Source organism: Eleutherodactylus coqui, chromosome 5 (genome assembly GCF_035609145.1).
Source record: "Eleutherodactylus coqui strain aEleCoq1 chromosome 5, aEleCoq1.hap1, whole genome shotgun sequence".
Lineage (NCBI taxonomy): Eukaryota > Metazoa > Chordata > Amphibia > Anura > Eleutherodactylidae > Eleutherodactylus > Eleutherodactylus coqui.
Genome location: NC_089841.1, coordinates 56,458,413 through 56,602,591, shown reverse-complemented (window position 1 = coordinate 56,602,591; position 144,179 = coordinate 56,458,413). Strand labels below are relative to the sequence as shown.

Genomic DNA, 144,179 nt, shown 5'->3' with positions numbered 1-144,179 from the left:
GCAATCTGACAGATTTGGAGCATTTTTGCAAGGAAGACTGGGCAAAGATTACAGAGTCAAGATGTGCCATGCCAATAGACACCGACCCAAAAAGACTGAATGCTGTCAAAGGGTACAGCAACAAAGTATTAGTTTTAGGGTGTGCATATTTATGCAACCACATTATTTTAGTCTTTTTTTTCCCAGTCCTAAAAGATTTCAACACAGGTAGCAGACTACCAAAGAGGAGGATGCATCTATATGCACTCCTCAGTCAGTAAGTAACAGCCATTTTTCTGTGATTGTTTTTAATTCTTGATTTCCCCTTCCCTAAAAGATTTCAGTTTGTTTTCCAATGGAATTGTACAGCTAATGGGTCACACTGAAGGGGGAAGTAAATCTGAAAGCATTCATCTGTTGGATTGTTTTAAAATGCCATGTTTTGTGATAACAGGGGTATGTAGACTTTTTCTATCCACTGTATTTATATCTATGGAAATCTTATTCATATGACTTAATTAGGTTATATTAACAGGCACAACTCCTTCCCTGAATGTGGGACCTGAGGTGAATAGGTGATCACCCCAGATTCCCGGATCAGCCTGATTTTGCAGGGAAAAGCTGCAGGTGTCCAAGTATTTCCCCTATGGTGGCTACTGCAGGAGATCAGTACACTAGTGTTATAGGACAGTTATTCACATGAAGAGCCATCTGTAATAACGGATCGGCACAAGACCTACCAGAACTGGAGCCGCCCTTACTGAGCCACTGTCCGGTCTAGGTCATAAAGGGGGTCCCAATTGGGGAACTTCACTCTATGATGGTCATATGCCCTAATAGGGAGCACAACACCATTAAAGTAGTGTTCTCATCCCAGCAAGTTATCTCCTATCTGACTGCTGGGATCCCTACTGATCCATAGATATCTTCCTAGGCTAGTCCCTACATTTTGGCAGCAGTGCCCACGCACGCACTCCACTCCTCTATTCACTTCAATGGAAACTGTCAAGACATAGCCAAGTTCAAGTGTAGTGGCCAGGGTTGGGCACTACAAGAGCCATGTGGTCGCTTTAATTTAAAGTGGGATGAAACTGAAAGGGAGGAGACACAAATTAGATATTAGAAAAGACTTTCTGACAGTGAGGGTGATTAATGAGTGGAACAGGTTACCATGGGAGGTGGTGAGTTCTCCTTCAATGGAAAAGGCTGGACAAATATCTGTGTGGGATGATTTAGTGAATCCTGCATTGACCAGGGGGTTGGACCCAATGACCCTGGAGGTCCCTTCCAACTCTACCATTCTAGGATCTATGAAAGTGTGTATGTGTCTTTAAATATGGTTATGTAATGTCCATTACAGTCAGCCTAATCTGCCTGACAACCACCTCTGTATCTAACTGACTGCCAGTTGTTCTATTTCTTTTGGAGACTCCAGCGTCCAGCAACAGGGTAGAGATTGAATGGCAGAAAGTTAGTTTTATTTATTTTCATTTTGGTGAGGGAGCCCGTTATTGGTGGAGCAGCTCTTTGCATGGCTTGGTCGGTTAATTCCCGTCAGAGCAGAAGCAGTTGGAGTTGGAGTAGAGAGTTGGCAGTTGGAGAGAGGAGAGTGAGGAGACGAACAGAGCAGGGGTGAGAGATACAGTGCGGTGAGAAGGAGGAAGTGTAAGTACCAAAGGAGGAGTGTATTGAGGAATAGAAATCAGGAAAGATACTTAGTATTGAAAGAAGGATAGAGAAAGAAGAAGTGATAGACAGGAAAAGGAGATAGGGGAAGAAAAGGAGATCCATACAGACACAGCTAGAGAGGAGCAGAAAGGGTTCCTGTACGAATTGTAATCAGTTGGAAATATTCCCGGTGGTTACTCACCTCAGGATGAAATGCAGAAGTAGAGCCTGTCTATGTTACTAAGAAAGTCCAATGTATGAATTTTATAAAAGACCTCTCCCAGAAATAAACTGTTAATTATTCTACTGTTTAACCTGACTCCTGGAGTTCCCTTCTCGCCACCTAACACCTGCACTGAAGTACTACACCACCCTCCAGGGGAAGGGACTACATCCCCCATTTTATTTACATTTTTTCCTTTATTTATTTTTGTCCGGGACAGGTTTAGGCCTGTATATGTACTATTTTACCACCATAACCTACCTGACCAACGGGTAGCCCAAAACGCCATACTAAGACTATATAGATTTTATTCTCTCAGCTGCAGCCATTTGTGAGGAGAGCAGCAGAGCTGCCGCCATCATTACCACCAATGCCTCACATCTCCGGTACACACCACACAAGTGCTTGACAATCTCCGGTGGACCCATTAAAGGCTCTGCTGTCAAAATTTAAGGACACACCAGGGAAGATATCTCTGGACTGATGTGAACCCAATACTCAAGCCCCTACTGATCAGAAGGTTATGTCTATACTGTGGATAGGAAATAACTTGGCGATATAGATCCCTTTAGGGTACATTCACATCTAGCAGGAAATAGTACGGATTTTCCACAGTGAAAAATGCACACCAAATTTTTGCATCATGGGTGTGGATTTTGGTGCAGAACCGGAGCTGATTTCACCCTTTCAATAGAAGGGTGAATGAAGCCTGCTGTGGATTCGAACTCAAATCTGCGTCAGAATTCTCACCAATGGTGGAGATTTTGAAACATGCTAATTTTCCGCTGTCATTGAAAGTACCTATAAAGCAAATGTCCAGTCCAAAAACGTTTTGCTGATTCCTAACTTAACCCTTTCACATCACAACTAGTTTTGGTGGCATTTTTTTTTAATTCTTTCATCCCCGCCTTCTAAGAGCCATAACTTTTCAATTTCTCCATTGACAGCCGTATGAGGGCAAGTTTTTGCAGGACTAGTCATATTTTCTTATCTAGTACTATTACGATACCAAATAGATGTTGTTTTTGTTACATTTTATTACATTTACAAAATAAGAGAATCGGGGTGTAAAGTGTATAATAAGACAGCAACCTTGGGGGCCCTGTTAGTCTCCGGGCTGTCATAGCATCCCATCAAGGGGCCGACAGGGTGACAGAGGTTCTTCTCCCTCTTTCTAACCTCTTAGATGCCGTGGTCACTATTGACCCAACGCCATCTAAGGCATTAAACAAATGTTTGGCATGCAAAAAACAAGCCCTCCATGTCGATGGAAAAATAGAAAAGTTATGGCTTTTGAAAAGTGGAGATAAAAATCCCCCCAAAATTGTTTCGTCCTCATGGCTAAAATAGCTCCTGGTCTTAAGGGGTTATTACAGAGTGCGGGTGACTTTAAAAGCAGATTGTAAAGGTACCAAGGCAATATTGCAAAACTAATTAGAAATAAGGAAATCTCACTAGCAGCGCTGTTAGGTCCCTTGTACACTAAACGAGAATCTCACAAACCGAATGAGCTGGTGATGTCACCACCGCTTGTTCGCACTTGTGAAACCTGTTTAGACTGCACGATTCTTGTTTAGAATTGCGCATTTCTTGCTCAATTATTGTTCAGTGTTTCACATGCCTATTTAGATGGAAGATAGACCAATACCTCTGCAGCGCCACCTATTGGAAGGCAGCATTCCTGCAAGTCAATGTCAGACTTTTTAAACAAGCCATAGGTGGCGCTGCAGAGGTATTGTTCCATCTTTCAATTTGCATATTTCCCAGAAGAGTGTGGATGGTCTTATAAGTCTCCTCACACCTTCTAGGTGCTCTCCCTAAGGAGAAATAATACCCTTCCTAACCTATATCTATAGGCCTCTCACTAGCCAAGTCAAAAATCTAGTGCACACTGATTAGGGGCAATCACCCTGAAACAGTTGTCTGTGTATGGTTACACTGGTTCACAATTCCTAGTCATTGTTATTAGGCTTGTTTAAAATGTTGCCTTCCAATAGGTGGCGCTGTATTGGTATTGTTCCTTCTTCCTTATTTGCATATTTCCCAGAGGAGCATGCATAAGTCTTATAAGTCTCCTCGCACACCTTCTAAGTGCTCTCCTTAAGGAGAAACAATACCTTTCCTGACCCAGCTTCCTATGTGAAACATATAAGTCAATAAGCCTTTAAAGGTTTTTCGTAGATTGAATGGTAAAACCTTGATGACAGATTCCCTCGATACTAGTCGAGGAAAGCTGGGTGACCAAGCTTTGCCAGAACTCGATATACAGTAACTAAGAAATAGTTAACAACTGCACAGAAGTACTGCAGATGTTACAATGTCTTAGAAGACTCTTTTGTATTCTCCATGCTGTGTGATCTATGTGGCCGTACTTCCCATATAAATAAATTATACTTGCCTTGCAATGAAGCCGCCTGCAACATTTTACGAAGCAGTGACAGTGGATGGCTTTCATTTCTCACTTTTTAATTAAGTAGGAAAATAATATGGCGAGAAAGAGTCTCAGCGGACCGCGCTTCATGGTATACTCTCCGGCCTGACTAGCATGCAGAATGGTAATTTAATCAATCAATGAGAGAGGGGGAAAAGACCAAGTAGCAGATGTGCTGCATGTTCCTGGAGTGCAATGTACCAACAACAAGGATATAAAAGTCTAGAAAATAACGTAAAGGGGTATTCTGGGTGTTTACCATTGTCAGTGCAGCAAGGCTGGATGTCCACATAGGTGGTCAGGGCCAGAAGTACAGTAGAAGGCCACGATCTCATTGATTTTAATGGCAGTGAAGCTTTCTATATTACACTTCTGACTCTAAACAACTGTGTGTACATCCACCCCACTGCATTAACTTCAGACCGGAGGATAGGGGGCAGTGTTCTAGTAATTATACTCTTGTACATGGGAGCAGTATTATAGTAGTTATATTCTTGTAGATAGGGGGCGGTATTATAGTAGTTATATTTTTGTATATAGGGGGCAGTATTATAGTAGTTATATTCTTGTACATTTGGGCAGTATTATTGTAGTTATATTCTTGTACATAGGGGGCAGTATTATAGTAGTTGTATTCTTGTACATAGGAGGCAGTATTATAGTAGTTGTATTCTTGTACATAGGAGGCAGTATTATAGTAGTTATATTCTTGTACATAGGGGGCAGTATTATAGTAGTTATATTCTTGTATATAGGGGGCAGTATTATAGTAGTTATATTCTTGTACATTTGGGCAGTATTATTGTAGTTATATTCTTGTACATAGGGGGCAGTATTATAGTAGTTGTATTCTTGTACATAGGAGGCAGTATTATAGTAGTTGTATTCTTGTACATAGGAGGCAGTATTATAGTACTTATATTCTTGTACATAGGGGACAGTATTATAGTAGTTATATTCTTGTACATAGAGGGTAGTATTATAGTAGCTATATTCTTGCACATAGGAGGTAGTATTATAGTAGTTATATTCTTGTACATAGGAGACAGTATTATAGTAGTTATATTCTTGTACATAGAGAGCAGTATTATAGTAGTTATATTCTTGTACATAGGGGGCAGTATTATAGTAGTTATATTCTTGTACATAGGCAGTATTATAGTAGTTATATTCTTGGACATAGGAGGCAGTATTATAGTAGTTATATTCTTGTACATAGGGAGCAGTATTATAGTAGTTATATTCTTGTACATAAGGGTCAGTATTATAGTAGTTATATTCTTGGACATAGGAGGCAGTATTATAGTAGTTATATTCTTGTACATAGGGGGGCAGTATTATAGTACTTATATTCTTGTACATAGGGGACAGTATTATAGTAGTTATATTCTTGTACATAGAGGGTAGTATTATAGTAGCTATATTCTTGCACATAGGAGGTAGTATTATAGTAGTTATATTCTTGTACATAGGGGGCAGTATTATAGTAGTTATATTCCTGTACATAGGGGCAGTATTATAGTAGCTATATTCTTGTACATAGGAGGTAGTATTATAGTAGTTATATTCTTGTACATAGGGGGCAGTATTATAGTAGTTATATTCTTGTACATAGGCAGTATTATAGTAGTTATATTCTTGTACATAGGAGGCAGTATTATAGTAGTTATATTCTTGTACATAGGAGGCAGTATTATAGTAGTTATATTCTTGTACATAGGAGGCAGTATTATAGTAGTTACATTCTTGTACATAGGGGGCAGTATTATAGCACTTATATTCTTGTACATAGGGGGCAGTATTATAGTAGTTATATTCTTGTACATAGGGGGCAGTATTATAGTAGTTATATTCTTGTACATAGGGGCAGTATTATAGTAGTTATATTCTTGTACATAGGGGGCAGTATTATAGTAGTTATATTCTTGTACATAGGGAGCAGTATTATAGTAGTTATATTCTTGTACAAAGGGGACAGTATTATAGTAGTTATATTCTTGTACATAGGGGCAGTATTATAGTAGTTATATTCTTGTACATAGGGGACAGCATTACAGTAGTTATATTCTTGTACATAGGGGGCAGTATTATAGTAGTTATATTCTTGTACATAGGAGGCAGTGTTATAGTAGTTATATTCTTGTACATAGGGGGCAGTATTATAGTAGTTATATTCTTGTACATAGGGAGCAGTATTAAAAGTAGTTATATTCTTGTACATAGAGGCAGTATTATAGTAGCTATATTCTTGTACATAGGGGCAGTATTATAGTAGTTATATTCTTGTACATAGGGGCGGTATTATAGTAGTTATATTCTTGTACAAAGTGGCAGTATTATAGTAGTTATATTCTTGTACATAGGGGGTAGTATTATAGTAGTTATATTCTTGTACATAGGGGGCAGTATTATAGTAGTTATATTCTTGTACATAGGGGGCAGTATTATAGTAGTTATATTCTTGTACATAGGGGCGGTATTATAGTAGTTATATTCTTGTACATAGGGGGCGGTATTATAGTAGTTATATTCTTGTACATAGGGGGCAGTATTATAGTAGTTATCTTCTTGTACATAGGGGGCAGCATTATAGTAATTACATTCTGGTACATAAGGGGCAGTATTATAGTACTTATATTCTTGTACATAGAGGGCAGTATTGTAGTAGTTATAGTCTTGTACATAGGGGGCAGTATTATAGTAGTTATATTCTTGTACATAGGGGCAGTATTATAGTAGTTTATATTCTTGTATATAGGAGTAGTATTATAGTAGTTATATTCTTGTACATAGGGGGCAGTATTATAGTAGTTATATTCTTGTACGTAGGGGGCAGTATTATAGTAGTTATATTATTGTACATAGGGGGCAGTATTATAGTAGTTATATTCTTGTACATAGGGGGCAGTATTATAGTAGTTATATTCTTGTACATAGGGGGCAGTATTATAGTAGTTATATTCTTGTACATATGGGGCAGTATTATAGTAGTTATATTCTTGTACATAGGAGGCAGTATTTTAGCAGTTATATTCTTGTACATAGGAGGCAGTATTATAGTAGTTATATTCTTGTACATAGGGGGCAGTATTATAGTAGTTATATTCTTGTACCTAGGGGGCAGTATTATAGTAGTTATATTCTTGTACATAGGGGGTGGTATTATAGTAGTTATATTCTTGTACATAGAGGGCAGTATTATAGTAGTTATATTCTTGTACATAGGAGCAGTATTATAGAAGATATATTCTTGTACGAATGTTCTAAAAATGATCCCTCAAATATGGCAAGAGTGACATCAGTAACTATTAGCTGAATCAAAACTTCAATCAAAGAATTCAAATATTGTACTGAAATAAGGGTGTTTTTTTCCTTCATACTGAATATAAATCCCATAGCAGCTTTCTATGCGCAGATCATTGTCTTTATTAGTCAGTGACTAGAAAGTCCTGCCCTGTGAAGCCTGTTGGAAGCCTTTGTGATTACTAATAACACAAGATGGCCGATATAATAACAAGTATCCAGTGGTGTAATTACATGAATACAACCATCCGCGCTCATCCTCTAATAACACTAATAGTTTACAGGAATGCATGGCTGCACGTTTAATTAGAATCGGCTCTACAAGTGGAACCTTGATAGGGCATGAAGTTCAGCTGGCGGGTAATTAATGGATGTTCTTTTTCGCTGGCACTTAAATCGTGCCGCAGAAATTGGTATGGAAAATACAATCCTCAAGCCAAGATTTTCGATGTTATTTTTTTTCCAACCACTAAATATGCGGAGTAATTACTACTGATTGGATAAAGGAGGGTAGATTCATAGAGAAGATTTTTGGTAATGCAATTTACCCACAATCTTATTGCAGGTCTTTAACCCTTTCTAATCCACTGTCTGACGTCTGAAGACATTATGATTTAAGGCTGTACAGCTTTGATGTTGGAAGACGTCCGTCGTGGTTCTCTTACTGTACATTGCCAGCCTCTCTGCTGTCGGAGCCTATCCAATGTGTCACCTCATGCAGTACTGGCTTTAGCCAGCATATAGCGCCGTTGTATAATGGCAGAAAAAGAGTAAGCCCCCAGGATACAAATTGGATTGGAAAGGGTTAAAGGAGCATACACTACAATATATACCCACTCATGGGAATGACTCTTCATGTGTTTTATCATCATACTGCCCAATGGTGCCTAAATAATGCCATCTTATAGTGCCATTTAACTACCATACCACACAAGATACCATTATACTGAGCCCGTCTCTGGGCCTGTCTCCTACAGCGTTTAGCTTCCCACCCTTACATTATATACTATATAAAAGCCATGGCCTCTTTATTTAGCTCATGTTGGGGCTGTTTAGGAGTTGGATCCCAACTGATATCATATTGATGGCCTATTCTAAGGATAGAAATAGATCTCCAAAATGGCAGGTCTTGCAGGATGCTTACGGTATTAAAGGGTTGGTATCTAGCAAAAGTTGGCCAAAGGCAATAGGGTCATGACTTATCTAAAGGAAGACCTGCTTTATCGCCAACTGAAAAATGAAATACTGCTGGTTATTATAGAAAGGTATGAGAGCACACAGGACATAATAGCTTGCTATACAAAAGTAGCCTATATAAGACTGCAACTGCGGACAGCTTGGAGTGCCCTGTCCACCGTCGAAAGCAGCTACATGAGCATCAGAAACGGAGTATGAATCAATGGAAAAGGGTGGCCTTGGAATATAAGCCCTACCCTGAAGATAAGCCCTAGCTACACTACATTTAAAAGAGAAAACCAAACCTAGCAGGCGCCATCCGGGTCCCTCCCGCTGGTCTCTGGAGTTCTGGCAGGCTTGCTTGCAGTTCTCAGCCGCCGACAGAAGATCACTTGCTGGTAACAAGGTTCGTAAACCACACTTCCAGCAAGCGATGGCTCTGATTGGTTCTCTAGCGCCGTAGCTCAGCCAGTCAATGCAGCGCTTGAAGTAACAATGCAATGGCTGTGATTGGTTCGAGCACTGCATTGATTGGCTGAGCCGCGGCGCTCAATAACCAAGTAGAGCCATCGCTTCTTGGAGGTGGGGTTTATGAACCCCATTACCAGGAAGCCATCTTCTGTTGGTGGCTGAGAACTGCAAGCTAGCCTGCTGGAACTCTGAAGACCAGCGGGAGGGAGCCGGATGGCACCTGCTAGGTAAGTACAATAAAACACCCCCGAAAATAAGACTCGGTGCCTCTTTTGGAGCAAAAAATAATATAAGACAGGGTCTTATTTTCGGTGAAAACTGTAGCAGCTTTTTTGGACATGATATGGCAGTATTATTTTATTACTGTATAGTAGAATACTGTTTTATTTGGTCACTGTGTGATGGTCTTAATTGGATAATATTTGCAGTATTATGAGGAAAATGTTTTGTGGTATTATTTGGGTATTGTATAATGATATCATTTGGAAAGTGTTTGAAGCAACCCTCTAGTTTTGTTACAAAATTATATCCTGGGACTGGAGGGTGTATATTACTTGTAGTTAATTGTGTCAGCCGCCATGAGGTTCTGCCATATCCGGGTACCATTTTCAGATGGCCAAAGTGGCCGCTACCATTTTCTAATTACTCTACATAGTACCCTGTGATTGACTAGTGCTCATCACGTGTGATCAAAATGCAGTTAGAGTGCACTGATAGGTCTAACACTACCAATGCACTGCGGATGATTAGGTAGTCTAAAGATGGTGGCGGCCATCACCACGATCCGGTGGAATCGAATATTGGTCGACAAAATGAATTACAAATACCTGCTCTATTCTCCAATTTGTCCCAATTCTGGAGCGTCACTTTAATACTATTTGGGCACTATATGATGCCATTAAATTGAAATTGTATTATTTGGTCCTTACAGATTTGTATTCCTTGAATAGTATTCAGTGGTATTAATTAGGCACTGAATGGTGGATAATCATAGAATGGTAGAGTTGGAAGAGACCTCCAGGATCATCTGGTCCAACCCCCTGCTCATAGATGTAACATGGAACTCACATCTGGGTCAGCTGCAATCAAGTCACATCATGCAAACTCAGGGCTAACAATTCTGTCATAATCCGTTAACATGGTTTATGACTATTCTCAGTCCACATAAGACACCATCATACTGAGTCTCAGTGGGTACAGCCAGGGGTGTAACTATAGAGGATGCAGGGGATAAGGTTGCACCCTGGCCCAGGAGCCTTAGGGGGCCCATAAGGCCTCTCTTCTCCATATAGGGAGCCCAGTAGTATGAATAAAGCATTATAGGTGGGGGCCCTGTTACAGGTTTTGCATTGGGGCCCGGGAGCTTCAGGTTACGCCTCTGGGTACAGCTGCCTGCAACTGTGTTATTTCACAATAGAAAACCCTATGTGCTTTAGAAAATTTCTTTCCATATAAAAATGTGGGCATGACTTTTTATCACATTGGGTGGAATTAATTTATTCCCTTCACACACCTTGGCTGATTTGCTACTATTTAAAGGTAACTTGTCATGTTGAACCTCGTGTCAGCCCTGCTTTGGGTTTAGGAGTCCAGTGGGCGGTCTCATTCAATGATTGACAACAATACCCGTATAAGCGTGCAAACAGAGATCGCTGTCAATCACTAATAGGACCGCCCACTGGACTCTTAAGGCCAGAATGAACAGAGTTTGAGATCAGTAAATGAATCTTTCCCCCATACAACTATATATCAGTCTCCTCAGCTCCTCCTGCTGTATAACCTGCTGTTTGCACATTGGATTGCATTTTCAACATAGCAGGTTCCCTTTAAGTGAAGTATTATAGAAGAATGCAACCATGACCTGGACCACCTGAATATTTTAGCATCACTTTGTCGCAAGAAGGAAAAGGCGATAAAAAAAACTGTGCTGATAAAAAGACCTGTAGAACTGACATTTCGAAATGGTAATTTGCACTCACAGTCTATGGAAGGATTTAGCAAACAAAGCTCTAAATACCAGGGTTTCCTGCCATGCCTTATAATGCAGGAATTAATTCTGCTCTATTGACCTTTATGTTTGAGGCTGCCTGCATGTTTTTTCTATGGAAGCCAAAGTACAAAGAGAAGATGAAATAATTTATGTAAGAGAATAAGACCTGAATTTAATAATAATGTCAACAGTGTTTTCATTGAGACGTGTCATCAGTCATCACCCAGGCTGCACCCCTTAATAGTGATGAGCAAACTTTTGAAGAGCTATGTTCGGCCAGTTCACCAAAGTTTTGCAAAAAGTTCAGTTTGGTCTGAATTAGTTCAAACCAAACCGAAAGTTCACCAAAACCCCTAAAACTAGTGTATACAAATATCCAGGAGCCATAAAAGCCCTGTATAACACTCTGAGTGTGTTCTACATGGCTTTTATAGCTCTTAGACAGTGTTATACACCAGCGTTCAGGACTAGTGCTGAGTAAACCAAACCACTAGAAGCCTGTTTCAGTTCAAACTTTGCTGATTCATTCTGAACCAAACTTTTAGCAAAGTTTGACCTGAAACAGATTTCTACTGTTTTGGTTCGCTCAACACTACCCTTTAACTTTCTGTTTGGAGATGTTTTATAGACAGAACTGCAAGGCTATATTTACATGGATTTTTCCAGCATGAGTTCTTTCCGATTCCGTGATGGCTAGAACTCGCATAGGAAAAGAACCCATTCATTTGAATCTCTTGGACCAATAGTCTGGATTTGAAAATTGCCACATGCGGGATTCTAGATTCTTCTAGAATCATCCATTATTTTATATGTAATCAGGAAAAAACGCATTGCAATCATATCATAGCTAAGATATTGCTATTCATGAATGAATAGCTAAGGGCTATCTGTCATTGGCTGAGCGCTCAGGCAATAGCTAAGCATTAGCTGCTATTGCCTGAGCCCTCAGCCAATCAACACAGACCTTTCAGGAGGCGGGGATTTTTAAATCCCCGCCTACTGAGAGAGCTTAACAGCAGTGCAGGGGAGCCATCCGGAGGACGCGGCTGACAGCAGGAGAGGTGAGTAATTTAAAAAAATTTTTTTTACCACTTATTGATGATTATCAGGGAAGGGTTTATATTTCAAGCTCTTCCCCGATAATCATACTGCGGGGCTTGTCAGAAAGCAGTGCTTTCAATGGGATCGGCAGCAGTGCCGATCCCATTGAAAACATAGGGAGAATGCCGCGAACTCCTGCCACAGCTGTCACAGCTGTGGCAGAAGTCTGCGGCATTCTCCCTATGTTTTCAATGGGGCTAACGCTGCTGCCGCTGGCCCCATTGAAAGCACTAGCGATATGCCGGTTCTATTCTGGCGTCTTTCTTGCGCTGCGAGGCGAGAGTTTTACCGTGCTCTCGCAGCACAAGAAAGAAAATATCGCCAGTGGGTGTCCACCCTAAATCTGATGAAATTGCATGTTTTTATTGCAAAAACACATCACACATGCATGAAAATCACAGTGAAATTGCAAGGATAGCGGTCAGTTTTTCACTGATCTACATTACACTTATCCGTGGGACTACACCTGAATAGAGATATGTCATGTACAACCCCTCCCATCTAGCTTGAAGACCCTGTAAAATGACCAGTAAGGTCCACCCAAGTATAAAATGCATTAGGACCCGTAGTGGCTGGGAACACTGTAGCCACAATGGTTACACATTCTTCATCTGGAAAAATAATATGTTTGAAGTTAATACAGCAGCATCATTTTAGATACATAAAATTCTTTATACTTATAGAATGCTCACATGTGTAAGGTACAGCGATGGGAGATACACACACCCCAATAGTCTTTTGAAAAACAAAACATTAACTTCACTTCATAAATCCAGCCACCAAGAAGTGATGACTGTGACTGGTTCTTCGACCACTGCTCAGTCAATCAATGCAGCACTCGATGAACCAATCACAGCCATCGCATTAGTTCATCAAGCGTTCCATTGATTGGCTGAGCAGCGGTCGAAGAACTGATCACAGCCATTGCTTCCTGGAGGCGGGATTTATGAATCCTGTAACCAAGAAGTGATGCTGTATGAGCTGCTGAGGACTGTGGGACTCTGGTGCTCCGGAGTGCAGTGTGAGAGACTTGGACTCCACCTGCTAGGTAAGTATAAGACATTACCCTAAAATAAAACCTAGTCTCTTTTGGGGGCAAACATTAATATAAGACAGTGTCTTATTTTCAGGGAAACACGATACTTTGGTCTTATCTTTCTAATTTCTAATAAGTATGCAAATAAGGGATGGAAAAGCACCTCCACAGCACTACCTACTGGGAGGTGACTTCTCTGTAAGTCAATGTTCAACTTTTCAACAGGCCAAAATAAGACTCAACCTAGTGCTTTTCTCAAGGAGCAACTTTATCTCCCCAGACCCACATTAAAGGCCGCTCACCCAGCCAATCAGAATCCTGCTCTATACTAAAGAGGGGCAAGAAGCCTGAAACGGCCTTTCAGCAGTTGGGTATCTTTCCCTTCTGGAGAAGACTCTCATGTGGCTTATATTCTTAGTCATGTTGTCACTGCCTGTTGAACAATAAAACGTTACCTTACAAGGAAGTCACCACCTTTTTCCCAGAAAGCATTGCATCGCCTATATAAGACTTCCTATGCCAACTTGGTGCTCTCCCCAAGAAGAATAATTATCCACCCAGACTCTAATTATTAAAGGGCCATTCGCTCTAAATAACCAATAAATATAAATCCTTGTATCTAGTGTGGGACTGAGATTCCTTGGGCCTACCCTCCATCTCTACAGAACATGTGCTTGAAGATCATATCATCAATAAGCTCTCCCCCCCCCCCCCCACTCCCCTCTGCAACCCCCCGCTCACCCCCGGCGCCCCCCGAATCTTTTCGTCCGAGTAGTCAGTTACTCGGAAAAAGCGGTGCTCGAGTGCAAAAACGCCCTAAACGAGTACGTTCGCTCATCTCTCATCCTAAATGATGATTTTTCAGTCCATCTGAATCGTCTTGTGCTTCAGGAAGCAGAGAAGAATTCACAGAGCTGTCTTATCTAAAGAATTTCACCTGCTTTCAAACTATTTCAACTATTTCCCAGTTGTCAAGAAACTGAAGAGCCTGCCACAATATCACAATTATATTCATACAAAGTGCTGCCAATTGTACGGAACAGATATGATTATTAACCCCTTAAAAGGAATGTGTCAGCAGAAAATATTCTTTTATATTAAATATAGTTTTAAATATATATATTTTTTAATTTTAAGGGCTTATTCACACAGGCATATATCAGCTGGCTGATATACGTTGCCCCTCTGATGCATTGGCTTGCAATGCATCAGTGCACAGGGGCGTATATCCACAGAGTAAAAGCAGCTGACCGGGCGCTCTCACACCGCCGTCGGCAGCTGCATAGACTCCTATGGGAGCCTATGCTAGCTGCTGGAGATAGGAGGTGGGAGGGAATTTAGTAGCGGGACTGCTAAAATCCTTCTCCTCTCCTTTCCGCTCCTGGCCGCTGTTTGCAATGGCTGGCTACAGACAAGGGGCGAAAACATAGCACCACCCCCTCCCATTGCAAACGGCCATGTATATTGATCATGGCATGTAGGGGTTAAGAGCAGGGATCAGTGTTCTCATTGACTTAAACTTACGTCCTGTGGTGTTAAGGGGTTTAGAAAAAACCCTGAAATCTTGCAGTTCTTCCACTGACCACTAAGCCTAATATAGTCTGACACTTCCTATTCTGTAAAGTTAACATCTCAGTGTCATCTCATTATCATCACAGTCAGGGTTACAATGAGAGGTGATGCCTGTATAGGTATAACACAGGATCCACCCTTCACAATAGGTCATGGATCACCTCTTCCCCCTCCCTGCAAAGGTCACAGTCAATGAGTCCCCCTGCTGTCCATTGTCTCTATGGCAATGAGTTGTATTTTTCAATGACACCATTTCGGAGTTCATATAATTACTGTCTGCCTTTATATCACTGACAGACAATCTATTAGGCCAAACTTCTGGCATGGCCTAATAGGCTTTCATCTATAGGAGCTGAAGGAGCCTTTGTTAAGTCCCCAGCTGCTATGGTAACCCATTGTAGAGTGAGCTCTGTCAGTTAAACCTCACTTGCCAAACATTGTGCAGACAGTAACCATCAGCATGTTATAACTGTGGGTGAACTCAGGAGCTCAGAAGTGACATCAGTGTTTATTATCCCTGTGTAGTGTACAGAGGTTTCTAGACATTTCCGAGTGATCTACGTATGTCTTGTGCTTATGTATTGTCAGTATCTTCTATGTGAGTGCATTTGATGTGTATTGCATAGCTGCAACACCGAATGGGTTACTGCCTGGGTTATGGCTGGAAAATGTATCTTGTTGTATGTCATGTGACCTTGTTTTATATTTGTGGTTGCATGGTGCATGAAAGGGTCTGTCTGTCTTTTCAGTCTCTCCTTGGAGTGTGAGTTGGAGAGCCTGCCTGCACACAGACACCTTTAATCTGTGTGTAGTGAAAATGGAAGAAGCACTGTGACATTACTATGTTTATTATCTATGTACTGTGACATCACTGTGTTTATTATCCCTCTACTGTGACATCACTGTTTATTATCGCTGTACTGTGGCTTCACAGTGTTTATTATCTTTGTCTTGTTACATCACTGTGCTTATCATCCCTGTACTATGACATCACTGTGTCTATTATCCCTGTAATGTGGCATCACAGTGTTTATCTTTGTACTGTGACATCACTGTGTTTATTATCCATGTACTATGACATTATTGTGTTTATTATCTCTGTTCTGTTACATCACTGTGTTTATTATGCCTGTACTGAAAGGGGAAGAGAACAGCACTCAACGTAAGCCTATATAAGTGAGGTGGTCTAAATGCAAAGCCACTATATAGGGACCTGATCTAAAGGACCCTGAAAACATCCAGCACAAATGTAGATAGAGTGCTTGAAAAAGGCCATTACAGGCCGAAACGTCACTTTTTAAATATGGAATAAATAAAGGCATGTGACATCACAGGGTTTATCATCCCTGTACTGTGACATCACAGTGTTGATCATCCCTGTACAGTAACATCACAGTGTTTATTATCTCTGTTCTGTGACATCACAGTGTTTATTACGCCTTTACTGTGACATCACTCTGTTTATCTCTATACTGTGACATCGCTGTGCTTATTATCTCTGTACTATGACATCACTGCACGTATTAGACACTGTGATGACACAGTAAAAGGCTATTATCCCAGTCATGCGTCTTATCGGTAGTGGGCCGACAACCAGGATCTTCATAAATGCCTAGGACAAAGTGTACGCCGCACCATCACTATTTCTCTGGCACTTCCAAACCAGGACTGGTGGTGGGTTTACAACAATGATACAGGGGTCAGAATAAAGTCTACCATATTGGAGAGCCGTGTGCATACAGCGGCACACAGTCCCTGTAGCTATATACACTCTGCGTCCTGTAGTATGGTGCTCCATATGGCGATGCATTCCACAGTTACTCTTCCCTAGATGCAGTGTTTCTAGGGGGAGACTCGCTCCATAATTGGGCATACAATGGAAAATGCAACCAATTTTTCTGTTCATATGGAATCATATAAACCTCCATTAGAAGGGGTTCATAAATGTGTACCATATTACAGCTCTGTACAACTCGGAGGTTGTGTGATGTCGTAATCTGCTCATATGCTTGAGCCCTCTATTACAACTAATCTCAGTGGTCTGCAGTGCCAAGAAGGATCAAGCTGCCACTTTCCCTAGAAGCAGAAGGTCTCAGCCAAGTTGGGCAGGGTCCATCTCTTGCTTATAAATTAACATATATGGCATAGTTATTCTACTCACAGCTCTCAAGGACTGCAAAACATGGTTGCCCAGAGATCTCATCATGGAGGATGAGCATTTACTATGGTTCCTCTGCAGTCCCTATCCTGCAATGCCCCCTATGACTAATTGCTGGTAGCGGGACCCACGACAAGGGTAATCTAAGCCCAATGACTCTTTTAAAGGAGCCTGTACGTTTTTTCACGTATGCTATGACGAGGCTCTGTCAAACTAATATGCAACCATTGGCTGAAAAAGAGTTAAATACTGCGTACTAATAAAAGGATAAAATCCGTCCTTGCCCTGTGCCAACTCTCTACGGAAAACTGCAAAGCAATTCAGCTGAGTCAAAAAAAAAAAAGATCTAGTAACCGCCTAATGACTTAATGAATTCTGATGCTGTCCAGATGAAGCTGGGTGAGGTGATATTGTACAGCGAGCCACGCAAGAAGCACACCGCATTTATACTATAAAGGATATTATATACACCGCCATTAACCCCTTAAGAACGCGGCCCCTTTTTTTTTTCATTTTCCGTTTTTTCTCCTCACTTTCAAAAAATCATAACTCTTCTATTTATCCCCCAACATAGATGTCTGAGGGCTTTTTGTGGGACGAGTTGTATTTTTACTGGTGCTATGTAATATACCATATAATGTACTAAAACATTTTTTTTTATTGACCTGATAACTTTATTCTATGGGCCATTATGATTCGGGCAATATAACATTTATATAGTTTTTTTTACTGTACTGCTTTTAAAATATAAAGATCTTTCGGGAAAAATACAATTATTTTCTGCCCAGCATAACTTTTTAATTTTTCTGTCAACATACCCTGCTTCCCTGAAAATAAGACATACCCTGAAAATAAGACATATAATGATTTTCCAGAATTTTTGAGGATGCAAAATGATTTTTCAGACTTTTTGAGGATGCTTCAAATATAAGCCCTACTCTAAAATTAAGCCCTGCTAACAGTTAATTAAAAAAGTCAATTTAAATAGTGTCCAGGCAACTATACATGTAAAAAAGTTAAACCTTTTTGAACAAAAATTAATATAAGACACTGTCTTATTTTCGGGGAAACACGGTAGTTGTGTGAGGGCTCATATTTGTAGGACATATTGTAGTTTCTATTGGTACCATTTTGGAGTACATATGACTTTTTGATTTGATTTATTTATTTAATGACATTTTTTCTTGGAGATGGCGCAACCAATAAAAAAGCGCAATTCTGGCATTGTGTATTTTTTCTTCTGACAACATTCAGCGTACACGACAAATAATGTGTTATTTTGATAGATGTGACTTTTATGAACGCGATACCAAATATGTTTTTTTATTGTAAATATGGAAAAAGGGTTTTTTAAACTTTTATTACCATTAGCTTTTTTTAATGATTAATAAAAAAAAACTTTTTTACTCATTTAAAAAAACTTTTTCAGGCCCCATAGACTCCTGCAGTGCAACATAATACCATAGTATTGCATGTTAGATCCATTATACCGCGATCTAGCCACATAGACAATCTGCAATGGTAGCCATGGAGCCTTCAGAAGGCCGCCGGCTGACATGGCAACCAAACGGCACCTAATGATCTCATCGCGGGGAAAGTGGGGCAACATTTGGACGTCCCAAACTCCGATTGAGGCATTTAAAGCATTAATACCTATCCACAAAAGCTGTTGTGGGTGGGTGTCGGCTGTGTATGGAGCGGGATCGACCCCTAGTCCTGCTCTATACAAATCCCTAACCTCCATGACACAGGTGAGTGCAATAGAAGGCTGTGAATCACGGCCCTATATTGCACTTGCCAACATGCGATATTCCTGCAGATACAAGGCGTTTTTATATCAAGACCACCATGCATCACTTCAGGAAGGTAGCTGTCAACCACGGTGGAGGATCACGGAGTTCCTCTCATTATTTTCAATGGGAATACCTCACATCGCAGCACGTGCACCTAGCACATGTTTTGATGCTGCTGTCAGACCCATTGAAAATAATTGGCAATGCGAGGGCATGCCCAATGATAGTGCAGCATCGGAGTAGCAGTCCCACAGCCAAGGAGATGGTGGGGTAGATGATAATAACTATGTCACAGTGGCTTTACCATCTACTTCCCTGGTGGTACCTCTGGACCAGTCCAAGTTACTGCTGGGGGAGGTCACAGGGAAAAGTAACCAGGTGTTAACTTAAAGTTCTTTGTCACTCGTGATGCCACCATTCCATTCTCTGCAGTGAATCTTGATGAAGCAAATAACTTAGTCCACACACAGGGAAACTTTCTGGACAAACCGGGAATGGTCGGTAGTGTCCGTTTACTGTAACTTTGGCAAATCCCAATTCCCAACAGAAGTTTGGCACAATTACACGCATAGAAGGTGGTTTGACAGGGAGGAATCTCGGGGTAATCCGGACAATCCACAGTCCTAGTTATCTGTGTGATCCCTCTCCCGGTGACTCTCTTTCTCTCCCCAACACTCTACCAGTCCACACTCACACTTCTGGTGCCTTTTCTCTCTCAAGCTGTGGTCCCTCTCAGTGCTTAGTAGTAGCATCAGCACATCCTGGGCAGAGTAGGCCTAGGCCAAGTGGAAGGGAATTGCTCAGCTTCCTCCATTCTCCACACACAGACCGATAAATGTCTGCAGGGGTCACTCACGGACCTGAGAGTAGAACTCCTTGAGCTTGCACTCTTAGACTGCCTCTTTTTGACTACTCTCAGACGCTCTTGCATAGGCTAGCCTAGCTTGGACTGCCTAGCCTAGCATCCATACAAACTCTTATATATGACACTAGCTGATATACCCGGCTTCGCCCGAGTTAATTTGGTACTGGTGTTTATCTGGTGTTCACACGGAAAATCTTATGAAGTCGTGGTTACTTTAGAGATACTGAGGAAAAAAAATATGTTCACCATTTTGCATAGTTCTCTGCGTTACCCAGGAAATACCACGGGGAGGTAACCATGCGATGTTTCCTTTATATAAAATGACATCAGGAAGTGAGAGAATTAGATTACATACGTAAAATTTGGACACTAATTCTTTTGTGCTTAGAATTGAATAATCGAGTTGGGACCCATTAGCTTTTCCTACTTATGACATAATCAATGCTCCTGCCAAATTTCCCATTTCTATGACACCGGAAAGTGAAAAAATTACATTCCGTACGTAAAATTTGGACGCCAATTCTTTTGCGCTAGAATTGAATAATGGAGTTGGGACCCATTAGCTTTTCCTATTTATGACATAATCAATGCTCGTGCCAAATTTCCCGTTTCTATGACACCGGAAAGTGAAAAAATTACATTCCGTACGTAAAGTTTTGACGCCAATTCTTTTGCGCATAGAATTGAATAATCGAGTTGGGACCCATTAGCTTTTCCTATTTATGACATAATCAATGCTCGTGCCAAATTTCCCGTTTCTATGACACCGGAAAGTGAAAAAATTACATTCCGCACGTAAAATTTTGACGCCAATTCTTTTGCGCATAGAATTGAATAATCAAGTTGGGACCTATGAACTTTTCCTATTTATGACATAATCAATGCTCGTGCCAAATTTCCTGTTTCTATGACACCGGAAAGTGAGAAAATTAGATTCCGTACGTAAAATTTGGACGCTAATTCTTTTGCGCATAGAATTGAATAATTGAGTTGGGACCCATTAGCTTTTCCTATTCATGTCATAATCAATGCCCGTGCCAAATTTTAAGTTTCTATGGCATTGGGAAGTGACAGATTTAGATTATGTACGTAAAATTTTGACGCCAATTCTTTTGCGCTAGAATTGAATAATCGAGTTGGGACCCAATTACTTTTCCTATTTTGGAGATAATCTATGCTTGTGCCAAAATTCATGTTTCTACGATATCGGGAAGTTGGAGAACTTTTGGCGAGTCAGTCAGTGAGTGAGTCAGTCAGTGAGTCAGTCAGTCAGTCAGTCAGTGAGTCAGTGAGGGCTTTCAGCTTTATATATATAGATAATCACGTGGCCTACAACATGATACCTGTCTCAGACATAACCCAGACATGAACTCAGTCAGTTCTGCAGAGATGCACTACACATACCAAATGCACACTACAAATAAGACACTGACAAGACAATGGCTCAGACAGACATATAACATTATGGAGGGGGCCCACTAGTTCTGGGCCACTGCAACAGGATTTGTTTCAAGCATCGCATTGCGTTGCGATGCAGAAAAAAAATCGCTCATGTGTATAACCCCATTCAAAAGAATAGGGTTCATATTTGTGTGAGATTTGTGCGTTGCGAGAATCCCCTATTAGGGTTATGCAAATGGGTTTTCTAAATCAGTCAACCTCTTTAACATTGTGCTACTGTATCAGGGCTTGTTCATATCAGCATTGAGTTTTCCTGCTTTGTTATGGGATCAAGAAAATGGAATCCCCTGGCTGAATGGATCCGTCTGCTGACAATATTGAATGGTGTCAAATGGACCCCGCTGATTATAATGGGGTCAGTTCGGTTTCCTTTATGTTGTTCTGCATTTTTCAGGACAAAATAGGGCAGCATGCTGAGCTATTTCATCCTGGATTGTAACGGAAATCTGCAATGGCGGCTCAAACCAGAACAGCCGGCAACAGATGTGAATGAGCCCTCACTGCAGTTAGTGGTCAGGATGCAGAGGGGTCGTTACAAGACAAGGCACTGATAACTGTACTGTAGTGGGCCGTGCACCTAAGTGTCCATCACATTACCAGGACTCAATCTTAGCCTCTGTAAGTAAACAATGAAGGTTCCTATTAAATGACAGCAAGCAGAGATCTTTATTAAGGTACCGTCATTGGACAAAGAATAACAGTATATTGAAGCTGGAATATGCTTTAACCTTCGGCTGCGCTGTTACTGTAGTCAGCAGTTGTGTGTAACTGAGATCCTGAACACTATATAAATCTGCAGCGCTGTGCAGAGTCCGGACGGTTTCAGATGGCTGTAAGGCATCCATATATAATATCCATGTTACACGTGGAATATAAGGCCATGTAAATTGGCCCTGGCTTAGATTCATGTAGAACCCTATTTTGATCTAACTTCAATCCCCTAGAAGTGTGGAGCTCTGGTGGTAAACTCATTGATCTTCCATTGAAGCTGTTGGAATGGAATGACACATTCTCTGTGTGATTGTAACATTGATATACGTGATTACGTGAATATCAGAGAAAAAGGATCATTTATTGGGGAGAACTGACCCCCTGAAGGGAGGCTCTAGTATCCTGTTGTACCACCTCTAGCTTGGATACAAGATGTTATACAGGTGGGCATGGAGGTTCTAGTACCCTGTTGTACCACCTCTAGCTTGGATACAAGATGTGATACAGGTGGTTGTGGAGGCTCTAGTACCCTGTTGTACCGCCTCTAGCTTGGATACAAGAAGTGATATGGGCTGGCATGGAGGTTCTAGTACCCTGTTGTACCACCTCTAGCTTGGATACAAGATGTGATACAGGTGGGCATGGAGGCTCTAGTACCCTGTTGTACCACCTCTAGCTTGGATACAAGATGTGATACGGGTGGTTGTGGAGGCTCTAGTACCCTGTTGTATTGCCTCTAGCTTGGATACAAGATATGATATGGGGGGCATGGAGGCTCTAGTACCCAGTTGGGCCACCTCTAGCTTGGATACAAGATGTGATACGGGTGGTTGTGGAGGCTCTAGTACCCAGTTGGGCCACCTCTAGCTTGGATACAAGATATGATATGGGGGGCATGGAGGCTCTAGTACCCAGTTGGGCCACCTCTAGCTTGGATACAAGATGTGATAGAGGCATGCATTGAGGTCCTTATACCCTGTTGTACCGCCTCTAGCTTGTATGCAAGATTTGATACGGTCAGGCATGGAGGCTCTAGTACCCAGTTGGGCCACCTCTAGCTTGGATACAAGATGTGATATGGGTGGGCGTGGAGGCTCTAGTACCCTGTTGTACCACCCCAAGTTTGGATACAAGATGTTACCTGGCCAGGAATGGAGGCTCTAGTACCATGTTTTGCCGCCTCTAGTTTGGATACAAGATATGATACTGGCAGGCAAGAAGGCTGTAGTACCCTGTTGGGCCACCTCTTGTTTGAATTTAAGATGTCATACTGGCGGGCATAGAGTCTCTAGTACCCTGTTGTACTACCTCTAGCTTGGATTCAAGATGTGATACGGGTAGGCATGGAGGCATACTGGTTCCATATTGTATCCTGCAGTATATCGGTCCACAGGCTGTAACTGAGCCTCTAGATCATGCTTGTAGGCTGTTTAAGTTGACATCCCAGACTCCATACAAGTTCTATTGACAATAAATCTGGTGGCCGGGCTGCTACGTAAGTGTGACAGTGTTGTAGAGGCTTCCAGAATGGGTCAGCGACTTTGTGCTGACCATCTCTCTCTGCCAGAACCACAGATTCTTCGTGGCTTGTTAGGTCTACCTTCCCCATTTGTCCTTTAGGCTCATGAAGGATTTGGCCTGACGAGTAATGCTCTGCGTCCCTTTGCTTGAAGGAACATGGACACCAGGAGGTGGGTGTTTAATTATCGTTTCACCAGGCGTTTGGTGGAGTGTGCCTTTGGGATTCTTACCAGCGAGTGGAGAGTTTTGCATAGCACACTGCAGTTGAGACCTGACAACGTGTGTGCAGTAATTAGAGTCTGCGTGGTAACATAGTAACATATTATGTTAGGCTGAATGAAGACAATCTCCATCTAGTTCAGCCTGCTTTTACCCCCCCCCCCCCTTGTTGATCCAGAGAAAGGCAAAAAAAAAAAAAACAACAAAACAATTAAGCTCATTTGGAAAAAAATTCCTTCCCGACTCCATAACGGCAATCAGAATAATCCATGGATCAACATTTTGAAAGTTCTACCCAACTCCTAGACCCGGATCCACAACCCCGCTTGTTATTTAATGTCTATATCCTATAATATCATAGCGTTCTAGATAGACATCTAGTCCCCTCTTAAACTCCTTTATGGATTTTGCCATCACCATGTCCTCAGGCAGAGAGTTCCACAGTCTCACTGCTCTTACAGTAAAGAACCCCCTTCTGTGTTGGTGATAAAACTTCTCGACGTAGCGGATGCCCTCTTGTTACCGTCGCAGTCCTGGGTATAAACAGATCATGGGAGAGATCCTTGTATCGTCCCCTAATATATTTATACATAGTTATTGGATCGCCCCTAACCGGTTTTGCACAGCACACTACAGATGAGACCTGACAACGTCTGTGCAGTAATTAGAGCCTGCGTGGTCCTGCATTACTTTTGCCAGGACCACGATACTGGTTGGAATGTAGAAGAGGCTCTACCTCCAACTCTCACAGCAGAAGTTGTGGATTACCCCACGCTGCATGGGCAGTGCAGCAGCATCTGCTCTTCGAGTCAGGGACATCTTCACGGACTACTTTCTCAGGGAGCAGTTCTGTGGCAGATGGACTATGTGCAAAGAAGCAGATGAGCAGATCTCTCCAAAAAACATTATTTTTTTTAAAGCCGACTGTCCTTTTATTTTTGGCTTTAAATAGATAGTATTAGCACTTATTTACTTAGGGCTACACAAGACAACAAGGACCCTTGACGTGGGTTACGACCTTAACCTAATTTGGCCAACTTGTACCTCTTTTACTTTTTGTTAGTGAAAAGTGCCCCTTTAGCCACTGAGGCTGTGTCTAGAAGTTTACCAAATTAGTCACCAATATCTCGTAAGTGTTCCTCAAGCAGCCCATAAAATCTTAATGACGAAATAACAACAATGTGAAACCAGGCTGCCTTTTTTTCAGGTATGAAGCCTACCATGTCCTATGTGTCCCAAACTGTATGATTAGAAATGTGTCGGCCAGTTGTGGCTGTGCCATTACCAGGTGAAGGGCCCAGCAGTGGAATATTGGCAACATCATTTTGGGTGTTGCACTATTGCTTTCAGGCATTTTGGTAAAGTACATGCTAGCACAGTGTATGAAGGCAATGCAATCACCACCATAAACCATGTGCTAGTGTCAGGGGCGTAACTTGAAGCTTCTGGGCCCCAGTGCAAAATCTGTAACAGGGCCCCCAACTATAATGCTTTTTTCATAGTACTGAGCTCCATATATGGAGAGAAGAGGCCTTATGGGCCCCCTAAGACTCCTGGGCCCAGGAGCAACCGCATCCCCTGCACCCCCTATAGTTACGCCCCTGGCTTGTGTCTCTGTGTTGCCACAATACATCCCTTGGTACATAATACAGTCACTGTTTTTTAAACTTTCAGAAAAGTTGTTTTTTAAACAAGGCCTGCTATGTACACATGCCCCTGTTTACCCTGTCAGATGAATAAAGCGCTACGGCACAGCTTGAGTAACGAAATGTATGTTTATACCTGACAAAAGTCGAAGAGGCATTAATGTCTTGTTGATGACCGAAATATTGATCTTAGCAAACACGGCTAATGGAACTAAAATAACAAAAGTTTTCACTATTCGTGAAAGTAACCCTTCTCTGCCTATGTCTCATGTCTATTTTTTTTTTCATTGAGGCCACACTTCTCTCTGTGGCTGGGTTCCCACGGGACATATTCTTGGCGGAAATGTCGCGGTTTTGCCGCAGCGAAAAAACGCGAAATTTCCGCCGGGAAAGCACAGCTTCAAAAGCCGCGGCACTTAGCCGCAGGTTTTGGAGTGGCTTGGCCGCATGCTTTTCTGTTGCAGCCACAGAGAGGAGCACGGTCGCAACAGGAAAAAAAATAGATATGCTGCAGCCAGGGAATTCACGCCGCAGCGACAGCTAATGACAGATTGGCTGTCCCATGTGGACAAGATTATTGACAAATCTCGTCCACATGGCTGGGTAATCGCTGCATTAGGTGCACTACACATATAATCTGCATACAGGAGTACTACACATATAATCTGGATACAGGTGCAGTGTACATATAATCTGGGTACAGGGGTACTACACATATAATCTGGATACAGGGGTACTGCACATCTAATCTGGATACAGGTGCATTGTACATATAATCTGAATACAGATGCATTGTACATATAATCTGGGTACAGGTGCATTGTACATATAATCTGGATACAGGTACATTGTACATATAATCTGGATACAGGTGCACTACACATATAATTTGAATACGGGAGCATTGTACATATAATCTGTATACAGATGCATTGTACATATAATCTGGATACAGGTGCACTGTACATATAATCTGGGTACAGGTGCCTTGTACATATAATCTGGATACAGGTGCACTGTACATATAATCTGGATACAGGTGCACTGTACATATAATCTGGGTACAGGTGCATTGTACATATAATCTGGATAAAGGGGCATTGTACATATAATCTGGGTACAGGTGCATTGTACATATAATCTGTATACAGATGCATTGTACATATAATCTGGATACAGGTGCACTGTACATATAATCTGGATACAGGTGCATTGTACATATATTCTGGATACAGGTGTACTACACATATAATCTGGATACAGGGGTACTACACATCTAATCTGGATACAGGTGCACTGTACATATAATCTGGATACAGGTGCACTGTACATATATTCTGGATACAGGTGTACTACACATATAATCTGGATACAGGTGCATTGTGCATATAATCTAGATACAGGTGCACTACACATATATTCTGGATACAGGTGCATTGTACATATAATCTGGATACAGGTGCACTGTGCAGATAATCTAGATACAGGTGCATTGTACATATAATCTGGATACAGGTGCACGGTATACATAATCTGGGTACAGGTGCACTGTACATATAATCTGGATACAGGTGTACTACACATATAATCTGGGTACAGGTGCACTATACATATAATCGGGATACAGGTGCATTGTACATATAATAGGGATACAGGTGCATTGTACATATAATCTGGATACAGGTGCATTGTACATATAATCTAGATACAGGAGCACTACACATATAATCTGGATACAGGTGCATTGTACATATAATCGGGATACAGGAGCACTACACATATAATCTGGATACAGGTGCATTGTACATATAATCTGGATACAGGTGCACTGTGCAGATAATCTAGATACAGGTGCATTGTACATATAATCTGGATACAGGTGCACTGTATATATATTCTGGGTACAGGTGCACTATACATATAATCGGGATACAGGTGCATTGTACATATAATCTGGATACAGGTGCATTGTACATGTAATCTGGATACAGGTGTCTTGTACATATAATCTGGATAAAGGTGTACTACACATATAATCTGGATTCAGGTGCACTGTACATATAATCTGCATACAGGTGCACTGTACATATCATCTGGATAAAGGTGTACTACACATATAATCTGGATACAGGTGCACTGTACATATAATCTGGGTACAGGTGCACTGTACATATAATCTGCATACAGGTGTACTACACATATAATCTGGATACAGGTGCATTGTACATATAATCTGGATACAGGTGCATTGTACATATAATCTAGATACAGGAGCACTACACATATAATCTGGATACAGGTGCATTGTACATATAATCTGGATACAGGTGCACTGTATATATATTCTGGGTACAGGTGCACTATACATATAATCTGGATACAGGTGCATTGTACATATAATCTGGATACAGGTGCATTGCACATATAATCTAGATACAGGAGCACTACACATATAATCTGGATACAGGTGCATTGTACATATAATCTGGATACAGGTGCACTGTATATATAATCTGGGTACAGGTGCATTGTACATATGATCTGGATACAGGTGCATTGTACATATAATCTGGATACAGGTGCATTGTACATATAATCTAGATACAGGAGCACTACACATATAATCTGGATACAGGTGCATTGTACATATAATCGGGATACAGGAGCACTACACATATAATCTGGATACAGGTGCATTGTACATATAATCTGGATACAGGTGCACTGTATATATAATCTGGGTACAGGTGCATTGTACATATGATCTGGATACAGGTGCATTGTACATATAATCTGGATACAGGTGCATTGTACATATAATCTAGATACAGGAGCACTACACATATAATCTGGATACAGGTGCATTGTACATATAATCGGGATACAGGAGCACTACACATATAATCTGGATACAGGTGCATTGTACATATAATCTGGATACAGGTGCATTGTACATATAATCTGGATACAGGTGCATTGTACATATAATCTAGATACAGGAGCACTACACATATAATCTGGATACAGGTGCATTGTACATATAATCGGGATACAGGAGCACTACACATATAATCTGGATACAGGTGCATTGTACATATAATCGGGATACAGGAGCACTACACATATAATCTGGATACAGGTGCATTGTACATATAATCTAGATACAGGAGCACTACACATATAATCTGGATACAGGTGCATTGTACATATAATCTGGATACAGGTGCATTGTACATATAATCTGGATACAGGTGCATTGTACATATAATCTAGATACAGGAGCACTACACATATAATCTGGATACAGGTGCATTGTACATATAATCAGGATACAGGAGCACTACACATATAATCTGGATACAGGTGCATTGTACATATAATCGGGATACAGGAGCACTACACATATAATCTGGATACAGGTGCATTGTACATATAATCGGGATACAGGAGCACTACACATATAATCTGGATACAGGTGCATTGTACATATAATCTAGATACAGGAGCACTACACATATAATCTGGATACAGGTGCATTGTACATATAATCTGGATACAGGTGCACTGTATATATAATCTGGGTACAGGTGCACTATACATATAATCGGGATACAGGTGCATTGAACATATAATCGGGATACAGGTGCATTGTACATATAATCTAGATACAGGAGCACTACACATATAATCTGGATACAGGTGCATTGTACATATAATCTGGATACAGGTGCACTACACATATAATCTGGATACAGGTGCAGTGTATATATAATCTGGGTACAGGTGCATTGTACATATAATCTAGATACCGGAGCACTACACATATAATCTGGATACAGGTGCATTGTACATATAATCTGGATACAGGTGCACTGTATATATAATCTGGGTACAGGTGCACTATACATATAATCGGGATACAGGTGCATTGTACATATAATCTGGATACAGGTGCATTGTACATGTAATCTGGATACAGGTGTCTTGTACATATAATCTGGATAAAGGTGTACTACACATATAATCTGGATTCAGGTGCACTGTACATATAATCTGCATACAGGTGCACTGTACATATAATCTGGATAAAGGTGTACTACACATATAATCTGGATACAGGTGCACTGTACATATAATCTGGGTACAGGTGCACTGTACATATAATCTGCATACAGGTGTACTACACATATAATCTGGATACATGAGAATTGTACATATAATCTGGATACAGGAGCATTGTGTATGTGCTTGTTACAGTGGAACATGCATACAAATACTCTAAGGCTGGGTTCACACGGGACAGATTTCCAGCGTAATTCTCGCGGATTGGCAGCACCGAAAATCCGCGAGAATTCCACTGGAAAACTGGAGCTGCAAGTTTTGGAGCGGCTTCACTGCCTGCATTTCCGCTGCGGCCATCTCTTCTCATAGAAGAATCGACAAGCTGCGTCTTAAATTTTCGCGCTGCATGGCCGTTTCTGCGCGGTTTGGCCACAACGTATTGGTCGCAGCATGTGGACGAGATTTTTGCTAAATCTCATCCACTTTGCTGGCTATTCCCGGGATTAGGAGCCGCGTGCTGAATTTCCGTGTGGACAATCTGCACGGAAATCCCTCAGCAAATCCGTCCCGCATGAACCCAGCCTTACTGCAGTGAAAAGTTAGTTACCGCACAGTGCAGCACAAAGTGACACAAAAACAGGTGACAGACGAGGCATATAAAACAATATTTGCAGGGTCGTGGCATTGTCCCATCTTTCACCGAACACCCCCTGCCCCACCTCCTGCCAGCGAGTCTCCTTCACCTGCGGCTCCTTAAAGTCTCTGCAGGAAGTGTCCCACAGTGCAGGGCGATCCATTGAAACGAGGATCTCCATCTCTACTCCCCGTGGCATCATGGCAATAGTAAATGTGGAACTCTTCAGGATAGGGCATAAATGTCTGCCGTGGCTGTGAGGCAATTAGCTGCTGACTTTATAGTGTCCGTCCAGGTGGGTGCAGGTGTGTGTGTAATTATGCAGTTTATCACGCATATTCGTGCATTTATCACAGGTATTTTCGAATTTCCATAAACTTCCAAAAATGCATAAAACGCAAAAAGATAGGGCAGAACCTATGTTTTCTCGTGTGCAGGAATGCGTGCGAGAAACACACTCATGAGAACGAACACATTAAAATCAATGTCTTCTATTCATCACGTCTTATGGGCATGAGTTTCACGTGGGCAAAAACTTGCGCAAACCCATTTGTCTATTTAAACCCTTAGGTTGTATTTACAGGGGCGATACGAATTGCGCCTGATATTCACTTCGTCCTTGTGCTGTCCAATATGCGGGACACTGCACATTACAAGTCTTATTCTCATTCGAGTCCCGCGCAAGAATAGGATATGCAGCGATTCTTTAAATTCAACAGGCGTGAAAATGACATGCGGGGATGCGTTTTTCTCACAATTGCACTCACACAAATAAAAACCGTAAATTTGCAAGTTTGATATTGGTCCAAGTTTCTCAAGCCGATAATCCTTAATCCTGCCTTGTAGGGTCTGTCCAGCATCCAGAACGGCATTTTCCAGGATGAATATTCTGTCCAGGATTTTATGTAGGATCTACAATAGAGACTCTAGATACCCCCTCCACTGCAAATGTTAACATACCCCCAGCTGGCACTGTGGATTTGCTCTGCCATGGTGGCTCAGTGGGTAACACTGTTGCCTTGCACTATAGATACAATGTATCACATGCTGTTCTATCGCTACACCTGCATATGAGCCATGAAGAGCCTTCCTGTTACCAGATTGGCAATAATCCCCTTCCCTCCATCTTTCCTCTGGGCACCCAGGTGGCTGGCACCTTCTCAGCAGGTGGCACATAGCAGGTGCCCGCCCAGTGACTGACAGCCGTGATGTCACCGCACTCCCCCTAGTGGACGTCCCAGGAATGACACCCAGCAGGGAGGCTGATTCAGTGTGTGTCCTGGGAGAGCAGTCAGCAGCTGATCAGCTGCACACACAGGAGCTGGCTGCAGCTCGGGGCTGGAGAAGGGGACCGGGATGCGCTGTACCACTACTGCTAATGCTGCTTAGGGAACAAAGCATGGAGGAAGAGGAGGGAGCAGCCTGGAGCTGCCACTGTCAGCACAATGGTAAGTGAGGATGCTCTGCAGCCATTCACTGCCCTCCAGTGCAATCATCTGCTGATACACAAAGAAGATTAGACAGGCTCTGCACAGCAGGATCATCTGCAGGTACTGAATGCAATGAGCCTGTGGGGGTGTCCAGAAATAGGATTATTCACCTGTATTGTAACCCTTTACTGTCCATGTTCTGGCAGTTGTATCTATCTATTTTATATCCATCATTTATATATCTATCTCATATCTATTTATCTGATATCTATTTTTCTATCTATGTCATATCTATCACATATCTGTCTATCACATATCTATCTATCTTATATATATATATATATATATATATATATATATATATATAAATTATACCTATCAATCAATCAATTGCATATCAATCAATCTATCTCCTATCCATCTTTCTCATATCTATCTATCTATCTATCTATCTATCTATATCATATCTATCTCATTTCTTCATAGCTATCTATCACTATAGTATACCTTATGTGTATCCTGTTTATACTATGTGCAATGTATGATTTGCTACAGTTGGTCTCATGGAACTACACATCTCAGGTGAGCATGCTGGGAGCTGTAGTTCTTCAGGATCCTGTGGTTGCATGTCGTCTGGAGCAATATTGTCTCCCTTTCTCCCCTTATTTGATAATAGTCCCCTTCTTCATTCACAGAATTGTCCTTTTTTATGCCTAGTAGTGAGTCACTTCTAATTTAATCTGTCGCGAGTGGATCGTATGCGGCGTGTTGTTTTTCCTTCCTGTGATAAGACGTTTCATTCGTAAACGCCTGGGATTTTAGAGCTACTGGACTATAGTTTGTACTTCAGTGATCTTCAACCTGTGGCTCTCTGGGGGGTGCAGAGCTATAACTCAAAAGCTCTGCAAGCCACAGGGAGATGTAGTTCTGCAAAAGCTGGATATGTTAGAGAGCGCTGGAGTACAGGGCTCTTCATGGAGAGACTGTATCATATTTATCTTCGGTATTTTAGACTGCTAGCTCCTGGGATGTGCCCGGCTATGCAGTATTTCATAGCACAAGTGTTTACTCCCTAATTAAATGCATGTATAAACATTACTTTATTACGATGTCCAATAACTGTGAAAGTCTCGTAATATGGAGCCTGCTTCCACTATGGAACTGTAATATAATGTGGGCTTTCACAAGACCAAAAGCAGATGGCTCAGAAAATGGAGACAATAAATTCTAATAGTAATTGTTCAGTGCTAGCATTTCTTTTGGGCATTTTTCCATTAAAATGTTCTAACCTTATAATTTCCATCATCTAGAATATATATGAACCCTTGAATTTAATAACCTGTAGATCCTGCTTTAGCAGCAATCAATCTTCCAAATGTTTCTGTAGCTGCAAATAAGATTTGCACAACATTGACCAGGAATTTTGGACCATTCCTCCCTGTAAATGTGTTTCCATTCATATTTCAAGGATGCCTTGTGTGCACAGTCCTCTTCAGGTCATGCAACAGCATCTCCATAGGGTCACAGCTAGGACTCTGACTTGGTCATTCCAAAATATAAATCTTTTTCTACCATTCTTTAGCTTAGTTACTTGCATGCTTTTTACCATTGCCTTGTTGCATCACCCAATGTCTCTTCATCATCAGGTCATGGACGTCTACTCTTACATTTTCCTGTAAAATGTTCTGATCCACCTTAGAATTCATTGTTCTCGCAATCATCAGAAGACGTCTGGGTCCTGAGGAGCAAAGCAGCCCCAGACCATAATGCCCCCTCCACCAGGCTTCACAGTTGGATGAGGTTTTGGTGTTGGTGTGCAGTTATTTTTCCTCCAAATATAGCGTTGTGCATTTGTGAGAAGATCCACTTTTGTCTCCTCTGTCTATAGAACATTTTCCTACAAGCATTGTGGAACAACTCGGTGGTCTCGGGCAAGCCTGAGACGGGCTGCAATGTTTTCTTTAGACAATAGTGGCTTCCTTCACAGTGTCCTTCCATAAATACCATTCATGGTGATTGTTTTTCTAATAGTAGACACATAAATAGAGGGTTCCTAAGTTTGTGGAGTCTTCTCTAGATGTTTTCTGTTCCCGTTGAGTTCTTTCTTATCTTGTTCACCATTGCCCATTGTGCTCTTGAAGTGATCTTATTACGACACCTACGGTACTGGTGCAGTATGTCTCCACCAGAAGTATGGGTGGACACATAGTGATTGAATGTATCCACCCTGTTAATGCCTCCAAGCTTCTGATTGGCTAGGTCGGTGGTTTGCCGTTGCTGCAGGAGTTTGACGTGGCTGGAGGAGCTGGGCAAGCAGGAGCAGCAACTGGACTGACAGAGCAGGCTTCAGGAGCTGTCTGAGCAGCAGCATGATCCGCTGCAGTGGGACTGACAGAGGTGCATGCTGGAGTTGCCCGACCTAGAGCAGGCGCCTCTGGAGATGCAAGCGCAGATTGGAGTGGTGCCATGGAGGGTGAGAGCGCTGTTGGCGGCGGTAGTGGCAGCTTGGGACGGGAGCGTAGGGTAAGAGTTCTGTTGGCAGTGGTAGCAGTGACAGCGGGGGATAGGAGCGGACATGCGAGCGCGGCTGCATCACAGAGAGCCCAGCGAGGACAGTGTCAGCGGGGCCGCGGTTACAGCGGTGTTGGCAGCAGTGGCAGTGGGGGACGGGAGCGGAGATGCAAGCACAGTTGCATGAGAGGGAGGCCAGCAAGGACAGTGACAGGGGGGACAGGGGTGGAGATGTGAGGCCGGCTGGGACATGTGTCAGCTGTCAGAGGGATGGCTGGTACATTTGTGTCTGGGGAGGTGTGTGTGCAGCAGCCAATCCGCAGCTGTGGCCATCACCTGGGCATTCCATGTAACTAAGCCTGGCCAACCCATGTCTTCACCCATAGTTTTGGTGCAGACATATGACACCAGTACCGACACCTACACCTAGGGAGAGTTGCAAATCCTGAATTTTCTCCATGTGTACATAATTTGTCTAACCTTGGATTGACGTACACCCAGGTCTTTAGCTTTTGTAGCCTTTTCCACCTTCATGCTCCTCTATAACACATCTCCTGAGGTCTCCTGAAAGTTGTTTGCATTAAGGCACGATTCACACTAACCAATATTTCTTGAGATTTGTCAGTAACCAGGCATGTTATGCCTTTATTTTATGGTCGAAGCACATCTGAAACCTGAACTTCCAATCCCATCTCCTTTATTGAAACACGTTTTGCTAATTAGTTATTAGAGAACATATTAACACAGGGGTTCACTCACTTTTTCTCCCTGCACTGTGGATGTTACAAGCCATGAATTGTACAACTGTCTGTGTACTATTAGTTACATTGTGTTTGTTTATAACTACGACTTACATAACAATCAAACAACATTTTACTAGCAATCGATACATAAATCCAGGTCATTCCACAAGGTTCACTTACTTTTTCTTGCAACTCTAGTTATCTTACACCTGGTTCATCTGTTTTCTCTGGGGGAAGCAAGTAGTGTTGCATGCTGACTATTCAAATATATGACCATCCATTTAACAAATGGCCGTGCCCCGTCTGCTAGACCAGAAACCATTTATAGAACAGTTCTTCATTCTGGCACATAAACGGAAGTCCTGAGTAGGGGCATATGGGCAGGGGTTCATGTTGGGAGACAACAGTTTTAGGGCCCTCCCTATTTCCAGCCCAGAATGCTATCATACAAAGAAGTATAAAGGCAAAACTTTTATAGTCCGGTTTGTTGGATCCTCTTGTGAAAATAGGGACTGTTAGCAAGTGCAATAAAGAAAAAAGGGAGGGACCGGGGTGTAATGTACCTATCCTACCACCCACTGTGCATCTGGCAATTAGTATTCTAGGGGGAAGTGAAGGGGTACAGGGCTACCCCATTTTCCAATACCAATGGTGTAGATTACTTCTATTCACTGACCATATACACTGACCAATCACTACATTAGGAACAGTAACCTGGTACTACGTGATGCCCGCAACACAATCTGCCCTCAGATAATGCACTGACGTCTCCTCTGTGCAGGAAAAGGGAACATTCGGCAGTCATGGGTAAATGTGGTGATGCATGACTTTGACTGCAGGCAGATTGTTGGTGCCCTGAGGTGTGGTGCCAGTACTTTTGAAACAGTCGCACTTGTTGGCTGTTCCCGAACCGCTGTATCAAGAGTGTACCAAGACTGGTTGAACTAAGGACAGACATCCAACAGAAGATCACACAGCGGCAGGACACGCGTGGTTGAGTGTTGGGTGGCACATCTGGTATCTCAGCAACAATGTGCCACAATGGACCAACTGAACCAACAGTACAACAGCGGGGAAGTTAAACAAATAACCATGCGGCATATCTTGTGTTGACTGAGGTTCAGTAGCCGAAGACCGACAAGGGTGGCCCTGTTGACCCCACCATTGCGAGCATGTTGAGTTGAGTATGGAGGATGTTTGCCACCCTGTAGAATTTGTTCACATCGCCCCAAAACATGGACCAACCTGTTATTGAGTAGGCGTCCTTCATGCAGTGATCATTCAGGGTATAAGCGCCCTCTTCCACCTCAGCTGACAATGTCCCACAGGACCCTTTAAGCTCTGCTACATTTGTAAGTGGCAGCACATAAATAGCATGAACGATGTCTCAGATATGCACATTTGTTTTTCACGCTCTGAGTGGGATTTGATTCAAGTAAATGAATAGAAAAACACTTGTTAATGGTTGAAACGTGTGACACGCTGTGCTGGGAAAAGGCCAGAAAGACTCCATACTTACAGTCGGTTTCTTATAAAGAGGGTCTCAAGCGGCAATCCTAAATGGAGGGACTGCTACATACCAACCAAAATCATGGTCGTGGGTGTAACATCATTTTCAAGCACTGCTTACAGATGCAGCAGAGCTGAAATTGTCACCTGATGCAATCCATTGATATTGTAGTATATTAGACAAGAGAAAGACCTACTGAGAGCCCTATTACATGAGTGCTAGTCGCCGCCGCTCGTGCTCACGATTTTCTGATAATTGGCAGGTGCTATTACATGAGCATTAGTGGTGGAAACTTAGGCAATAACTACAGATGTATCACTAAAGGGCTTGTTCACATGAGTGCACACGGACACATCGACATTACACTGATCCGTTACAGTCAAACGGACTATACAGGGATGCAGGGTTTTTTTGCACGGGCTGTTAAAAAAATGCTGCATGTCTTATTCTTGTCCAACTTCTTTAATGAAAGTCACCTATTCAAGTGCATAGGTGGTCTAAAAAATGGGCACACATTTGGGCTCCACTTTTCACTGAGCATTGCTAAGCAGTTCCAGAAACAAAATTGGGCTTCCTTCAGTTTTTTATTTTTGCAACCAAGGAAAAAAAAACACGATGACGCGCAGATCTAAAAAACAGACTCTCGCAGCTATTACGGATCTAACACCGATATACACGTGTATTAAAATCGGTCCATTTTTCACACACCAAAATCGGACACACTCATGTCAATAAGGCTTAACATGACTGGCGCGCCCTATGTTGATATTGTAGTTTGCCTGATATTTGTGTAGCCCAGCAGTCATTGGGACGCAAATAGTGTAAGGCACGGAACATAAACAAACAGACGTGACATGCCGAACGTTTGTTGGCTGCCTTGTGTGTACATGCATAGATTACAGATGTAGCAAACATTAATTTGACACTTAACTGGGGTTGTAAATTATTGATGGCTTATCCTTAGGATAAACCATTAATACTAGATTAGTGGGGGTCTGTCGCGTGGGACCCAGCAGTTGTTTGCCAAGGCTGTGTCCCTCTCGACTACAGTGTCCCTCTCGACTACAGACAGCTCCCTCTCGACTGCAGTGGTCAGGAATGAAATTGCATTCGTTCATTTCAATGGAAACTTTGCCTGTAATGCCAAGTCTGGCCACTGCCAGGAATATAGAGCTGTCTGCTACCTGCAGAAATCAGCACGGTGTACAAGCTCACTGGCCCAGAGAACAGCTGATTAATTGGGATCCTGGGTGGTGGACTATAATCTGTACCTTTGCAGACTTGTTCTATTAGTTTCGTTCTATTAGTATATTCTACATTTCATGTGAGTTCCAGTTTGCAGCCACTTCACTTCTAAACTGGAAATCCCTATTTGGGTCCGTATAGCTACATACACTACATGGACAAAAGTATTTGGACACTGCATGTTTTTTAGAAAAAAGTGCTTTATCGTTCTATTTAGTAAGGTGTCAGCCCTCCTTTTGCTTATATTACAGCAGCAACACGTCGAGGCAGACTTTCCACAAGTTCTCTGTAAATCAGGGCAGGAATAGCTCGCCATTCCTCGTGTGAGGCTGTGAGAAGAGATAGTTGTGAGGATGGGCGTGGGTGGCGGTGTCGTGCCCGTCGCTCCAGTTGGTCCCGCAAGTGCTCGATCGAATGAATGGTTATTACAAAATCAGCAGCGTTTTATTTTACCCATGCCCTTCCCAGCATACCGTTCGGCAAACTCAGTACTGTGGTGCCTCAGCTTGCGAGCTTCTTGACTTGCGAGCAGCCTCTCTCCCGACTTTTTGCTCTGATTTAAGAGCAAAAACTCGAGTTACGATCCTGCTCGCAAGTCAAGAAGCTCGCAAGCTGAGGCTTGGGGGGGTCTAATACTCACCTACCACCGGCGTTCTGGTCTTCGCGATGGTCTGTGGCACTGCTGCACGCTGCCTCGTCCTCCTCTACGCTGACAGAGCATTTCTTCCTGGAAGCGGGGCTTGAATACCCCACCTTCAGCAAGCTAATGCTCTGATTGGTTAATCCAGCGCTGCGTCAGCCAATGAAAGCCGGCGCTGGGTTAACCAATCACAGCCATACAATGACATCATTATCCACATTACTTGATCGGAGTGGAGAGCCGTTATAAAGAGCACCTCTCTCTGGTGGACTGTCCTGTCTTGTACTACACAGACACCCTAATGATATAAATGAGCATCGTGCAATACTTAATTTTCCCAGTGGGGGAGCTGCAGGGAAATTGAACACTTACTACCAGGATTTCCAAAAGATAACAGCAGTTTGATTGGGTTTCCAACAAGAGGATAGGCTTATTGTGAAGGGTCTCTTTTAGTAAATAGAGACTGTTCAAAGCAGAGAACCACTGATAGACTAGCCAGGCCAGGATGTCACTGCCGGCCGCGTGGGGTTTTCTCGTGCAACGGTATGGTGAGTATACCGAGAATGGCGTGATTGAGGAAAAGCATCCAGCGAAAGAGAATCCTGATAAAGAGATATTATGAAATGAATTAGCACTGGGCTAGATGTAGCAACATTAAGAGGTGAACATTCACTATAGAGTTAAATTTAGGGTGGTTTCTGTTGTTTTCCTGTCTTCAAGCACTCTAGTTTCTTACATTATTTTTTTGCTTCTTCATTAGATTGTTTTTTGCTATATAGTTATTTTTTTTCGTCACCTGTGAAAAATATATTTGTGACTGTCGTCCTTCCCGGGCTGCTGTTAATAGAAATGTCATTTTCTGATATAGCTGTGAACACAGCCATTGATTGTGTGTGAGACCCAGAGAGACGGCGGAACAGCTAGAGGACAATTATCTCTCCCAGCCTAGGAAGTGGATGAGATTGGAGGTAAACGGGCAGCAGGTGGACCCACCGCACCTCTTCTATAATGCAGAATCTCAAATCCAGTAGGTTCCTTTATGACCCATGAAATGTCACCTGGGGAATACAGCAGGCTCCAGGACTGCGGCAGTTTAACCCCCTAGTGATGTGGTCCTCTTTTTCGCCTTTTTTTATTACTCCTCCCCACTTTTAAAAAATCTAAAAAAAACTAAATTAAAAAAACTCTTTTATTTATCCATCAGCGTTGCTGTCTGAGGGCTTGATTTTTGTGGGACAAGTTGTATTTTTCAGTGTTACTATATACTTAGAGATGAGCGAGTATACTCGCTAAAGGCAATTGCTCGAGCGAGCATTGCCTTTAGCGAGTATCTCCCCGCTCGAGACGGAAGGTTCGGGTGCCGGCGCAGGGGAGCGGTGAGTAGCGGCAGTCAGCAGGAGGGAGCGGGGGGAAGAGAGGGAGAGAGAGATCTCCCCTCCGTTCCGCCCCGCTCTCCTCCGCAGCTCCCTGCCCGCTGCCGGCACCCGAACCTTCCGTCTTGAGCGGGGAGATACTTGCTAAAGGCAATGCTCGCTCGAGTAATTGCCTTTAGCGAGTATACTTGCTCATCTCTATATATAATGTATCATATAATGTACTGAAAAAACTTTAAAAGGTTTCTAAATGGAGTGAAATGGAAAAAAAACCAAAATTCCACCATCATAGGTGTGGGGAGGGTGTCTTGTTTTTGTACGTTATACATGCTGCAGCAAAAATAACATGATAACTTTATTCTATGGGTCAGTATGATTACTACGATGCCAAATTTATAGAGTTTTTTTTTCTCTTGCTGTACAACTTTTGGGCTTATTCAGACAACCGTATATCGGCCAGGTTTTCACGCCCGACCGATATATGGAGTCTCTCTCAGCAGGGGGAGGAGGCTGTAAGAGCTGGGAGCAGTGCACTGAGCTCCCGCCCCCTCTCCACTATCTGCAATGGGACGCCCCCATCCCCTCCCATTGCAAATACTGCCGAGGGGTGGAGAGGGGACAGGAGCTCAGTGTTCCTGTCCTGTAATTTCTGTTTGTACTATTTTGGAGTGCATATGACTTTTTGATCTTTTTTATTACATTTTTCTTGCAGACAGGGTGACCAAAAAAGCCCAATTCTGGGTTTGTGTGTTTTTTTTTATTTATGACATTCAACGTGCAGGGTAAATAATGATACTTTGACAGATCAGACTTCTACATGTGGTGACAATGAAAATGTTTTTTTTTTTGTTTTGATTTTTTTAAAAACTCTTTTTCAAAGTCACTTTTACACTTTTCCTTGTCTCCATAAAGGAATTTAGCTTGCTATTGTTTGATGGCATAGAATATAATGTAATACCATAGTATTGCATTATACTGTGTTGTGACACAGTATATCTATCAAGTCATGCTGGTGCAATCAACCATGGCTACTCTGGGACCTTCACAACCTCATTGCAAAGGGTCGGGGGGCGTTTGAGACCCTTAAAGGGGTTGTCTCGCGCCAAAACGGTTTTTTTTTCTTTTCTATAGGCCCCCCGTTCGGCGCAGGACAACCACAAGGGATGTGTTAAAAAAAACAAACATATTACTTACCTGAATCCCCGCTCTGCGACGTCTTCCTTCTTCTTCCTTCATCAAGATGGCCGCCGGAATCTTCACCCACGATGCACCGCGGGTCCTTTCCCATGGTGCACTGTGGGCTCTGTGCGGTCCATTGCCGATTCCAGCCTCCTGATTGTCTGGAATCGGCACACGTGACCAGGCGGAGCTACGCGATGACGCGTAGAAGGGGGGGGGGGGGGGGCCAGAACGCCGCTCGTGCCTGGACCGAGCAGAAGGGGAGAAGACCGCACAGCGCAAGCGTGTCTAAAAAAGCAAGAAGACATCAGAATTAGACGGATCCATGGCGACGGGGACGCCAGCAACGGAGCAGGTAAGTGAATAACTTCTGTATGGCTCATATTTAATGCACAATGTACATTACAAAGTGCATTAATATGGCCATACAGAAGTGTATAACCCCACTTGCTGCCGCGAGACAACCCCTTTAAATACCGATCGGGCCATTCAGACGGTTAACATCTACCATCAGCGCTCACACTGATAGTGGGTGTTGTGTGGTGGAAGGGGAGGCGGGCCAGCTGTCACCTGCTGTGTATGGAGTAGGATCGGCTCCTGATCACCCTTCATATAAACCCTGCACGCCCAGGATGTAGACGTGAAGGGATTAAAGAAGAAAGGTTAAAAACGCGCACAAATACACTTACTCTGGTGTGAACCCGATATATATATCTACATCCATCTGTTGTATCGTCTTGAGAAATGGCTCGTCTGTTTCTTTCGCACTTGACGCACGACTAATTGACAGCGAATTTGACCTTTTTTATGGAGCCGGAATCAAAAGTCCCTGTAGTGGTTATCAAAGGACATCGTGTGATTTCCACGTAGCCTCGACGCCATTAAATGAACAGTTTTGAAAACCATGAAGATGAGATTGGTTGCTAAGAGATGTAATTACTACTTGCAAGGATATACAAGGTTGCGGAATCTCCTTCATGTTCATTTATTTAACGTGTTTACTCGATGCGTTTCATTCAGTCCGTGGTCTGAACTAATGAGGTTGGGCGAGGACACATTTCCTCTATGCAGTGAAGGTTTTTTAGGGACCCTTCACACGAGCGCATGCGAAAAAACGCAAAGTATTAGTACTATGAACGAGGTAGATTTGCACGCATATTAATGCATAGTACTGAACTATGGGCAGGGTTTTTTGCACATGGGACACTACCACGCCCCGATTTAAAACGCCATTTAGGCAACCGAGGCCCAGATGTGTTATTTTTTTTCACAGAATTGCACATTTGTGTGCATTCCGAGGGCGCATTTCCGTGTGAGCGAAAAAAAGGGAGATGAGAATAAAACCATTGAAGTCAGTGGATTCTATTTTCAGCTTATTCACTTAGAGTTAGGCTGCAATACCAGGTGCAAACCATAGACAGGTGTAGCACTATTTTTGAAAGAAAGCAGCCAAATTTTGTATAATCCTGGAACTATTTAAGCACTTCTTTAGAGGAATGCCGGTTTATGCTTATTAAAAGGAACAGATTTGAAAAACTTTATTGAAGCATAAAAGTTGATGACAAGTTCCCTTTAAGTGGGTTCTTCACTTTGAACAATCCCAATTTTTTTTGAATAGTCCATGCCTTGATAATAAGCTGATCACAACATCTCCAGTCATCAATTGTAATCTGAGGAAACCAGGCAGTAAGTTTTCAATTTCCCTGCAGCACTCCCATAGGTGAAATTAAGTATTACACATTGCCCAATCATATCAATGGGTTGTCTGTGTAATACAGGACAGGTCAGGTCCTCCAGATCAAAAGACTCTTCTCTAATTTGATCGAGAAACAATGATGAACAGAGGACCCTCTCTCTATTAAGTGCGGGCTGCCAGGGCATGCTGGGTATTGTAGTTTTGCATCGGTTGGAGACCACAATTGTAGTGGTCTATTGTGCAACATAATCTTACCTACCAGCATTTCCACGGTAGGCAGGAAGAATATGCAATGCAAAATAAAATCAATCTATAGTACATATTCGAAGCAGAGACGCAAGTAAGACCCCGGTGTGTCACCTTCCTGAACACAATCATTAACACGTACAACATCCACTGTTTTTACGACTATTTTTCTATTCTCACAATCTGCTCAGGTTCTGTTGCCAAATGTGTGATGCCTTACTGGGTTGGGTTGATGATAATATATCATTCTTTCCTATCAAGAAGAAGACTTGAGATGCCATGTGCCAGATAGGGGCTGTAAAGCCATTGTCAGGTAGGGGAAACTACTTTTAGGGTAGTTGCAAATTAATTCAGCCTCTTAGGGACAGTCTTTATACCCAAAGAATATTAAGAGTAATGGAGGAAAGTCTTTGCCATCCAGAGAGATACATTCCTTAGGTTACTAAGACAGTTGGTAGTAGTGATTCCTAGGGCAACTTCTATGAAGCCTGCAATTTTCAGTGGCCTCTGCCTCTGCACAGTTGATCCTTGGTGGAGTGGGGGATTCCACCCTACAGGAGATGGGGTTCTTACCTCAGGAGCTGGTGGCAGCCGCTCGCCTCGGTCGGACTCCATACCTATGGTCCTCACGTACTGCCTCAACAGGCATGTACTAAGAAAGCCATGGACTTTCAACTGTATGAATGAGTAACATAGGCGATATCTGCCAGAATGTTCAAACATAGAGTTTATTGAAGTGTATCAGTCAACCTATTGCCCTTCCAACGGGTTAAAATACGGCAAAAGAGTCTCAGAACCACTCACTAAGCGAGGGTAGAGTTCTTCAATGAGTAATATTGCAAAACTTTACACAGCCCTTTCCCTGGATTGCAGGGTATGCTAAGTTAATAGTAGTCACCAACGCAGTGCTCAATGATGAGGCTACTTCACGAGATGGGCATAGTGGCCACTCCCAGGATGAGGGTTATGGTGGAGGTCTTATGGGACTCAGGCCACCTGAATTCAGACCCAATCTACCAAAGGCCATGAATTCAGATGGACGCTGACTCCATACTGGAGTAACAGCTACAAGCCGGTAGGTCCATATGAGGAAGATGACACATCCACATTCTTCGTTAAGGCGAAACACTATGAGGTTCCCCACCAATAATGACATTTGGGGTCGTTATTCCCCAGTGCCATATTGGGCATGGCATGACCAAATTAACACTTGAAAATCTCGGAGCATTAACACCAAGATTGTACTGGCTGATTGCCTGGGGCCATTAGAGGTAAGAGTTTATTGCTTGACTCAGAACACTCTGGCTGGCCATAAATTTCCCCTGCAATGACTTAGGGCCCTTTTATGTGGAATAAAATGTTCAGATTCGTGCTGGATGGCAGGAATCTGAGTGATAATCTTTCAGTGTAAATGCTCACTGACTAATAAGAATTAATTTGCTAATCGGTCGTTGTTCAGTTTCTGCAGGCATAAAGATCAAACGATGATCGGTCTGTGTAAGCAGGTCGTCAATCATCTGTGAACAACTGCCTGTTTACTGTGAATGGAGGCGGGCGGGCTAGAAGAGATCTCTGGCGTGCTCCGCCTTCATTCACTGAGTGGTCATCGCTCCTGTGTAAAAGCATTGGAGTGATTATCGCTGGGACAATTGTCGGGCGTTTTAGTGCTCGATAATAGAGATGAGCGAGCATTATCCTTAGCGAGTATCTCCCCGCTCAGAAGAAAAGGTTCGGCTGCCGGTGCGGGTGACAGGTGAGTTGCGGCAGTGAGCAGGGGGGAGCGAGGGGGAGAGAGGTAGAGAGAGATCTCCCCTCCGTACCTCCCCGCTCTCCCCCGCAGCTCCCCGCCCGCCGCCGGCAGCCGAATCTTTTCTTCCAAGCGGGCAGGTACTCGCTAAGGGCAATGCTCGATCGAGTAATTGCCCTTAGCGAGTATGCTCGCTCATCTCTACTCGATACCTATGTAAAAGGAACCATACAGGCCGGACGTGCAATGGATTGTCTTCCATGCCAGAGTGAAAGCGACGGATTTCCCCCTTGTATGATGTTCGGAGGTCTACAGCTCTAAGGCCTCGTTTGCACATCGGAATCTCCATCTTTACTATCCTGTTGAATCCACTGGCACTCTGCGCCCTACTTCCTAGGGCGTGGATTTTTCTGTGTGTGGATTTGCAATCTAACTTACAGAAAGAAAACCACTAAACAATTGACCTGCCCAATTTTGGCGCAGATTTCACATCGATGTGACTAATCCACATGCCGATCCATCTTCAAATAGAAATCCACATCAGAAATTTGTGTTAACCACGTGGATTTCTGGCATAGATTTTCATTAAAATCTACGTTGCATTTTTCCAACCCTGATTTCTAGATTATGAACGAAGCATATCCTTGAGGCCAAATTCACATGGGCGAGTGCGATATCAGGCCGTGATTCACGATCCCAATTCGCACCCACCACCATGCATTTTCCGTGCGGATGTGAGAAACTTTTGTTTCAAAACCGCCTTGCATCACTTCGGGGAAGAAGCGATCCTCTGGCACGGCTGTCAGCTGCGGCGGAGGATCGCGGAATTTCTCCTATTGTTTTTAATGGGAGCCATCACGTCGTGGGCATCCAGCAGGTGGTGCGATGCTGCCGCCGGCCTCATTGCAAAGGATGGGACATGCCGCGATTGGATTCCCAGACTGCATCGCTCATGTATATGACCCCATTCAAAAGAATGAGGTTCATATTCGTGCAGCTCACAACGCACAAATCTCGCATGATTTTCTCGCCCGTGTGAAGGCGGTCTAAAGGGGTTTTCCAGGCAGCATCTGGATACACTGGAGTCAGAGCGGAAGCCGCTGATCCGACCCGAATGAGAGCTGCACCCACCGGCTTCTGCTCTGACCCCAGTGTATCCTGCCTGGGAAATCCCTTTAAGGACATGTTAAGGCCGAATTCTTGGCGAGTTTTGTGCATTGCAAAACACACAAATCCCACATAAAAATATCCCCCATTGTTTGCTATGGGTCCATTTACATGGAAATGGAAAAGTCACAGCATGTAATATTTTCTCGCATAAGAGTATTACATGCACATGTGAGGTGTTCCGCACATTGTACAGCACACGGACGGGGTCGCTGTGTAATGTGCGAAGCGAGTTGCGCCCGAGAATCTCGGATGCGACTTGCTATCGGCAGATTTTTCACAGCAGATTTTGGTATGGCCTTAACTCCTTATAAAATTTACGCTGAAAATCCGCAGTATAAATTGACACGCTGCGATTTAAAACCCGTACCGCATGTCATTTACACTGTAGATCTTGCGTTTATTTTTTCCGCACCGCTCGGATGACATTTCTTAATATTTCATCCCCATGCTTGTATTGCAAACGCTTTGTGAATATCCCCTAATGATCCTGCAGTTCTGCCCAGCGATAGCTTTCGTCTCCGTACGCTGCTCTACGAGCTTCGCTACGATTGGTTAACGACTATTGATTTATTGTCTCCAGCTGAGACGGTTTTTGCTTCTCTGTTATCCTCCCCCTTTCTAATATTTATTTTTTTCCCTCGATTCCCTCGTCAGTTTTCCTCCCGTGTCCCATCTGCGTCCCGCGCGTTCCCCTGTTCACGTATTCCTGAGCGTGTCTTATGTCACAGCCAGCAGCTGTCATGTTGCGCTACTTGCTGCTGAGCAGATGCACGCTCCAGGGCATATATTTACTCTTAATAACGCAATTATATGTGCAGTTGAGACCACGACGTCAGCAGACGTATAGAGGGAGATGTAGCAGAGTTGAATTTGTCATTTAACGCTTCACCATTTATGTATTGTGAGAACCGGATTAGGATAATATAATGAGTTGATTAGTCCTATGTAAAAAGTGGAACAGCACATTATGGTCTACCAGTTGCACTGGTGACAAACTCAGCTCACCTACATTTGACTAACTTAGGTTTGCTATAAGAACAGTCTCAGCTCCTCTACTTCTGACAAACACAAGTTTGCTATGTCTGACAAACTCTGCTATATATGCACTTGGCTTTTCTCTGCGTAGCACAGCGTTATAACTGCATTTATTTGAATGTGATGTCATTTTAGTGTCATGGTTTTTTTTATACAGATATAGCAGAGATGAATGTGCAATTTATGTTTTGGAGATTACATGGTTTGTGATCCCCTCACAATAATGGTACCCTTTTAGTGTCCCCCTTACAGTAATAATGCCCTTATATGCCCCCGTCAGTAATCATTCCACCACATTTTAATGAGTAATAATGCCCCCGCATGACCCCTCACCAGTAATAATAACCCCCAAGAACCCTCTCAGTAATAATGCCACCACCTGCCCCCCTCAATAATAATGTCCCCGCTCAGTAATAATGCCCCTGCATAACCTCGTCATTAGTAGTGCGCCCACATGTTCCCCCTCAGTAATAATGCCCCTGCATACAACCTTCAGTGATAATGCCTCTGCATGCTGCCCCTCATTAATAATGCCCCCTCATATCCCCCTTAGGAATAATGCCCCTGCATGACCTCGTCATTAGCAGTCCCCCCACATGCCCCCCCTCAGTAATAATGCCCCTGCATACACCCTCAGTAACAATGCTTCTGCATAGTGCCCCTCATTAATAATGCTCCCTCAGTAATAATGCCCCTTAAATACCCTCTCAGTAATAATGCCACCACCTGCCCCCCTCAGTAGTAATGTCCCCGCTCAGTAATAATGCCCCTCAAATACCCTCTCAGTATTAATGCCACCATCTGCCCCCCTCAGTAATAATGACCCCGCTCAGTAATAATGCCCCTCAAATACCCTCTCAGTAATAATGCCACCACCTGCCCCCCTCAGTAGTAATGTCCCCGCTCAGTAATAATGCCCCTACATGACCTCTTCATTAGCAGTGCTCTCACATGCCCCCCACAGTAATAATGCCCCTGCATACCCCCTCAGTAACAATGCTTCTGCATGCTGCCCCTCATTAATAATCGCCCCTCAGTAATAATGCCCCTCAAATACCCTCAGTAATAATACCACCACATGCTCCCCTCGTAACAATGCTTCTGCATGCTGCCCCTCATTAATAATGCCCCCTCATATCCCCTTCAGTAATAATGCACCCAAATACCCTCTCAGTAATAATGCCACCACATGCCCCCCCACAGTAATAATGCCCCTGCATACCCCCTCAGTAATAGTACCACCACATGCCCCTCCATAGTAACAATGCCCTCTCACACTGCCCTCAGTATAAATGTCCCTGTTTATGAAATAAATTTTTTAAAAACTGGCTATACTCCTTTTGCTCCTCCCACCGCGCCGGTCCAGTCCTCCACTCACTTCCACGATCATGTGATTTCTATGGCCAAACCCCAGTATAAGCATTGGTATGACTGAGGCCAGTGATTGGCAGCAGGGATCGAATGCAGGTTGGCATGTAATCACACAGCTCGGAGGTAAGCGGAAGCCCAGAGTGGCAAGGAGAGCAATAGGGCTGTTTTCCATTTTATCTCCTTTCTGGCGCCCCTGCTGGACATACTGTATCTCCTGCCTCCCGAGTCAGTGGGACAGCCCTGATATCTAGGACTGTCCCGCTGTATCAAGGACGGTTGGGAGACACGCCAGCAGTTGTACAGTATGTAACGGTGACACACCATGGTTCTCGATAGCAATCATCTCGGCTATGCTAGATTTGACAAGCTGATGCCCCTAACTCTGCTACATCTGCACTCGGGTTTTCCTTTGTGATGTTCATCCTGTGTGACAGTAATGTCATTGCAGTGTCCGCCGTCTGCCCTCTGAGATGCAGTAATGACATTAGTGCTGATTAATGCATCTCCTTACGTATTACTAGGCGCCGCCCCCCCAAACACTGTTATTTATGGATTAATCATAGTTACGGAAAGAATCGTTTGCCAGCGCTGTAGTAGCTTGGACTGGTCTCCCCTTTAGTTGAGAGAACTCCATTACTTTTCCTGTCGGCAAACTCTAAACTACAACTAAAGAAAATTGTACCCACTGCAGATACTCCTACTATCTTGGGTATACAGCTACTCTGCAGACCGATGTATCAGCATGGTTATCGCCTACAAACCAATGCAGTATAATCTCATTGGTCCTGCAGTCATGTGTTGCTGTACTCCATTTGCTCCCTTTACTTGACCCGGAGTAGAGGAAGAGAGTAAGGCCCCCTTCACACACATGCAAAATTTACACGTTCAATATGCAGTGTATAGAACCATTAAATTCAATGCGTTCGTTCACATGTACGTATTTTTCCTGCGCATTTCGGTCCTGCAGGAAAAAAACCCAGCATGCTCTACTTTTCTGTGCATTTGTGCACCAAAAGTCCCCATATAAGTTAATGAGGATGCGCAAATGTACTCAGAATACGCTAGGAGATGCGTGAAACACTGCGTAATTGTGCAGGAAAAAGAACACATCTTGAACGCATTAGGCTAATTAGCCATTTAAACTGCATTTCTTTTTTTGCCGCGCCCAAATGCACATGCTTTGCGCGGTAAAAAAGTACAGTAGAACATGCCGATGTGCGTGCAAAAAAGTATAGTTTGTCCGGCTCAAGCACTTGGGCAGTGGCCTGAAAAGGACGGACGGACTGACTGACTGACTCGAACAAATAATATTGCATATATATGCTCACTGTTACTGCTATTACCAGCAACCACAATGCAGAAGCCAGGAATACTTAAAATGAGGTTAGCCAATGAGGAACTCCTCTATATAAAAAAGGTTGACTGAGCAATGTGGTCACTTGATCTTCTAATGGATCAGTTGCGGGACTAGTTCTATAGCAAGTGCCCCAACAACAGGTTAAAAAACGAAAACCTAATGGAACGGAATGAAGCCGAAACCTATCAGTTTTTTTGAAACCCCATTAAAATCAATGCGGAAAAAAACATTAATTTTTTCTGCTTTCTTTCAGTTTCTCTCCACCAAAAACGAAGCAGAAAGACGGAAGCCCTGAACTGACCCTAACGCAGGTGTAAAAAGCAGCCTAATACTGCTATCATATATGTATATATACAGTACGTGTGTGTTGGAGTGTGGGAGAAAACCCACAAGAATCAACCAAGCAGATGTTGACCCGGGTCTGATGTAAAGGACCCCGGCGCTGCCACCATTGAATTACATAACAATTCTTTACAAGTGCTTCCGCAAGAAGAGGGTTAATCTCTGCTTAGAGGTTACATAACACAATGTACAGGATAGGGTGATTACAGTCTTATGCGGTCAGCGCTTCATTTACTACATGTCCCTCAGTGAAGGACTTTCTAACCACAGAGAGTCATCAGGATCCCTAGCTTATAGATCATCACAAAGAAAACACTTTTAAAGTCAACTTACACATTTGAATAAGTTATACAATTTGAATACAATGAAGCTCTTGCTGGGAGGCATGAGGCCCATAGTGCCTCCTCAAATTATGTCAGTGCAGTTAGACACAACGATTATCACTCAAAAGACGGCTTTTGAGCGATAATCGTTGTGTCCAAATGGCCAGATAGGAGATAGATAGATAGGAGATAGATAGATGTTAGATAGATAGATAGATAGATAGATAGATAGATAGATAGATAGATGATAGAAAAGATGGATAGATATTAGATAGATATGAGTTAGATAGATTATAGAAGAGATAGATAGATATTAGATAGACAGATATGAGATAGATAGATAGATAGAAGAGATAGATAGATATAAGATAGATAGATAGATAATGAGATAGATAGATTTGAGATAGATAGATAGATAGATAGATAGATATGAGACAGATAGATAGATAGGAGATAGATAGATAGATAGATAGATAGGTGAGAGATATATAAGATAGATAGATAGATAGGAGATAAGATAGATAGATATGAGATAGATAGATAGATATGAGAGATAGATATAGATAGCTATAAGATAGATATAAGATAAATAGATATGAGATCGAAAGATAGATATGAGATAGATAAATAGATATGAAATAGATAGAAATGAAATAGATATGAGAGATAGATAGTTAGTTATGCGATAGATAAATATGAGATAGTTACAGTTTCCCCTGAAAGTAAGCCCTACCCCAGTTTTCATGAGAAGCTTCAAATATAAGCCCCCCCTAAAATAAGCCCTAGCTAAAGTACATGAAAAAAACACCTGGCCAGTGGTGTCTGAGTCCTTCGCGATGATTCCTGGTGCTGTGGCAAGCTGCCGTGTCCTCTGTGCTGAGAAATTCCTTACTTTCTGGTGATGGGGCTTTGAATACCCCGCCTCCAGCAAAGCGAGCGCTGTGATTGGATCGAGCAACAGCCAATCAGAACCGATGCTTGATCATTCACAACCATTCAGTGAATGACATTACTGAATAACTGTGATTGTCTTATCGAATGCCGGCTGTGATTCGCTGGCGCTCGATCCATTCATAGCGCTTGCTTTGCTGCAGGCGGGGTATTCAAAGCCTCGTCCCTAGAAAGAAGAACATATCTCAGCGCGGTGGACACTGCAGACTGCCACATCGCCACTGGAGACCAGCAGCGTGAGGCACTGGGACACCGTGGACCAGGTGAGTACAAGGCACCCCCCCCCCCCGAAATAAGACACTGTGCCTCTTTTGGGGCAAAAATTAATATAAGACAGTGTCTTATTTTCAGGGAAATGCAGTGGATAGATATGAGATAGTTATGAGCTAAAATAAATATTGTAGGTAGATATGAGATAGATATATGAGATTATCTATCTATCTATCTATCTATCTATCTATCTACCTACCTACCTACCTACCTACCACATTGGGGTTACTAATACTACTGGGGCCACTAATACTTATTACTGAGGCCACTATGGGAGTCACTATTAGGGCCCGTTCACATGGGCATAAGCGCATTTCAGCTGTTAAAATGCGTTGTATATTTGCATGATGAAAAATCGCTTAAGGCCCATTTACACTGGACGATTATCGCTAAAAAAATCGCTAATCAACAATCGCTTTAGCGATAATCGGTGTATGTAAATGTGCGCCCATCATCTGCTTTTCGGCTGATCGTTAAAATCAGTACAACATAAAAATCGTCACTCATTTTTATCAGTGGTTCTCCACGGGGAGCATTGCTTCCCGTGGAGAACAAAGGATCTGAGCGCCGATAGTAGCCTTGGGCTATTAGCTGCTTTTAGTGAAGGCTTCCTTTGCATAACTAATTGGTAGCTGAGTGGCTACTTAAATACCAATTAATTTTTATGCAAAATGATCGCTCAAAGCTGAACGATCTTTGAGCGATTATCTGCTCGTGTAAATGGGCCTTTACGCCCGCGGTTTTCAGTCGCTCAGCTTGTTTTTTTGTGTGCCCAAATGCACTGCATATTTTCACAGGCCAAAAAACGCAGAGAGGCCCATTAAAATGGCGCACATATATGCAGTGAATATGCATATTCACTGCATATTTGCGCCGCCGCATTCACTGCAATTCCCTATTGCGGTGTGTAATACGGTGCGCAAATACGCTCGTGTGAACAAGCCCTTTCTATACAGTCTTACAAGTGTAATCGGCACTTTGAAGGCGACTGTAAGACTGATTTGGCTCTCAATTAAAATGAGTTTGACGCCCCTGCTCTACATTGTGCTAAAAGATTAGTCTGATGGTAGTCCGTAAATGATGCAGATAACAAAGTGTTAACCCGGCAGTGTAAATATTATAACTGTTGTATGGCGTAATGTTGCGATGGTGTTTTCATATGAGCATATGGCGCAGCGGATGATTCATGCCGGAGAATTGTAAACAGCAACTGCATAATTTTTTTGTGGATACAGACTTAAGAATCACGTAGCACCCACCCGAATATAGACATGTTGTAATCATAGGGATAGACCGGCTAATATGGCAACATATGGCGCATTTGTGACCCATAACTTCGTTACCAGATCCGTCTCTCCATTTGGTCTAATGTTAGAGAACAAGCGAAAAGGAGAAAGGACACGATGTGACGAAAGTAACTAAGTACTATGGGACCGCCTGGTTGCTATGGACACAACTTAACAACTGCAGGCTGGTTGCTAGGCAGAGTGTCCCTAGCAACAGTCTGTCTCAGATTTTTTATGAAGGCATACTTGCCAGACTGAACATCAGGGAGACACAAACATTTTTCTTCATTACACCTTTCCCATTTACATAGAAGAACAGAGTTCATAGAACCCTAGAATTGTAGAGTTGGAAGGGACCTCCAGGGTCATCTGGTCCAACCCCCTGCTCAGTGCAGGATCACTAAATCATCCCGGACAGATGTCTGTCCAGCCTTTGTTTGAAGACTTTCATTGAAGGAGAACTCACCACCTCCTGTGGTAACCTGTTCCCCTAATATCTAATTAATTATAGGATTAGCATGCAATCCTGTGGCAGCGTGCACGGACGGAAATTCTGCAGGAAATCTTGCCGCAGAATTTCCACCCGTCTGCATTCACCCTAACTTGTATTTTATTTTATTCATTTATATCTCTCCTCATTCTGAGCTGAACAGTCCCATGGGTGGAGCTATCAGTGACTGACAGCCTTCCCTGTATGTACAGTCATACACAGCTGTCAATCACTGATAGCTCCGCCCATTGGACTGTTGAGCTCAGAAACAAGTTATACTGAATCTTTCCCCATAAAACTATATATCAGTCTGCTATATATCAGACTCCCGGTTTGATATACTTGAGAAGTTCTACAGGTTTGCATTACATTAAATGTTTCAGTTTCTCGTAATTTTAACTCCTTAAAGGGGTTGTCCTGTGAAACAAAGTGGGGGTATACACTTCTGTATGGCCATATTAATGCACTTTGTAATGTACATTGTGCATTAATTATGAGCCATACAGAAGTTATTCACTTACCTGTTCCGTTACTGGTGTCCCCGTCTCCATGATGCCGTCTAATTTTCAGCGTCTAATCGCCCGATTAGACGCGCTTGCGCAGTCCGGTCTTCTTTCTTCTGAATGGGGCCGCTCGTGCCGGAGAGCGGCTCCTCGTAGCTCCGCCCCGTCACGTGTGCCGATTCCAGCCAATCAGGAGGCTGGAATCGGCAATGGGCCGCACAGAAGACCTGCGGTCCACCGAGGGTGAAGATCCCGGCGGCCATCTTCGCAAGGTAAGTAAGAAGTCACCGGAGCGCGGGGATTCAGGTAAGCACTATCCGTTTTTTTTTTTTTAAACCCCTGCATCGGGTTTGTCTCGCGCCGAACGGGGGGGCTATTGAAAAAAAAAAAAAACGTTTCGGCGCGGGACAACCCCTTTAAGGATGAGGAAATTTTTTTCTTTTTTTTCCCACTTTTTCATTTCTCCTCCCCATCTTTGGGGGGGACTCTTGTTTTTACAGCGTACATCAAAAATTACATGCTAGCCGTGGGTCAGTATGATTACAGCAATACCAAATTTATTTATATACTATATTATTTTTTTTGCTGTACTACCTTTAAAAAAATAAAATATCCTTTAAAAAAAATTTTCTGCCACTATCTTCAGACCGCCATAACTTTTTCATCTTTCTATAAGGTTGCGTGAGGGTTCACTTTTCTTTTCATGGCCGACCTGTTATTTCTATTGGTACCATGTTGAAGTATATATTACTTTTTGATCATTTTTAATCAGTTTTTTCTTGGAAACGGGGTGACCAAAAAAGCGCAATTCTTCCTTTGTGTATTTTTTTTTTATGCCGAAGCTCAACGAGCGCGATAGGTAATGCATTTTTTGATGGATCGGACTTTTACGGTGATACCACATATGTTTTAGGATTTTTTTGTTTTGATCCTTTTTTTAAATGCAGAAAAAAGTTTTTTTCAAGTTTCCAAGGACCCTTAATTTTTACAAACATAAACTTTTTTAAAACTTATCTTTACTTCAAAGTTGCAATCATTTGATTGCTTATATCATATACTGCAATACTTCAGTATTGCAGTATGTGGTATTAATGCTGGCATTGCATTAAGACAAGCCGCCGGCATGTCTTAATGCAGTAGGTTGAAATATATGACGGCCGTAGGGGCCTTCAGAAGTCCCTGGGCTGCAATGACACCCAACAGCACCTTGCAATCTTCTTGTGAGGGGCTATTCGGGACCTCCAATCGCTGATTGGGGCATTTAAATGCCACTGTCAGTCAATAGAGCAGCATATAACATGTTAACAGCCACAATCGGCGTGATTGACGATCCTGACTGTAGCAGCTGGCTGTCAAAGATATATACGAGCCATGTACGTTTTTATCCCTCAACATTTTAAAGTGCATGGAACCTGCAACGGAGCGTATAGGAGAGACGCGCTCATAGCCGTATTTACGTAAATCCAAAAGGACGCTATACTGTCATTCCCTATGTACATGGCATGTACTGCACCAGTGTACAAGTCATAACAATGTAACAGCTTGACCCTTTCATGTTCATTCAGTAGCAGAGCTTTAAATCTCTCCTGATGCTATCTTTCTGTCCCGTTTGGTGACATAAGCAGCGCCAGGCGTCACCTGACCCCTGTGTCAGCTGTAAATGAGATAGCTGCTGACAGGGAACAGTGTCACCGGAAGAGATGAAAATGTGATATGCAAACCGTGAGCCGGTAGAGTCAACCTGCTGCTGTCTGGATGATGTATTTGCTCAGATGATTGTCAGCCGCTTAGCATACATAGAACCTATTTCACAAAGCGAGCGTTTACTTCTGTACTTAAAGGGTAAATCCACAGTAAATGGTCTTCTGGGCTCCTCTGACAATAAACTGAGAATATTCTGCTGCTGGGACCCCCAACAATCAGCTTTCGCAGGTGTTGGTAGGCGATGGGATACGACAGGGGAGACAAAGTTACAAAAATCAAAACTTTTTTTATGACAAAAAACTGGAAAAAGAGCAATGTTATGCAGTATAGTAAGGAGTTTAAGAACCATACGGTGCCGTATGCAATCGTGACTTAATGAGAAGAACTGTTATATACCTGGGGAATAACAATTCTCCACACTCCGTATCCACAATGTAGCAATGCACAATATTTATATGTCAACTAGTAGTTCATTATATGAACAAAGCAATTTGGATTTGAACACTAGTCCGTGGAAAATCAAAGTTCAGTCTAACAATTTGGATGGATGTTTGGAATAAGGGCAGGAAGTAGAAACGTTAGAGAAGTTTTAAAAATTTTGGCCAGTCTCAGGAATATCCCCTTGAATCGTACGTTTATTTGTATATCCAGGCTTGACCCTGGGCTCAGTCCCAATAACAGTTTTTATCCTATCCAGTAGAACTCCTCTGATACATAAGTATAGTACCCACACCCTTTTGAGTGCACAGCTAGCATACTGGTTAGCTAATTTGTCCTCGCAGGTGTACACACCTGTGTTTACTGAGGCCAGCCTCACTTACGAAAAATTCTATAATCAAGAATCCTGGAAATCTAGATAATGATCCCGATGTCCTCTGCAGGTTGCTCTCCTCTGCTTTGACTAATAGTTGAGAATCCTAAAAAGGGACCCCTTTATCTCTCACCTTTATATGAATTAGATATATGCACTGTTAATATTTATGGGGTTTTGCATAGGGCAGTGACCTATACTACATTCAGACAAAAAAAGGATGAAATGTCACATCCACTAGACCAGTGCTTCCCAAACTTTGTACCACATAAGAACCCCTGAGAAAAATGTTACCCCCCTAGGGAACCCCTACAGTTACCCCATCCCTACTGGAAAGGTGACAGCTCTCGCTGTCTTGTGGGGAAATTTAACCACAGTTCAAGAAACCTTACTTGGAAACATTTCATTAGACTTTGGTAATGTCTCCAATTCATTGTAGCAGAGTCTTTGGAGAGGGCTAGAGATTACCATTTTACCCTACGAGCTACATGGTAGTGCTGGTAGAGAAATTACTGAGCAAATAAAATATCAATGGCTGAATGTCCTTCATGTCCTTCCGCTTGTATCTATTTGACCCTACTCCCTTCCCAGATTCACTGAAACATTACCAGTCAATATGTAAACATTTTTTTGTTTTCCATAGTCCTTCAATTAAGCTGCTCTTTCTGCCTCTCCCTCAGCAGGGAGTCTCAGCACAATCTCAAGTACACAGACAACTTTCAAACTTGGGCATTTACAGTGTATGGCTACTTTATTATAGATTACTGTCCTTTCACAATTAGAGATTCTCTGTATGCAAGTTTGACCAAAAACTAGCAACCTCGAAGGGTTTTTTATGTGCAGTTGTGGGATCAAGGACAAACCTACAGTGAAAGGGTATCCTGCAGACATAAACAACTCATTGACACAAGGAGTTGGAAGAGGATGTCAAGACTCTTTCTGATGAACAGGCACTGCACAGTTAGGGAAATTGCAGCTGAAATTAATCCTGGGGCTCCACCTCATTTATCCAAATGCACAAATAGTCATTCCTTCGCACATATGGACTATAACAGCAGATGACCAGTCCCAGCACCATCACTGTCTAAGAGAAACAGAAAGACGAAAATTGGATCACTGAACAGCGGAAAAACATCTCCTGGTCAGATAGATCCAGATTTCTGTTTCACCATCCTGATAGGAGGTCAGTATTTGGCACAAGCAGCATGAATCGATGACCCCTTCCTGTCAGCTGGTCAGAACATGTCAGCACCTCTATCTAGTGTACAGAAACTACAAGAAGCTCCCCGTCCGTAGGGGCCAATATTCCTGAGGAACTATTTCAACATTTTGAGGAATCTATGGCATAATGAACTGTTGTGGTTCTGAAGGTCAAAGGAAGTCCAGCATGCTACTAGATGGGGGTCTCTAATAAAGTGGGCATTCAATGTGTATGTCTTGCTTTGTATCTGCTGTCTTTTGTTGCAATACTCTGTACTTATTTAGTGATTGAATTTTGCACAGCCTTTTATATACAGTAAAGCCGGCTGCCACAATGATCAGTTGATCACCCTAGGTCCAGATATGAAAAAAACACAACAATTAACTTTTATGGCTCCTACACACTTGCGTTTTTTGACTTTCTAATGTTAAAAACGCATGCCAAGTTTGTGCTTTGCGATTTGCAATTAGAAAGTCCCATTGACAGTCGAGTTAAAAAAACGCAAGTGTGTTGGAGACCTTATAGTAAGGAGAAGCTGAAGTACTGTATGTATGTAATGCATAGTTCCGCCAAATCTATCACAGCAAGCCGCTATGTGCAGAAGCTCACTTCTCTAGCCTCTCTAATGTCTTATGCGCCCCAACTTGGTCCAGTTATGACGACCTCTTTAATTAAAGTTTAATCATATTCAAGATTGATGGAAAATAGGATATGAAATTTATGTAGATAAATATTATTCTGAGTTCTCATCCAATTATTGTGTTGCCCCATGAGGTCAGCAGAGCAGATCTGTCTTCCAGAGCATCGCCACTTCCTCTATCATTTGATAAAATCAATTATAGAGAACCAAGAGATGGAAATTAATTTTGTCATGTTAATAATAGTCAATGCCGAGGGCTCACGTTCAACGTGTACAGTACTCGATAAGAAACTAAACGCCCAGAGTCATCTGCTGTCACATGATTCAAAATGATCTTTCTGGGAAACTTAGATGATAATCAACATGATTGATTGCTGATCCAACATAGTTCGTCACATACTTGAATCAAATTTACCAAGCTATACAACAATATCGGAGGGAAGGACGTATTACTGCATAACTGAGATACCTATTCACACATCAGTATTTTGTATCAATATTTTGTAAGCCAAAACCAGAAGTAGAGCCTACAGAGAGAAAGGATAATGAAAGATTTGACATTGATTCCGTTATTTGGACCCCTCCTGGTTTTGGCTTACAAAATACTAATGCAAAATACTGAAGTGTGAATAAGCTCTACCGGCTCATAAATGACTGCTGGGGTCTCTTCACAAGGAATACAAACCTCAACATGTAGACTGCACCAATATGTTATAACAGTAAATATCACAGAACTACAGTCAGATAGGAGAATATCTTCTACTCTTTCCGTTTTATATCTTTACATAGGGGGCAGTATTATAGTAGTTATATTCTTGTACATAGGAGAGAGTATTATAGTAGTTATATTCTTGTACATAGGAGGCAGTATTATAGTAGTTATATTCTTGTACATAGGAGGCAGTATTATAGTAGTTATATTCTAGTACACTAGGGGGCAGTATTATAGTAGTTATATTCTTGTACATAGGGGGCAGTATTATAGTAGTTATATTCTTGTACATAGGGAGCAGTATTATAGTAGTTATATTCTTGTACATAGGAGGCAGTATTATAGTAGTTATATTCTTGTACATATGGGGAAGTATTATAGTAGTTATATTCTTGTACATAGGGAGCAGTATTATAGTAGTTATATTCTTGTACATAGGGGACAGTATTATAGTAGTTATATTCTTGTACATAGGAGCAGTATTATAGTAGTTATATTCTTGTACATAGGGGGCAGTATTATAGTAGTTATATTCTTGTACATAGAGGGCAGTATTATAGTAGTTATATTCTTGTACATAGGGGGCAGTATTATAGTAGTTATATTCTTGCACATAGGGGGCAGTATTATAGTAGTTATATTCTTGTACATAGGGGGCAGTATTATAGTAGATATATTCTTGTACATAGGGGGCAGTATTATAGTAGTTATATTCTTGTACATAGGGGGCAGTATTAGAGTAGTTATATTCTTGTACATGGGGAGCAGTATTGTAGTAGATATATTCTTGTACATAGGAGGCAGTATTATAGTAGTTATATTCTTGTACATAGGAGCAGTATTATAGTAGTTATATTCTTTTACATAGGGGGCGGTATTATAGTAGTTATATTCTTATACATAGGGGAGCAGTATTATAGTAGTTATTGTCTTGTACATAAAGGACAGCATTATAGTAGCTATATTCTTGTACATAGGGGGCAGTATTATAGTAGTTATATTCTTGTACACGGGGAGCAATATTATAGTAGATATATTCTTGTACATAGGGTGCAGTATTATAATAGTTATATTCTTGTACATAGGGGGCAGTATTATAGTAGTTATATTCTTGTACATAGGAGCAGTATTATAGTAGTTATATTCTTGTACATAGGGGACAGTATTATAGTAGTTATATTCTTGTACACAGGTAGCAGTATTATAGTAGTTATTGTCTTCTACATAAAGGACAGCATTATACTAGCTATATTCTTGTACATAGGGGGCAGTATTATAGTAGTTATATTCTTGTACATAGGGGGCAGTATTATAGTAGATATATTTTTGCACATGGGGAGCAGTATTATAGTATATACTTGTACATAGGGGGCAGTATTATATTAGTTATATAATTGTACATAGGGGGCAGTATTATAGTAGTTATATTCTTGTACATGGGGAGCAGTATTATAGTAGATATATTCTTGTACATAGGGGGCAGTTTTATAGTAGTTATATTCTTGTACATGGAGAGCACTATTATAGTAGATATATTCTTGTACATAGGGGGCAGTATTATACTCGTAATATTTTTGTACATAGTGGGCAGTATTATAGTAGTTATATTCTTGTACATGGGGAGCAGTATTATAGTAGATATATTCTTGTACATAGGAGGCAGTATTATAGTAGTTATATTCTTGTACATAGGAGCAGTATTATAGTAGTTATATTCTTTTAAATAGGGGGCGGTGTTATAGTAGTTATATTCTTGTACATAGGGGAGCAGTATTATAGTAGTTATTGTCTTGTACATAAAGGACAGCATTATAGTAGCTATATTCTTGTACATAGGGGGCAGTATTATAGTAGTTATATTCTTGTACACGGGGAGCAATATTATAGTAGATATATTCTTGTACATAGGGGGCAGTATTATAATAGTTATATTCTTGTACATAGGGGGCAGTATTATAGTAGTTATATTCTTGTACATAGGAGCAGTATTATAGTAGTTATATTCTTGTACATAGGGGACAGTATTATAGTAATTATATTCTTGTACACAGGTAGCAGTATTATAGTAGTTATTGTCTTCTACATAAAGGACAGCATTATACTAGCTATATTCTTGTACATAGGGGGCAGTATTATAGTAGTTATATTCTTCTACATAGGGGGCAGTATTATAGTAGATATATTTTTGCACATGGGGAGCAGTATTATAGTATATACTTGTACATAGGGGGCAGTATTATATTAGTTATATAATTGTACATAGGGGGTAGTATTATAGTAGTTATATTCTTGTACATGGGGAGCAGTATTATAGTAGATATATTCTTGTACATAGGGGGCAGTTTTATAGTAGTTATATTCTTGTACATGGAGAGCAGTATTATAGTAGATATATTCTTGTACATAGGGGGCAGTATTATACTCGTAATATTTTTGTACATAGTGGGCAGTATTATAGTAGTTATATTCTTGTACATGGGGAGCAGTATTATAGTAGATATATTCTTGTACATAGTGGGCAGTTTTATAGTAGTTATATTCTTGTACATGGAGAGCAGTATTATAGTAGATATATTCTTCTACATAGGGGGCAGTATTATACTCGTAATATTTTTGTACATAGTGGGCAGTATTATAGTAGTTATATTCTTGTACATGGGGAGCAGTATTATAGTAGATATATTCTTGTACATAGTGAGCAGTATTATAGTAGCTATTGTCTTGTACATAAAGGACAGCATTATAGTAGCTATATTCTTGTACATAGGGGGCAGTATTATAGTAGTTATATTCTTGTACATAGGCGGCAGTATTATAGTAGTTATATTCTTGTACATGGGAGCAGTATTATAGTAGATATATTCTTGTACATAGGGGGCAGTATTATAGTAGTTATATTCTTGTACATAGGGGGCAGTATTATAGTAGTTATATTCTTGTACATAGGGGGCAGTATTATAGTAGTTATATTCTTGTACATAGGGGGCAGTATTATAGTAGTTATATTCTTGTACATAAGAGGCAGTGTTATAGTAGTTATATTCTTGTACATAAGAGGCAGTATTATAATAGCTATATTCTTGTACATAGGAGGCAGTATTATAGTAGTTATATTCTTGTATATGGGGAGCAGTATTATAGTAGATATATTCTTCTACATAGGGGGCAGTATTATAGTAGTTATATTCTTGTACATGGGGAGCAGTATTATAGTAGATATATTCTTGTACATGGGGGGCAGTATTATAATATTCCTGTACATAGGGGGCAGTATCATAGTAGTTATATTCTTGTACATAGGGGGCAGTATTATAGTAGTTATATTCTTGTATATAGGGGGCAGTATTATAGTAGATATATTCTTGTACATAGGGGGCAGTATTATAGTAGTTATATTCTTGCACATGGGGAGCAGTATTATAGTAGATATATTTTTGTACATGGGGGAAGTATTATAGTAGTTATATTCTTGTACATAGTGGGAAGTATTATAGTAGTTATATTCTTGTACATAGGGGACAGTATTATAGTAGTTATATTCTTGTACATAGGAGCAGTATTATAGTAGTTATATTCTTGTACATAGGGGGCAGTATTATAGTAGTTATATTCTTGTACATAGGGGGCAGTATTATAGTAGTTATATTCTTGTACATAGGGGACAGTATTATAGTAGTTATATTCTTGTACATAGTAACAGTATTATAGTAGTTATATTCTTGTACATAGGGGGCAGTATTATAGTAGTTATATTCTTGTACATGGGGGGCAGTATTATAGTAGATATATTCTTGTACATAGTGGGCAGTTTTATAGTAGTTATATTCTTGTACATGGAGAGCAGTATTATAGTAGATATATTCTTGTACATAGGGGGCAGTATTATACTCGTAATATTTTTGTACATAGTGGGCAGTATTATAGTAGTTATATTCTTGTACATGGGGAGCAGTATTATAGTAGATATATTCTTGTACATAGGGGGCAGTATTATAGTAGTTATATTATTGTACATGGTGGGCAGTATTATAGTAGTTATATTCTTGTACATAGGAGGCAGTATTATAGTAGTTATATTCTTGTACATGGGGAGCAGTATTATAGTAGATATATTCTTGTACATAGGGGGCAGTATTATAATATTCCTGTACATAGTGGGCAGTATTATAGTAGTTATATTCTTGTACATAGGGGACAGTATTATAGTAGTTATATTCTTGTACATAGGACCAGTATTATAGTAGTTATATTCTTGTACATAGGGGGCAGTATTATAGTAGTTATATTCTTGTACATAGGGGGCAGTATTATAGTAGATATATTCTTGTACATAGGGGGCAGTATTATAGTAGTTATATTCTTGTACATGGGGAGCAGTATTATAGTAGATATATTCTTGTACATAGGGGGAAGTATTATAGTAGTTATATTCTTGTACATAGTGGGCAGTATTATAGTAGTTTTATTTTTGTTCATACGGGACAGTATTATAGTAGTTATATTATTGTACATAGGAGCAGTATTATAGTAGTTATATTCTTGTACATAGGGGGCAGTATTAATAGTAGTTATATTCTTGTACATAGGGGAGCAGAATTATAGTAGATATATTCTTGTACATAGGGGGCAGTAATATAATATTCCTGTACATAGTGGGCAGTATTATAGTAGTTATATTCTTGTACATAGGGGACAGTATTATAGTAGTTATATTCTTGTACATAGGAGCAGTATTATAGTAGTTATATTCTTGTACATAGGGGGCAGTATTATAGTAGTTATATTCTTGTACATAGGGGGCAGTATTATAGTAGATATATTCTTGTACATAGGGGGCAGTATTATAGTAGTTATATTCTTGTACATGGGGAGCAGTATTATAGTAGATATATTCTTGTACATAGGGGGCAGTATTATAGTAGTTATATTCTTGTACATAGTGGGCAGTATTATAGTAGTTATATTCGTGTACATACGGGACAGTATTATAGTAGTTATATTCTTGTACATAAGAGGCAGTGTTATAGTAGTTATATTCTTGTACATAAGAGGCTGTATTATAATAGCTATATTCTTGTACATAGGAGGCAGTATTATAGTAGTTATATTCTTGTATATGGGGAGCAGTATTATAGTAGATATATTCTTCTACATAAGGGGCAGTATTATAGTAGTTATATTCTTGTACATGGGGAGCAGTATTATAGTAGATATATTTTTGTACATAGGGGGCAGTATTATAATATTCCTGTACATAGTGGGCAGTATTATAGTAGTTATATTCTTGTACATAGGGGACAGTATTATAGTAGTTATATTCTTGTACATAGGAGCAGTATTATAGTAGTTATATTCTTGTACATAGGGGGCAGTATTATAGTAGTTATATTCTTGTACATAGGGGGCAGTATTATAGTAGATATATTCTTGTACATAGGGGGCAGTATTATAGTAGTTATATTCTTGTACATGGGGAGCAGTATTATAGTAGATATATTCTTGTACATAGGGGGAAGTATTATAGTAGTTATATTCTTGTACATAGTGGGCAGTATTATAGTAGTTTTATTTTTGTACATACGGGGCAGTATTATAGTAGTTATATTATTGTACATAGGAGCAGTATTATAGTAGTTATATTCTTGTACATAGGGGGCAGTATTATAGTAGTTATATTCTTGTACATAGGGGAGCAGAATTATAGTAGATATATTCTTGTACATAGGGGGCAGTAATATAATATTCCTGTACATAGTGGGCAGTATTATAGTAGTTATATTCTTGTACATAGGGGACAGTATTATAGTAGTTATATTCTTTTACATAGGAGCAGTATTATAGTAGTTATATTTTTGTACATGGGGAGCAGTATAATAGTAGATATATTTTTGTACATAGGGGCAAGTATTATAGTAGTTATATTCTTGTACATAGTGGGCAGTATTATAGTAGTTATATTCTTGTACATAGGAGGCAGTATTATAGTAGTTATATTCTTGTATATGGGGAGCAGTATTATAGTAGATATATTCTTCTACATAAGGGGCAGTATTATAGTAGTTATATTCTTGTACATGGGGAGCAATATTATAGTAGATATATTTTTGTACATAGGGGGCAGTATTATAATATTCCTGTACATAGTGGGCAGTATTATAGTAGTTATATTCTTGTACATAGGGGACAGTATTATAGTAGTTATATTCTTGTACATAGGAGCAGTATTATAGTAGTTATATTCTTGTACATAGGGGGCAGTATTATAGTAGTTATATTCTTGTACATAGGGGGCAGTATTATAGTAGATATATTCTTGTACATAGGGGGCAGTATTATAGTAGTTATATTCTTGTACATGGGGAGCAGTATTATAGTAGATATATTCTTGTACATAGGGGGAAGTATTATAGTAGTTATATTCTTGTACATAGTGGGCAGTATTATAGTAGTTTTATTTTTGTACATACGGGGCAGTATTATAGTAGTTATATTATTGTACATAGGAGCAGTATTATAGTAGTTATATTCTTGTACATAGGGGGCAGTATTATAGTAGTTATATTCTTGTACATAGGGGAGCAGAATTATAGTAGATATATTCTTGTACATAGGGGGCAGTAATATAATATTCCTGTACATAGTGGGCAGTATTATAGTAGTTATATTCTTGTACATAGGGGACAGTATTATAGTAGTTATATTCTTTTACATAGGAGCAGTATTATAGTAGTTATATTTTTGTACATGGGGAGCAGTATAATAGTAGATATATTTTTGTACATAGGGGCAAGTATTATAGTAGTTATATTCTTGTACATAGTGGGCAGTATTATAGTAGTTATATTCTTGTACATAGGAGCAGTATTATAGTAGTCATATTCTTGTACATAGGGGGCAGTATTATAGTAGTTATATTCTTGTACATAGGGGGCAGTATTATAGTAGTTATATTCTTGTACATAGGGGAGCAGTATTATAGTAGTTATTGTTTTGTACATAAAGGACAGCATTATAGTAGCTATATTCTTGTACATAGGAGCAGTATTGTAGTAGGTTTATTCTTGTACATAGGGGGCAGTATTATAGTAGTTATATTCTTGTACATGGGGAGCAGTATTATAGTAGATATATTCTTGTACATAGGGGGCAGTATTCTAGTAGTTATATTCTTGTACATGGGGAGCAGTATTATAGTAGATATATTCTTGTACATAGGGGGCAGTATTATAGTAGTTATATTCTTGTACATAGTGGGCAGTATTATAGTAGTTATATTCTTGTACATAGGGGACAGTATTATAGTAGTTATATTCTTGTACATAGGAGCAGTATTATAGTAGTTATATTTTTGTACATAGGGGGCAGTATTATAGTAGTTATATTCTTGTACAAAGGGGGCAGTATTATAGTAGTTATATTCTTGTACATAGGGGGCAGTATTATAGTAGATATATTCTTGTACATAGGGGGCAGTATTATAGTAGTTATATTCTTGTACATGGGGAGCAGTATTATAGTAGATATATTCTTGTACATAGGGGGAAGTATTATAGTAGTTATATTCTTGTACATAGTGGGCAGTATTATAGTAGTTTTATTTTTGTACATACGGGACAGTATTATAGTAGTTATATTATTGTACATAGGAGCAGTATTATAGTAGTTATATTCTTGTACATAGGGGGCAGTATTATAGTAGTTATATTCTTGTACATAGGGGAGCAGAATTATAGTAGATATATTCTTGTACATAGGGGGCAGTAATATAATATTCCTGTACATAGGGGGCAGTATTATAGTAGTTATATTCTTGTACATAGGGGAGCAGAATTATAGTAGATATATTCTTGTACATAGGGGGCAATAATATAATATTCCTGTACATAGTGGGCAGTATTATAGTAGTTATATTCTTGTACATAGGGGACAGTATTATAGTAGTTATATTCTTTTACATAGGAGCAGTATTATAGTAGTTATATTTTTGTACATGGGGAGCAGTATAATAGTAGATATATTTTTGTACATAGGGGCAAGTATTATAGTAGTTATATTCTTGTACATAGTGGGCAGTATTATAGTAGTTATATTCTTGTACATAGGAGCAGTATTATAGTAGTCATATTCTTGTACATAGGGGGCAGTATTATAGTAGTTATATTCTTGTACATAGGGGGCAGTATTATAGTAGTTATATTCTTGTACATAGGGGAGCAGTATTATAGTAGTTATTGTTTTGTACATAAAGGACAGCATTATAGTAGCTATATTCTTGTACATAGGAGCAGTATTGTAGTAGGTTTATTCTTGTACATAGGGGGCAGTATTATAGTAGTTATATTCTTGTACATGGGGAGCAGTATTATAGTAGATATATTCTTGTACATAGGGGGCAGTATTCTAGTAGTTATATTCTTGTACATAGTGGGCAGTATTATAGTAGTTATATTCTTGTACATAGGGGACAGTATTATAGTAGTTATATTCTTGTACATAGGAGCAGTATTATAGTAGTTATATTTTTGTACATAGGGGGCAGTATTATAGTAGTTATATTCTTGTACATAGGAGGCAGTATTATAGTAGTTATATTCTTGTACATGGGGAGCAGTATTATAGTAGATATATTCTTGTACATAGGGGGCAGTATTATAATATTCCTGTACATAGTGGGCAGTATTATAGTAGTTATATTCTTGTACATAGGGGACAGTATTATAGTAGTTATATTCTTGTACATAGGACCAGTATTATAGTAGTTATATTCTTGTACATAGGGGGCAGTATTATAGTAGTTATATTCTTGTACATAGGGGGCAGTATTATAGTAGATATATTCTTGTACATAGGGGGCAGTATTATAGTAGTTATATTCTTGTACATGGGGAGCAGTATTATAGTAGATATATTCTTGTACATAGGGGGAAGTATTATAGTAGTTATATTCTTGTACATAGTGGGCAGTATTATAGTAGTTTTATTTTTGTTCATACGGGACAGTATTATAGTAGTTATATTATTGTACATAGGAGCAGTATTATAGTAGTTATATTCTTGTACATAGGGGGCAGTATTAATAGTAGTTATATTCTTGTACATAGGGGAGCAGAATTATAGTAGATATATTCTTGTACATAGGGGGCAGTAATATAATATTCCTGTACATAGTGGGCAGTATTATAGTAGTTATATTCTTGTACATAGGGGACAGTATTATAGTAGTTATATTCTTGTACATAGGAGCAGTATTATAGTAGTTATATTCTTGTACATAGGGGGCAGTATTATAGTAGTTATATTCTTGTACATAGGGGGCAGTATTATAGTAGATATATTCTTGTACATAGGGGGCAGTATTATAGTAGTTATATTCTTGTACATGGGGAGCAGTATTATAGTAGATATATTCTTGTACATAGGGGGCAGTATTATAGTAGTTATATTCTTGTACATAGTGGGCAGTATTATAGTAGTTATATTCGTGTACATACGGGACAGTATTATAGTAGTTATATTCTTGTACATAAGAGGCAGTGTTATAGTAGTTATATTCTTGTACATAAGAGGCTGTATTATAATAGCTATATTCTTGTACATAGGAGGCAGTATTATAGTAGTTATATTCTTGTATATGGGGAGCAGTATTATAGTAGATATATTCTTCTACATAAGGGGCAGTATTATAGTAGTTATATTCTTGTACATGGGGAGCAGTATTATAGTAGATATATTCTTGTACATAGGGGGCAGTATTATAATATTCCTGTACATTGTGGGCAGTATTATAGTAGTTATATTCTTGTACATAGGGGACAGTATTATAGTAGTTATATTCTTGTACATAGGAGCAGTATTATAGTAGTTATATTCTTGCACATAGGGGGCAGTATTATAGTAGTTATATTCTTGTACATAGGGGGCAGTATTATAGTAGATATATTCTTGTACATAGGGGGCAGTATTATAGTAGTTATATTCTTGTACATGGGGAGCAGTATTATAGTAGATATATTCTTGTACATAGGGGGAATTATTATAGTAGTTATATTCTTGTACATAGTGGGCAGTATTATAGTAGTTTTATTTTTGTACATACGGGGCAGTATTATAGTAGTTATATTATTGTACATAGGAGCAGTATTATAGTAGTTATATTCTTGTACATAGGGGGCAGTATTATAGTAGTTATATTCTTGTACATAGGGGAGCAGAATTATAGTAGATATATTCTTGTACATAGGGGGCAGTAATATAATATTCCTGTACATAGTGGGCAGTATTATAGTAGTTATATTCTTGTACATAGGGGACAGTATTATAGTAGTTATATTCTTTTACATAGGAGCAGTATTATAGTAGTTATATTTTTGTACATGGGGAGCAGTATAATAGTAGATATATTTTTGTACATAGGGGCAAGTATTATAGTAGTTATATTCTTGTACATGGGGAGCAGTATTATAGTAGATATATTCTTGTACATAGGGGGCAGTATTCTAGTAGTTATATTCTTGTACATAGTGGGCAGTATTATAGTAGTTATATTCTTGTACATAGGGGACAGTATTATAGTAGTTATATTCTTGTACATAGGAGCAGTATTATAGTAGTTATATTTTTGTACATAGGGGGCAGTATTATAGTAGTTATATTCTTGTACAAAGGGGGCAGTATTATAGTAGATATATTCTTGTACATAGGGGGCAGTATTATAGTAGTTATATTCTTGTACGTGGGGAGCAGTATTATAGTAGATATATTCGTGTACATAGGGGGCAGTATTATAGTAGTTATATTCTTGTACATAGGTGCCAGTATTATAGTAGTTATATTCTCGTACATGGGGAGCAGTATTATAGTAGATTTATTCTTGTACATAGGGGGCAGTATTATAGTAGTTATATTCTTATACATAGTGGGCAGTATTATAGTAGTTATATTCTTGTACATAGGGGACAGTATTATAGTAGTTATATTCTTGTACATAGTAGCAGTATTATAGTAGTTATATTCTTGTACATGGGGAGCAGTATTATAGTAGATATATTCAGGTACATAGGGGGCAGTATTATAGTAGTTATATTCTTGTACATGTGGAGCAGTATTATAGTAGATATATTCTTGTACATAGGACCAGTATTATAGTAGTTATATTCTTGTACATAGGGGGCAGTATTATAGTAGTTATATTCTTGTACATAGAAGCAGTATTATAGTAGTTATTTTCTTGTACATAAAGGACAGCATTATAGTAGCTATATTCTTGTACATGGGGGCAGTATTATAGTAGTTATATTCTTGTACTTAGAGGACAGAATTATAGTAGTTATATCCTTGTACATAGGGAGCAGTATTATAGTAGTTATATCCTTGTACATAGGGGGCAGTATTATAGTAGTTTTATTCTTGTACATGGGGAGCAGTATTATAGTAGATATATTCTTGTACATAGGGGGGAAGTATTATAGTAGTTATATTCTTGTACATAGTGGGCAGTATTATAGTAGTTATATTCGTGTACATACGGGACAGTATTATAGTAGTTATATTCTTGTACATAAGAGGCAGTGTTATAGTAGTTATATTCTTGTACATAAGAGGCAGTATTATAATAGCTATATTCTTGTACATAGGAGGCAGTATTATAGTAGTTATATTCTTGTATATGGGGAGCAGTATTATAGTAGATATATTCTTCTACATAAGGGGCAGTATTATAGTAGTTATATTCTTGTACATGGGGAGCAGTATTATAGTAGATATATTCTTGTACATAGGGGGCAGTATTATAATATTCCTGTACATAGTGGGCAGTATTATAGTAGTTATATTCTTGTACATAGGGGACAGTATTATAGTAGTTATATTCTTGTACATAGGAGCAGTATTATAGTAGTTATATTCTTGTACATAGGGGGCAGTATTATAGTAGTTATATTCTTGTACATAGGGGGCAGTATTATAGTAGATATATTCTTGTACATAGGGGGCAGTATTATAGTAGTTATATTCTTGTACATGGGGAGCAGTATTATAGTAGATATATTCTTGTACATAGGGGGAAGTATTATAGTAGTTATATTCTTGTACATAGTGGGCAGTATTATAGTAGTTTTATTTTTGTACATACGGGACAGTATTATAGTAGTTATATTATTGTACATAGGAGCAGTATTATAGTAGTTATATTCTTGTACATAGGGGGCAGTATTATAGTAGTTATATTCTTGTACATAGGGGAGCAGAATTATAGTAGATATATTCTTGTACATAGGGGGCAGTAATATAATATTCCTGTACATAGTGGGCAGTATTATAGTAGTTATATTCTTGTACATAGGGGACAGTATTATAGTAGTTATATTCTTGTACATAGGAGCAGTATTATAGTAGTTATATTCTTGTACATAGGGGGCAGTATTATAGTAGTTATATTCTTGTACATAGGGGAGCAGAATTATAGTAGATATATTCTTGTACATAGGGGGCAGTAATATAATATTCCTGTACATAGTGGGCAGCATTATAGTAGTTATATTCTTGTACATAGGGGACAGTATTATAGTAGTTATATTCTTTTACATAGGAGCAGTATTATAGTAGTTATATTTTTGTACATGGGGAGCAGTATAATAGTAGATATATTTTTGTACATAGGGGCAAGTATTATAGTAGTTATATTCTTGTACATAGTGGGCAGTATTATAGTAGTTATATTCTTGTACATAGGAACAGTATTATAGTAGTCATATTCTTGTACATAGGGGGCAGTATTATAGTAGTTATATTCTTGTACATAGGGGGCAGTATTATAGTAGTTATATTCTTGTACATAGGGGAGCAGTATTATAGTAGTTATTGTTTTGTACATAAAGGACAGCATTATAGTAGCTATATTCTTGTACATAGGAGCAGTATTGTAGTAGGTTTATTCTTGTACATAGGGGGCAGTATTCTAGTAGTTATATTCTTGTACATGGGGAGCAGTATTATAGTAGATATATTCTTGTACATAGGGGGCAGTATTATAGTAGTTATATTCTTGTACATAGTGGGCAGTATTATAGTAGTTATATTCTTGTACATAGGGGACAGTATTATAGTAGTTATATTCTTGTACATAGGAGCAGTATTATAGTAGTTATATTTTTGTACATAGGGGGCAGTATTATAGTAGTTATATTCTTGTACAAAGGGGGCAGTATTATAGTAGATATATTCTTGTACATAGGGGGCAGTATTATAGTAGTTATATTCTTGTACGTGGGGAGCAGTATTATAGTAGATATATTCGTGTACATAGGGGGCAGTATTATAGTAGTTATATTCTTGTACATAGTGGGCAGTATTATAGTAGTTATATTCTTGTGCATAGGGAGCAGTTTTATAGTAGATTTATTCTTGTGCATAGGAGCAGTATTATAGTAGTTATATTCTTGTACACAGGGAGCAGTATTATAGTAGTTATTGTCTTGTACATAAAGGACAGCATTATAGTAGCTATATTCTTGTACATAGGAGGCAGTATTATAGTAGTTATATTCTTGTACATAGGAGGCAGTATTATAGTAGTTATATTCTTGTACATAGGGGGCAGTATTATAGTAGTTATATTCTTGTACATAGGGGGAAGTATTATAGTAGTTATATTCTTGTACATAGGGGGCAGTATTATAGTAGATATATTCTTGTACATAGGGGGCAGTATTATAGTAGTTATATTCTTGTACATGGGGAGCAGTATTATAGTAGATATATTCTTGTACATAGGGGGAAGTATTATAGTAGTTATATTCTTGTACATAGTGGGCAGTATTATAGTAGTTTTATTTTTGTACATACGGGACAGTATTATAGTAGTTATATTATTGTACATAGGAGCAGTATTATAGTAGTTATATTCTTGTACATAGGGGGCAGTATTATAGTAGTTATATTCTTGTACATAGGGGAGCAGAATTATAGTAGATATATTCTTGTACATAGGGGGCAGTAATATAATATTCCTGTACATAGGGGGCAGTATTATAGTAGTTATATTCTTGTACATAGGGGAGCAGAATTATAGTAGATATATTCTTGTACATAGGGGGCAGTAATATAATATTCCTGTACATAGTGGGCAGTATTATAGTAGTTATATTCTTGTACATAGGGGACAGTATTATAGTAGTTATATTCTTTTACATAGGAGCAGTATTATAGTAGTTATATTTTTGTACATGGGGAGCAGTATAATAGTAGATATATTTTTGTACATAGGGGCAAGTATTATAGTAGTTATATTCTTGTACATAGTGGGCAGTATTATAGTAGTTATATTCTTGTACATAGGAGCAGTATTATAGTAGTCATATTCTTGTACATAGGGGGCAGTATTATAGTAGTTATATTCTTGTACATAGGGGGCAGTATTATAGTAGTTATATTCTTGTACATAGGGGAGCAGTATTATAGTAGTTATTGTTTTGTACATAAAGGACAGCATTATAGTAGCTATATTCTTGTACATAGGAGCAGTATTGTAGTAGGTTTATTCTTGTACATAGGGGGCAGTATTATAGTAGTTATATTCTTGTACATGGGGAGCAGTATTATAGTAGATATATTCTTGTACATAGGGGGCAGTATTCTAGTAGTTATATTCTTGTACATAGTGGGCAGTATTATAGTAGTTATATTCTTGTACATAGGGGACAGTATTATAGTAGTTATATTCTTGTACATAGGAGCAGTATTATAGTAGTTATATTTTTGTACATAGGGGGCAGTATTATAGTAGTTATATTCTTGTACAAAGGGGGCAGTATTATAGTAGATATATTCTTGTACATAGGGGGCAGTATTATAGTAGTTATATTCTTGTACGTGGGGAGCAGTATTATAGTAGATATATTCGTGTACATAGGGGGCAGTATTATAGTAGTTATATTCTTGTACATAGTGGGCAGTATTATAGTAGTTATATTCTTGTGCATAGGGAGCAGTTTTATAGTAGATTTATTCTTGTGCATAGGAGCAGTATTATAGTAGTTATATTCTTGTACACAGGGAGCAGTATTATAGTAGTTATTGTCTTGTACATAAAGGACAGCATTATAGTAGCTATATTCTTGTACATAGGAGGCAGTATTATAGTAGTTATATTCTTGTACATAGGAGGCAGTATTATAGTAGTTATATTCTTGTACATAGGGGGCAGTATTATAGTAGTTATATTCTTGTACATAGGGGGAAGTATTATAGTAGTTATATTCTTGTACATAGGAGACAGTATTATAGTAGTTATATTCTTGTACATAGGAGGCAGTATTATAGTAGTTATATTCTTGTACATAGGGGGCAGTATTATAGTAGTTATATTCTTGTACATAGGTGCCAGTATTATAGTAGTTATATTCTCGTACATGGGGAGCAGTATTATAGTAGATTTATTCTTGTACATAGGGGGCAGTATTATAGTAGTTATATTCTTATACATAGTGGGCAGTATTATAGTAGTTATATTCTTGTACATAGGGGACAGTATTATAGTAGTTATATTCTTGTACATAGTAGCAGTATTATAGTAGTTATATTCTTGTACATGGGGAGCAGTATTATAGTAGATATATTCAGGTACATAGGGGGCAGTATTATAGTAGTTATATTCTTGTACATGTGGAGCAGTATTATAGTAGATATATTCTTGTACATAGGACCAGTATTATAGTAGTTATATTCTTGTACATAGGGGGCAGTATTATAGTAGTTATATTCTTGTACATAGAAGCAGTATTATAGTAGTTATTTTCTTGTACATAAAGGACAGCATTATAGTAGCTATATTCTTGTACATGGGGGCAGTATTATAGTAGTTATATTCTTGTACATAGGGAGCAGTATTATAGTAGTTATATCCTTGTACATAGGGGGCAGTATTATAGTAGTTTTATTCTTGTACATGGGGAGCAGTATTATAGTAGATATATTCTTGTACATAGGGGGGAAGTATTATAGTAGTTATATTCTTGTACATAGTGGGCAGTATTATAGTAGTTATATTCGTGTACATACGGGACAGTATTATAGTAGTTATATTCTTGTACATAAGAGGCAGTGTTATAGTAGTTATATTCTTGTACATAAGAGGCAGTATTATAATAGCTATATTCTTGTACATAGGAGGCAGTATTATAGTAGTTATATTCTTGTATATGGGGAGCAGTATTATAGTAGATATATTCTTCTACATAAGGGGCAGTATTATAGTAGTTATATTCTTGTACATGGGGAGCAGTATTATAGTAGATATATTCTTGTACATAGGGGGCAGTATTATAATATTCCTGTACATAGTGGGCAGTATTATAGTAGTTATATTCTTGTACATAGGGGACAGTATTATAGTAGTTATATTCTTGTACATAGGAGCAGTATTATAGTAGTTATATTCTTGTACATAGGGGGCAGTATTATAGTAGTTATATTCTTGTACATAGGGGGCAGTATTATAGTAGATATATTCTTGTACATAGGGGGCAGTATTATAGTAGTTATATTCTTGTACATGGGGAGCAGTATTATAGTAGATATATTCTTGTACATAGGGGGAAGTATTATAGTAGTTATATTCTTGTACATAGTGGGCAGTATTATAGTAGTTTTATTTTTGTACATACGGGACAGTATTATAGTAGTTATATTATTGTACATAGGAGCAGTATTATAGTAGTTATATTCTTGTACATAGGGGGCAGTATTATAGTAGTTATATTCTTGTACATAGGGGAGCAGAATTATAGTAGATATATTCTTGTACATAGGGGGCAGTAATATAATATTCCTGTACATAGTGGGCAGTATTATAGTAGTTATATTCTTGTACATAGGGGACAGTATTATAGTAGTTATATTCTTGTACATAGGAGCAGTATTATAGTAGTTATATTCTTGTACATAGGGGGCAGTATTATAGTAGTTATATTCTTGTACATAGGGGAGCAGAATTATAGTAGATATATTCTTGTACATAGGGGGCAGTAATATAATATTCCTGTACATAGTGGGCAGCATTATAGTAGTTATATTCTTGTACATAGGGGACAGTATTATAGTAGTTATATTCTTTTACATAGGAGCAGTATTATAGTAGTTATATTTTTGTACATGGGGAGCAGTATAATAGTAGATATATTTTTGTACATAGGGGCAAGTATTATAGTAGTTATATTCTTGTACATAGTGGGCAGTATTATAGTAGTTATATTCTTGTACATAGGAACAGTATTATAGTAGTCATATTCTTGTACATAGGGGGCAGTATTATAGTAGTTATATTCTTGTACATAGGGGGCAGTATTATAGTAGTTATATTCTTGTACATAGGGGAGCAGTATTATAGTAGTTATTGTTTTGTACATAAAGGACAGAATTATAGTAGCTATATTCTTGTACATAGGAGCAGTATTGTAGTAGGTTTATTCTTGTACATAGGGGGCAGTATTCTAGTAGTTATATTCTTGTACATGGGGAGCAGTATTATAGTAGATATATTCTTGTACATAGGGGGCAGTATTATAGTAGTTATATTCTTGTACATAGTGGGCAGTATTATAGTAGTTATATTCTTGTACATAGGGGACAGTATTATAGTAGTTATATTCTTGTACATAGGAGCAGTATTATAGTAGTTATATTTTTGTACATAGGGGGCAGTATTATAGTAGTTATATTCTTGTACAAAGGGGGCAGTATTATAGTAGATATATTCTTGTACATAGGGGGCAGTTTTATAGTAGTTATATTCTTGTACGTGGGGAGCAGTATTATAGTAGATATATTCGTGTACATAGGGGGCAGTATTATAGTAGTTATATTCTTGTACATAGTGGGCAGTATTATAGTAGTTATATTCTTGTGCATAGGGAGCAGTTTTATAGTAGATTTATTCTTGTGCATAGGAGCAGTATTATAGTAGTTATATTCTTGTACACAGGGAGCAGTATTATAGTAGTTATTGTCTTGTACATAAAGGACAGCATTATAGTAGCTATATTCTTGTACATAGGAGGCAGTATTATAGTAGTTATATTCTTGTACATAGGAGGCAGTATTATAGTAGTTATATTCTTGTACATAGGGGGCAGTATTATAGTAGTTATATTCTTGTACATAGGGGGAAGTATTATAGTAGTTATATTCTTGTACATAGGAGACAGTATTATAGTAGTTATATTCTTGTACATAGGAGGCAGTATTATAGTAGTTATATTCTTGTACATAGGGGGCAGTATTATAGTAGTTATATTCTTGTACATGGGTGCCAGTATTATAGTAGTTATATTCTCGTACATGGGGAGCAGTATTATAGTAGATTTATTCTTGTACATAGGGGGCAGTATTATAGTAGTTATATTCTTATACATAGTGGGCAGTATTATAGTAGTTATATTCTTGTACATAGGGGACAGTATTATAGTAGTTATATTCTTGTACATAGTAGCAGTATTATAGTAGTTATATTCTTGTACATGGGGAGCAGTATTATAGTAGATATATTCTGGTACATAGGGGGCAGTATTATAGTAGTTATATTCTTGTACATGTGGAGCAGTATTATAGTAGATATGTTCTTGTACATAGGACCAGTATTATAGTAGTTATATTCTTGTACATAGGGGGCAGTGTTAAAGTAGTTATATTCTTGTACATAGGGGGCAGTATTATAGTAGTTATATTCTTGTACATAGGAGGCAGTATTATAGTAGTTATATTCTTGTACATAGAAGCAGTATTATAGTAGTTATATTCTTGTACATAGGAGGCAGTATTATAGTAGTTATATTCTTGTACATAGAAGCAGTATTATAGTAGTTATTTTCTTGTACATAAAGGACAGCATTATAGTAGCTATATTCTTGTACATAGGGGCAGTATTATAGTAGTTATATTCTTGTACATAGAAGCAGTATTATAGTAGTTATATTCTTGTACATGGGGGGCAGTATTATAGTAGTTATATTCTTGTACATAGGGGGCAGTATTATAGTAGTTATATCCTTGTACATAGGGAGCAGTATTATAGTAGTTATATTCTTGTACATAGGGGGCAGTATTATAGTAGTTATATTCTTAACATTTTTAACTTATATTCTGCAGCATTAAAGAATTTCTAGTTTTCTTCATAATGGGCAACACTGAGTGCAGGTGAAAGCTTGCGCAGGATATATTCACTATAAAATGTGTGTTTGCTCTGTGATGTGCTATAACTGGTGCATCGCCCTGCCATTTATGTGAATGTTATTATAGAGCATTATGAAGCCAGGGCTAGTCCAGTAATTAATCTTCAAGGGAATTTATCATTATTCACTTTCTAGATTGGTTTGCTCTTTCTGACACATAGTGGGGCTGAGGTTATGTGATAAACAACCCTTCAGGACTGTGTTGCATTGTTATATGGAGCATCATGTGCTTTACCCATCTCGCCGCACAGAACACAAGGCAGCTGCACAGTCACCGCCTGGAGGGGAAGGAAGGAACATTCATAACATTTGCTGTTTTATTGTTACTCTGCATGAAACTTTCATTAAATTGAACCTGTGAGGTAGAGCACATTGCATTAGAAAGAACATAATTGGAAATCCTGGAGTCTCTTAGTATTCTGTTCAAACATTTCAGTATGTAGAGGTTGACCTCATATATGTTGTCACCCAGCTTTCCACAGACTCGGAATGGCATGACAGAAACTCAGCAGGTATGCCACAGTAGTTCATATAAGAAGGATGGAACAATACTTCTGCAGCGCCACCTATTGGATGGCAACATTCCTTCAAATCAATGCTTGACCATTTGAAGGAATGCTGCCATCCAATAGGTGGCGCTGCAGAGATATTGTTGCATCTTCCTTATTTGCATATTACCCAGAGGAACATGGGTTGCCTTATAAGTCTCTTCACTCACCTTCTTGGTGCTCTCCCTAAGGAGTGATGTTACCCCTCTCAACAGTAGTTCATGAGATGTAGTTATTCTTGCATTATATTTATGTGGCTGGAGGCTGAGTATTAACTCTATATGTTTAACAATTTAGTCCATCAGTGAATTGAATTGTATGAGGACCCAGAAAAAAAATGAATATACATAGTATAATGAATTAAATTATTGTAATGTCCCGTGATGCCTCACCAGCACCATTTTTAACCCTTTCCCAGAAGATATAACTAAAATGTAGCTGAATCTAATTTTGACAATTAGACAGTAGATGACTCAAAGAATCAAATATGTTCCCTTTAAAGATTTATCTGGGACTAAATTATTGATGACCTATGCTCAGGATAGGTCATCAATAGTTGATCATTTGAGGTCTGTCTGATGGAAGAGGCTGTGGCACGCCGTTGAGTCTCTTTCAAGGCTAATGACATCACGTTCATTCATCACGTGGCCTGAGAGCAGCACCGACCCGTTCAAGTGAATGGACGGAGCTGCAATACCAGGCACAGCCACTATACGATATACAGCGCTGTGCTGTCACTTCGATCAGCTGATTTCGGGGATTGCAAGCAATAGACCCCTACCAATCAACTATTGATGATTTATCCTGAGCACACACATTTTGGTAGCTTACCCCACCTCTCCTCTTGAGTCTATTGTGACTCTGCTGGGTGTTCTACAATAATTGTTTCCTGTCCATCATTGGACATGTATTAAAGGAGACCAAGATAGGTTTTCCTTCACCTAGGGCAAAAATTTAGTTCACTGCCCTAGTTCTGTATCAGCAGTAAATACCATAACCAAAGCAGAATAGCTCACGTGTGCCCCCTAGCTCCCAGGAAAAAGGGCCATGCTAGCTTCTCCCTAGGTATACCCTTTGTAATAGTACATTTTCTGCTTGAGGGGTTAATAATGTCTGCTCTTTGGCCCTGCAGGATCACCTTGTGATATGCTAAATGTCTGTATATGGCGTGTAGTTCTATTTATCAGCACATTGTCTCTTTATCCTGACAGTAAATCACTTACTTAAACTGTCCGTCAGTAATGACCTCTTAATTCTATCACTTTCTCAGCCCGTAGAGTAAAAATAACACCTATTTCCTGATGGTCGGGCTCGTTCCTTTAAATAGCCAACCTTGCCACCTAATCTCACCTCCCAGGCCTATTAGGAAAATAGGTATTTGCACATGTAATGCTCTTCATTGGGGGATAACAGTGTCACATTTCTATTACCGGACGCTCGCTGTCTAGAGGACATCGCAGCGGTACATACAGAAGGACTTATACAATGACAAATCCTTCCCCGTCCCGATAGTGACATACCATCTAGGTATGTCATATCCTGCAAAATAGTCTATACACCCATCCCGATAGCTGCCGTTTATTGATGTACCCACTGAGGATTATGGGATTACGCTGGGTATTGTATTTTCATGAGCGAAGCCCTGGAATTTCTCTATGGGATTTGCAATGGGAACTGAGCAGTTTATACAACATACATAGCCCTGCTGGGTCAGCTGCGCTTAGGTCACCGTACTCTCGCTGTAGTAGGGTTTCTGAGAAAAGGCACAGGGAATGTAGTAGCTTATAGTTAATGGGGTTCACTGGGTGCTGCTGTTCATGACCGTCAGAAGCTGGACCCGGCACTTCAGTCTCTTTTTACTGTTCGTCTCATATGATGGAGCTGAAAAGTGGAAATCTGCGATCTGTGTGTCCTTTCTTATACTTTCATATGCCGTCCATTTTTCAGATCCGCAAAAAAACGTGGAACTGGCCCGATTCTTTTTTTCTGCATCTTTTAAGAAAAACCGCCAGCATACGGATGACGTGTGAGTGCGGACAGACAGCACCCAGCAGTGTGTGTCGGAGACCTCAAAGAGGTCCTCTTTTCAGTCGGGGTGGCTGACTGCATAGCTTTGCAGCTGTAGTCTCATTGACTGTATTGCAGACTTTCTTTTCAGTTGCCCCCTTTTTCTATATAGGATCCCCTTAGATTTAGCTCCTGATTCTGTGACTGTGAGATGGCCGTGGTATCTGGCTCTGGTAGCCCCAGGGATAGCTTACATAGGGGGTCGACTTCTGCTTTCAACCATGAACTTTAATAAACAGTAGAAACAAGTAAACAGTTCAGGTCCCGTTTTGGGGTTACTCATGACCGTATACCGATCCTCTTACTGAGGATCCAAACCTCTCAAAATCCTTACCTAGGAACCAGGGTTTCAATCCAAGTCCACTTTTTCCTGTGAAATGAGTTTCTCAAAAGTCTTTACCCTGTCACCCTTAGGCTGGGTTCACACAGGGCGGATTTGCCGCGGTTTTGCCGCGCGGAATTTCGCCGTGGCAAATCCGCCCGCGGCTGCTAATCTCGGGATTAGCCAGCCATGTGGACGAGATTTCTCAGAAATCTCGTCCACACGGGAAGGCCAATCCGCTGCGCTAAGTCCAGCTGAAACCGCGGCTGCGGCCGCTGCGGTTTCAGAATATGCAGCATGTCCATTTTTTTTTCATTCCGCTGCGGCCGCGCTCTCCTCTATGGGAGCGCCGGCTGCAGCGAAAGAGCGAGCGGTTTAAGCCGCGGCTCTCCCGGTGGAAATCTTGCGGTTTTTGCTGCGGCCAAACCGCGAGATTTCCGACAGGAATCCGCCCTGTGTGAACCCAGCCTTAGGGCTCATGTCGACGGGCGGGTTTGAATTCCAGGATCCGCGTGCTGCGTTTTGTCGCGGGACTCGCGAGGATAGCTTTAATTGAAGTTAATGGCAGCAGTCCGGTCAGCGGCACACCTGGAACTGTCACTCCGGGTGTTCCGCGGATCCTGTGGGAAAGCAGATTTAAATTTTAAAAATTCCACTGCGCATGAGCGGGGGGTTTTGCCGGCCAGCGCGCCCGCCTACATGCACGGGGGAGATGCCGGACGACCCGCACGCGTCTGGAATGTCCTCATGCCGCAGGCAGGGTGGGATCCCATGGCGGGGCTCTTGCCCACAAAACCCAACCTGCCCATGGACATGAGGCCTTGCTGTAGTCTCTGACAGCTCTGTATGACTTCAATGTTGTTAGGTAGAAGGTAGGAGGGGAACTAGCAAGCAGAAGGCTTTATCCAAAAGAAATGTCTGCCTCGGGGAGGACCTCACGTCTGTAGGGTTAATTCTGCGTACTACAGTTTCTGTCACTCCAGGGAATTTTCCTGGCTCCTAACTCCACAGCATGGCTACAATGACTCGCAGGATCGTCCCCAGCTCCCCACTGCAGCATAGCCGCATAGACACATACAGTAGGAGCATCCTTAGCTCCCCACACTGCAGCTCAGCTGCATAGAGACATAGGAACATATGCAGTTTTCCACACTGCAGCATAGCTGTACAAAAACAAAGGAACATCCCCAGCATCTTACACTGAAGCATAGCTGCACTGACCAATTACTTCCTGCCTCTTCTTCCTGCTCAGCTCTCTTCCTTGTTTCCTCCCCTCTTTAAAGTCACAGTAGTTTACAAATCACTAACACATCAGAACATCAAATGAAGAATAAAACAGTCAGGAACCACCATACCCCTTTATAAATGTCTGATATGGGCAGTCTTCACCGCTGTCAATTAAGTCTGATGTCAGCCATTGAGTGTGAGCAGTGGGGACCGCCAACTTAACTCAGAAGAGACTGTATGAGGGAACTAGGAAGAGTTTAAACAAAAGAAAGACATTGTTGGAATCAGCGGGGCCACACTGACAAGAGAACATGACAGGTTCTCCTTAAGGAATACTTGTTATTTAGGCCAACTTTTTACACCACTGCCGAGCGTTTGGAAGTTTTAAAAGTCGTTCCTGAGGATCTGATGGACATGAGTATGATCCTCACTGGCGCACATTGCTCCATTTTAGATTAATACTAACTGGTTCAAATGTGGAATGCAGCAGAGAGCTCTCAGTGTTATGTGGAGAGGGCCTGCAGGGGGCGGGCTGAACAGGAAGTCTTTGAGGTGCAACTTCAGCCAATAGGTGCAGAGCAGGAAGTGAAGTCTACGAAGAAGGCTTCTTTATTGCAACTTCTCTTGTGCAGCCCAGTAAAATGGAGTACTTGCTATTGTATGTAGTTTTAAAGCTGTAAATCTATTTTAAAAGATAAAGCATTACACTGTGTCCATTCATATCAATGGGTTGTCTGTGTAAGGCAGGACAGGACGGGTCCTCCAGAGTGAGAGACGCTCTTTGTATCCCTTCTTCACTTTCGCCCTAATAGGCTGCATGAAAATGTTTTTTTTAGACTATACAATCTCTTTAAAGGGAACCTGCCACTGGTTTTAACCTCACCACACAGACTGCAGGGGCAGACTACTGAATAACAGTTTTTCAAAAAATAAGTTTCTAATTGTTCCATCTCAAAGCATACCTGCAAAAAACGTCTTCATAACTTTCCTGTGCTGCATGCAAATGTCTATAGTTCGGTTGGTGGGTGGGCCTGGGCCTACTCTTTTTGTGTGCTTTGAAGGTTCACATAATCTGCGCATGCGCCATTCCATGAACTTCCGGCACAGATTATGTATCCCATTTGAGGACAGATATGCTATTTCCATCAGTGCATGCATCGGTTCGTGAACTTCTGGCGCATGCATGAAAGTTCAAAGTGAGTCGTGAATGACATGGCATACCAGCAGCTGAGGTGGGCAGCTTATGCTAAAACTTGAGATGGTCTTGGCCCACCCACCCATTTTTCTTTGCAGTTATGCTTTGAAATGGAACAATAACAAACGTATTTTAGTTTCCTGTAGGGTAACCCCAGACACAAGGCATATGTTGAGGAGCTGGGGGTTGGTATAGTGGTCACTTGTGGCATTTACCAGGCTCCCTCCTGGGGGAACACACGTAGCCTTGGCCAGAGCAGCACTGGGCCTGTTCCGTACACCCCTAAGATAGGGATGCCTAATAAACTGGACAGGGATAGCAGATGTCACGGGTGACGCCACCTTCCGCTACTCACCGGTATGAGCCTCGGTAGTAAATAATGGAGCCGCAGACAAAAGTAACGTACCTCAGGTCCCTGGGTATGGTCTGGACCTGTCAAAACTTTACTAAATAACAGTTCCAGATGATGGTACAAATTACAGAATATTGGCAGTGCTGGTAAAGAAGCAGACTTGAGAGTACCTCCACCCGGTTATCCCAGACTTCAGGATGGCTGGATATGAAAACAAATGGGTGTACCTTTACGCTGTTATCCCCTAGATCAGGACGGCCGTGTAGGAAAAATTATCAGTGAGTACCTTTGCACTAGGCCTGGCCGTATGCACCTTCTCTTACTCACGCTCCCTCTCTTCTCTCAAGGGACTCACTCAGCCATGGTTGCTGTCACACAGGTAGTCAGGAACTGCTCTTCCTCCACAATTCTTCACCATATGAGGGTTGAAGGTACCCCCATGTGGCTGGCACTCTCTCTCAGGAACCCAGAAGAATCTCACTACCACACCCAAAACACTTATATTTATAATCTCACTCACTCCACGTGACAAGACAAACTGATACATTGCAAGCATCTCCCAGTCTCTTGCAAACACTTAACTTGCTGCAGCTGTGCAATACACATAACAGAATGACAAGACACTTTTGCACAGCGCATCAATGCAAGATACTACATGTATGACATTTATGGAGGGGGCCAGGAGTTGATATACAGGGCCACTACACCTGCAACACAGTTGCTTAGTTCTGCTGCTGCATTTTTGTTATGATCCTGGATCTGGTATTGCATCTATGTATAGAGATTGGTTTGTGCTGAATTTATATACTGAGCTTGGTTCTGCTGTTGTATTTATGTTATGAGCTTGGTTATGGTGCTGTATTTATGTTATGAGCTTGGTTCTGGGGAAATATGTATGTACTGAACTCAGTTCTGGTATGGTATTCATGTTATGAGTTTGGTTCTAGTGCTGTATTTAGGGACTGAGCTAGTTTTGATGCTGTATTTATGTAGTGAGCTTGGTTCGCGTGCTGTATTTATATACTGAGGTTGGTTCTGGTACTGTATTGTTCTCAAGAGCTTGGTTCTAGTGCTGTATTTAGGAATTAAGCTAGGTTCTGATGCTGCATTCATGTTCTGAGCTAGGTTCTGGTACTGTACTTATTTACTGAGCTAAGTTTGGGAATGTGTTTATGTTATAAGGTTGGATCTGATGATGTATTTATGTTATGAGCCTAGGTTATGGTGTGATGTTTATGTTATGAACTTGGTTCTGGTACAATATTTATTCACTGAGCTGTTCTGGTGTGGGTATGCTGCTATCTTGCTGCTACACAGGGTGCTATTTAACCTAATGCAAACACTAAAATAAGGGTTAGTTCAGAGACACTAAGTACTTGCTGTCTGGGTGGATGGATAACAGGATGCCAGGATTCCCCAAGCATAAGGAGCAGTCACTGCAATGTAAAAGGATCCATTTGCTTAAAACTGTTCCTTTTGGACTATGCCTTTTGGGTATTATTGTATCTTGACACCACCGGAGCTAGGGAGTGGAGACAAGATGCACACTGACAACCAACGCCCCCAGCTGGATTGGCTGGCCAGGACAATGGGTGGGCATCATCTCCCTAGCCTGCTCCTGTGAATGCGCCCTCCAGCGCTCTCCAATCGGCTGCTGGCAATCCCCCCCTCCAGAGCACGGCCTTAATCGGCTCCTGTCCATGTCCCCTCTGCCGCTCGCCGTTGTCCCTTGAGCTGGCCAAGAACACTGACAGCGGCTGAGCGACTGTGCTGGAGCTGGGAGGGGTGAAGGCAGAGCTGCGGCCCCCGCCGGCCCCACTGACCGCTGAGGGCATGAAATTGTCAGCGGGGGACCTTGACACCGCAGCTGTTGGGAGCAGCGCACCCAGCAGAGGAGTCCGTGACATGAGCTCCGGCGGCCAGTGTTACAGCGGGGGAGGGAGCAGAAAACATAGATCGACTGCGAGACGGAGGACTGCGCTGCACACTGCCGGTGGGGGTGAGTCTGAGCAGCAGCACATACACCACAGACACATACATAGCAGTACACCGGGGACAGCCAATCAAAAGCTGGGGGCGTCACCTGCATCTCACCCCTGCTGAATTATGTTGCTACCCCTCACTTCCGGTGGCGTCAAGATACAATAATACCACCTTTTTGTTACAATGCTCTCTAATGAGCATGGAATAAGGGGACAGATGCTCTTTGCAGCCGACCTACACTCTGACCATCATTTATACCCTGAATTGGGTATTTGAAAATAGTCTTTCTAAACCAAACAGCCCCTTTAAATTTCCCTTGGTTCCCAGTGAAGTAGCAGCGCGTTCAGTCCTGTTAGATAATTTTATCACTCCCGTCCCAGAAATAACGTTATATTCCCTGAAGTCTCAGTGATGCGCACATATATGCAAATAGCCTCCTAACACAGCTCAGTAGCCGCATATAATGTATCTCCGAGAAAGCATTACGGCTTCTAGACATGCGTCATTCTTTTAAATATAGATCGCTCTGTAGATCTGTGTGATGTCTTAGAAAGAAGTGTCTCATATGAACTTGAAGGGCCTTCTACAAATGAGTCCTTGAGAAATTACATTATCTTGCACTTCAATATATAGCCGTGAGCTCCACTTTTAATGGGTTTAATGGGCAGCACGGTGGCTCAGTAGTTAGCACTGTTGCCTTTCAGCACTGGGACCCTGCGTTCGAGCGTGAGCGTAAGGACAACGTCTGCATGGAAGTTTGTAAGTTCTGTGGGTTTCCTCCCACACTTGAAAAACATGAGTAGGAAAATGCCTGTTGTGAACTACACTGGGGACAAAACCCTATGATGTACATCGCTATGGAGCATGTATACACTATATAAATGAGAAAAAAAATACGTTTGTACATGATGTACATAAAAAAGTCAAGTTCTGTATTTCAAAAAGTCTCCTGGTTGTTATTGGAAGCAGTTGACAGTTTGCAGACAGACAGAACCCTAAGGCCACTCGCGCTCGGCAAAACAACGCGATTTGGATTGCAGCGCTTTGCTAAAATTTTGTTTTTGTTTCTGCAGCCGACAGCATGTTTTGGCACACCCCATCATTGTGATGGGTGATGAGGTGCCCTAAACGCTAAAAAATAGAGCAAACAGCGCTCGAAAATCACACCGCTGGAAAGCGCTGTCCAGCGCCGCGATCGACCACAAATCAATGGGAGCTTTATACTGCGAGGGGTTACCGTGGGGGGTCGAAACACAGCAGTAAAAAACAGATGTGTGAGAGTGGCCTTACAGTTTGGCTCAGCTTCTACACTAAATAACACTTTATTAGAGCTTCCGACCCTTTCACAATTGGAGCTTTCCTGTATGGAAGTGAGACCTGTGACCTCAGAGTAGAGCGTAAAATCCGTAGATCAGTTTCAATGTGAATCGACATTAGATGGGAAAATCCAGCGATCTGAGTGACTTCCAACGAGGCCGGGTCATCGCAGCTAGGCTAGCCGATAACAGGATGTCACTGCCAACCACGTGGGGTTTTCTCATGCAGCGGTGTGAAGAGTATACAGAGAATGGTGTGATCGAGGGAAACATCCAGCAAAGGGGATCCTGTGGATGGAAACAACTTGTCACCAAAAGGGGTCAGAGGAGGATGTCAAGAAGCATTATGGTTGATACATACTTCATGCGCAGGACACGGTGGCGGTACAGTTCCTGCTGCATCAGCTGCTTTCTCAGATCTTTGGAGCCACACAGTGAGCTTCCATCCAGAGGCATAACTTGAAGCTCCTGGGCCCCAATTAGGGTTGCCACCGGTCTGATAATTCATCAGCCTGGCCGATATTTTCCCTGCCAGGCCGGTGGTGGTATTTTTTTTTTTGCAGGCCCTATTACAGGCCGGCATTTTGGTCGGGCAGCTGTGTCCCCCGCGGGGATGATAAACACATCTGCCACATGCAGCAGATTTTTTTTCATCCCCACGGGAAATAAAGAATTCCCTACCGCAGCTGTCACAGATTAGGATCCAGCTGCTGGCACCCCTTAATTGTTTTTCATGGAAGGGCTTTAAATATAAGCCCTTCCCTGAAAAACAACCCAAACTGGTGTAGAAAAAAAAAATCATACTCACTTTTCTTCAGCTGCCGGGGCTCAGTCTGCATCCTGTCTCCGCTCTCCCTGACTCTGCACTGAAGTTCTTTCAGCAGACGGGGAATTCAAATCCCCGCCTGCTGAAAGAGCTGCTTCTGATTGGCTGAGGTGCTCAGCCAATCACAGGCAGCTCTCGCCTGTCATTCATTGAATAGCCTCCTAAGGTGTCTTAGTATAGTCAATTGTGTTCCTTAGATGTGTGGTCCTCCTCATCATGTCCCCTGCAGCCTTCTGTTCTTCTGCGCCCAGGTTTTGGCTTGCATTTGTGATGTGTCTTGTACATGTGCCAGGCACGTCTCTGCCTCATTTCTCAGGCTGGTTCCAATCCAGCGGACGTCTTCACAGGCTTTCATTTCTGTGCTGCCAGCCTCCCTACTCAGTGCTTTCCTTTCTTCTGTCTGGTGCCTGGAGAACATTTCCATACTGAACCTCAGAGGGATGTTGCTACAGTGACAGATACAGGTTCTGCATATAGGATGCGCGGTTAGAGAAAGTTATCTGCATTGGAGATGTTAGAAATATGGTGACGTCCTGCTGGTTGTCAAAAGCTCTCCATGATGAACTCATAAAACAGATCAAAATCAACAGAAAAAAATAAATTTCACACAGAATTTATACTTACATTGAGCACTATGTTGCAGTATATGCATGGACATTATCTGCATAAAATGTTGTCACTGTATACATATACATTACTTATCCTGTACTGCTCCTGAGTTACATCCTGTATTATACCCCAGAGCTGCACTCACTATTCTGCTGGTGGAGTCACTGTGTACATACATTACTCATCCTGTACTGATCCTGAGTTACATCCTGTATTATACTGCAGAGCTGCACTTACTATTCTGCTGGTGGAGTCACTGTGTACATACATTGCTTATCCTGTACTGATCCTGAGTTACATCCTGTATTATACTCCTGAGCTACACTCACTATTCTGCTGGTGGAGTCCCTGTGTACATTACTTATCCTGTACTGATCCTGAGTTACATCCTCCATTATAATCCAGAGCTGCACTCACTATTCTACTGGTGGAGTCACTGTGTACATACATTACACTAGTTATCCACCATCGGTTCTGAGTTTTCCTTTAACAGACCTCTTATGGCAAGTGAGAATCTGTTGTATACTTCACTTGCAAACCTTAACCCTTTCCAGTCCAATATATATCCTGGTTTTCCTAGGGGGCTTACTCTATTATACAACTGTGCTATCTGCTGGCTAAAGCCAGTACTGCATGAGGTGACACGTTGGATAGGCTCTGACAGCAGAGAGGCTGGCAATATACAGTAGAAGAACCCCAACGGATGTCTACCAACATTGGAGCTGTACAGCCTTAAATCATAATGTCTTCACAGGTCAGACAGTGAATTGGAAAGAGTTAATGCATTCCCACATAAAATGCCAGTTTCGAGCCATCAGGATGAGTATACTGAGGGCTGACCTGTCGTACAGCGCCGTCTATAAAACAATTCATCCCCTGAAGTAAAGAGCAGGTAGGAAGACGTGCGCTGTAATCTCCAATAAAAAAGGGATAATCTGTGGAATATATTGCCTTTTCCGCTCTATTAAGCACACAGGCGACATGATGGTGATGCTGTATGACTGTCTGGAAAAAGAGATTTACATGCTGATTGTTCAAGACATTCTTGGAATAAGATGTCAATGAAGGAATCGAACCGGACTCCTCAGAAGGTGGAGGACATCTACAGTACTGCGCAAAGGTTTTAGGCAGGTGTGAACAAAATGCTGCAGAGTAAGAATACTTTCAAAACTAGGAAGTGTTAATAGTTTGTTTTTGGTCAATTAAGAAAATACAAAGTGACTGAACCAAAGAGAGATTTAAATCCAATTAATATTAGGTATGATCGCCTGTACCTTCACAACAGCAACAGTTCTTCTTTGTAGACTTGCACACAGTTTTTGAAGGAATTTAGCAGAGAGGTTGTTCCATACATCTTGGAGAGCTAAGCACAGATCTTCTGTGGATGTCGGCTTACTCAAATCCTTCTGTCTCTTCATGTAATCCCAGGCAGACTGGATGATGATGAGATCAGGGCTCTGTGGGGCCGTATCATCACTTCCAGTACTCCTTGTTCTTCTCTACACTGAAGATAGTTCTTAATGACATTGGCTGGATGTTACTTTACAGCATTTTTTCCACTCCTGCCTAAAACTTTCCCACACTACTATATATGTAACCGTTTGTGACTGCAGATGGGACTAAAGTGGGATAATCATGTCAAGGTGGAGCTTTTTTAAATCTTTTTGTAACACAATATTTGTGCTGACATCATCAGTCTACTTACCAACCTTTATATTATAGAATATTTATAAGCCATACTCCTTCCTGTAAGCCCACCCCAAAACGGCCATATCAATTTTGTATAACCCTACCCCTTTTCTGGTTCGGTCATGGGACAGATCTAAAAATACGGAGCCTGTGTCATGACGCCACTGGCCACTTCCAGGTTCAGGGACAGGTGCGGGGTGACATCACAGCATTAGCCCTGGGCCAAGTAGCGGTGGTTTCACATCTGCGAACGGGGTTCCGTTTTCCTGCTCCGTTGGGGCAGTAGGAAAGGGGAAACCCTGGGCCGAATGGCTCAGTCTTCTGACAGAACCGGACAGTGCCTAACTGACTCCATTGACTATAATAGGTCTGTTCGTTTTTAGATTGTGAATCGTAGCAGCTAGCCTATCAGTAACTGGCTGCAAGAATTTATACCAGCTCCTCTGAGCAGAGGATGCTGGTTATACTGTTTGGTATCCTGGTTCTGGTTTGCAAGGGATGTAAGATTTTCTGGTCTGTGTTTTGGTCTTCTTGAGGGTACCGACATGGAAAGGCCCCTACCCATGGGGAGTTTCAGGAAAGCAGACAATTCAGGCCCTGTCTGAGACATAGCATGCCACATGATAGGAGTCATGGTTTCTTTATCTCCGGTTTGTGGTAAAAGACTACATAAGGCCATGTGTACAAACAATAAGTCCGAAAATCGGATCAAAAAAGGTTCACCATTCTACGACTTGACAATTCCACTGAGATGTGTTGCGGAGATCTGATGGAGAGAATTGGTAAACTGCTAGCTCATGCAACTGACAAACAGAAAGAGGAGGTAACCAGCTTCAACATGTCGATCTTCAATCACCAATACTTTATTACTTCTTCATGCAAGACAGTGATATATAAATGCAATGCCTTTTTAAAGTTTATATTCCACTGTCTTGCATGAAGAAGCAATAAAGTACTATTGATTGGAGATCGATGTGTTGAAGCTGGTCACCTCCTCTTTCTATATGGCCATGTGCCTTGGTTGAGGCCATTTCAAGTAGGGCGTAGTTGATACCGCTTCTCCAGGAACTCCAGTATTTTAGTATATCCATCATCACCCGATATCTTAGATGCCGAGAACTTTTATCCAAACAGTGTAGTGGCCCAGTACATCAGGGCCCCTCCTAAAATGAGTGGATGCTCAATATTGCACTGTCAGTGTCTTTTGTGTTGTGTGAGTGATGTGTTTTGCACAGCTGCAGCACTAAAAGGATTAGGCCCCATGTCCACCGAAGTTGCGGTATCCCACGGCGAATCTCAGCCGCGGGAGCCGCCGCCCCGGAGCAGGAGCCGGCAGACGGTTCTCCGCAGGTCAGCCTATCTGACAGATAAGCTGTCAGCGAGCGGAGAATCACAATGTCTCTCTGCTCATGGACACAGGGCCGGTGCTTTCCATAGCGTTGCTATGGAAAGCTTCAGCCAGCGTGACTCGCCGGCGATTTACCACCGGCTAAATCACTGCCGTGGACAGGGGGCTTTAAGTTTCTGGTATGTGAGCTGACTGTCTGGAAAATGTATCTGTTTGTCTGTCATGTGACCTTGTGAGATATATGTGTTTGCAAGGTGTGTGCAAGTCATTTCTGGGCTTTCTGGTGCTAGGGAAGAGGAGTACAAGGCAGCTGCCTATGGGTACCTTCAACCCACAGACACAGAATGGAGGAGGCAGAGAGGATGTTCTACTGCTTGTGAGAATAGCTGATCTTTGGAGCTGTGCAGCGTGGAATGGTCAGTGAGTGTGGACTGGTAGAAAAAGAGAACGTGAGGAGTAAGACTGGAACCGGGCCAGGACCTACAGATAACGTAGATTGTGGTTTCTCCTGTATCCCTGTGAATTCTCCCTGTCATACCATTGGACGAGTGCTACTAAGTTGTAACCTGTTTGGAGTTCAGTAAAATGACCAGTCGCCTGTCCGTTTCCGGAAGCTGCGTCTTAAATTGTAACTGTGTGTGCGTGAATTCATTCCGCCAACTTGGAATTCCCCCACGAAAGCTGCACGGGAGAAGATTTACTCCATCATCCAGGAATGTGGAAGAAACGGTGGCGTCACGAGACACACAACAGGACTAAAGGTAATTCAGTATTTGGGTTCCCCGTTTATTAACCTGCACTCGGCCCTTGGATGACGTGTCACTGGTTACCCTCCGGGTGGGAGATGGTAGAGGCACCGTGATAAGACCCAAGCTCTACCCCGTTGTCTCCTAGGCTGTGGCCCGCTCTTTGGACGCTGCAGGATGGTGTTAATTTGGTGTGTCACGAACAGGATGAATCTCATGTGCCTGTTCCCAAGAAGCTGCTAAAAAGCCACAGAAGAAACGTTTTCCCACCATTTTCTCGTTGCGGAAGGATTTTCCTGTGCAACACTTAAGGCAAAGTTAGTTTCATTTTCAAGGCCCTCTGTTTCTCTCAGTCATCCAGGACAAGATCCCTCTGACTCTTACAAATAGATCGCGGGTCCTCTGAGCCTATGCACATTCGACAGAGTGGTGCCAGAATGAGTGGTGTGTCTAAAATGCAGCAAGAAGATTCTGATTTATATGTTGCAGAAATGCGCTACCGTCTACAAAAGGACTGTGCGGTGTAATTGGATTGTATAGAATTGCCTGCAATACACAGTTAGCAACCATTGGGATTCATGAACTGTGACACTGTGGTGAGTCAAGATGGCGCTCAGCCCTCATGTTTCTAAGGGAGTTCCCATCCCACGAAAAGTTCCCGCTAAGGCTGAGGAAAAAGTAGGGGGGGGATTGCCCCCACCATGGAGTAACAGTCTGTAGCAAGGGACTGCCCAGAGGAGGAGATTCCCTCTGCTTCCAGCTAACCATTGAACTTATCCACACAGACACGCCAGAAGCTTCCCGACCGAGAAGAGATGGCAACCTACATGTCTCTGCTCTGCGTCCCAGCTGATACCCGCTGCCTCAGCCCAGATTTTACTGGGGCGATAAACCTGAACTACAGAGGTTGGCGATGCCGCTACCATTCCCTATCTCCCCACTGCCAGAGGGATGTGTGGAAAAGCCCTCCAGATGGGACTCTGTTTGGCAACGAGGCCTGAAGCCTGCCAGGAAAAGGTCCCCTCTGGTTTCTGCTGTTCCAAAGGAGCCCACCTCCATCCCAAATCTGGGAGCGTCCAAGCGCCTGTAGGATATAAATACAGCCATTTCTACAGAATTTAGCTATTGGGATGAACTTCACAAAAGTTTTGCATGGTGACTGAATGAAAGTGTCATAAAGTTGATTGAGTCGGGAGGGGTATTGTTCCTCCTTGAGGAGAGCACCTAGAAGGTGAGTGAGGAGATTTATAAGGCCATGCATTCTCCTCTGGGTAATATGCAAATAAGGAAGATGTAACAATGCCTATGCAGTGCCACCTATCTTCCTCATTTGCATATTACCAAGAGCAGCATGCATGGTCTTATAAGTTTCCTCACTCACCTTCTAGGTGTAGGGGCGTAGCTAAAGGCTCATGGGCCTGGGTGCCAAAGTTTATCTTGGGGCCCCGCACTTCTCTTAACCCCTTTATGCAGAGGGTAACTTGAAGCTCCTGGGCCTCAATGCAAAACCTGTAACAGGGCCCCCAACTATAATGCTTTATTCATAGTACTGGGCTCCCTATATGGAGAAGAGAGGCCTTATGAGTCCCCTAAGGCATCTGGGCCGGGATGCAACCGCATCCCCTATAGTTATGCCAGTGTCTAGGTGCTCTCCTCAAGGAGAGACAATACCCCTCCCAACTCATTTCACAGGCCTCTCACCAGCCCAGCCAGAATCCTACTGCACACTGAGAAGGGGCAAACACCCTAAAACAGCTGTTTTGTATGGGTTCTGGCTAGTTTTTCAACTCTCAATCTTTGGTAAGGCCCATATAAAGGGTTGTACATTGATTTGAGGGAATGCTGCCATACAATAAGTGGCACTGCAGAGGCATTGTTCCATCTTCCTTATTCGCATAAAGTTGATTGTAACAACTCTGGTGATCTAGGTTAATGCAGAGGTTAACATCAACATCTCTGGTGGTCTAGTGTCATGACAAGATTACCAACATGCCCCAGTGGCACAGGGCAGTGATAGGGTAAGTGACAACATATCCTGTGGTCTAGGGTAGTGAAAGGATCAGAGCCGACTACCCTGGTGATCTAGGGTATAAAACAGGCTAATCATACCTACTAATAGTTATCTTATTCTCTAAGGGTAAGCTATGATCAAAGGGATAGCTTGCCTGCATAAGGTACCAATCATGTAATTTAGATATGAAACATGGGGCAACTCTTCTCTATCCAGTTTAGAGGTCAGATTCTGTGTGGTATCATTTACTGGAGGCAGCCAATGAAAATAAATGTGACTCTCCCTTTTTGCCAAGCACTGCTGGTTTTAGATACATCGGCATAATTTGAAGCTCCTGTGCCCTAGTGCAAAGTATTGACTGGGCCATCCATTTAAAATGTACTGTTTGTAATATTGATGTCTCCTTATGTCGTATAGGGGCCTGTAGACCCTCTTAGGAACCATGGCCCCGTCCGACTTCTACCTCTGCACTCCCCATGGCTATGTTCCTCTGTTATGTCCCATTACTGACCTGATGGTCTCATACTGCCTTTGACCCTTCACACGATGACAGTGCTGCTCAGATTCCTCTACCCAAAGAGTAACCAATGGATTGTATGCATAAATGTCTTTTTCCGCCTGGTAGAACACCCATAATTGTTGCAAATCATTTAATATATTGACTATGTGCCTGAAGGACAATACTGCTAGTTAACTTTTTGACTTTTTGTACTACTTGCTGTTTTTTTCCTATTGTAAGTTTTTACTACCTATAGAAATGTTCTACTAGAAAAATGTAATCTTCTAGGTGTGCAGAGCTAATGAATTGCCAAAGGTCAGGCTCCGACAGGGTAGTATTTTATGTCAACCTTCACACACTAAGAATTAACATAAGCAACAACCATTTCTTGTCCTATCAATTCAATCAATCTTGTTCTTGCTTTCAGAGAGAATGATAAAGAGACTGAACACAAGGCTGGCCGCAGATGACAATGCAGGTCTCTCACAGAACTCGAATCTTCTACCAAGATCAACAAGAATCATTTGCTAGAACAGTGCAAGACAAGTGCTGGGCAATGACGTTGGGAACAGAAAAGTGTATGGCTCTACTTCTGTGACGGGAAGCGGGCTTGGGTTGTACGCTTCTAGCTTGTGTTTACCACAGGACGGATTGCATCACTGGGAAGGAGATTAAGAGAAGGAGAATAAGCTCATTCATTAATTATCACCAGGCTGTGACAAGCATGGGAATAATGGGAAAGCTTTCTTTCGAGGGGTGATGCTACAAGTCTGTAGACAATCAACGGAAACTTGGGAACTAAGTGGCTTGAAAGGGTGCACCACTCAATATTACGTCACCGCCTAGTCTGTCAACAAGATGAGTATAAAACCAGCAATCTACTCCTATATAAAACCTGTACACGGCAGGCTAACTCTGGGGTAACATCGGTATATTTATGGATGGAAAGAGTCTTTATTGGAGAGGTGAAAATATTCAAACCCAGTATGTATCTCCATTGAATGCTCTTAGTCATTTTTGTATTTTTTCTTTTTTTTTAATAACATCTGTAATAGGTCACTTTCGATTTGAAGCAACTTCTTGAAATCTGCTTGGCTACTAATTGGCAAAAAAACCCTATTCCCATAATACCGAAAACATTGGCCTTGCCATGGCAGAAAAGTGTGACTTCATTGCTAACATGTACGGTTATGATTTGGGTGGTCACTTCGTGGATTTTAAGCCGTTGGGTTTTGGGGCCAATGGTCTCGTTCTTTCTGCCACTGACTGCAAAAATTCTCGAAAAGTGGCAGTGAAAAAGATTACTATTAGTGACTGTCGGAGTATGAAGCATGCCTTACGGGAGATTAAGATCATCCGACGTCTCAACCATGACAACATTGTGAAAGTTCATGCTGTGTTGGGTCCCAGGGGGGCTGACCTTCAAGGTGATATTTTCAGATACAACGTGGTTTACATAGTTCAGGAACACATGGAGACAGATCTCGCTCGGTTGTTGGAACAAGGGCCGCTTAGTGAGGACCACGCCAAGCTTTTTATTTACCAGCTTCTACGTGGTTTGAAATATATCCACTCAGCCAATGTGCTCCATAGGGATCTGAAACCAGCCAATATCTTCATTAGTACAGAGGACCTCGTACTCAAAATCGGAGACTTTGGGTTGGCTCGGATTGTGGACCAGCATTACTCGCATAAGGTATCTTTTTAACTATTTTTTTCATTTGATGTAGATTAATAATTGGTTACTGGGTGTCATGAAGATATGGAGATCAACCGAAACCACATAGATTGGTAGATTATCCAAATATTCTTGAGCCAGAAAGTGATATTTAAAACTTCTCTTCTCTCCTTGCTAGATAGTAACTGGGAATGAATTTATTAGACATCAGACATCATATTATTTGATTTTGAAGAATGGAAGGATCTTCTAACATGACATATGAAATGAGAGCAATTGAAGTCTAGAAGCTTGGAGATCTATCAAAGTCTTGAATAAGCGGGTCTCAGTGCATTTGCTTCTATTGGAGAGATGAGAGTACTCATGGGTTTTTTAATCCCATAAGGACTGGACTATTTTGGGCTTTAAAAGGGTTGCCCAGCTTCCCAACTCAAAGTGGTGGAGAAGCGTATAAGAAATCATACTCACCTCACCAGTGTGACGACATAGATTTAGGCCATTCACCTAAATTAGTGGTCTGACTAGTTGCTCTGCCTAGTAGAGTCTTTGGGGCTCTTGGTCTTCTCCCTTGCCATGCTCACAGAGAGTTAGATTTGGCTGCAAGGAGTCCCCTGGTTACATCAACAGAGCGACCACCGAGGCTATAAAAAGAGCATGGACCAGGAGGATACCAAAAAACAAGCCAGGGGTTAATACCAAGTAGTCACTTGAAAATGCCAAGCATATACAGGAGACAAAATCAGGAACAAAGCTGGGTCAGAACTTGGTGGACAACAAGGCACAGCCCAGTAGGCTGGGTCAGAAATAGGTATACAAGTAGAATAAATCACACTAGTGCTCACTGACTAGCTGCAATATTAATCAACACCAAAGGTCTGGAACAGCAACGCTACTGTGTACAGCCAAGTAGGTTAGTAAAGGCATACAGCTGACTAAGGGCCCTTCTACACGTAAAGTGTTCAGATTCACGCATCCAGCCGACCAAACGGATGACTACCAATTGCTCCTGACACCATGATACCCCCGCTGCTTCCATTCCAATGATGCCAATCCACTGCTGTTCTCCATTGCGTACTGCAGCAGTGATGACATCCCAACAATGGAACCATGTGACCACTGCAACTGATCGCCGACTAAAGTGAGCCAGTGATTGTCTGCAGCAGTCACTTGTCCCTGCTGTGTTATTTTGTCACTGGACAGCATGATGGAAACCCAATGAACCCCATTATAATGAATGGGGTCCATTCGGCACTGTTTGTTTCTGTCATAAGACAGATACATTAAGTCAGGAAATTCCTATTTGTGGCTCCCATAATGGAACAGGACAATGGAAACCGCAACACCGTTGAGAAAAAAGTTGTATTTTTTATTGAAACTTATCACATAGTTGCATCAGTGTCATCCAATGAGGAGTAGTGTGAGGCAGGAGAACATGACTTGAAGATATAGAAGTTCATTTGTGGTGTACAGCACTTGGTCAAACATATCACCTGAGTGATCTACAGTATGGTGGTCAAAGACTATGAACTCTCACTCATTATCTGACCCTTTAACCCCTTAAGGACACGGCCTATTTTGGCGTTGAGGACCACACAATTTTTGGTATTTTTTCATCTCCGTTTTTCAAAAGCCATAACTTTTATATTTTTCCGTCGACACAGCCATATAAGGGCGTATTTTTTGCGTGGCGAGCTGTAGTTTTTATTGGTACAATTTTTGGATACATAGACTTTATTGTAAAACTTTTATTATTTTTTTTATGATCGTAGGGAGAGAAAACGCATCAATTCTGCCATGGATTTTTTTTAAAGCGTTAATTATGCAGCATAAATGATACACTACATTTTTTTCAGCGGGTCGGTACGGTTACAATGATACCAAAATTCTTATTTTTTTTTTTAGGTTTTTCCACTTTTCCACAATAAAAACCCTTTTTTTGGAAATAATTTTTTTTTGTAAAATCACTGCATTCAAAGTGCTTTAACTTTTTTATTTTTCCATGAACGGAGCTCTGTGAGGGCTTATTTTTTGCGAGACAAGCTGTTGTTTTTATTGGTACCATTTTGGGGTACATACTTTTTTATAATCACTTTTATTGCATTTTATGGGAGGCAAAATGCTAAAAATGAGCATTTTGCCTCAGTTTTTTAGCATTTTTTTAACGCTTTTTGCCGTGCAGGATAAAAAGCATGTTCAATTTATTGTACGCGTCGTTACCGAATATGTGGGATTTTTTTAATGCTAATATGAAAAAAATCTACTTAGATCGCGGCAGGGAAGGGGTTAACAGCGGGGGCGCATCTACGATGCACCCACTCTGTTGCAGCTGGAGGCCGTCTACTAGTGACAGCCGGCTCCCGCTGCGGGATAGTGCGAGATATGCTATGATCTTGCGCTATCCGTATGACGTAAGGGTACGTCATTTTGCGGGAAGTACCCCGTTCCCATGACGTACTCTTACGTCATGGGGAGGGAAGGAGTTAAGGTTAGGCAAATGTGAAGATGGAAAAATACCTCTCCGGCGCCATCGATTGGAAGGCAGCATTCATGCAAGTCAATGTCATACTTTTAAACAAGCCTTATAACAAAGACTGAGAATTTTTACAAGGCTTGTTAAAAAGTCTTACCTTGACTAGCAGGAATGTTGCCTTCCAATAGGTGGCGCTGTAGAGGTATTGTTCTATCTTCCCATTTGCATATGTCCCAGAAGAGCATGGCTGGCTTTATAGGTCTCCTCGCACCTTTTAAGGAAAAATGTTACCCTTTCTGATCCTTTAAGGTTAGGTGCGTACTAGCCTTAAGCGCAAGTTGTGTTTGAGAGGCTCAGGCGCAACTCGCACTGCACATAGACACCATTCCATGTGTTGCCCGATATACACAGACACAGCACATTGACCTGTATTGGTATATCCTAGTTCTCATCCGGATGGGAATAGGCCATGCCATGACTTTTTTCACATGGACTATCGGTCTGTGTGCAAAACTGTCAGAGGGTATAACCTCATAGGCTATAATGGGGCCGTGGCCTGAAAGCACGTTCATGTGCCGGAGACCTAAGGTGGATTTCCTTTTTCCCTTTGCGCTGCAGATGACATTGCACATCCCTAACCAGATTTCACCTGTATGATGGTTGTCATTGCAGAATGTGACTTTCTCCGGTCTGTGCCGGTCCCAGCTGATTTATTCTACAAGTATGAGACACGGCTGATGAGCGCTTTATGTTGGCGAGTTCAGCGCGTCATGTAAGGAGACCCGTGGAATAGACGTCACGGAACTTGTATTACCTTTTTTTTGCATTGTAACCTTTTAAAGGGCCAGTAAATGTTTTATATGATTATAGGAGTTCCATAAACGGAGCGGAGAATTTTATGATCCCAGAAATGACTGTAATAATGAATTTCTAACATGCTCTATGCCTGACTCATCATGAACAGCTTTATAAAAATACGACCGTGAAGCGTGTGATATTAAGTGCTTGTATTGGACAGTAGTACCCAATGGCTATTAAATAGTTAAACTCCTTTAACCCCTTCAGGTTTAGGTAGTCTTCAGCACATTTCAACACTGATTTTTAGGAGATTTTCTGGGCGTGCCACTAAAGGGGTTAAACGGCTACTCACACTTGCCTAGGCCATCTTATAAAACTGGAATGATGTAGAGGTAGGTACACTTGAGCATAAAACATGTCCGAAAAATCCTTTTGTATTTGCAGTGAAATCCACTGCTGAACTCCGAAGATAACCGTCAGATTTCTGCTGCGGATTTTCAGTTTGCCTCGCTGCAGATCTGCAAATGGATTAAAGTCCTATGAGCTAAGCTTATGGGCTGAAAGCGGGTGACCTGATCAGTTCGGGGATATAAGTGTTATACTTACCTCCTCTGCCCCCCCCCTTTCCCGTGTTAGCACTGAAAGCCGCCACTGAATGCATTGTGCGACACTGCTAAGTAGTCCTCCCATTGTAAAATTAGACAGGGCAGACTACTTACCAGCAGCACTCAATACTTGAAGCAGCAGATTTCAGAGCTCACACAGGGAGAACGATGGACGGTAAGTATAACACTTACATCCCCTGACTTGGCGGGTCACCTACTTTCAGCCCACAAACTTAGCTCATAAGGCTAAATGTAGGTGACAGATTTTTTTTAACTCCATTCAATGGTCTTATTCTACATGGTGTGAATCCACTGTAATAAGTGACGTCACTTACTTCTTTCCCCATCATGAATAAAACCAAGGTATACCAACGTTTCCATTGGTTAATGGGGCCCATGTGGGTATGTTTCATGTACACAATCCTACTGAAAGTCATTGGACACCTGAGCAAGAATCAAAAGTGGTATTTATTTCCATATGTTAATACTTAGTGGGGCCTTCTTTGGCCCCAATGACATTGGATACTCTCTGTGGCATATTTTCTACTAATGTCAGATACACATCAGCTGGTGCTTCCCTCCATTCATTCTGCAAATGTCTGGTGAATTCTCTCAGCAAAGATGCATCAGCCCATCTACAATGTTGCAAGGAACGTCGTCATTGGATAGTAGAACAATAGAAGAACATTTTATGGAGTGACGAATCACGCAATTCCATCTGCAAATCAGATGGAGATACCTGGGTGTGGAGGCGGCAGCCTGGGGAACACTTTTGCCTGACTGCATTGTGCCAATAGTTAAAGGGGTTGTCTCGCGAAAGCAAGTGGGGTTAAGTACTTCTGTATGGCCATATTAATGCACTTTGTAATATACATCGTGCATTAAATATGAGCCATACAGAAGTTATTCACTTACCTTCCCTGCGCTGGCGTCCCTGTCTCCATGGCTCCGTCTAACTTCAGCGTTTAATCGCCCGATTAGACGCGCTTGCGCAGAAGGGTCTTCTGCCTTCGGCTCGGCAGCAGCGGCGTTCTGGCTCCGCCCCCTTCTACGCGTCATCTCGTAGCTCTGCCCCATGACGTGTGCCGATTCCAGCCTCCTGATTGGCTGGAATCGGCACACGTGATGGGGCGGAGCTACGGGATGACGCGTAGAAGGGGGCGGAGCCAGAATGCCGCTGCTGCCGAGCCGAAGGCAGAAGACCCTTCTGCGCAAGCGCGTCTAATCGGGCAATTAGACGCTGAAGTTAGACGGAGCCATGGAGACAGGGATGCCAGCGCAGGGAAGGTAAGTGAATAACTTCTGTATGGCTCATATTTAATGCACGATGTATATTACAAAGTGCATTAATATGGCCATACAGAAGTGCTTAACCCCACTTGCTTTCGCGAGACAACCCCTTTAAGTAAGGCAGAGGATCCATTATGGTCTGGGGATGTTTTACGTGGCATGTTTTCGGTCCGTTAGTTGTAGTAACGAGAACCATTAACACGGAGTGCAGTCAGTAATGTGCTGCTGACAATGTGACAGTACTCTGGGAATGGTCAGCCATACTTCCGACAAGACAATGCACTTTGTTTTGTGTTGGTTTGAGGATATGAATGTTCCATGATTGGACTGGCTGCACAGAGTGGGACCTGAACCCTACTGACCATCTTTGGGACGAACTAGAATGTCGGGTCAGGAAATATGAACAGTCTTCATCTTCTTTAAAGAACTCACCATACATTTGCAGGAAGAATAGAGGGAAATACCAGCTGAAGTGTATGAGACGTTAGTAGAAAGTATGCTATAGAGAGTATTCTGTGTCATTAAGGCCAAAGGAGCCCAACTAAGTATTACCATATGGAAATTAATACTTTTGATTCTTACTCAGGTGTCCAATTACTTTTGTAGGATAATGTGTCCCTTTCTCCACCAAGTATTATCTCTCCCCTTTCTTTCCTCCCACAGTATTATATTTCCCTTTCAGTATTACCTCCCTCACCCCAATATAATCTCCCCTCCCCCAGTATTATCTCCTCCTCCACAGTGTTATCTGTCCCCCAAGTATTATTTCACTTCCCCCATAGTGTTACCTCTTCCCCCAGTCTCTTCCCCATGGCTCCTTTGCTTTGCAAGATGTTATTATCTAGAATGTCAGGGATACCTCCATGTTCATGGTTCTTGTCACTACACACAGCAGACCGAGACCATGCCACGTAAAACACCCCCAGACCGTAACAGAACCTCCACCGTACTTACCTGTTTACAGAACACACTTGTCAGGACCGGCAGCTCTGGGGGTCTCCGTGCCTCCACCGCCGGTCCTATCACCCAGGCTGCGGGGGTGCGGCGCAGGGGAGCCCCGGTCTTTGTGACCTCCCCTGGTCACCGTACTCCTGGACGTCAGCTCCGGGTGCACGCTCCCGTGCTTAGGGAGCGGGCGCCTAGTTAGCCGGGTTGTTGAAGACACGGCGGGTGCCGTCCCGCGCCGCGTCCCCATTGCCATGACTCCCGGGCGTGCTTGTTCTGTCTCTGCCTGTCTCAGCAGGCGCTGGGGTCTGTTTCTCCCAGCGTCCTGTGATTGGGTCCTGCTGCTGTCAGGCTCCCCGCCCCAATCAGCTGCTGGGGCGGGAGTTCTGGCAGCATTTAAACTGCTCAGTTTCCTCCAGACCTTCCAGTGTATGTTTGGTCTCCAGCTACACCCGCGGTTCCTGTATTTGATTCTCTGTTTTGACTTGCTTGCTTTGGACCTGACTTCGACTTCGCCTGACCCCTTGTACCGCGTTTTCTCCTGTTTCCGACCCGGATTGCCTAACCTGATTTTGTTTGTTTGCTTTGCGGTATTTGTCTGTGAGTCTGACTCCTGCCCCGCATCCCTAGTGAGCCTAGGGACTGTCGCCTAGTTGTCAACCTAGGGCCTAGACTAGGGGGACAAGTAGGTAGGGACAGAGGTTTCGTGTAGGACTAGGGACTTCCACTTGCCCGGACTCCAGTCATGACAACACTTAGGGAACAGGTGTTCCCCAGGCTCCTCCACACCCAGGTAGGTCAATCTGATGTGAAGATGGGGTAGCATGATTCGTCACTCCAAAGAATTTTCCTCCATTACTTAACTGTCCAAAGACAACACTCCTTGCGCCATTGCAGACAGGCCGATGCATTGTGCTTCGTGATGGATGGCTTGTGTACAGCGGTATAACCCGTATATCCAATAGCATGCAATTCCTATAAGAAACTATATCTGACACCCTCAAGGGTCTACATCTTTGTAGCATGGTCTAGGACAGTGTTTCTCAACTCCAGTCCTCAGGAAGCCCCAACAGGTCATGTTTTCAGGATATCCTATAGTAAGAATAACTGCGGCAATGTCTGAGGACTGACAATAATTACATCACCTGTGCAACACTGAGGAAATCCTGAAAACATGACCTGTTGGGGGTCCCTGAGGACTAATACGCGTGTCCAAAAACTTTTGGTGGGATGGTGTACTGTTATCTGCAGTCAGGGACAACACTTCTGCTACTATCTAGCGCACACTGCGCATCGGTAGTCGGAGACTCCAGGTAATATTCCTCCATATTCCCCATCAATCGTCTCTCTTTACCGCTGGGTCACTTTAAATTAACTGCAATAATCAGGACACAGCAGCTCTGGGCTCAGCGTTCTGCTACATTTTCCTTCCATGTAATGTGTAATTGCATTTTGCTGTAGGTGAGCGAGGATGCCGCAGTGTTCGTATAGAAGCGCAGCGGAATATGGTGTTGTTTCCTGCGGGAATTGTACTTTCCGTAGAGCTCGGAGGCTGCGGGGTGAATGCGGTGTCTCTGTTCTTCCTCTCCAGGGCTGCATCCAGAATAAACCGTCCTGAATATTTCATAAGGTTATAATGCAGCCTGACTTGCCATAGTAAACAGGTTGGCTCTTTGTGATAAGAGGCAGTTATGTAATAAAACACGTGTTATAATTAACTCGTTTTATAATCTGTCTGCGTTTTGTGGGCTCAATCATTCATTATCGCTGCTTCTTGGGCAATTTAAGTAAAAGTGGAAAAACAATAAAACACGTATTTAGTTTTCTGAGCACGGGATATTACACCCCCGTCTTGTCATTAAGTGGACAGTGTCGATGCCAATGGATTGACATCTTTATATTTTATATGATCAGTGGAAAATTCCATTACTGCAGAACAGAGGCATAACTTGAAGCTTCTGGGCCCCAATGCAAAACCTGTAAGAGAGCCCCCAACTATAATGTTTTTTTCATAGTACTGGGCTCCCTATATGGAGAAGAGAGGCCTTATAAGGCTCCTGGGCCCGGGTGCAACTGCATCCTCTGCATCCCCTATACTTACGCCAGTGCTGCAGAATATATACAGAGACCACTGGACTATAGGCAATCGCTTGTGCCCCTCCCATATGAGCCGCTTCTGGTGCACCTGACTATCGGTGCATTACGTAAGTGGAAAATCGTTGGATTTAGGTGGTCTGTAAAACTACAGCAGTAAATGCTGTACTTATCACCAGTGTTTCTCTCTGCAGGCTCCATCTCTGATTTTCAGTCTTCGCTGAGCTGTTGGGTGTAGACTACTGCTATTAGGTTTACATACTCTGCACACATAGGAGAACAGGATCTCTACTCCATCTCTGAGCTGGTGTATCTCCATACACAGCAAACATAGGGGAACATGAACTCTTCTATATCTCTGAGCTGGTGGTGTAGACTGCTGCTATGATGTCTACATGCATAGCAGAGCAGGATGTCTTTTCTGTCTCTGAACTGGTTGGTGTAGACTGCTGTTATGATGTTTTCATACACTATATACATAGGAGAGCAGGATATCTTCTTTATTTCTGAGCAGGAAGGGGGGTGTATGTGTGCTGTTATGGGGTCTCCATATACTGCACCCATCTATTCTTCCCTATCTCTGAGCTGGTGGGTGTAGACTGCTGCAATGATGTCTCCATACACTGCACACACAGGAGAGATGCATCTTTTCTTCTCTGCCTCTGTATCGCAAACCCTCATTATAACAGCAATATGAAGGGCATTATTTAACAGTACTGAGCAATGTAACCAATGCCCTGTGCCAATGCACTATGCATGATTCGGCAGTCTAAACATGGTGATGCCCATCTTGGCTATCGAAAATGGCACCCAAAGTCACCAGAACAGAGACACCGCTGAGAAGATTATCTACAGGTAATATATCCCTTCCAGCTTTCAGTCCCAGGACAGAATTTTGTCCCAAAATTGGAGGGTTGCTTGAATCTCCAGTGTTGCTGTTGTATGAAGGATCCCGTGGGCAACTGATCGACAATCTTTATCTTATGCGCATATCCATCATTAGCGCCTTCCATTGGCTGGTGGAAATCTCCTAGATACTTTCAGATTATTCTACGGATCTCGGTTCTCAAACCCGACATTCAGAAACAAAGGACCTCGGAAAGAAAGGCTTAGAAGGAGATTGACCTCTCCAGCCAAAAAAGTCAATTTTCATGTTTTACTGCAGGGGATTGACGTTTCTTAGTGCATTTCTCTTTTTTTATTGTGAGGATTTACATGGATCAGTCTCTCACTTTTATATTTCTTTGCCCATAAATAAGTAGAAATCCTGTATGAAAAAGATTAAAGCAGAAATCTGGAATTATGTAAGGATTATGCCCTGGCCTATATCTCTTGACGCGTTTCACTGGCCTAATTGAGCTCTACTGATACAAAGAAGTCAAGTTTATGTGAAGATTTCAGAATCGTTCAGGTTTCTTCTTCATGATTATCGTAGCATAAGATGTATTAAAAAAATGTCTTCATCCAGTCTGATGAACCCTCGTATTATCTCATTTTTCAGCTCAGTGCATATGAGGATACGGTTTATGTGAGCGCCTGCAACTTTATATCCCAGCCTTTAAACCTCCTCGTAAAGCCCTTCATTACTTCACTGTTTGGAGGCTAGTTAAGTAATTTCTCATTTAAATTGAGGTGAGAGTATGGAAATCATCTGCAAAAACTTTTCAAACTTCGTCCTGCAGATATTGAATACGATCAAGGAATATTGTCAAGCAATTAATGCAGTTTCATGGCATAAAAAAGCTGCAAATTTTGGGATCAGCCATACTTACTTTAAAATTTGCAACTTTTAATGCCACTCACCAGTTTAGTAAAGGGGTGAGAAAAGTAAGAAAAAGTTAACAGGCCAACATATTTTCAATGGATTTCTTATTTGTATAGACTGAAAAATGGTGCAGACCTTAGCGCTGCAAGCATGGATCTCATTTTCCACCTTTAAGATAGTCCAAGATGCACTTTTTAAATAAGTTTTTCACAATTTCCTTCAATTAACTTTTGCTTAAAAAGGGGTTGTCCCGCGAAAGCAAGTGGGGTTATACACTTCTGTATGGCCATATTAATGCACTTTGTAATGTACATTGTGCATTAAATATGAGCCATACAGAAGTTATTCACTTACCTGTTCCGTTGCTGGCGTCCCCGTCTCCATGGTGCCGTCTAATCTTCAGCGTCTAATCGCCCGATTAGACGCGCTTGCGCAGTCCGGTCTTCTCCCTTCTGAATGGGGCCGCTCGTGCCAGAGAGCGGCTCCTCGTAGCTCCGCCCCGTCACGTGTGCCGATTCCAGCCAATCAGGAGGCTGGAATCGGCAATGGACCGCACAGAAGACGTGCGGTCCACCGAGGGTGAAGATCCCGGCGGCCATCTTCACAAGGTAAGTAAGAAGTCACCGGAGCGCGGGGATTCGGGTACGTGCTATCCGTTTTTTTTTTTTAAACCCCTGCATCGGGTTTGTCTCGCGCCGAACGGGGGGCTATTGAAAAAAAAACAAACCCGTTTCGGCGCGGGACAACCCCTAGATTATGCCCAATTTTCAATTTATCCTCAGTCCACGTGTCTGATCGCTAGGAGCCCCTCTGATCAGAAGAATGGGATTCCCATATACCCCCATGAATGAATCGATAGTCAAGCATGTGCAGTGCTATTCCATTCGTCTCTGTGGGACTGCTGGGAATAGCTGAGCACAACACTTGGTGATCTCTGGCAGTCCCATACCGCTATTTAAGCAACATTTAATTGCTTTTACTTTATTTCATTTTTTTTTTTATCATTTTTTATTATTACAAACATTTTTGATAATTTAGTTTTATAAGAAATCTGTTTTTATTGGCTTAAATTCTAATACCCCAAATACTTATCCTTCTATCTGATTGTGCGTTGCTGTACCTCTGGACCACCTACTTGGATAACTACATTTATGGATACAGGGAGTCGATGGAGGTTCTCCTGAGCCTACGTACCTCTCTGGTTAAGTAAGTGACCCACTTTCCAGTGCTTTTCTACCTATTGATTGGTTTGCTCCATGAAGGATTGTCCTTGAGCACTGTCTATCCCGTTTTGTTTTCATTTCACCCCAACTGGAGAGGAGCAAGAGCAGCCGAAGAGATGGGGAAGAGTATGGGGTCTAGAATAGAGCATGAGCAGCCGAGGAAGAGAGTAGTAGGCAAGAAAGTGGAAGAGAAGAGGGGCCTGGAGGAAAGGAGTGTGAGAAGAGCAGTGAGAGCAGGAGCATCAGTGAAGGAGAAGTGAGGGAAAAGTCAGAGAGGAGGAGGAGCAATGAAGGAGAAGTGAGGGAAAAGCAAGAAAGGAGGAGCAGTGAAGGAGAAGTGAAGAAGAAGTCAGAGAGAAAAAGGAGCAGTTAGGGAGAATTTAGGGAAACGTCAGAAAGAAGGAGGAACAGTGAAAAAGTGAGGGAAAAGTTAGAGAGGAGAAGCAGTGAGGGAAAAGTCAGAGAGAAGGATGATAAGTAAGGGAAAAATCATAGAGAAGCAGCTAGTGATGAAGAGAACAAGAAAAACAGTATTGAAGAAAGAACAATTAGAAAGGAAGAGAAAAGCAGAAAGAGACAGAGCTTTTAAGTAGTAGGTGAGGCGCAACTTCAAAGGACTAGCAGCCAAAGTAGTGGTGAGAGTGTAAGCCAGAAAAACTGAGGAAGACAAGGGCAGCAGAAAGAGAGTAGTATATAAGATATAGAAGCATTTAAGAAGTGGAGGACAGGAGATGAAAGGAGGACAATCCAAGCAGGAGGAGTGGAGGAGTAGCCAAGGAGGCGAGGAGAAACAATTGGGGTACAGAAGAAAAGCGTCTGATAAAAGTCACATTGAAGAAGAAGACAGTGAGGAAGAGCAGGCATGGAAGTAGGGGGAGAGGTAAGAGTTAGCAGGAAGAGGCTTTTTTATTACAACAGAACAAACCAATTATACAAGGTTTTTTTCGAATACACGCCAATACAGAACATCTGATGATGTGCATAATATGATTATGCTTTCCACCGTTCGGCAGAACATGGATGTTTGCTCTGCACTAGGTACATTTTTTCCATCTATCTCTGAGTTGTTACAGTGTTCAGTGCAGAAAACGTCACGCGTGTAATTCACAGAAAAAGCATATAATCAGCGGAGCGCCGCTCGGATGTGACTGATCCTCTGGGCTCCTGTGTTGTGAATCTGTAAGAAATCCAACAAGTGTAGAATATTTAATGCTTTTTTACCTTTTCTTTATGTTATCAGTATCCACTGGCAATAACATGTCTGTGTTTTTGACTTGGTGGTTGTTCACAAGCCTTACTGACATGAAAAGAAAGTCAATGGTTAGAAATCCCCTTAATCCACACCAGCTGGTGAAATCTCTTGATCTTTCTTATATGTAGAATAATTAACATTACCCAATGAACGAGCTGGTGACGCGTTTTGGGCCACGCGAACAGCTCTTTTTGCCCCTAGTCTTATTGACACAACAAGAAAGTCTATAGTTGAAAAAACTCTTTAATCCACACCAGCTGATGAAATCATTTGATCTTTCTTATACGGAGAATAATTAGTGTTACCCAATAAAAAAGCTTATGACGCGTTTTGGGCCACGCTACCAACTCTTTTTCCCCCAGCCTTATTAAGTCTGTGGTTGGAAATCCCTTTAATCTATACCAGCTGATGACATCACTTATTCTTTCTTATATGGAATATAATTAATGTTACCCGAGCTGGTGACGCGTTTCAGGACAGTCTATTTTACCCTCCTTGAGCTTTTTATGGAGGGGAAACAGTTGCTGGTCTCTAGTGTGGGAATTTAGATTGCAAGTTGAATCCTGCTATACGGTATATTATAAGTTAGTCGCTGGTCCATAATATCAGAAAACACTAACACGTTTACTTGCCCATTGTTGGAGATCCCCTTTTATCCCCACATCGCAGGCGCAAACATCTACGGTCCTGTCCTCAGTGACTTTGAATGCAGCAGCAGATAGAATGTCCTGTTCTCTTGGCTTTGGGTACACGGTGTCTCGTGCCAGCTTGGTTAGACAATGACTGCGGAACAAATATTAGCGAATCAGCATGAATCCAGTATTACGGTTGCTCGGTTGGTCACTACGGACACTCTGTGTCCTAGAATCAGCTTTTAATAGTGTTTGTACTTGATTGATGAGGTCAGTGTTATTCCCAGTGGTCCTCACAAACAGATCCGATTCAACGGAGGCTTAGGATTTGTACTGAAGGCAAATCAAATGAATTCTGCAGAATGAACCATGAGGTGTTGTCTAGGCAAAGATTTTGCAAAGTTATGATTTGCTGTTTTAAAGTTAAGATCCAATTCTCGTTAACCCTTTAAAGAAGAAATTTTAGTAAGATTCTTAAAACGTCATATGGTGCATTAACCCCTTCATGCTGCAGCTATTTTCGTTTTCTCATTTTCTTTCCCGCTTTAAAAAAAACATTTTTCTGCTCACATAATGACATGCGGGTTTTTTGTTTTTTTTTGCAAGACAACTTGTACCATCCAATGGTATCATTTAACGTACCATATAATGTACTGGAAAACTTTTTTAAAATTTCTAAGTGGGGAGAAATGGAAAAGAAATGCAACCGGGTAAGTATTTGCTTTTTAGGATGTTCATGGCTCAGTAAAAGCGCTGTTATCTTTATTCTGTGGGTTAGTATGATTACGGAAATGTCAAATTTATGTAGTTTTTTTTATTTATGTAGTACAATTAAAAAAAAAAAAAAAAAACTTTTACAAAAGAAAAAAGTACTTTCTGTCGTCCTCTTTTGACCCCCATAACTTTTTTTATTTATTTTATTTGAGGGCTCATGGTTTGTGGGGTCACCTGTAGTTTTCATTAGTACCGTTTTGGGGTACATACAACTTTTGGATCACTTTTTATTCCATTTATTCTTAGATACAGGGTAACGAAAAAAAGTGCAACTCTGCTATTGCATATATTTTTTTCCTGAGGTGGTTTACCGTGCCGTTTCCCAGATTAATAATGTGACTTTTGGACTTTCTGGACTTTTGGGATGCAGTGATACCATATTTTTATTTATTTTTTATGAGAGACAGGGAAAAGGTTTTTTGTTTTTTTTAATGATTACTACTTTTTTATTTTTCTGATATTTACAAAGCTGTTTTAAACTTTTTTTTTTACATTTTTTTTGTAGTCCCTACAGGGTACTTGAACTTGCGTTTTTTTTAGATTGCTCATAAAGAATCATGCAATACTATAATATCGTATTATACCGCGTTCAGGCCCCAGGCTGACATGACAACCATATGAATGCATATTTTATCTGTGGGAAAATCACATGTTGTTTTAATAGTAAAAATAAAAAAAAATTATTTACATGTGATTTTTAACAAAAAAAACACATTTTTTCGCTAGGAATGAATGGATGATACTTCAACGGAATCTCGCAAAAATAGTACATGCACTAATTTTCTATTTCAGCTTTTCAGTCTGTGAGAAAAACCACCCATGTAAATAATTCCATTTAAAATAATGGGTTCTATTCGCGCGTGATTTCCCTTTATCACACCGAAATCTTGCGTGAAACTCACCCGTGTAAATACACCCTAATGAAGGTTAAATAGCCTGAAACAGGTTGTATTTGTGTCATACAGCATGGCTATAATGTCAAACAGAAACCCTTTCATGGCCGCACCCGTCACCTGCCTCTGATATTATCTTCTGCAAGGACAAAGCAAAAGTAGAATTTAAAAAAATCTAAAAATATCGTACGGCGTGTTTGTTGTCATTCATTTTCTGCCAACTAGTGAAATCTGTACTGGAGGACACCGAAAACATTAGACTAATTTGATAACACTCTGCTGCTCTTGTGCGACGTCTGATTCAGCAGCGCTAATGATAACAGTGAGCCAGGCAGCTGGATCTGTTCCCAGATAATGCGTTCCACTTGCGTGGCGTGTCGGAGGGACGGAGATTAGAACAATTGAAATATCTGATCTATTAAGGGTGCTGTCACTACGACAGGAATGTTCAGAGTCCCAATTATGAACTCGCCGGCGGGCTTAAACTTTCGTACCTTGTCGGTGTAAAGTGGTGAAAATTTTTGAAGGAGTTCGAGGTGAACCATTGTAATGTTGTTCCAGTTTTCTAGCAGTTTCTTAAAGGAGTTGCCTTATGATTACAAACTGATACCATTTGTGTGATTAGATCATATGAACGTTATAGAGGGGATACTCCATTTAGGATCCCTCTCTTTTTGCCAGAGTGGTAAAACACTTAAAGGGGTTGTCCCGCGGCCAAAATGAAACATTTTTCACACCCCAGTCCCCCATGTTAAGTAAGCATCACAAACTACCCATGTAAATCGGTTTTTTTAGAGCGTTTCTACTCACCATGAAGCTGTTTCATGAAGTTATAAAAATCTTCTTCCAAGATGGCCACCTTCATTTCCCAAGGTGCATGGTCTTCTCCCATGGTGCACTGCGGGTCTTCTCCCATGGTGCACCGTGAATGTTCTTCTCCAGTCTGAGCTCCACTGCCGATTACAGCTACCTTATTGGCTGATCGGCACCACGTGATGGGGGCAGAGCTACGTGATGACGCTGAGAAGGGGGAGGAGCCAGGACGCAGCTCGTGAGCCCGGACCCTCCAGAAGAGGATTCTTCTCTGCGCAAGCGCGACTGTTGCGGCGACCAGAGAAGAAGTTTGGCCGTCACCATGGAGACAGGGACGCCAGCACCGGAGGGGGTAAGTGTATAACTTCTGTATGGCCAATATTTAATGCACGATGTATATTACAAAGTGCATTAATATGGCCATACAGAAGTGCATAAATGCACTTGCTTCTGCGGGACAACCCCTTTAAAAAAAACAACAACTTCTGGACCAGCCGATCCCTGCATTCATCTGACTAACCAGCATACAATACTATATTTCTCCTACAGTGGTAGTTTATCATTAGAGATGAGCGAACGTGTTCTAAACGAACACTTACGCACCCAGACACCGGCTTTACCGAGGACTTCAGTGTCCGCGCGTAAAGATTCGGCCGGCGCCGGGGGGCGGGGAGAGGCGCGGCGGCGCGGGCGGCAGCAGCGGGGAACAGGGGGGAGCCCTCTCTCTCTCCCTCTCCCCCCCACTCCCCGCCGCACCCCCCCCGCGCTGCCACGGCGACCCCCGAACTTTTTTCGCCCGAGCACGGAATTGCTCGCAAAGTTCGGTGCTCGGGCGAAAAGGGGCGGAGCCGAACACGTTCGCTCATCTCTATTTATCATAAAGTGGCCTTGTCTTGCTCAGATAAGAAAAGAACAATAAAAAAAAGCTCATACACAATGGGAGAAATTGGGCTAAGCAGCAGCAGATGTGAAAAAGGTATATTGATAGATCATAGACTGAACATGAGTCAACAATGTGATGCAGCAGCCAAAAAGGCAAACACAATTCTGGGATGTACTAAGAGAAGCATAGAGTCTAGATCACGTGAGGTCATTATCCCCCTCTACTCTTCGTTAGTCAGACCTCATCTGGAATACTATGTCAGTTCTGGGCACCCAGATTTAAAAAAGACCTAGACAAGCTGGAGCAAGTTCAGAAAAGAGTTACCACGATGGCGAGCGGTCTGCAAATCATGTCCTATGAGGAACGGTTAAAGGATCTGGGAATGTTTAGCTTGCAAAAAAGAAGACTAAAGACGACTACGTGTATTTTGGCTTTTTTGAACGCATCAATATACAATGATCACTGCTTATGTGCATATGTAAAAAATGCAGGAAGGTGAAGGAGTGTTATGTGTCCTGCATTTTCACTGTGTATTTTTATTGCTTCCATAGACCTGCATGGGCTATTTCAGTCGCTAACACGGTGCAAAATAGGACGTGCTTTGATTTTTTTTTTCACATGCATAAAAAAATTCAAGTCTGAATGCCCCAATGTAAATCTATGGGGATCCAGCAATGCGTATTACATGCACACAAAATGCAGCCAAAATATGTCTCTTGGGTGAGCCCTAAATATCAGAAATATTTAAAGGGACTCTGTCACCTACTCCTATAAGCTAAGTTTATTGGCTGAAAGTAGGGGACCCGTTGAGTCCGTGGAGGTAAGTGATATACTTACCTCCCTCATTGTTCCCTCGGTGTTAGCGACGAAAATCACTGTCCAATACATTAAGCAGTGCCACTAAGGCCTCCTTCCCACGAGCGTGACGGGCTCCGCCGCGTAATATTACGCTGCGAAGCCCGTCACGGCGCCCCCCAGAGCCCCTATACTTACCTGCGGGAGATAGCGTGAAATCGCTTCCCCGCCCACCGCCGCCGCGTCACCGCCCGTCACCGCCCACCGCCGCCGCGTCACCGGCCGTGTCACGTGCACGGCCGGCCGTGTCACGTGCACGGCCGGCCATGTCACGTGACGCGGCCGGCCGCGTCATAAGGCGTCATATGACGCGCGGCGGTGGGCGGGAAAGCGTTTTTTCACGCTATCTCCCGCTGGTTACTGCGGGAGATAGCGTGAACGGACGGCTTCCATTGACTGCAATGGAAGCCGTCAGTGCGTACAGCCCGTCCTCACCCGCAGAAAATAGAGCATGCTGCGGGTGAGGACGGGAGAAATCGCGGTGCGTAATTCCGCGGTGGAATTACGCATCGTGAGCATTGTGCTATTAGGTTCAATAGAACCTAATAGCTGCGGGCAACGCAGCGGATTTTCGCCGCGAATTACGCGGCGGAAATCCGTTCGTGGGAAGGAGGCCTAAGTAGTCCGCCCCTTCTAATTCTATAATGGGAGGACTACTTAGCAGCGCCGCTCATTGCATTGAGCAGCGGCTTTCAGTGCTTACACCATGGGAACAATGGGAGACACTGGCGTAACTATAGAGGATGCAGGGGATGTGGTTGCACCCGGGCCCAGGAGCCTTAGAGGGCCCATAAGGCCTCTCTTCTCCATATAGGGAGCCCACTACTATGAATAAAGCATTATAATTGGGGGCCCTGTTACAGCTTTTGCATTGGGGCCCAGGAGCTTCAAGTTATGCCTCTGATGGGAGAGATAAGTATAACACATCCCCATAAGCTTAGCTTATAGGTCTAAAAGTAGGTGACAGGATCTCTTTAAGAAGTCTTCTAGATGGTTCTCAGAATATCCAATGTCCTCCTTCTCACAACTCTTAGACCAGACTTGTTTTTCAGCTGTAAGCCTACTGGCTGCTGTAGGAGCTCTCCCCCACTAAGAGACCACACCTCATAGTAAAGTCATGTACTCACAAATGAGGAAAATGGAAGGGGTTTGGTGAAGTTTAACATCTGTGTTACTAGTAGGATTTCTATAGGAACTTTTTTCTTCCGACGGTGAAGAGAGTCGTCCGCACCAGCAGCGCGGCCGTCTTATCCGGCAGTAACACGGGTGCATCGGCGCCCGGATGTGCCCGTGTGACTGAGCCCTAACATACTATGTTACTATAGCTCATTTATTTTTCCAATGACACAGCTAAATGAGGGCTTGTTTTTAGTGGGACAAGTTGTGCTCTTCAGTAGTACCATTTACCGAACCATGTTAAACAACAAAGTGCTGGAAAACTTTAAAAATTGGGGAGAAATTTTAAAAAAAAGTGTAACTAAGCCATTTTGGAGGCAGCTTTGCTTTTAAGATGCTCACTGTGACGTAAATATTACGTTATCTTTTCTCTGTGGTAACCAAATTTATTTATTTTTTAAATGTAATGCTACGTAAAAAAATTAAATACCTTTTAAAAAAATTTATAAATACATAAATTAAAAAGATTGCTTTATGTAACCATAACTTTTTTATTTTTTCAGCGATCAATTGTTTGAAGGCTGTTTTTTTGCAAGGTGACCTGTAGTTTGTACTAATACCAACTTGCGGTACATATGACTTTTTGCTCAAATTCTTCTTGTATACAAGGTGACCATAAGGGCTCCTGCAGACAGCGTTTTTTTTTAACACAAATGTCAATGGGACTTTCTAATGTTAAAAACGCATCACACAAAAATCGCAAAGCACAAATTTGCGCTTTTTTTTGCAATGCAGTTTTAACATTAGAAAGTCCTATTGATATTCGTGTAGCATTGCTTTCAATGGGGCCGCGGCTGCTGAAGGTAAGTCCATTGAAAGCAAAGGTCTGCCGGCAGCCCCTGCATTGATTTTCGGGGAAGGGCTTTAAACATAAGCCCCTCCCTGAAAAATCATTCTTATCTGGTGTAAAAAATAAAAAAATATATATACTTACCTCGCCGCCGCTGCTGGGGCTCAGGCTCATCTAGCCACTTGGGTTCCGTCAGTGTAATGAAGTTCTTTCAGCACGCGGGGATTTAAAATCCCTGGCTGCTGAAAGGTCTGTGTCTGATTGGCTGAGCACTCAGCCAATCTCAGGCCGCGCTCACCTGAGCGCTTAGCCAATCAGATGCAGCCCTTTCAGCAGGCGGAGATTTTAAATTCCTGCCTGCTGAAAGAACTTCATTACAGTGACGGGACCCAAGCAGCTAAACGTGTCTGAGCCCCGGCAGCGGCGGAGAGGTAAGTATGTATTTTTTTTTTACTACAACTAGGATTGATTTTCAGGGAAGGGCTCATATTTAAAACCCTTCCCCGAAAATCACTGCGGGCGTTGCCGGCATCCTATTGCTTTCAATGGGTCCGTAGGCCCCATTGGCAGCGGCGCCCCCATTGAAATCAATTGGAGAGCTTTGTGATCCTCCGCCACAGCCGTGGCAGGGGATTATTTACTCCCCACGGGGAGTCCCATTGTCACTGAACATGGACATGTGAACACACCCTAGGGAACCAATGGTTCTAATAGACATGTGGTTATGTGCACACGTATGTACGCACATAAACACGCTCGTCTAAATGCACCCTTAGGGCGCCCACCCACTGGCGTTTGCGATTTCTGTGCGTGAAAAACGCAGCGTTTTCGGCGTGCTTTCCGTGCATTTTTCGCGGCGTTTTCGCGGCATTTTCGCGGCTTTTCCGTTAATTTCCATTGACATTCATGGGTGCATTAAGAGAAAAATAAAGACACATATGCAACTGACAGTTCCTATGTTAAAAATTGCAACGGACCGAAAAAAAAAACGCCAGTGGACAGGAACACATTCAAAACTAATTGCTCTTGAGAAAAAACGCAAAACGCAAAGGAAAAAAATCGCCAGTGGGTGGGCGCCCTTAGGGCTTGGTCAGACATTTTTTTTTTATGTGTGCAAAAAAAAAAATCACATCTATTAGAACTATTGGTTTCCTATGAAGTGTTCACATGTCTATTTTTTAGAGGTGCAAAATACTCGCACCTGCAAAAGATAGGACATGAGTGCCTATAATGCACGCCGGTAAGGTTCGTGCTGCGCTTAAAGACATCGTGTGATGTCTGTTAATCCTTGCAGGGAGTATCTTCATCGCTGAACAGAGGCAGAGCTCAGCCATTTATTGAATTACAGCTGAACGCTGCCTGAGATTGGTCACAGTGCTCAGCCAATCAAAGGCAGCGCTTTCTGGAGATGGGGATTTTTCAATCCCCGGCCACCAGAATACAGATGAAGACAGACAGGGACGGGGGGAAGAGATGGATAGCGCTTCTAGTTGAGTTATGTTTATTTATTTCTAACAGCCAGGGATGATTTTCGGGTTAGGGCTTATATTTCAAGCCACCCTCCAAAAATCATCGCTGCAGGGGTTGCCTTCATCCCAATGCTGTTAATGGGGTGGCAGTAGCACTGGCCCCATTGACAGCAATGAGATAGCATCTTGGTCCTCTGCCACAGCTGTGACAGCTGTGGCAGGGGATCCTTTCGTGCCCACGGGGAGTCCCATCATCACTGAACACTGTGACAGTGCTCAGTGATGAGGGGACCTTCATGGAGCAGCTGCACTTCTACAAGCACAGCTGCTGCACACACATGAAAAAAACAACAGGGAGCTTCGGTCACGCACATTTTGCACATCCACGGAGAGCATTTTATTTGCGCACATTGGCAAGCAAAAAAAAAAACGCTCGTCTGACCGAGCCCTAAAAGAGCAATTCTGGCATTGCATATATTCTTTCTGCTGAGGGATTAAGAATGTGATATTTTATTTATCTGGATTTTTGAGGACACAGTGATACCAATTTTTTATTTATTTATTAATTTTTTTGATGCAACAATTGAGAAAATGGTAAACTTTTAATATTTTTACATAGTAACATAGTTCGTAAGGCTGACTGAAGACAATGTCCATCCAGTCCAGCCTGTTTAGTCTCCTATTTTGTTGATCCAGAGGAAGGCAAAAAACCCCAAGAGCAGAAGCCAATTAGCCCTTTTGGGGAAAAAATTCCTTCCCGACTCCCTAATGGCAATCAGACTAATCCCTGGATCAACCCCTAATAGTTCCTACTTGCCTGTATACCCGGTGTGAGACAGTGACTGACAAAGTGCTGGAGGGTGGATACGTGCCACCGAGCGGCCTGGGCTTGGTGGAGGAAGCCAGCATTTCTGTGTCAGTAACGTTATGTCACTGACATGTTGTAGTTTTGTAAGTGGCTCCAAGCCGCATAGTCCGGGCCGGCTTTTCCTGGAGTGGTCAAAGTGAAGGGTGGGATGGCCACTCCCACGTACCAGGTGAGGCTGGTACCAGGCCGTATAAAGCCTGGGCCTGCAGGTCAGAGATGGAGAGAGCGTCTGGCTGAGAGCCAGAGAGGGCTCCGTGGAGCAAGGAGCCCGGCTAGCCCAGCGTGTGGCCTGAGAGAGCCAAAGGCGAGGTTGACAGGGTGACGCCCCTAACCTCAACACCCCGGAGGGTGTGGTGAGACCTCCACAAGTCTGAGGACTGGACTGGCTATGTGACGTTTTGAAGTGAGTAGTCAGGGCCGGACTCTGTGTAGTAAGCGCTCAGACGAGCAGGTGATTATTTTATGTTGGCCTGAAGTCAAGGCCTGTTTTATTTGTGTTGTATGCTGCAATAAACCCAGGCGAAGCCTGGACTAAAGGACCTTTTGTTGCCCGGTGTCACTGTCTCTGGCCGCGGATGCCCACGCTGCTACTGACCCTAAACGCTAATCCCTCACACCGGATTAACAAATAATCTTAGATTTATAGCCTATAATATCCTTCCTCTCCAGAAAGACATCAAATTTAGATTTTTTTAACAATTAAAATAAACTTTATCTTACCAATGTTTAACTTTTCTCTAGACCCACAGGGAACTGTGATTGTTTTATTGCTTATACTGTATTCTGACAAGCGTTAGCTCTGATTCTGATCGTTGTGGGCAGGTGTCAGCTGTCAAAGATGGCCGCCACCTGCCGTGTATGGAGCAGGCTGGGCTCCCGATGTGCACTGTACATGTACGGCGGATGTCAGGAAGAGGTTAATGTTGTACATATTAATTCTTATTCAATAGCGGAAGCCATATCGGAGACACACACTTCTTGTATTGTCCATATGGGTGCCCATACTCCACCAACAACAGTCAGATGAGCAATTATTTGGGCGGCAGCTGTTTGCTCTGGGTTCCCCTTAAACATGAATGTCCTACTCCTCCAAGCGTTTGTGTTTAAAGGGCTAAGAGTCCTTTTACACGGGACTATCTGTCAGGCACAGATGTCATGTCTGACATGTCTTCCCTGTGCTTTTACAATGATCATGGCTGTGTGAATGAAGGTGACTACCTGTTTATATGAGCTGATCATTCTTTAATATTTAGGTCTTATGAATCTCCATTAGTGCAGTACAACTGTCATTAACTACCCCCTCCCCTCTCCCCAAAGATAAGGAGATTTTTCTATTCATTCTGTCACAGTCTATACAGCAAAGCTGACAAGTGAGCTACGCAAAGCAGGAAGTAACCGGTTATTGTGACTGCTCAGTGCATAGTCACATAACCCCTTTGCATCTAACTCCACCTGTAACTAAATGTTTAGTTTTGTCTGGAGTTTCCCTTTAACACATCTTCTTATACAACAGGATCCGTACACGGGTTGAGCTTTAAATTTGTTATCAACCTGTCCTCCCTGCAGATTTTACCACCTATCGCAGCTTTTTTTTTCTATTACAGCAAATCGTTAAATAAGCCTCATGTAGCTTGCTTTCCTAATTGCTGTGCCGCACATCGTTTGCCACAGCAGGATAATTAAGTCCCACATGACTCATTACAGGCTGAAAGGAAGATAGCATCAACGTAGATGTGAGTTTTTTACTTCTACTCTCCACTGATGCTTAAATCAGACCGACTTCCTATACTTAACTCTCAAGTGTCAGTCATAGACTTCTGACTACTAGAAGATGAAGAGGATCAGTTCCTTGCTTTATCTCAAGAAACTGAAAAACAAATTCAATGCCACCATAATATATAAAACTTTGACATATCATTACAGGGATTGTCTCATCAATAGAACCCTCTTAAAGGGGCCCGCTGGGACTATTATTAATGATGACCGATGCTCAGGATAGGTTATCAATAGTTGATCGGTGGGGGTCCGCTGCTCGGGATCACTGCTTATCATCTGATCTCTGCACAGCGCTGAAAGCAGATAGGACTCTTCTTATTGCAGTGCCTGCTTTGTTACTACAAGCATAGCTCCCATTGAATTCAGTGGGAGCTGTACTGGCAGTACCAACCTTGGCCACTGCTATACAGACAGAGCTGTCTGTTTCCAGTGCTGTCCACTCTGACAGCAGGCTCGGTGCTCAGCTGATCATTGGGGATCCTGATCAGCAGTTCCCCGGCGACTAACAATTTACCCTGAGGATAGGCCATCGATAGTAAAGGTTACGGACGATCCCTTTGGCTGCACCCAACTCTTATGCTGTTGTCATGAAGTGTTTTGTTCTTGCAATGACAACACGTTGGCCGTTGGGTCAACCAGAGTCACTTATTAGTGAATCCCTCTGACTAGTAAAGTGGTCACTGATGCAGATAGAAGGGCCAGCCTTGGGGTGTTCTACAATATGGTTGTACAAGTTACACGAGACTTGTGACCACTGTGAGTCTTAGTGTTACTTGTGTGGCAGTATTTAGACATTATATAGTGCTGTTACTTGGTCACTGTATGTTGGCATTATTTAGATACTGTATATTGTGTTTGCAGTATATGGCATTATTGTCAACTGCATGAAAATTAAAACTTGACCAGTGCATGGAACTATTATTTGGGCGCCAAACGACATGACACTTATAATTATGCATTGTATAGTATGGGTATTTGTACACCGTATGACTGCACACGTTATGTGGACGAAGAGGGGCCAACTGAAAGTACTACTCAAGGCATCATCCAACATAAGTCATCCCTACAACTAGAAACCCATTTTTTGCAGGTTGGCAAGCACCATAATCTTAAATAGAGCTACCTTGGAAAGACAACTAAGAGTCGCCATACATGGCTAAATCCGATATTCAAATCCATCTAATGTTTTCGGGCCTCTTGACTCTCTGGACAGTAGATGTCCAGAAACATAATGATGAGACAGTTGGATTTCAACATTCCCTATACCTTTGTTCTCTGGTTGCTAAACGGTTGCAAGAGGCATCTGGCAGCAGATCCGTTCCCTCTCTACATTAAGAGCACATGCCTACTTGGCCGACTTGAGCGTGCGGGTGTATGACATAGTTTACTGCTATATAATATGTAGAGCCACTCTAAGGGCCCTTTTAGAAGGAACAATTACCGTTCAAACAAGCCAAAGTAAATTATAATGGTTCGGTCTAAATGCGAGCCACCGACTGAACAATGAACAAGAATAAAAACCATCGTTGGCTCTTTCCCTTATCGTTCAGTTTAAACAGTCTTCATTACGGCCTCATGTCCACGGGGAAAATAAGAATTAAAATCTGCAGTGTTTTTCCCGCACGCGGATCCGCGCCCCATAGGGATGCATTGACCACCCGCGGGTAGATAAATTCTCGCGGATGGTATTTAAAAGTGAATTAAAAAATTTCTGGTGCATGAAAAAAATGGACATGCTCTATTTTAGTGCGGATCACGCGTGCGGGAGCTCATGGAGCACATAGCTCGATTGATCTCTCGCATGAAAAATAAAAGACAATTACAGTGCATCCGCAGCCCAAATCCGCAGCGGATCTGATTTTCCCCGTGGACATGAGGCCTAAGTCTTTCACGTTCGCTAATACAGTGAATGTGAGCCTGAACCATATTGAACGATGCTCTTTTGAGCGAGCCAAAGATGTCTCTGCCTGTCTAAACAGGCTGAACTGGAATGAACGAGTCAGTGGTGACTTCACTCACTCCTTCAAACGAGAATTGGCTCGTCTAAAAGGACCCACTGATTGATTGATAACTGCATATTTTCTATGGTCGTCTAGGAAGTCATGAACTGGAGCAGATGCAACTGATTTTGGACACAATTCCCGTCATTCATAAGGAAGACAAGGAAGAGCTGCTGAAAGTGATGCCTTCATTTGTCAACTGCAACTGGGAAGTCAAGAGGCCACTGAGGAAACTTCTGCCTGAAATGAACCTGGAAGGTAGGACCTATGGGTTATCAGGTGTAGCATCCATGTATAGATGAGACACATTGTGCCACAACTATAATCGCCTCAAAGCAAATACATTCGATCATCTTTGTCATTATCCAGCATTTTGGGCAGGTACGCCAAAACATGGTGGACATACAATTGATGAATAATGAGTTCCAGATTTAGTCAGTGGTCCCGGATACGGCTATGTCCACATATCCAAGGTCCTAAAGATTTTTTGCTCAGGGGTATAATTTTGGAAGAATATACTACATTATCCTACCAAAAGAATTTGAACCCCCCTATCAGTAGAATGGATTGTGTCTTACTAGCATGTCAAACATAAGATGAAGACCCCTGGTGGTGTCAGCCATAATTTGTGATGAGAACTGCACACTATTGGATATACGGGTTATACAGCTGCACACAATCCATCCATCAGAAAGTGCAATGCATCGGCCTGTCTACAGCGGTGCAAGGAGCGTCATCATTGCACAGTTGAGCAATGGAAGAATGTTCTAGGGAGTGATGAATCACGCTACTCCATCTTCAAATCAGATGGACATATCTGGGTGTCGAGGAGCCCGAGGAACGTCTTTTGTCTCATTATTTTGTGTCAACGGTTAAGTACGGTGGAGGTTCTGTTATGGTCTGGGGATGTTTTACGTGGCATGGTCTTGGTCCGTTGGTTGTAGTGACAAGACCCATGAACACGGAGGTATACCCTGACATTCTAGAGAATAATGCGCTGCTGACAATGCGGTAATACTCTGGGGATGGTCGGCCATACTTCCAACAAGACAACGCGACTTGTCACAAATCCAACACTGTTTTATATTGGTTTGAAGATATGGATGTTTCATGATTGGCCCGGCTGCACAGAGTCCTGACCTGAACCCTACTGAACATCTTTGGGATGAACTGGAACATCAAGTCAGAAAATATGAACAGCGTCCATCTTTTTTGAGGGAACTTGCCAGATGTTTGCAGAACGAATGGAGAGAGATACCAGCTTAAGTGTATCATACATTAGCAGAAAGTATACCACAGAGCGTACCTGAAGTCATTAGGGCCAAAGGAACCCCACTAAGTATTAACATATGGAAATAAATACTATTTTTATTCTTGCTTAGGTGTCCACTTAGTTTTGGTAGGATTGTGTATATTAGGAACTTCATGTATAGTTATAAGAACCCCAATAGCGACCCTTTAAAACAGGGGTCCCCAACTCCAGTCCTCAGGGACCACCAACAGGTCATGTTTTCAGGATATCCTATGGTGAGAACACCTGTGGCAATGTCTAAGGCACCAACAATAATTACATCACCTGTGTAATACTGAGGAAATCCTGAAAACATGACCTGTTGGCGGTCCCTGAGGACTGGAGTTGGGGAACACTGCTTTAAAATAGACAAATAAGACACATTTTTACTTTTATAAATGTCCACTCTTTATAACAGCAATGTATAAACTTTGTTCCATTTCTAACTCTCAGCTATCGATTTCTTGGAGAAGATTTTGACCTTTAATCCAATGGACCGTTTGACAGCTGAAGCAGCGCTACAGCATCCATATATGTCTCCATACTCCTGCCCAGGGGACGAGCCAATATCCCTGCACCCGTTCCGCATTGAAGATGAAATTGATGATATTTTACTAATGGAAGCGAGTCATAGCCAGTTATCCAACTGGGACAGGTGGGGCTTGGTCCTCCTCCATATTCAACAAATTAGGCCTGCCATAGTTGTTGGTATCATTAACGTTTACATACTGAAGAACAGAATTGAGAAGGCAACCAACCAGTACCATGTCTTACACTGATAAGGGGCAATAACCCCAGAAACAGTCCGTCTACAGATAGGTCGCTCTTCCTTTTGGAAGGGACCCTGGTTTGGTGACACAGGCTCATTGCCATGGTTATATTATTTGCATCCCATTCTCTATGCTGTTGTTTCCCGGATCGGACATTTTTTAAGATGACCGCCCAGAACTCCTAAATACCTAGTGCTCACTGTAGTGTAGTTGTAAACTACCAATGTACTACATCGGTTCTCTGATTGGCCAGTGCTGTTCACATGTACAGCATTGACCAATAAGAGAGCAAGGTGAAGTGCCTCAAACTACCAATGCACAGTGTGCATTGAATAGGTGGACGATTGTAGTGGCCACCTTGGAAGATGGAAACAGGCCTGTGAACCGGCAGATTCAAGGGACAATGGCATAAAAGACAGGTGACAGGTAAAATAATTCCCTTCCCCCTTGGATCCCTGTCCAGAGGGTCGCTTTGAAGTCATAAAAACAAACTCATGGGTATAATTGGGGCGTTTTATTTTATATCTATTAAAGGGGTCTTCCAATAAGGATCCGCGGTAATCAACTATCGTTTACTTATCTTGAGGACAGATCATCAGTAGTGTTTGCCTGGAAAAACCCTTATAGGGAAAACAAAAGCTATCTGATTGTCTGGCTTGCTGTCAGTGCAGATGGATGGATATTATCATCAGAGTCGGAGCAGGAAGTCTAATAGGCAGCTTCCCTTCCACTTAAATCAATGGAAGCAAAGCCGCCTATTACACTTCTGGCTCTGCATTGGGGGGTTGGAGCTGAAAGTGTAATAGGTGGCTTCGCTTTCGTTGATTTCAATGGAAATTAAACTAATAGACTTCCTGCTCCAACCCCATAATGACATGCAGTCCTGCTGCACTGACAGCTACCAGTGATCAGCTGATCAATTAGGTTCCCATGTAAAGCTCCTTTTAATGTTATTTTTTTTCTTATAGGTATCAAGTAAGTTTATCCTCAGACATGGACTGGAGACAAGATCAGAGCCTCGCTATGAGTGATGTCCAACGTGATCCTCGTGCGGGATCAGGATCACAAGCAGAAGAAGCTCAGGTTGACCCTCGAAAATATTCTCAAAGTAGCTCGGAAAGGTTCTTAGAACAGTCCCACTCCTCAATGGACCGGGTTTTTGAGGGAGACTGTGGACGGTCATGTGAGTATAAAGTAGGATCTCCGTCCTATATGGATAAATTATTATGGAAAGACAACAAACCACAGCATTATTCAGAACCTAAGCTAATTTTAGATCTTTCCACCTGGAAAAAAACCACCATCCCACCTCCGGGAGACCTTGCACGGGAAGAAGAGCCATCAGACCTCTTTTTGGAAATTGCTCAGTGGGTGAAGAGCACCCAGGCAGGTCTTGAATGCCCAGCAAGCCCTGTTTCTGAGACACAGGAAGATCATGAACAACGTCAACCATGTCCTCCTCATCACACGCCTAGTGATATCACCAAGGATGCAGAATCTTCTTTCGATTTGGATGTTTTTATTACCAGGGCGTTAAAATTATGTACAAGCCAGGAAGAAATGCCAGACAACAAGCTCAACGATATCAACGGGGCTTGTATTTCCGAACATCCGAATGATATAGCTCAAAAGGAAGTATTTCAGAAGGACCGGTGGTAGGACGAGTGGTATGGGATTGTTTTCATAAAGTATTTATGATAGTTCGTGGACAGAATGATGGAAAATTCTACCGAGCACATTTTTTTAAGCCAAGATATTTCAGCTTGTATCGATCATAGGGTACATCCTACAAAGACGCCTCAAACATCTCAGATAACAAGCGAGATTGAAGGCAGATTTTTTTCTGTATCTGTATAGGGCTGATGTAGTCTCATTACACAGCAAAACTTTTAATGCCTTTTATTTAAAGGCTTGCAAAAAAATCAATGCTCAATATTTGATGCCTTACAATATTACTTGATGAAAGGAGATTGCATTTATTGATTTGTTCTGGTACAGATAGGAGTTGATCAAAAATTTCCTTACACTGGCTTATGTCATCCTTAGGCTCTTGCATATCATTTATCATAATTTTGCTGACTAAAGGGATTCTGTCAGAAGTGTTGACCATACAAAAATGCTAACAGATCTACTTAAGGGCCGGGGAGCAGGGACGCATCGTACCTTCATTACCGTTGTCTACAGCCTCATCAGGGCAGAGTTCAACCTTTAGTCCCCGGCCATGCCATCCACAGAGTGCTCAGGGAGTGGGATGTCTTCCTCCGATGCTCTCCCTCTCTGTCCAGACATGCAGGATTGCACAATCTCTGGCCACATGTGGTCCGTGGTGGCCCCTTGGCACAGAAATATTTGTTTTTGTTGGACTGCTTACATGTAGTTTTCATTACAGAAAGAAGAAGAGTGGTACACATAAAGGATGGGTAAGTACTAGAGATGAGCGAGCATACTCGCTAAGGGCAATTGCTTGAGCGAGCATTGCCCTTAGCGAGTACCTGCCCGCTCAAGAGAAAAGGTTCGGGTGCCGGCGTGGGGGAGCGGTGAGTAGCGGCAGTCAGCAGGTGGGAGTGGGGGGGGAGAGAGAGATCTCCCCTCCGTTCCTCCCTGCTCTACCCCGCCACTCCCTGCCCGCCGCTGGCACCCGAACCTTTTCTCTCGAGCGGGCAGGTACTCGCTAAGAGCAATGCTCACTCGAGCAATTGCCCTTAGCGAGTATGCTCGCTCATCACTAGTAAGTACCAATGGTGCATGGTGTAGCCATCTCTGGTTTCCTCATATACCAGAAGAATGGGGTTTGTTGACCCCAGAAAGGAGCATGTAAGCTTGATTGTGGCCCAGCAGTGAGGTTCAGTATGAGAATGTGGCCCTGGGCCCAGAAAAGATTGTGCACCCCTGCTCGACATAGGACAGAAAGGGACCGGAGGAAGAAGGCTTACCCCAGTGCGCTTGCGGGGAACATACAGCCAGGGATTAAAAGTTGAATTTGCCGTCACCAAGGCAGCTGTAATGAAAGTAAGATGTATCCCTATTCCTTGGCTCCTATATAGATCTGTTAGGGTGCTTTCATACATATCGGAATATTTTGCAACATGCTGCAGAATATTCTGTTGTGTGAAAAAATCTGCACCAAAATCGACATGTCTAACATTTTGGCGCGATTTGAAAAAATTGATTAAATCTGCTGTTACTTATACATCAAGATCTACATTTAGGCTGGATTCACATGAGCTAATGCATATTTGTGTATGCTTGTGCACTCAAAAAACCTTGCAGCCACGGTCCCGTACATCAAAATGCCTAATTAGCCTAATTATGTTCTATTTTCCATAAATGTGCAGGAAAATAGAGCATGCTGCGTATTTCTTTGCAAGACGGAATTGTGCGCACAAAATACACGCTTGGGACTGAAAACAGTGAAATCAATAGGTTCTGTTCACTGCATATGGCACACGAAAATACACCCACATGAGTCCGGCTATAGACATGCAGATTTTTGAAAAAGCAGTGTATTGCACAATGTGTGAAAGCACCCTCAGCAGTTTGCACAGACAATATGCCTTTAAATGTAACCTAAAATCAATATTACTGTCTAAACATATAAAAATAGAAAGTGTTCACAAATTCTACCAAATGTTAACAAAATTGTGAAAAAACAAATAATACAAATGGAAATTGAATTAGTTAATAAAGACAATTTGAGATGTAAAATAATGTCATAAATTACGCAGATTGTAGATTTGGAACATAAAAAATATACTAAATTTGGAGAATTTGCTGACATCCTTGTATTACTGATTCTTTTCTTCCAGGATCTAATATAATCTCATACTTCGGAGATGATTTGTGAGCGTTCTGATATTAAACATTAACAGGGTACAGTTGGTTCTTCTTCTTGTTTTCTGGTCAATGGTTTTTTGAAAACATATTGGACTTTATGATATAAATATAAAAGGTGTAAGGGGGGATTCCAGTTGCAGCAAATAAAGGTCATCTGTTGTATAATAAAACGTTCTAAAATGTTCTAATTTACTAAGAAAGTCAGGGACACCCAGAACAAAAAGAGAGAGAACTAGGAAACTTTGTACAACACTTAGGGCGCCTACCCACTTGCGTTGCCGATTTTCGCGCGTTTTTTTGCAGCCCTCCATTGACAATCATGGGTGCATTAAGAGAAAAATAAGGAGACATATGCAACTGACAGTTCCTATGTGAAAAAACCCCACGAAACGGAAAAAAAACCCCAGATGGACAAGAACACATTCTATACTAATTGCTCTTGAGAAAAAACACAAAACATCACAGGAAAAAAAATCGCAAGTGGGTAGGCACCCTAAGATGGACGGAGAAAAACTTTTTGGCACTATGGTGGTGCTTGTTGGCCATTTTGGATTCAGCCCAAGAAACTTCACTGGAAAGGGGTCATGGGATACATGATTTAAGGGTAGAAGTTCATCAGAAATTGATAAGTGCAGTCATTTTTTCAATACATGCAACTATTTTTGAGTTATGAATGATTTCATGTTAAGTATTAAAGTGGTTGTACCAGAATTTCAAGTTGTACCTATTGTGGATCGGTGGAACACCCACCAATCTTAAGAAAGAGGGTCCCATGTCCATTCAGCACTCCAGTCAGTGTAACATCACTATGGTGGTGGGGTAACCCTTGCAATAACACGGTGGCGGGACACGCCCCCCCCTCCCCCCGTTCTCAAGATTGGCTGGAGACCGATCAGCAACTGCAGATAGGGGATTACTTAGAATTCTGGCACAACCCCTTTAATAGATTTTTGTTAAACTATGTGGTATGGAAAACACTAATCACATATCTTTTCAGGTACCAGTTTCCTGATAGTTCGGGCTCTCACTGGCTGTCTTCCTGGGTGTTCTTGATTGAAAGCCTCAACCACCTCATGTGATCTTCTGCTACCGACCATCAGGATGATCTTAATTGTGTCCCGGATTGTTAACGGCATCTTCTGGTGCCTGAAAAGACACCTCATTAGTGTTTTCCAGACCACATAATTCAACATGATGTCATCTAGAACTCAAAAATGGTTACAATTATTGAAAAAAATGACTGCATTTATCAATTTATGATGAAATCCTACCCTTAAAGGGGTTCTGTCACTAAAAAAGAAAAATGCTCTACTTATCTATTCCTCCTCCATCAGTCTACCTACCAGATCTTCACCTCCCTTATCTTCTCCTGTCTCCTGCAGTCCAGGGGGTCACTTCACCTCCAGCTGCCTGATTCTTCTCCTTACTGTGAGGTTACATACATTTGGTTGGCAGTCTTCCAATGTATGTTAGGTCACAGCTCACAAGCCAGCAGGGGGACTGCCTATCTTCTTCAGAGATTGCTCATGCGAGATGTCTCTGAAATAGATTACAATTCCTTCCTAGGCAGTGAAGCTACAGCACAGGGATGTGACCTTCACTGACCCAGCCGGAAGGTATTTGTGATAAAGCAGCCTTCATAACAAGCTGGGCCCAGCCTGCAGTGAGCTGACCTGGGGCACTGGAGAAGCTCAACCAGGAGAAGATGTGATAAGGAGACAGACAGGGAAGGAATAGGTAAGTTTTTAGATCATTTTTCTTTTAATGACAAAACCCCTTTAAATCATGTATCCTATAACTCCTTTCCACTGACGCTTCTTGGGCTGTATTCAAGATGGTTATTACAAGGGTGGAACCAGAGTGCCAAAAACTTTTTACTTACCCATCTAAGTGTTCTACAAAGTTTCCTACTTGCTTTTTTTTTCATTCGGAAGATATTCTGGTTGGCCCTGATTTGTGAATCAACTTGTATGTTGAAAAATGTCAATTTCTGTTCTGCAATGCGGATTCCAGCATCTGCGCTGTATACATTATGGTGCGGAGTTTCGTAACATACAAGGGAATGCTAAAATGGTGCGGATTTTGCTGTGGATTTGGGTACAGAATCCGAGGTGAATTTATGTCGTGTGAATGGGCTCTAAGACTCCGTTCACATGTAGCATATTTTCTGCTGTGGATTTTGGTGTGGATCTGCTTCAAAATGTGCACCAAAATTTGCTTAAAAATTTGCACGAAGATTTTGACGCAGGTTTTCGTGAGGATTTTGATGCAGATTTCACATTTGAAGAGCTGAAATCCGTTCTGAAAATCCACAACATAAACTGACATATGGATTTTTCCCGCAGCAGGTGGATTAGATTTCTTAAGACCTTCTCTACATTCTCTGCACTATACAATGCTGTGGATTCTTCACAGTTAATTCGGTTTTTGAAAATTTCACAGTACTTTTACAATGTGCGAACCGACCCTAAAGTGTGGCCCATATTACGACCCTGTAAAGGACCTCTCACACGGGACGGAATTACGTGACAGGACTCTGACAAATACGCAGCTTTGGAAAATCCACACCACAATTTGCAGGTCTAGTTGCGGATTTTGATGCGGATTTGGAGACAGGTTGTAAGACATTTTCAATTCCACATCAATAATCCGCAGGTAGCTTGTAGATTTTGAAGTGGAATTTACTGCGGCTTGTATTGCTTTGTGCAGTCTATTCTCTCCTGTGTGTAAGGTTTTTAAGGCCGGATTCACACGAGCCTATGCATATTCACGTGAGCATTCGCACCAAGTTTTTGTGCATCGGGCGTTATGTAATTGCGAGTGCAACTTCGTTTTTTACAGTACAGATGGTCCCCTATTTGTGAACAGGTTCCGTTCCAGGAAGCTGTTCGCAAGTACATTTGTTCGTATGTCCGAGCAAATGTTTGTATGGAGCAGGATCGAGGGTGGATCCCGCTCCATACAATGCCGAGTGCAGGCTGTTCCTACAGCCGGCACCCAGCGGCAGCAGTTCTGACGGGCCGCGCCGCGCCGCTCATCGGAACTGTTAACACTTTAAATACCGCTGACAGTGGTATTTAAAGTGTTAACAGTTCCGACAAGCGGCGCGGAGACGGAAATGCTGGCGCCGGCTGTAAGAAACAGCCATCACCCGACATTCAGGGGGCCCGTACAGTGTCCCGCGATAAGATCACAGGACGCTATGCGGTTGCTAGGCAGCTGGGGGCCCTCTGAAAGGCCCCAGGGCTGCCTATGCAGAGTGCCTATCAGGCACACGGCTTGATAGGCACTCTGCATAGGCAGCCCTAGGGCCTTTCAGAAGGTCCCCGGCTGCTTAGCAACCGCACAGAGTCCCGCGATCTGACCGGACAGGCTTCTATGAGGCTTGATAGAATCCTGTCTGGTACCTGCATAGTATGATGTAATGCTATAGAATTACATCATACTGTGCAGTACAGATTGTTCGTAACTTGCAAAGTTCGTAACTCGAACGTTCGCAAGTAGGGGACTATCTGTATTGTTTTGTGCACAGAAGTCGTGCGTAATGATGTCCACAAAATAACACGCAGCGATGCTTTCAGCCATTGAAATGGCCAATTGCTTAATGAGTTCAAGATGTTTTCTTAGGGCTTATTCACACGAGCGTATGTTGCCTGGCGTTTTCACAGCTGGCCACTATACGCTACCATGTGATGCATGGGCTCGGCGTATATGTTGTCGGGCGGAAAACAGCTTAGCTCTGCTAAGCTGTCTCCCGCTTCCCTCCCCCTCACCTCCTCTCCCCTCCCCCTCACCTCCTCTCCCCTCCCCTCTGGCTGTTTGCAATGGCAGGGGGCAGGACTGGGGCGGAGCTAAGCTCCCACCCCTCCCCGCCCCTTGTCCACAGCTAGCATTGGACGGGCCCCGCCACTCTCCCTCCCATTGCAAACAGAGAGAGAAGGAGAGAGGAGAAGAGAAGGGGGAGGGAGTTTAGAAGTCACGCTGCTAAACTTCCCCCCACCTCCATTCTCTGGCCGCTGTCATAGGTTCCCATAGGAGTCTATGGCATCGGCTGTAGTCCGGCCATGAAGCTGTTTCCTGCCCAGCGTAAAAGCGCCCGGCGGGAATACATCTGTGTGATCTGATGCATTGGAATCCAATGCATTAGATGGTAGCATATATCGTCCGACCATGAAAACGCCGGCCGATATACGCTCATGTGAATAAGCCCTTACCCTGTGGAAATGCACAGAGAAATAGAGCATGCTATGGTGTTCTTTTTTTTGATGCAATAGGATTGTGCATGTCAAATATGCGCATATGAACGAACCCATTACAATCAGTGGGTTCTATTTTCTGTGTATTGCACGCAAAAAAATTGCCTTAGGGCTTATTCACACAACCGTATTTACGTGCGTATTTGCGCTTGCAATACGCAGGAAATAGAATCCATTGATTTCATTGGGTTTGTTCACATGTGCGTATTTGCAGTGCGCGATTCCATTCTGCAAAGAAAACCGCAGCATGCTCTATTTTTCTGTGCAAGAACACACCTTGAACTCAGTTACAAGTGTCGGCAACTATATGGAGGTCGGTGTGGAGGCTTCTGCGTATTTGGAGTGGAAGTCTCCGCGCTGACCTCCCATGTAGTGGCCGGCGCTTGTAACTGCAGGCATGGCTCTAATTGAAATCAATGGGAGCAGTGCCTGCAGTTACAACCGCTGGCCACTACACAGAGGTCGGCGTGGTGACTTACAATGCTTTTGCTCCAACCTCTGTGAATTTGCGGTGCTGACCGCATGCGCCCACTGAGCTGTTCAGTGCTCCTGAGCGACGGACCCCGGCCGATCAACTATTGATTACCTATCCTGAGGATACGTCATCAGTAGTATTTTTCTGGAAAACCCCTTTAAACTAATTGGCCATTTCAATAGCTAAGAGCACTGGAACACGTTTTTTTTCGCGTACGCACTTGATGGAATTGTCTGCAGGACGCAATGCAGATGTCCGTTTTTTCAATTAGCACGGATTTAGTTGCGTTTTACCTGCAGAATGGATTCTGCGCAATGACTAGTGTTTTTTCTGCAGACTTTAATTGCGGAATTACATTTCCTGTATGTTAGAAATCCGCAACTAAACAATTTCGCAAGATTCCATAATTCCGCTGTTCAAAAGCTTTTCCACTGTGGAATTTAAGCTCGCGGTATTAAAGTAAAAACGTGTGGATTTAATTAGGTGCAGAATTCAAGCCCCCTAGGGGCAGAAATGTCCGTGCGGACTAATTCCGTCCCGCGTGAAAGGTCCCTAAAATAGTCCTTCATGCCATGTTTTCTGGGTGTTCAGACTCTCCCGCCTCCTCTTGACCAGCTGATATCAATGTCAGTTACTTGTTGATTCATTAAAATGAATCCCTGCAGGGTCTGGAGACCGAACACAATAGATTTTCTGGTTTTGTAAATATTCTGGTGCTTTTTACTGATTTCACTACAGTTTTACTGATTTTTGGAAATAAAGTTTTGGATAACTGTAATGCAATTAGAAAATAAACTGCTCTAATAATTGTGATATTCTGGCAGAAATCTTCCTTTTATCGTTTTTCTAAAAATAAAGTTATTGCGGATGACATTTCAATACAGTAAATAATATGGAGCTCGTGTGTCAGAACTATCTGCAGTGGCGACAGATGCCATAGTTTCGTTTTTCAATAGGTCATAATTTAAGGAGAGAAGGATTCCCCCACAGTGGGGATGGAGGGGTTCCCCTGCAGGAGGAGATGGAGGGATTCCCCCCATAGAAGGGATGGATAGGTTCCTCCACAGGGGAAAAAATAGGTCTTGATCTATCTTCTGGCAGAAAAATCGCAGAAGACCTCCATAGACTGCGCAGGGGAACCTCTCCATCTCCCCAGCAGGGGAAGCCCTCCATCCCTGCTGCAGAGAAATACCTTCATCTCCCTTTGCTGGCTGACTCGCATAGTCTCCCATAGAAGTCTATGGAGGCTTCTATGATTTTCTGTCAAAAGATAGGTCAAGACTAGAGATGAGCGAGCGTACTCGGAAAAGCACTACTCGCTCGAGTAATTTGCTTTATCCGAGTATCGCTGTGCTCGTCCCTGAAGATTCGGGTGCCGGCACGGAGCGGGGAGCTGCAGGGGAGAGCGGGGAGGAAAGGAGGTAAGATCTTTCTCTCCCTCTCTCCTGCCCGCTCTCCCCTGCTCCCCGCTGCGACTCACCTGTCAGCCGCAGCGGCACCCGAATCTTCAGGGACGAGCACAGCGATACTCGGATAAAGCAAATTACTCGAGCGAGTAGTGCTTTTCCGAGTACGCTCGCTCATCTCTAGTCAAGAGCTATTTTTCACGCAGCAGGAAAGTTCAGCCACTGAGTTCAGTTGCTGATGTCCTATCCTCTTTGGTGCGACTTTTTTTTTTGCTCAGCATAGCGATTTTTTTTTTTTATAGCGCAGGTAACTTAGTTGCGCAAAATCATCCATGTGAATGAGCCCTTTCCTAGTCCTACTCAAGGCGGAGAGTTTGCCACCATTGTATTCAGTCTAGGGAATTATTTGTGAGCTAAACAATCTGCACTCCAGACTCTAATTTTATTAGAGACCCCCATCTAGTGGAGCGTTACACCTGCTTTGGCCTTCAGAACTGAAGCAGTTTATCATGGCGCCATCCACAGGTTTCATAGAACCCAGGTTATGCTAATTTCGCACACCATTACTTCACCTCCACTAGCCTGACAGGAAGGGGTCATCAATTCATGCTGCTAGTGCCAATTTGTGACCTCCCATCAGCACGGGGCAACAGAATTCCGGAATCATCTGATTAGGAGATGTTTTTCTGCTGCTCAGTGATACAATTTTTGCGCTCTTTTTCCCACTGATCTAGCTTTTTTGTTCCTCTTACACCTCTTTCACATGAAAGTATGGATTTTACGCTCATTGGATCGCACCATAAAATCGTGTGAAAGAAAAAAGCCACGATCAAGTCCCGATTGTAATTAGCGTTTTCTCATCCATTCACACAGACGGCTGCAGCGTATTAACAGAAAAATTCGCTCCAGCACGGAAATCCCTAAGTCGGCAGAAATCCTCGGAATGACTACTAATGCTTAAGTGGAGCCAGCTGTCTTCTCTTCCCAGCATTGGATGCGGCTAAACTCCTCCCCCCTCCCTTTCCATTCAGCTCCCATAGAAGCCAATGGGAACTTCCAGCGTATCTCGGGAAGAGATAGGACAAGACCTATCTTTCATGTGCCGTATAAAATGGGTTGCTGTTTTTGGTCGCTGATGTTCTATTTTTCCCAGTGAATGAATACACTGGAATGCACTGCCACACGTATATATACAGTCGTGTGAATAAGGCCTTAGACAGTAATGGCGCTGGAGTCGGTCGTCTCCTGCTATATTCCATCCGTGATAAATAACTTCATGTTGTGTGATTAGACATATTGGTTGGAGCACCAGCTTTGTATTCACCTGCAGTTTCCTTAAGGGACTTTTCACTCGGACGCATTAGACCTCATGATGCACCCCAAGAAATTGTAAATTCTGCAGCTAAATCTGTCGGCTACCTATGGATTTTAATGCAGAATTGAAAATGGCTTAAAATTTGCCAGCAATGCCGCATTAAAATCTGCAGTTAGACCTTCAGATTTTGGTATGGAATTCTGTAGGTGCGGATTCGGCTGCGTCCTGCTGTGTAATTCTGTCTCATGTGAAAGATTCATCAGAGCAATTCCTCACATTCTCCTCTGACCCCTTTCGGTGACAAGTTGAATCCCTTTTCACTGGATGTTTTCCTTGATCACACCATTTTCCATACACTCTCCGCACTGCTGTACGAGAAAACCACACGCGGTTGGCAGTGACATCCCGGCCTGGCTAGTCTAGCACCGATGACCAGACCTCGTTGGAAGTCACTTAGATCGCTGGATTTTCCCATCTAATGTGGATTCACACTGAAACTGATCCACGGAAAACTTGTCACATGATTTTATGCTGCACTTCAGGGTCACGGGGAGAATTACCATACAGGGAAGCGCTAATCGAGAAAGGGCCGGGGCTCTAATAAAGTGGTCATTCAGTGTATATGGCTGCTGTACTTCAGTCCTGTTCTTATTAATATAATTGCCTTTGTTATCAAAGGGTAACGATAAACCCTAACAGACTGACGTATAATGGGGTCTGCTGGGTTACCATATGGCTTCTGGTATTTCTGACAGTAATGTAAAAATAATAGTAAAAATGTCACTTTACGCTGTGCCTGCAGTGTCCCATAGGGAGACCCCAGATACCTGACATACATGGGGAGCTGGGAGGGTAAAGGGATGGCTTGTCACGGTGGCACTTACCGAACTTCTTTCCGGGAGGGACACACGCAGCCAAGGCCAGAGTGTCACTGCAGGCCACAGGAACACCCCTAGGATAGGGAATGGCCTCTAACAGGATAACAAGGGTTGTAGTTGTCACGGGTGACGCCACCATTCCTACACACCGGAATGAACTTCAGGGAAAAATAATTACAGACAGAGACAGTCTTTATGTACCACGGGTCCCTATGAAAGGTTAGGGCCTGGTATTAACTTTTACTTGAAAAACTTGCAAACAGATTATACAAGGCAGTTCAATCACAGATTTTACAGTGCAGGCAAATGACTTTCAAACGTAGTAAAGACTATTTTCTTGCAGTACCTCCACCCCAACTTGGAGATGCGTGGGTGTGACAGTAAAGAGTGTATCTCTACATGGTGATCCTGACTCTGGACGGCCGCATAGGAAAATTGGACAGTAAAAGAATTGCTTAGTACCTCTGCACTGGCCTTGTTTGGAGAATTACTTACAATTGCGCTCTCACTACTGGGGGCTCATTCCACATACATCCAGAATTCAGACATTATGGGATATCTCTGCTCCGCTTCCATCTTCACCACAAGGAAGCTGAAGGTGCCTCCATGTGGCTCTGAGTTAGGTGGAACTCTTGCTACTCCAGAAGATGGAACTCACTCTGAACACAGATTGAAGACCTATTACCCGCTCTCAGACACTCCTATTTATACCCTCTCTCATACCACATGACATGACAAACTTGATACATTTACATGCAGACTTGATTTGTTTAAATTTAAACTTGCCGCAACTGTGCAACACACATACTGGATATAACAAGAAAGGCTTGCACAGTGCATTCACATAAGACAAACATGTATGACATTTATGGAGGGGACCAGGATGATGTACTGGGCCACTACATGCTTAATGTTAAAAATACCAGAACCCTTGATGGAAAATACAAAACAGCAATTTTAGGCGCCTTCACATGCAACGGGAATTCAGTTTTTCTGCTCCGTTCAGGGAGCAGGAAAGGGGAATCCGCTGGCCGAACATGACTGTCTCATGATGGAATCAAACAGGGCTGAACGAAACCCACTGACTATAATAGGGTCCGTTTGGTTTTGGCTGCCCAGCATTTTACTGGAAGAAAAAGAGCGGCATGCAGAGCTATTTCTTCAGGTATTTTGCATCGGCTCTGCAACAGAACCTTCGAATAGGGGTTCCAGCGCAAATGTAAAAGCAGCCTTACAAGAGCCTCAGCTCACATAGGATTGTCTACGCTGGATACAATTGTAACACATTCTCTGTTGTGAGAAGTATTATGTCTATACAGGTTTTCCTGTATGTTTCTGTTCACTGACAGCAAGGAGAGATCTTGAATATAGCGAGAAATTGAATTATAAAATGTGTTAGAACTTTACGTAACTTTTGGTTAGTCTGCTTTCAGACGAGTATTTTAGCTCAATATTGGGTCTGTATTTTGGGGACCGTAATAAGGAGCTGATGTATACAACCTTTTTATAAGAAACAGACCTAATAAAAGAGGAGGAGGTGTTGTGTTGTATGTTAGAAAACCATTCATCTCCACAGAGATTCCAGCTTCAGAGCATGGGAGTTCTGTAGCAACTGTTTGGATAAGAATATAAGGAGAGAACAACAGAAAGGACACCATTGTAGGCATTTACTATAGGCCACCTGGACAAGCAGAAGATATGGATGAAGTCTTTCTACATCAGATGGCCAAGCTCTCACAAAAGCATGACATAGTGATTATAGAAAATCAGGGAGAGCGCCTCACACTTTATATACACGCAATGTAATCCAAAAATCAGTTAACTTACCCGGTGTCAGGCCAGACACAAATATTATGTGTCCCGCCTGCACCTGAAGTCCACGTGAGCCTTTAGCAAGTTACTTTAGAGGAGTCTTCCATCATATCCAATAGCTTGGAGAGCTGCAGCGTTAAGGGGAACTCCGATTTTGTGGCAAAAAAGAAAAGCGGGTATATACAGTAGCAGAAAATGATTAAAAAAAAAACTTTTTTAGCTTGCGCTACAATGGATTAGCCTCTGTAAACCATGGAAAAGGGATAAGGGTCCTCAGTCCAAATAATCCTTTAAAAAATAATAATTGATTCCAAATGGCCTAAATGAAACTTTGGAAAAAATTTCATAAATAAGAGTGTATGGAATATGTTATGAGATGTATATTATTGCATTTTATTGTAGGCTGCATATTTGTTAAGAGTCTATACCCATGGTTGCTGGATCGGGTTTGGAGCATTGGGACTCTCCATAGATCTGCTAACATAGTGATTATGGGAGATTTTAACTATCCAGACAATTGTTTGGAATCTCTCTCAGGTAAAAGTAATGGATCCAACAACTTCTTATCCGCTCTCGCTGACAACTTTATCTTCCAAAAGGTAGAAGAGAAAACAAGGGGATCTGCCAGCTTGGACCTAAATCTTACCAACAGGGAGGAAATGGTTGAGTAGGTAAGGGTGGCTGGGAGCTTAGGAGGCAGTGATCATGCTATTCTTGAATTTTGGATAACAAAGGGAGGAAGACCTGAGAAAACTCAGACCTCAAGGTTGGATTTCAGAAAGGCAGATTTCAATGAACTTAGAAAGAGGGTAGGAAGAATCCAATGGCTGGATGTTCTTAAGGACAGAAATGTCCAAGAAGGTTGGGAAATATTGCGAAATGAGATTCTCGAAGCTCAATCGTTAACAAGAAAGACAGAACTTGCACACATGCTAAAAAGAAAGAAAAACATGTTTAGCAAAGGGAAAGAGGGGATATCTAAAAAAATATAACGCGGTCTGCAGAAACTGCAGGGAAAGTATTAGAAAAGATAAAGCTAATAATGAATGGAGGCTTGCAAGAGAGGCCATAAGCAATAAAAAAAGGATTTTAGGGGTACATTAAAAGCAAAAGAAAATGAAGGCAAGAGATGCTATAGGATGTGTGGTGACCTAGGTTGGGGAGTAGCAGAAAATCAGCTAGTTGTCACGGTGGCGGCCACTGCTCTCCTCCCAGAAAAATTCTGGAGCGGTTCTTCACAGGGAAAACAGGCAGTTATCAAGTTCATGAAATCAGTCCGTATATAGGCTAAGGATAATACAAAATGGGGAAAAAAAACAAAAAAAAACAATTTCTTTTTCTCTGACGTGTAGTGCAGTACCTCAGTGCAGATTGTAAATGGTGGGAAGGGACTGCAGGAGGCAGGATCAACGGTGCAAACATTGAAAAGTTTATTTCCTTATAACATCAAAAATCTTCGTCTTTCTTTAGTGCAATTCAGAGTTACTTTTACTTAGAGGTAGATTATTCCATGAGCAGTTAGTAGTACCATTAGAACATATGCAGGCATGAAGCATAAACTATGACTGTAATTAAGCACGAGATTCTCTGTCCCCTATGCTTTGCCCTGCAGCTTTTCTTCCTTTTAGTTTTCTTGTATTCTTTTCCCTTGAGTATTAAGTTTCTTTTGTTCGTTTTAGTATAAAGCTTCATTTCTTTGCTTTACAATTACTTTAGGCCTTTGCTGAGTATCTTCTATTCTTTCAAATATCAAGATTCTTCTCTAGTGCATTACAGTTACTTTAAGTCCGGGCTGAAGTTTATATACTCTTTTCTTTTTCTCGGAGGATATTACAGAACTTTGGGTACTCACACTTTCTGTCCTTCTTCCCACCGCACTGGCTGGTAGCTATCCTCTTTCTCTAGAGCTATTCTCTCTGACAACATCTCCTCTTAACTTCCCTCTCAGACTCCTCTAGACTAAACTCCAACTCCTTCTAACTCCTCCCCTCCATTTTACATCAAGCTACACCACTAACCAACCTGTGCGTAGGACCCTTCTACCTATCACAGGCCATCTATCTCCTGAGTAGCTGACTAGTGTCTGTAAACTAGGCTGAGCTCTTGTAGAGGAAGTGTGGTTGACCAACAAAACATTAAAGTTACAGATACACATTATTACATCACCTCAGAGTTTACTATGGAGTGTACAACTTCATTACACTACAGATGTTTATAGGATGAAAATGGTGAATTGCTTAAAAATAACGTTGAAAAGGCTGAACTTTTAAATTCTTATTTAGTAGCTGCTTCCTCTCAAAAAGTAGATGGAACATCAACTGATCTTCCCTGTGCTTTTGGGGGGATAAAAGAATGCAGGCTAGCTATAAGCAGAGAGATGGCGAGGGAAAACGTAGCTAACTTAAATGAATTCAAGTCTCCAGGTTTAGATGAATTACATCCTAGGATACTAAAGGAAGCAACAGAGGTAATTGCTGAACCACTCGCAAAAATCTTTGAAAATTCCTGTAGAACAGGAAAAATCCCTGAAGATTGGAAAAGGGCAAATGTCCCTATCTTCAAAAAAGGGAAGAAGGTGGACCCAGGAGACTACAGGCCTGTGAGTCTGACCTCTATACTAGGAAAGATCTTTGAAGAAATTATTAAACAGCATGTATGCAAGTACTTGGATGAGAATGGAGTAATTAACCTAAGGCGACCAGATCTAACCAGGGTCAAATCAGGAGAGAGGGGTGTGGTTAGGGGTGGGGCTTATCACAACATATGATTTTATCTGTTATTATAAAAAGGCTGTTTCAAAAAAGACAGAGAGCAAATTTCTGCATCCATAAAACAGTCAAAATCCGTACCATTGATGTGGATTTCATCTGGAAATGCGCTCCCCCTTACCTTCCCCAAAGGCTTCTCGCAGTCAGCGTTCCCGGGCTTCTGGCTCTCAGCAGCCTGCAGTGGCCTCACCTGACCAGCACCGCACTTCACCAGGCTGCTGGGAACCAGAAACTGGGGAGCGCTGCTATGGGAAGCCTTCGGAGTAGGTGAGGTGGAGCACCGCATAATTTGAAATCAGCTGCGGGTACACGGATGATTTCCAGTCAAAATCTGCACCATTGGAGCGGATTTTAACGGTTATCTGGATGCAGAGATGCTGCATAATTTACAGCGGAAATTTCTGCTGCAGACATTCCATCACAAGTAAACATACCCTAAGTCAGCTTAAGGTATGCTGCCACATGCAGAGTGGCCCCAGTAGTAATAGTGTCCCCTACAGTGTCCCCAGTAGTAATAGTGATCCCCACAGTGGCCTCAGTAGTAATAGTGTCCCTTAAAGTGACCTCAGTAGTATTAGTGACCCCCACAGTGGCCCCAGTAGTAATAGTGACCCCCACAGTGGCCTTAGTAGTAACAGTGACCATCATGGTGGCCTCAGTAATAATAGTGATCCCGACAGTTGCCTCAGTAGTAAAAGTGACCCCTACAGTGACCTCAGTAGTAATACTATTACTACTGGGGCTGATATAGGGGACACTATTACTAATAGTATCCCCTATATCAACCCCAGTAGTAACACTGACCCCCCCCCCCCCATAGTGGTAGTAATAGAACCCCCCCTCCCCTTGAAACCCATATACTTACCTTTTGTTGGTCTTCAGAACGCTGGTACTCTTTTTCTTGACACTGCTGTGGGTGGAAGTGTGTGCACCCACAGAAGCACCTCCTCCCCTCTCCTTTCCACCAGTGAGCTGCAACACGCCTGCTGTTAATCCTCTTCATGGTGACCAGACATCCCAAAAGTGGGACAAGAGTGGGACAAACGTCCCGAAAGCGGGACAGATGGCTGTCCTGCTTGAGACCCAGGGAAAAGAGGGACACAGGGTCCCAAAGCGGGACTGTCCCACCTAAATCAGGACATCTGGTCACCTTAAATTAACCAGAGCCAGCATGGGTTTGTAAAAAGCAAATCATGCTAGCCTAATCTAATTTCCTTCTATGACAGAATCACCGACTGGGTTGATCAGGGAAATGCGGTGGATATAGTATATCTTGACTTCAGTATCTCATACTATAGTTATTGAAAAAGTGACCAAATATGGGATTGACAAGGCAACTGTTAGGTGGATTCACAACTCGTTGAGTGATCATACTCAAAGAGTGGTCATAAATGGCTGCACATCCAATTGGAAGAATGTATCAAGTGGGGTACCACAAGGCTCTGTCCTAGGCCCAGTGTTTGTCAACATTTTTATAAATGATCTGGAGGAGGGAATTGATGGGAAACTGATCAAATTTGCAGATGACACAAAGCTAGGAGAGATAGCTAACACTGGGGGAGAGAGTATTCAAAAAGATCTAGAAAAGCTTGATGTTACGGTATACTACCCGTGATACGGCAGCCCGGGTGCCCTAGATCTCACTCACAACCCCTGTCCCTGCGTGCTTGCCTCCACTCCTGGCTAACCCCAGGCGGGCAACTTTGGTCTCTACTCTAACAAGGGACCAAAAAAGAGACGCTGGCGTACCTAGATGGGTAAAATACCGACAGAAAAGGCAGATGTAAATAACCAACACGAACAATACTAAGCCGAACTGAGGCAGATGGAAAAACCTGACGGATAATAGCAAGGTATAGCAGACAAGCTGACAGAAGCAGGAGACCAACAAAGGCAGACTATACTGGCAGTGATTGCAAGTCTCTGCCCGACCTTTAAACAAAAGCCTCTGCCCAGGGGCGGAGAGAGGGAGACAGCTAACTCCCAACAGAACCTAATAAAAGGGAGCTCGTGCACTGAAGCTGCACTCAGGGGTGCGCGCGCCCGGTGCCGCGCGCCGCCTGCCAGGCACCTGCACCCCCCGGCACCCGAACAACAAGCTAAGGGGAACGCGCCCCGACCGCAGGACCCCGCACACCGCCGCCCCGGGAGGACCAGCAACTGCGGCATGGTAACACTTGAACGGTGGGCGGCGACTAACAGAATGGTATTTAACAAGGAGAAGAAGTGCAAAGTCCTACATCTGGGCAAGAAAAATTTAAAACAGCACATAGAGAATGGGAAGAATTGAGCTAAGGAGCAGCACTTGTAAAAAAGACTTGTTATACTAATAGATCATAGACTGAACGTGAGTCAACGCTGTGATGCAGCAGCAAAAAAGGCTCTAGTACCCTGTTGTACCGCCTACTAGGGGTGACCAGCTATTGTATGCGATGACCCTCGAGATTGTCACACCAACAGTGGTGGAGCCATGTGCCACTCCACAGCAAAGGCAGATTTGATGCGCTAACCCCTAGGTCTCCAGACACAAACACGGCCGTCCTCAGTGCCCAAAGTAAAGTGCATTTACACTGCAAGGATGATCGCTCAAAAGATGGCTTTTCAGCGATCATTTTGCATAAACTACTATTTGGTACTAATGCCTATTCGTAGCAATTAGTAGCACGTGAGCTTAAGCTTGATAAAGACCATTACTGGTTGAAACGTCGCTATTGAGAGAAACTCCAACATCATGTCCAAATGTCAACTATTGTGTATGGCTTCTGATCTCTGGTTATGGCTCATCCACATGGGCATAATTCAGTAAAATCCAATTATTAGTTATTACTCTGAGCATAGAAGAGCGCCCCTGATCTGTATTCATCTTATGAACTCCAACGCTTCCAATCCTACTCTGGGTTCAGGCTCCATTTGCTTTAATCTAGACCATTCAAACCCATAGTTCATTTCCAACTCATTAGGAGCAAATCGAGGACACATCAAGAGCAGAGCCATTCAGCTGGAATCTCGGAATGATCTAGGTCATTCTAGGTCACTGATGGAATGCGTGAGTTTCTTACATAAGACTCCAACAAGCAGATCTAATGTATGGCAGAATAACATTTTTGCATGTCGCTATATAGAAGAATATTGACATTTTTGGTTAAAACACACTGATGACATCACGGATGGAGAGTGACATGTCCAATGCCTCCCCATGTGTTACCTGCCTGTGTTCATAGACATGAAGCTTTGCTCTGTGTATTACAGTTTACTATTGATGTATTGCCACTTCATATTAACTTTGTGCGTCACTTCTTTTTTCGCCCGACTGATATGAAACATACTTGCCTTTCAGCTAAGCAGTTGAATACTAAATAAAGTTGTGTGCGCAAATACGTTCCGACGCACAGCTTAATGACTTGTAAAAAAATGCATGGTATGGAGATGTATATTCAAAGAGGACATTAATTAGATATATAGAACTAGACTGCTGGCTGTCTGCTTCCTGACACACTGCCATAGTGTTTGAATGCAGCCACCACTAGGTGAAGCTCACTGCAAACAGATTTTTGCAGTCTAAAGTTCAATACTAGTTGTATAAATCCATATGTAGCTAGCTCCCTCTAGTGGTAGATGCTGAAAGGCAAAAATGTGTTATTTAACTGTATGACTTTTATAAATGCAGAGGAGTGGGTGGGGGGTGGGGGCTGTTTCAGATTTTGCATTTGAGCTTAGGAGCTTGAAGTTATGCTTCTCACTAAAGTAGCAATTGTTGGGACTCAAACCCAGGAGCTCTTGTGTTTCAAAGTGGCATCACTCTCTGATGAGCTATTTAAAGGGAGAGCTGCCAGAGATCGAAGCTGAAGCAGCGGAAGT

General features: G+C 42.1%; 1 protein-coding gene across 1 annotated transcript; it reads left to right on the top strand.

The window, feature by feature from the left end:
* Nucleotides 1-31,390: 31,390 nt before the first annotated feature.
* MAPK4 (mitogen-activated protein kinase 4) lies at nucleotides 31,391-126,010 on the top strand. The gene is made up of 6 exons (XM_066604858.1): nucleotides 31,391-31,468; nucleotides 94,895-96,163; nucleotides 100,115-100,193; nucleotides 121,613-121,774; nucleotides 123,261-123,462; nucleotides 124,546-126,010. The coding sequence occupies exons 2-6, from the start codon at nucleotides 95,618-95,620 to the stop codon at nucleotides 125,234-125,236; spliced, it is 1,680 nt and encodes a 559-aa protein (XP_066460955.1). The 5' UTR covers nucleotides 31,391-31,468; nucleotides 94,895-95,617; the 3' UTR covers nucleotides 125,237-126,010.
* Nucleotides 126,011-144,179: the final 18,169 nt, after the last annotated feature.

What these genes read in the sequence shown, in the direction of transcription:
- MAPK4 (XM_066604858.1), top strand. Translation starts at nt 95,618, where the DNA reads ATGGCAGAAAAGTGTGACTTCATTGCTAACATGTACGGTTATGATTTG. An exon ending in ACCAGCATTACTCGCATAAG is followed by an intron (nt 96,164 to 100,114) that starts GTATCTTTTTAA and finishes TTGTAAAATTAG; the next exon opens with ACAGGGCAGACTACTTACCA. An exon ending in GCCTGAAATGAACCTGGAAG is followed by an intron (nt 121,775 to 123,260) that starts GTAGGACCTATG and finishes TCTAACTCTCAG; the next exon opens with CTATCGATTTCTTGGAGAAG.